General features: G+C 39.1%; 2 protein-coding genes and 1 long non-coding RNA gene across 5 annotated transcripts; 2 read left to right on the top strand and 1 right to left on the bottom strand.

The window, feature by feature from the left end:
• Positions 1-27,063: 27,063 nt before the first annotated feature.
• On the top strand, positions 27,064-86,495 carry ST8SIA6 (ST8 alpha-N-acetyl-neuraminide alpha-2,8-sialyltransferase 6). Of its 3 annotated transcripts, XM_087918215.1 has the most exons (8): positions 27,068-27,533; positions 27,776-27,883; positions 33,997-34,095; positions 58,925-59,011; positions 77,258-77,402; positions 81,187-81,296; positions 82,474-82,566; positions 83,175-86,495. In XM_087918215.1, the coding sequence occupies exons 1-8, from the start codon at positions 27,439-27,441 to the stop codon at positions 83,641-83,643; spliced, it is 1,206 nt and encodes a 401-aa protein (XP_087774341.1). In that variant the 5' UTR covers positions 27,068-27,438; the 3' UTR covers positions 83,644-86,495. The 3 variants fall into 3 exon arrangements, with proteins under 3 accessions (XP_087774342.1, XP_087774343.1, XP_087774341.1); XM_087918216.1 differs by lacking the exon at positions 82,474-82,566 and having other exon boundaries at positions 27,064-27,533; XM_087918217.1 differs by lacking the exon at positions 33,997-34,095 and having other exon boundaries at positions 27,066-27,533.
• A 34-nt stretch (positions 86,496-86,529) lies between these two features.
• Positions 86,530-88,398, top strand: LOC148123942 (uncharacterized). Its single transcript, XR_015740413.1, has 2 exons — positions 86,530-86,674; positions 86,708-88,398. It is a non-coding gene; the product is annotated as an uncharacterized LOC148123942 (long non-coding RNA).
• Positions 88,399-111,924: 23,526 nt separating this feature from the next.
• VIM (vimentin) lies at positions 111,925-125,149 on the bottom strand. The gene is given in 10 exon segments (XM_026716075.2): positions 111,925-112,462; positions 113,244-113,326; positions 113,832-113,875; positions 113,976-114,196; positions 114,754-114,879; positions 116,781-116,942; positions 117,027-117,122; positions 122,384-122,444; positions 124,537-124,840; positions 124,843-125,149. Coding segments are annotated over 10 exon segments (1,362 nt in total). The 5' UTR covers positions 125,069-125,149; the 3' UTR covers positions 111,925-112,423.
• Between the last annotated feature and the right edge of the window lie 19,030 nt (positions 125,150-144,179).

Here is a 144,179-nt window from a genome sequence, read left to right as displayed (position 1 = left end):
TTTCTTATAGGTCAATTTGGTATTTCCAGTATTCAGGCATCTTCTTAACTATATTCTTTAGATATTCCTCAACTGCCTGGTGTACTTGAAATATTCCATTCCACGTACTGTATGTTCCTTGGCAAATAGAGTCTGTCAACATCGCTGGGTGGATGAAAGGCATGATTCATTGTCACTATTTTTCTGGTCTTTCATCCAGGGCTTTTTTAAAAAAAAAAAATAAATAAACTTTATTTACAAGAATTGAAAACATACAAATTTGAAAATACAAAACCAATAATGTAGACATAGCACATTCCTCTTTACATTTGATATTGAATTTGATACGTCCTGATAATCATTACTAATACTTCTCACATTTCCTTTAACTATCAAATCTTAATCACTACATAACTTGCAATACTTTACTAATCTTCTCGTTGGATTATAACTATTTATTAATTCATAATAAAAATATATTCATACTTTTTAAATAATAAACAATAAAATATAGTGAATATAAAATGCTAGTAATAATAATGTAGAAGAAAAGAATATTTAACACCTTTGTTATTCTTGTACATTTCATAAAGACAATTGCATATAATTTGTTTCTAGGGTTCATTTACGTGTTTTCCCTTTACGGTCTACCCAGTTGTCCCATTTGTCCCATACCCTATAATAATATGTGTCCTCCTTCCCATTGATTTTGAATGTGAGCCTCTACAGTTGGGCACACTCATATGTTTTTTTGAAAAGTAATATATATCGGTGGTACATTTGGATTCTTCCAATACTGTGCTAATGAAATCCGTGCTGCTGTCAATAAGTGGATGGTCAGATATCTTACATTAGGAATATAATCCCCTTTAATCATTCCTAAGAACAGTTCAGGTTTCCACTCCAGCCCACACTCTATAATTTCTTTAATCTACTCTTTTATTTTCAATATTTCTTTGTCTCAGGGCAGATCCACCATAGATGGAAATAAGTGCCAAATTTCCCTTTTGCATTTCCAACAGCATGGGTTTGCTGTCAGAAATATTTTGGCCAGTCTAGAGGGTGCCAGATGCCATCTATACATCATTTTGTACAAATTCTCCTTATATGCCACTGATTTAGCTAATACGAGATTTTTTTGCCAGATTTCTTCCCAGTCATCCAGATCTATACTATGACCAAAAAATTTTTTCCCAGGTTAACATAGGTCCTTTCATAATTCTCTCAGCCATTTCATATTCTAACATATAATTATATAGTTTGGAAATCAACACTTTCTCGGGACTTGAGAGTATTTTGTCTAAATGCGTATCTTTTGCCTCAATTCCATATTCCTTTACATCTCAATTTTACTTGGAAGTATGACCAATTATCAATGACTATCCCTAGCGCTTCAAGTTCCTGTATCGTTTTAATTCTTCCCTCTTTATCTAATATTTGGTGCTACTTCAGTTTTTTTACTAATATCCATCGTATTTAAGTGGAACATTGCCTCCATTGTTGAAAACCACCTCGAGATTTTGTATAATGGTTTCTTCTAATGTCGGCCCAAATTTTAATTAGTGACTTTCAGAATACATGTCTAGTGAAGTATAGATTGTTTTGACTATTCAGGTTCCACAAAAATGCATGCCACCCAAATTGTAAGTCGTGGCCCTCCAATTTTAGAATTCTATTATTCCTCAAATTGATCCAATCTTTTATCTATACTAATGCCGCCGCTTTATAATAGATCTCCCAGGCAGGGAGTCCAAATCCATCTCTGCTTTTGTTATCTTGTAAATATATTTCTTTTATTCTCATTTTTTTGTTTGCCCAAATAAATTTCATCACAATTTTATCTAATTCTTTAAAGAATTTTTTATCCAATAATATCGGAATTGTTTGAAATAAATATAATATTTTAGGTAAAACATTCATTTTGATTGTTGCTATTCTGACTAATAGTGAAATTTGCATCTTATTCCAATTTTTCAAATCCTTTTCAATCTTTTTCAGTAATTGGAGGTAGTTGTCCTCCCGCAGATTTAATGTTCTAGCTCTTAACCAGATGCCTAAGTATTTGTTCTTATTTATAATTTGTAATCTTTTCTTCCATTTTTTTTTTGTTTGCTATTTGGTAAATTTTTAACTAGCATTTTAGTTTTTTCCTTATTAATTTTTAATCCTGCTAATTTACTGAAATTATCTATTTCATTTAGTAAAGCTGGTCCTGAGTCTATCTTCTATAACAAAAACCATATCATCTGCAAAGGCCTGTAATTTATACTCTTGACTTTTAATTTTGGTTCCTTTGATTTCTTTATTTGATCTAATTCTATCCAACAAGGATAGAATTGTTATGAAAAGCAGAGGTGCTTTTCATAAACTGTTTCATCGCTTTGTGGCTGGCGCCTCAAATGCGGAACCTGCGCGCGGTGAGCCTTGCCAAGCCTGGGGGGGAGAGGTGGGAGGTGGTGGAAAGAGGGCACCTTAGCTTGCAGGCTGTCCTCTCTGGTGGAAGTGGTCGAGGTGCACCAGAAGGCCTGAAAACAAAACCCTCCCAAGGCATGCAGTGGAAGGGTTGGATGGTCCAGCGTTAGGGCCCCCTTCCCCAGAGAACAAGGGAGCATGTAGCACCCGCCCAGCCTCTGCCTCTCCAGCCAGCCGGGCTTGCGCACAGGATGCGGATGGGTGCAGCTGCGGCTCTCCAAGGCGCTTGGCTTGGTTTGGTTCGGCTTTACGTGGCTGTCCCAGACCTAGAACCTAGCCTCCCTCTGCAGCCTGTTTTTTCCGACTGAGCCCTGTGCTTGCTTGCTTGCTTGCTTAGTTTCCAAGCGATCGTTCCCTCACTGGGCTCCTTCCGCACCTCTTCTACCTCCCGGGTGGAGTATAAAGATGGGCGGAATGCTTCACTTAAGTTGGGAGTCTCTGAGCATGTGCAGAGTGCCTCCCCTTGCTTGGCCTGATGGAAGTGGACCTTGGGTTGAAGCAAAGAGGGTGAGGTCGGCTGCATCGCTGCCCCGGGGAGGTTGGCATTGCAAAATTGGATGCCAAAGGGGGCTGGAGAAGGGTCAGAAGGGCAGCTGCAGGGGGCTGCAGAAGGGTCAGAGGGGGCAGCTGCATTAAGGAGCAGGAAGATCTTAGCCATGGTTTATTCATTGACTAAGCCGGAATCAAACAGCATGCTAAACTCTAAACCAGAATGGCTGGGTTGATATATTCAGCCCGTGTTTCTCAACCTTGGCAACTTGTGTGGACTTAAATTCCCACTCTGGCTTTGCTCTACTTTCTCAAAGTGCCACTGCTGTCGCATTCTCTCTTTCTGTCTCTCCGTCCATCCATACATCCATCCATACATCCATCCATCCATCCATACATACATACATACATACATACATCCAAAAGGTCTGTATGTCTGTCTGTCTGCCTTTCTGTCTACCTACCTACCTACCAATATAGATCTATCTATCTATTTATCCATCCATCCAAAATGTCTGTCTGTCTGCCTGTCTGCCTACCTACCTACCTACCTACCTACCTACTTATCTACCAATCTACTTACCTATCTACCTACCTATCCATACATTCAACCAAAAGGTCTGCCTGCCTATCTACCTATCTACCAATCTATCTACCTGCCTACCTACCTGTCTCTCTCTGTCTGTCTGTCTCTCTATCTCTCCCTCTCCATCCATCCATCTATCCATGTTCGAAGCGCCAGCCCCGCAGGCACATTGGAAAAGTAGAACAAAGCCAGTCTGGGAGGGTGTGAGGAAGGGAGAGAGAGAGAGAGAGAGAGAGAGAGACCTGATCCATCTGATTGAAATGAGGCCGAGTTTAGACAGAGGCCCTTTTCCACACTGAAACATTTTTGGCAGCACATTGAAACATCTTTGGCTTCTATTAAAGGTTTTGTGGACAAAACACGGTCAAGACTATCAGGAAGCTCTCACATTTTGTTGAGGCTTTAAACAGGATCCATTGGACCAGATCTACACCCTAAAAAATTACTTTTCCCCAATGTATTACAGTGCCAATTCTGAAGAAGGCAAAACCAAAATGTACTGGTAAATTACAAGGAGAACACACACACACACACACACACCCTTTTAACCCTGCTGGAGCAGGTGATTGGACTAGAATAGATATCTCATTATTTTTCTCCTCCCTCCCTCCCTCCTTCTTTATTTCTTTTTCTTTCTGTCCCTTCCTTCCATCCCCCCTCTTTCTTTGTCCCTTTTTATTTCTTTACCTTTTCCCTTTCTTTTCTTCCTTCTCTCTCTCTCTCTCTCTCTTCTCTCTCTCTCTTTCCCTCTCTCAGGCTCACCCCATTGACTTGACCTGCTTGGGCAGGCCCCTCCAGTGCAGTGGGCTCAATGGGGTGGACCTGTGGGGCCAGCACCTAGAACGCAGTGGTGTCGGCATGTTTGAAAAGTAGAGCAAAGCCAGAGGTCGGTAATTTTTGCTGCAAAGAATCACAAAAGCTTCTGGGTTGTGCACAAGAAGGGACACACATGTCAATGCAATTCAGCAACATAAAATAATGAGATACAAATAAAACAAATCAACAAGAATTGGCAAAGCAATGCTGATTAGATTTTATTCACTGCTAGAATCTAATCAGAGATGCTTTGCCAACTCTAGTGCAATGACCTGCTCCAGCACGTTTAGAAGGGAGCGTGTGTGTATGTGTGGGCATGGCTGTCAAAACTCCAAAAACAGGTCAAGTATCTCTTGGGAGGCCAGTCATAAATTAGAACACTTGCTAAACAACCGGCTATTACGTGAGGACCACTTGTATTTGTTTGCCAGTCACCTGGCCATGCCCACCAAGTCACATGACCACCAAATCACACCTACCCTGTCATGTGACCAGCAAGCCATGCCCAGCCAGCAAGCCACGCCAGCCAATTACGTGACCAGCAAGCCACGCCCACCCGGTCACATGAGCAGCAAGCCACGCCCTCAGATTATGCCATGCCCACAGAAATTTGAATCCCACTCCTGGGTGGGGGGCACCGAGGATGAGTTTGTAGTACCAAGGGGGCAGTGGAAGTTTGGGAACCACTGTTCTAATATGTCTATCATTATTCTTGTGTTATAGCTAATCTGCCTCATGGGAAGAAAGCCATTTTGATCCAAATGAATTTTGTTGCTAAGTACTTTCTTTAATCTTTCTGCCATTATCGTCATAAAAATTTTATAATCTGAATTTAAAAGAGATATTGGTCTATAATTCTTTATTTGGTTGGCATCTGCACCCTCTTTCAGAATCAATGCTATGTAAGCTTCCTTCCATGATTCTGGAATTTTTGCTTCCAGTAATACCACATTGCAGACCTCTAATAGCATATTCTCTAGTGTGGCACCTATCTCTTTATATAATTCATTTGGTACCCCATCTGGCCCTGTTTTGTTTCTTTTTTGTTTTTGAATTGCTGCCTTTAAGTCATCTAAAGTTATTACTTTATTAAGCAACTCTTTTTTTATCATCAGATAAAGGGTACAAAATTCCTTCTTTCAAATATTCTTCTATTTTATTTAAGTCAACTTCCTCTTGTTTATAAAGATCCTCAAGTATTATCCTAAAATATTATCTTGCGGTTTCCTTTTTTTTCTCCAGCTCCATCTCTATTATTCCATTTTTATCCTCTAGTTGATATATCGTTCTTTTCTGGTTTTCTTTTCTTAATTTATATACCATCCACCTACCAGATTTATCTGCATGTTCAAAATAATTTTGTTTTGTATATAATAATTTTTTAATTAATTCCTCTTGGTCTAAAATATTCATTTCGTGTTTAACTAGTGCTAATTCATTTCTAATTTGCTCGTTCTCCGGGTTTTCCATTTGCTTATTTTCCATTTTCTCTATTCTTTTTATTAAAGCTTTCCACTTTCCCTCTCTTTCCATATTTCTATTTGCTGTAAAAGCTATCGCTATTCCCCTTAAATATGCCTTCCTAGTATCCCATAGATTCTGCAATGTTTCTAATTAAATTTAAAAAAACTGGTCAGTTCCTCCCTAACTTTTTGAATATATTCTTCCTACTTCAATAGTTGTGAATTGAGTGTCAATCTACCATTTTTATAGAGACTATTTTTCCATATTATCTGTACCAGATTATGATCTGCCCACGTATTAACCAAAATCTTTACATCCTGAATCTCCTTGCATAACTCACTATTTACCCAAACCATATCTATCCTGGACCACAATTTGTGTGGGCTGGAGTAGAAAGTGAACTGTGATGTTCCAGGGTTTCTCTTCCTCCACACATCCACAAGTTCTAATTCTTCAACCATCTCTAGAAATTTCTTAGGCAATGTATTCCGTTTTTTATATTGTCTTTGTTCACAGGCATAATCTTGACTATTCTTTGTTATTGTGTTGTAATCTCCTATGATACAAATTCTTGAGTTACCAAATTCTATTAATTTTTCATATAAAATTTTGTAAAATTCACTTTGATTTTTATTGGGGGCATATATCCCCATTAATAATGTCTTTTTATTTTGTATTACCACCTCTACCATTACTATTCTTCCCAATTCATCTTTATGAATCAATTTTGAGTCTATGTCCTCTTTTATATATAGTACTACCCCTCTTTTTTTCTCTTCCACCAATGCTGAATACATTTTCCCCAGTTTTTTATTCACTAAATATCCTTGATCACGTGTCTTAATATGAACCTCTTGAATACAAATCATATCAGCTCTTTGTTTTTCTAACTTAAAAATACTCTTTTCCTCTTAACTGGATCATTTAACTCATTAATATTTATAGATATTAAATTCACTCCTTTTATCAATTTCCCTTCTTACTTCCATTTCTCCGTATTTTTATTCATTGTTTGACTTCTAGTCCTCACTCCTATTTCTTCTCTTCCAAATATCTCTTCACCTCCTTCCCTCTCCTTCTCCCTATCTCTCCCCCTGCTTCTAAGTTGTAACTCCCCTTGACTCAAGGTCTCATGATCATCTCTGCTGTTTGATCCTTCCCCTGTTCCTCCTATTTGATCAAAAAATTCGTGAGCTTTAGTCAGACTATCTATTCTCACCCCTTTCTCCTTCTATATTACTAAGATGCCCTCTGGAATGATCCATCTAAAAGGTATTTCTTTTATTTAGATAATTCGTGAGAAATCGATAATCTCTCCTCTGCTCACAAACTCTTCTTGGAATCTGTTTTAGAACAATCACTTCTCTGTCTTTATATTTTATTCCTTCATCTCTTGTAATTCTATAAATTATATCTTTCACTCGCTTCCTTGCGAATCTAATATGCACTTCTCGGGGTGGTCTGTGCCATCTCACGTAGCTGATATACACTCTATATACAACATCCAACTCATTCACCATCTTGTTCTCATCTCTATTCAAAAGCTCTGCCAATATCTTCATCATCACCAACGGTAGGTTCTCACCCCTCTCTTCCTCTACGTTCTGGAACCTTAGATAGTAGGAGGACCCATCTCAAGATGAGTCAGGGTCTCATTTGTCTCTTTGTTCTGTTCCATAATTGTTTGTTCTATGCCTTCCAATTTCTTTTCCGTTCGGTCAGCTAATTTTTCAATCTCTTTAATCTTCTCTTCATTTATTTTAATCAATTCCTGTATCTGGCCTATCTTTCAATCCTAATTCTTAACTTCACTTCTCATTTCTCCTAGCTCATTTTTTAATTCTTCTTTCATTGTTTCTCTTTCTGCTTTACTTTCCATATGATTTTTAGACATTGACTCCTGCATTGCCAACATCGTGCTTTGAATAGTTAATAATGTAGTATGAACCAATTGCATATTGGTTTGGGTCATGGATTTTCTGGTGCCTTCAATCGTTTTTTGGGGTCGATGTTACTGTGGGGGTAGATGGTCTTACTGGTGATGCCATTTTTCTTCCTGTTTTCGTAATAGCGGTAGTTGTATTAGTCATATATTAGACAATTCTTTGTTGCTCCTTCAGTATCCTAGATATATTTTCCCAGACTATATTGCCAACTACCATCAATCTTATCCGTATTTTACAATTTTAATTTTCTCAGTTATCTAATATTTTATTTTAGACTATTGTTTCTCTGCTTAATATAATTGCCTAACACCATTAGATTTAGGGAATTATCAATTAATAATTATGTATTCAAACCTCCAAACCCACCTATTACTCTAGATATTCCCTTCACCTTGTATTTATACAATACCTAGTCTTAATATGTTCAATAACTCATCAGTTCATAAATCGTCTAACAGATAAAGGAAGAAAGAGAAAAATGAAGGAAAAAAAACCACTCAGCTGTACTTAAATATATAGCAATAATATAACCCCCGTCACTTCTTTAATTAATTACTATATTTCAGCCAATATTACCCTAGATACATAATAAAAGTTCAAAATTCAAATTAATACTTTTTATGTTCCAGTAAATCACAGTATCCAGTATAATGGGGATATGAGAGGGAGGGAAGAATCAATTAACTCATCATTATATTAATCAGTATATTAAATTCATTAATCCATATTCAATCAATATATATGTAAAATAAAGAAGATAAAAAAACTATAGAATATAATCCAAAGGGATTAAATATCACTTACTCAAGTTAAATCAATCTTATTTTCTTGTTACTTGAATATATACTATAAATAAATATAAAATGAATCTATGCCACTTCAATCAGTTCCAAGAGAAAGTAAGAAAAAAAGAAAAAGAATAAAAGAGAACACTGGACGGGAAAAGGCTTTACAGTCTCCTACTTTCCTGTCATTTCCTTGATATTCCGGTTATATCCAATAATAATTGGATATTGAGATTGATTGGATATTGAGGACTCAGTTCTCAGTTCTAACAATCACTTCCACTGCCTTCTTCCGCTCTCCCGGAATTGCCAGTCTCAATGGCCACCACTGCAAGTTGCACTGTCACTCCTCTATTCAATTTCAAAGGTTTCAGAGTTTTTGTCCGCCCACAAAGTACTCTCCGTGATTTGTTTGTATGGCTAGAAGTAAAAAAGTTTTTCACCAACTATAATCGCTCTTCTCTCCTTTTCACTTTCCTATTTAGAAATAAGTTTTACTTTATCCAGAGCTGGGGGTAGGCAACTCAGTCCTGCCGCCACTTTCAACTTTCCCCCTTTCGCATCGGAATTTCAGACATTCACCACTCACTTTCCCAAATTATCCACAAGTTATAATCCAACAACAATTTTGCCTCCAGTATCTTTCCCGGACTCAAATTCGATATCTTCTCTCCACTTCCTTCTTAAGTTTGTTCCGTCGCGTCTTCAGGCCAGCCTCAACAGGATGGCTTCTTTTGCCCTGAGCTTCAGTTGCAGTTCTTGGTTAGGCTCCGAGAGTTCTCCCTTGCTTGGGTGATCCCGCCAGGATCTGATCCCACCTCGAATGGTCGCCCACAGACAAAAACCCTGATGTAGGAGAGCGCAGCAGAGTTCTCTTACCTTGCCATGTCGCAACATCACCAGAAGTCTCCATCTAGGGCTTTTAATTCTGGTTGAGTCCAGTCCACTATTCCAGCTGTGTATCTAATGACTGAAATTGCTCAGATGTTGATTGCCTTGATGGTATTTCCTGCAAGGAATTTGGACTTTAAGTTCTCCTTCACTCTCATGATGTATTCACATCTAAGCTTCTCCTTGACTTCAGTTGTCTTCATCCAGACACCTGATATTATTTTCTTACGCACCTTAATTCCTTCAGTTTTCACTATTTTTCCCCAATTGACAGCAAGTTACTTTTGTCCAATCCAAATTTCATTGCACTATCTAGGTTATATATATAGACAGTGCTGAGCAGTGATTCTTTTTCAGATCTTTTTTTCCCTTATAGCTTCAATATTATCCATGTAAAGGAATTGGAATATGTTAGGATATGTGAAGAGTATCCCTTGTATAAAAAGGATATGCACACGGAAAATGTTTTTATGAGAACAGTTATGAAGAAATATACAGCCACACAGAGTTAAACAAGTTGTATTAATGTTTACTTGAAGAAATAGCACAGTCCAATAAACAGTCCACGTCATACACATTTTTAACAGTCCAGTTATAAAGTCTTCTTACATCTAGTTATAAAGTCTTCTTACTGGTTCCATGTTTTACAGCAGACAAATATCAAACCATAATACAACAAATAACCTTCGATATCAACAGAATATCAAAATAAACAGGGTTAGTCATATCAGGGTAGTCAGTCAGAATCAGTATCAAGAGAGATCATCAGTGAAAAAGAGAAAGAGAATTAAACCATGATCTATAGCTCCCTCTTATGGCAACTTGTAGCATAATTAACCAACCAGAACACAGCCTAATACATTACAGTATTTTTCCTTAAAGCTGTAAACATATATATTTGTAGTTTATATATTGTCAACCCAACTACGTTATTTATATATACATAACAGAATATCCTGTTTTTGATGTTTGATGTCATGGATTGAATTGTTTTGTATTTTTGACCAAGGAATCACTGCAATAACAAACAGGTGATAATGAGCTTCCTTGAAATACTCTTATTTTGATATTAATCTCTCTCAGTCTATCCCCATTATTGTTCACTGTAATAGAATGGCAATATTTTTTACATTCATGTTTAAATTGCAAAATTTTGGATAAGCAGAATTCACAGAGTTTTCACATTCTAATGCCAGAAAGTGGAAAAGTATTGTTTCCTGCCTATACATGATAGAGAAGAATTGTTTTGCCCCTAGCACCCCCCCAATTTAGATGACCTGCAACCATCAAAACTATAACAGACCAACTACTGTTTTAATATGCTCTCTGTAACATCCAATTTTATAAATGTTATAAAGCAAATGCCATATATTCAATAAACTTAGTTTAACTTGTTTCCCTAACTTTAACTGCAAATAAAATGATCTGATTTATGCATTACATTATTACTTCTTTGAAGCCTGATATTTTTGCAGGCAACTGTGTATATTTTTTTTTCTGAAAATCTAGACTTTTTAAATTAAATGTCAGATAAATTACAAAAATGGAAACATGCTAATATTAACATGTGAAATATCTAATTCTGGAAGTATACATTGAATAAGCTATGGATTTATTTTGTTCCTTATTTTATTCAATATTATTAGAACCACTATTAATTTTATTAAAATAGCATTTTAAACCTTTTCCTTTTACCAGATAGCATATGCTGTTACTGTAATGAAGACTCAAAAAGGTGAACATCTGCAAAAATTCCAATTTAGGTTCAACATGGCTATGGAATATTATTATTAAATGTTGTTATTTTCTTTCTCCTAACCAAGATGCATTGTATTTTCATTGTTTTTGTGCTGTTAGTGGTTTAGTAATCATCTAGCTTGCTTCTTGTTTGGAATAGTTACTGTGCCATCTAGTGTTTTATCTTATTGATGAGTTATGTGTGAGATAGGAAATGCATTGGAGATAATTATGTGTAAGCAGCTGCATGATGGCAAATAAATATGAAAAATTAATCCAAGCCTCTTAGTGTGTTAGCTGAGACTTTACGGGGACTATACAAAACATTTAAAAGCACTTCTCCAATCAAAAAAAGAGTTAATATAGGTAATACAACCTAAAGCTCCTATAAAAACCATCCCAAAATCCAAGAAAAAGATTAAATATTTTCAAATGCAGCAATACATACTGTAGTATCATAAAATCCTCATAAACTAAAAACCATCTGAAAGATGCTGTGAACACAAGTTACTTTTTTTTAATGAGCATCTGAATGGAATTTCATATACCTAGAACAAAGCTGCTTTCTTGCATGTCTCATTTCAGCTTATTATTTACCCTGCAGAAGGAGAAAAGTAATATGAAGATCATTTCATTACTACACATTCTATTTTTCTCTTTGCTGTTTCTCTCTGACATACTGGCATATAAAGAATTCTGGTGCATGCACGCATGCACACACACACACACACACACATATACATATACACATGCAAGAGGGCATTTTCTGTAATAATGGCTTTTCAAAGCACTTGTACATCAGTGTTATTATTTACCTGGCTCACAATTAGTCATTCAGTAGAATTAATTAACATAAAGAATCAAAGGCTGGTTTCAGACATTTTGCTGGGAATGTTATCTCAACCTAAACTTCACAGTGCAAAAATGAAGGTGTGGCAGGGTAGTCAAAAAGTGTTAAGATGGCACCTACAAACTTCATACCATTTTATATGCATCACACATGCAACAAAGATAATGGGGGGTGGGCTTCAATTGTTTTGCTTGTGATTGCCAGCTTCATTGCTTAATACATCCCCCCTCCTTGGGTACCTATCTTCAAAAAAGGTGAGGCCTCTGGATTGGAGGCCAGTGATGTTGCACTTGCACAAAATGCTAGGTATGTTTTCTTTTTATGCTATTCTTCTTTCTTTGGGACTTTGGGACATGTTGGATAAATCTAACAGTTGTGGTGTCTAAAGCATAATTTTGGACAACATGTTGCATGAACCCCACCAACTATAATTTATTCAGTGTTGAGGTCCCCAAAAATCGGTACTGTAGTTTATTCAAATTAAGGCTGAAAACAATGTGCGACCTCAATCATATACTATTCTTCATGGCTAGATTTTAACTTGGTTATTTCAGAATGCTTACAAAGAGCAGAAAGTTTTTTTTTAAGTAGGGCAATTTGGGATGAGCAATCCTTAATGCCTCCAGTTTTATTCAGATTTTGTTTCTCAGTTTCACCCCTGATAATCAATGTATTATACATTAATAATAGCATAAATTCCTAAGTGTCAGCAAGATATTATGCAGAAAATCAGATGCACACAATCAGCTGTGCTACAAATATGATTATTTGATATGTGGACTTTCCATAAGCTGGCTTATGTGTGCATTAAAAGTGGTGATACAAACACTATTCAGCTCTACAAGCAAAGTACAGACAGCAACCTTGAAGATTCAAGAATAGAGTTATAGCATTTTTCAGGTGGTTCTACATCTCTTACTCTTAACTTGCCATCCCATAATAAATGTTAAATAAATTAATGTTGTATTAACAGAGGGATACAATCAAGATCATGTGAGGTACTAATACCACCCTATAAAGCCTTAGTAAGACCACACCTAGAGTACTGCATCCAGTTTTTGTCACCACACTATAAAAAAAATGTTGAGACTCTAGAAAGACTGCAGAGAAGAGCAACCAGGATGATTAGGGGACTGGAACAGAGGTGGTATTCAGCAGGTTCTGACCAGTTCTGGGGAACCGATAGTGGAAATTTTGAGTAGCTTGGAATACCACCTATGACTGGTCCCACCCCCATCTATTTTCTGCCTCCCGAGTTCCAGCAGATCAGCTAGGTCTTCTTTTGTTGCCCTGCACAGGAGAACGGAGCTGGAAAGCAGGTTAGAGGGGTGGGGAAGGAATGGGATTTTACAGTATCCTTCCTCTGGAGTGGGGTGGGAATGGAGATTTTACAGTATCCTTCCCCTGCCATACCCACCAAGCCATGCCCACCAAGCCACACCATGCCCACCAAGCCACACCATGTCCACCAACCACACCCACAGAACCAGAAATAAAAAAATTTGAATCCCACCACTGGACTGGAGACTAAAACATATGAAGAATGGTTACAGGAACTGGGCATGGCTAATCTGGTGAAGAGAAGGACAAGGGAAACAAGATAACAATGTTCCAATATTTGAGGCACTGCCACAGAAAGGAAGGGATCAAGCTATTTTCTAAAGCACCTGAAGGCCAGACAAGGAATAATGGATGAAAACTGAACAAGGAAAGATTTAACCTGGAAATAAGGAGAAACTTTCTGACAGTGAGAACAATCAACCAAAGGAACAGCTTGCCCTCAGAAGTTGTGGGAGCGCCATCACTTGAGACTTTCAAGAAGAGATTGGACTCCCATCTGTCAGAAATGGTGTAGGGTCTCCTGCTTGGTCAGGCTTGGACTAGAAGACCTACAAGGTCCCTTCCAACTCTGATTATCTGTTTCCTGTTACTGGAACTAACAATATAGTACTGGTGAAACTCGTAAAATTAGAATATCATGCAAAAGTTCATTTATTTCAATAATGCAACTGAAAAGGTGAACCTAATATATGAGATAGACTCATTACATGCAAAGCAAGATAGTTCAAGCCGTGGTGTGTCATAATTGAGATGATTATGGCTTACAGCTCATGAAAACCCCAAATCCACAATCTCAGAAAATTAGAATATTGTGAAAAGGTTCAATATTCTAGGCTCAATCTGTCCCACTCTAATCAGATAATTAAGCATAACACCTGCAAAGGGTTCCCGAGCCTTTAAATGGTTTCTCAGTCTGGTTCAGTAGGAATCACAATCATGGGAAAGACTGCTGACCTAACAGTTGTGCAGAAAACCATCATTGACACCCTCTATAAGGAGGGAAAGCCTCAAAAGGTAATTGCAAAAGAAGTTGGATATTCCCAAAGTGCTGTATCAAAGCACAGTAATAGAAAGTTATGTGGAAGGGAAAAGTGTGGGGTAAAAACATGCACAAGCAGCAGGGATGACCACACCCTGGAGAGGATTGTCAGGAAACGGCCATTCAAAAGTGTTGGGGACTTTCAGCAAGGACTGAGGCTGGAGTCAGTGCATCAAGAGCCACCACACACAGACAGATCCTGGACATGGGCTTCAAATGTCGTATTCCTCTTGTCAAGCCGCTCCTGAACAACCAAGAACATCAGAAGCGTCTTACCCGGGCTAAAGAAAAACAGACCTGGTCTGTTGCTCAGTGGTCCTCTTTTCTGATGCAACTTTTGCATCTCATTTGGAAACCAAGGACCTAGAGTCTGGAGGAAGAGTGGAGAGGCACACACTGCAAGATGCTTGAAGTCCAGTGTGAAGTTTCCACAGTCTGTGTTGATTTGGGGAGTCATGTCATCTACTGGTGTTGGTCCACTGTGCTTCATTAAGTCCGGGGTCAATGCAGTTGTCTACCAGGAGATTTTGGAGCACTTCATGCTTCCTTCTGCAGACAAGCTTTATGGGGATGCTGACTTCATTTTCCAGCAGGACTTGGCACCTGCTCACATTGCCAAAAGCACCAAAGCCTGGTTCAATGACCGTGGGATTACTGTGCTTGATTGGCCAGCAAACTTGCCTGACCTGAACCCCATAGAGAATCTATGGGGCATTGCCAAGAGAAAGATGAGAGACATGAGACCGAACAATGCAGAAGAGCTGAAGGCCGCTATTGAAGCATCCTGATCTTCCATAACACCTCAGCAGTGCCGCAGGCTGATAGCTTCCATGCCATGCTGCATTGAGGCAGTAATTGCTACAAAAGGGGCCCAAACCAAATACTGAGTACATATGCATGCTTATACTTTTCAGAGGTCCGATATTTTTCTATGTACAATCTTTGTTTTCTTGATTGCATGTAATATTCTAATTTTCTAAAATTGTGGATTTGGGGTTTTCATGAGCTGTAGGCCATAACCATCACAATTATGACAAATCACGGCTTGAACTATCTTGCTTCGCATGTAATGAGTCTATCTCATATATTACTGAAATAAATGAACTTTTGCATGATATTCTAATTTTTCGAGTTTCACCTGTATTTTAACTAATTCAATATGCCTCCACAGCTTCATATCTGCAGATATGTCAGGATAAGAAATAGGCATATCATTAATTCAGTGTGTTTTGTAGAGCACGGTTCACATGATTTCATTTATTTATATATCTTTCCCATAACCAGTATGCCTCTTCATCTCTCATAATCAAAGAACAAAACTATAGTAATTGGGGTTGAATTCATTGAGCTGTGACTTATTCAACAATTCATGGTAAAAACCAACCTGGAGTGATATGATATATGGTCTTAATATTAGTTATTTTTGGTTATCCATTTAGCTCTCCAAGGTCAAAGATTCAACCACATAACCTTTAACTTCCTAAACCCAGAACTTCAGTAATAAATTTTCATTTCCAGAACAAATGTTGAGTTTTAGAACTTAGAAAATGCACAACGGGTTAATATCTGATTCTAATTAATTTTAGTCAGTAGACATATTCATGTGACCCATCAGATACAAGCAATTAAACTCTAGAAATGATGCAAGCTACTGAATGCTGAATAATGGGGCTTATTAAGACAAATCTTCATAATTATGAATTTATTGGGGTTTTATTGCAAATGGCAAGATAATTATCTATAATCTCTCCTTCAATTACTTCTTCAGTGGTTGGTGAAGTGAAATATTTTAATTCTTTTTATTTTGGGGAACTTCTTAGGAACAGTAGCCTTCCTCAATTGCTAGTTTTCATTTTATTCTTCTGTATTTTCATCCTATTTCTTTTGAAATTTGTTTTTCTTCAGCAGGCTCTGGTGTTCCTTTGGTATTTATTTCTCTATTTTCTTTTAGCTTGCTTTATCATTACAAAATTAATTTTGAGGCCATGACTTCAACACCACTGACCTTTCTAGGTGAAGATCTGAAAAGTCTTAAATAAACTTTTCCCAAGGCACAATGATAATTTGATCAGTGTCCATATATAAAGCAGGCCACATAAGATTTCTGAAACCCTGAGAAGATCAGGAATTTTAAAATCTTTTACAGAATGCCTGGATTCAACTGGTGAAAAAATATTTGCCTTCAATCCTTATACTACTCTATCCTATGCTCCCAATCATGTTTCAAATTGGCATAAGAAAATATTGACCAGACTAAGACACTCAGCTTTCATGATCATTGGTCTGAATTGCAAGCAACCACATCCCTCACAAGATAATGTTTGTGTGTGTTTGTGTGTGTGTGTGCATATGTGCGTTTGCATGCACATACAAGAGCACATATACACTTACATATACACTTACACACATATACAGGCATATACATGAGAATGTACACATATACAAGTATCAAGGACCCTGTTGGACGACTTTGGTTTACTCTGAGCCCTATATTTAAATTAATTTCAATGTTTTATACTGAGATCACTGGTATAAATTTATTACATTCAAAAGAAAAAGAGGCAGAATATTTGGAGGTGTGGGGAGGAATCCAACTTATTCAAAACTGCTGAAGTTTAATCAAATACAGGCAGCAGGAACAGCTTTTTCAGAGAAGCTGAGTTTCACTGAAATAATTGTAGATCTCCCCTAGCATATTAGCCACTTCATAAGCATTTAATGCTTACATTGGATATTTTAAAAGCATAAGGAATTTGTGAGCTCTGCATAAGCTTTTCAGGAACAGGCATATTCCAATATTTTGCAACTTTAATTCAACCTTGCAGCTGTTTGCCTTTAAGAATGTTTTGGTCTTTAATTTTTTTTTTTAGCCAACTTTTTTTCTCATTGAAATCATGTTCCATGTTCATTGCTCAGTATCAATAGACATCGCAACCCTTCCTTTTTTGTTGTGCAGTGTGTTCCAAGTTAGATAATGTATGCTTTCAATAATGGTAATTGCTCAGTAACTGCCAAAAAATTGCAACACCAAAGCCAATGGGTGGGGGCACATTCAGGTCCTCATTTTATGCATTGGCTAAGTTTAATGACATCAAAAACTATATGTATATAAATGTATGTTTGTGTATGTGTGTGTATGTATGCCTGTATCTCCACATGGCTGGGATAGTGTAGTGGTTCAAGAAGCTTTTCCCCAACTTTTCTGGTTCTGTGGACCAGCAAAGGTGGGGGGGTCAGAGGGCATTGTTCCATGGGAGCAGCAGGCAAGCATGCACACATGGCGCTCCATTTGCACAAACAGTGGGCCAGAGGTGGTATTCAGCATGTTCTGACCAGTTCTGGAGAAACAGTAGTGGAAATTTCGAGTAGTTCGGAGGACAGGCAAATAACACCTCTGACTGGAGATTTTATAGCATCCTTCTCCTGCCATGCCCACAGAACCAGTAGTAAAAGAAACTTTAATCCCACCACTGCAGTGGGCCTGCCTCTTGTGCAAGTGTAGCTGTGTGCTCACCCACTGCTTCCACAGCCTGAATGGGCCAAGGCCCAGTAATGGGCTGTAGCCCTGGGGTTGGGGAGCCCTGGTTTAGAGCTCAGCCTTTGTGCAGGAGAGCAGGGTTCAAATTCTGGATCATACCTAATCAACAGTTTGGTGGGCAAAGACACCCACCAGAGACCTCTCTCTGTCAAAATATGAGAGTGACACGAACTTAGAGGATTCATAATGGCTTGGATCAGATCCACACCAGCTGTTAAGGAAGCAAGACAATCTGATGATAGGTGGGCCACTAGAACAAACCATATGTGAATGAGACAAGAGAATCTGAAATTGATGGAATATACTACAACAGTAGACCTAATTAGAGGGGATATATCAAACCTACATAAATATTAGTTACAATTCCAAATGTTAGTGTTACAAGCATTGGAATTATTTGACTTTTTTTACTACATATATTGTATGTTTGATGCCTTCATCCCTTATTCACTATTATTTAAAATAATAATAAAGACGAAATTTTTTAAAAAAACATGCAGTTCGGGAAGACGGTCATTAAGCAGCTGCCAATCCCACTGGCACATATGTACCAAACTGAACACCAGACTGGAAATGCTTAATTTAAAATGATAACAACAATCATCATTATTATCATCATCAAGATCATCTGGTGTTTCTGTTATCAACAGGTCCCTGCAGGCAAAGCCAGGGAATGGAGATTTCAGTATTTTTTTCCAAGCCTTGCACAAAGTGGACTTAAATTTTATCAAAAGAACAATACAAGTTTAGCCATTTAAACTTACTCTTTGCTGGCAGAAATTCACTGGCTTCCATGGGTAAAGAAAAAGCAGGCTAAGATTGAGTGGTAAATCCACACTACTCTACACTGTTTTTACATTCTGGCATTGGTTTGTTTACTTGTTTGTTGGCACCTTGACAAGACCAGTATGCCCAGATTGAAGTGTAACATTTTTAAAAAACCATCTGATTGGATCTTGACGTGGATGGTAATCTAACATCTATGGATTAATTGAAATAATGAGTAGGATTAGTAAAACTATTTTAATTGGATGAGGACAATGTTAGAGCTGATTTTATCATGCTGACTCTGAACAATTGCTTTTAATTCTCCAGCAAGCCGCATGCCTGCAGGTCAATTGGAAAAGTCTGCACAACTTTATTTGCAATCACAATGTGCTTCATAATAGTTCCTGGAGAATTCACATTGTGAGCTTGTATGAACAACAGAGTAAGTTCTATGTTTGTGTGGAAAATGTTTATATGCAGTGATTATGAAGACAATTGCTTTCTGCTAGCCAGGCTAATTTAGGATATCAAGAATCTTCTAGTAATAATCAATTTTATTTCCTGCTTCATTTGTTTGTTTGTATGGAGAATGCATGAGCTAAGAAGCTGATGATGCATTGATATCTCCTGCAGGGACAAAGAATAAAATTGAACTTGATAGCTTTACACTGCTTTTGAATTCTTTATTGCAGATCTTCATGTGCCTCTGTATGTGATCTGTTCTAATGTGGTTCCTTAAGATCTACTTTCCACACTGGTGAGCTTGCACAAATGTGAATCAATGCAAATGCTTCCAGTAACAATTTTAAGTCCTTATATAATCACTAGTTTCACCAAGGATTGTTTATCATATCCTCAGTTCTAGAAGAATTCAGCCCAGTTATATCCTACAAGATATAGTTAGAGTCCCTTTCCCCCAAGCACTGTGTTTGGTAAATCAGTCCAATATTTTGGCCTTCTCTAAAGATTGGAGAAAGTTGCCTATTTCCCCCCAGCATTTTTACTTTGCTTTTCACTCTAAAATTTATCAGAGCAAATTGGTTTTTCACAATGGGGCAGGAAGTGCAAGAAGGCAATTAATTTCTGCCTTTTGGAAAAGGAATGATACACACGTACAGTTATTTAAAGAGGAATTTTGGAAGAACATTAAGTACAGGATCTGTTATTTATCATGGATCATGCTTCTCAGTCCAGCCACATGATCTTCCTATGTCATTTTCTATGATGCTCTTGTGTCCTTCAAACTTTGACCAGAAATTAACTTCTCTTGATGGAAAATCTCATTCCACAAGTAGGAAAATGTTTCAAAATATTTTACTGAATTTACTCAACCGACAATTGAACTTAAGGGATCATGTCTGCAATTTTTGAGATGCCACATGTTCCATATTAGCAGACTTGAAACCCTGCGTTCCTATTGGTCTAGAAAAGCCGGATCGTGATTGGATGGCTTGAACGTTCCTGATTGGTTCATACAGGGTTTGCCGCGATTGGCTGAAACCAAGCGTGGCAAACTCGGAGTTGTCATTGGCTGCCTAGCCGCGGCCAGCTCTATAAGAAGAGCTGCCGCGCGCTAGGGTTTCCCAGTCTCAGAATCTATCTATTAAATAAAGAGCTGTTGTTCACTACTCAAGCCTCGTCTATTCATGGGACCCATAGACCATACTTAACACCACACATTGTTTTACATTGATGGACTCATTTAGGATTGGGGGCAGTGGTGGGATTCAATTTTTTTTTACTACTGGTTCTGTGGGCATGGCTTGCGGGGCATGGCAGGGGAAGGATACTGTAAAATCTCCAGTCAGAGGTGGTATTTGCTGGTTCTCTGAACTACTAAAAAATTTCGCTACTGGTTCTCCAGAACTGGTCAGAACCTGCTGAATACTACCTCTGATTGGGGGATATATTTTGAGAGCATTCCCACAGTGGATCCCATGTGTAAAATTCTCATTTCTTAGAAAGCAAGTAGGTGAGTCCCAGTTTTTCTCAACTTCTCCAATGAATCTTCATCCTTTACTTGAACAAGTGAGCACCATGTGAAATAATTCCCTCTTAGTTGGAAAGAATATAAATGTATGTCTGGCACCCTTAAGCATTCTTTAAATAAAGTTGGTTATAGAGGCTGATGCTTTGCTCTATAGCAGGAGTGTCAAGCTGTATTTCTTCGAGGGCCAGATCAGTATTGTAGTTCTCCTCTACAGGCCGGTGGGGGAGGGATGGGGGGACGGCAGGACGGATGCCTCCTGCAGCACCCTGCCAGCCAAAACGGGGCATGGGAGGTCCACACATGCCCCCCCCCCGCACCCCATTTTCACCATCCATGGCTCCTGAAGCACTCTGCTGGCTGAAAATGGTCTGCATGGCCCATTTTCAGGCCGTTTGTCTATCTGTTTTCAGCCTGTTTTGGGCCCATTTTTTGGACCAGTTTCAGCAGGCAGAATGCTGCAGAAGGCCATGGAAGGTGAAAACGAGGTGCAGGGAGCCGCGCGTTTTAGCTGCCAGAGGCACTGCGGGGAGCTCCTTTGATATTTCCAGGCCGGCTCTGCGGGCTGCATTTAAGCACCCTGTGGGTCAGATCTGGCCCGTGGGCCTTAGGTTTGACACCCCTGCTCTATAGCTTGTTAATTTCCCATTTATTTTTATTTTTACTTTAAAATATATTTAGAAGAATTAAGTAAATTGGAAAATGGGGGTTTGTTGGTGCCAAGGGAGATGTCTGCAAGCATATCAATTCCTATGGGCACCAAGTTCATTTCTCTTGCTAAAATTAAAATTCCTATAGGATCCCTTCAGTTTGGAATTGTCCCCAGGAGCAGCTTACATCATATCAATAAAGGGGAAAGAATCTGATGTTTCATGAACAGAAAACAAACACTCAATGCTGGACTGCATTTGGAATGAAACTTGTTTAAATTGATGGACTGTAACTGTTATTTGGAATGACAGTTCCATAATGATATTATGATGCTGTAGGAAGTTAGCACCCACCCCTCTCCTAGAAAATTGAAATATCCTAGGAAATATTTAAAAGGCAGAATATTTCCCCTAAAAAGAGTAGAAACTCAGAAGCAGAAACTCACCTCAGAAGTAGAAGCTCACCCCCACCTTTGTTAATGGGTGGGCCATTAAGGCCTGGGCCAGAATGCTTTACATTACAAAGATCTCCAGGTAAAGCTATAGCAATTGCCAAAAGCCCTTTTCAATGCATCATCATCCAGCAAGACTCAACCAAGCCTGGAACTCAGGACAGCCTACAGAGTTGCCCCTGCATGGAAGTCTGACAACCAATCGGATTACCAGTTCCAATTCAAATCCCCCAAAAAGTTATAAAACCCAGGCACTCTCAGCATATCAGCCCTTCCTTCTTGATCTCTTCCTTCGCCTTGAAGCATGTGATCATCCTTCCTTCTTTGGAGCTTCAGGCCATGTGGTGCTGTCCACCATTAAACCTTCCAAACAGCCTCCATGTTTCCAGTGTCTTTTTCCCCATTTGGAACTGAACCCAGAAGGATATTTCTTCCAATAATACCATAATTAATATTAGAACACTATTATTATTTCTATATTGTATATCCCTTTGGAGTTTCTTTCTGAATCAAGAGACCAGATAGAAATAAAAATAGCTTGCAAAACTAGCAGCACGATGTGGATGGCAAAACTTTGGGTACACATCACATACCTTTGAATATCCGAGGCAATGTTTTCCTTCTCAGTTTTGCCATAGTAACTAATTTATATAACTAGAGAGTCTTACTAAGGGAATGAGGCAACTAGAATTTGTTTCAAGAACACTAATGAGTGGATATTCATCACAAAAGAACCAGGACAAGGAAACAAGAGAGCATAAAGATCAGGATTGCTCATGTAATTGAAGTCCAACCACCTTTTTTATATGTTTCAGGCACATGCATTGCACTTTTAAAAGAAATGTAACTTTAGTTGCAGGGGCATTTCTGCCATGTTGATATTTGTAACATCAACATGTTAATTTTAAAATTAAATTAAAGTAAATTTAAAAAATTGTTAAGGGATTAGGCTATAGAGACTGAAAGACCATAAGTTCTGCTCCCACCCCAGGCACAAAGCCAGCTGAGCGACCTTGGGCTAGTCACTCTCTCAGCTCTAGTTGTGGGGGGGCAGGGGGGAGGGAAACACTTGTGAAGAACCTTGCCAGGAAAACCACAGGGACTTGTCCAGGCAGACTCTGAGAATCAGACGTGATTGAACACAAGGAAAATACATGTACAGATAGAACCCTCAGGCACCGCCTACCTTTATCATATTGGTCTTGCTTGTCTGGATAACCAATAAATCCCTAAATCCCTAAAATTTTGCAAAAGGGACTTGTTTGCAACTTTCCTTTTTTGTTGGCTGCATAGATAAACATAGAGAAATTTATTCTAGTTCTCCTTGATTATAATCAAGCTGCAGGATGAAAAACCAAGGTTGTTTTGGCCATAAAAAAGAATCTCAAATATATATTAAGGCAATGTGGTTACTTCAATAATATGCAAGCCACTTCAGCTCTCTATGACTGCATCTTAAGAATGATGATAACCAAGCAAAATGTCTTTTTAAAAATATTTTCTTTTAAAAAAAGGATTGTGATTGACATTGTGACTACATCTTATCTTGTGATGAGAACAGTCTTTACACTGTCCATTCTAACAATAAGCCACAAGCCCTGCACATTTCTTGATTGTTTAGGATTTACTGTGCTGTTTTCCAGAGCTTCTTCTCTTATTAACTTGAGAGATAAGACTCAAGTAGATAAATACATGAATACTTTCTTGTACATTTCTTGGCAAAACTACAAAAAAAATAATAAACATGGAGTCTAGTAGCACTTTCAAGACTAATCAAATTTATTAGAGCATAAGATTTTGAGAACAGCTTACATCCTAATAAATTTAATCTTGAATGTACTACCAGATTCCACTTTGTTCATAAACTAACTTGGCTCTTTCCCATCTCCAGTTTAGACTATTTTTCCCACTATCTCCGTCTGGGATATGGTTTTGAAATATTTTACAGCTTTGAAATATCATGGTGACCCTAGTATCCACATTTATCTCTGCATAGCTATTCAAAAATCAGCCAAGGTTGCATAGATGTTTAAACAAACGGGGGGGCACAAACGATACATGGTTTATTTCAGGTTTTTTTTTTTTTTGGTCTGGCAGCATGAAGAAGCCATGGCAGATGATAGAGGAAGGAAGCAGTGAAAAAGGAACTGATCCTAGATAGATAATGTGAAAAGTCTGAAGCAAACTGGCAGTGGCTGTAGGCAAGGCCTGGGGGATGACAGGAAGAAACATAATGAATCACATGCTCTGTCGATCCTTGGCTCCATTTGATGTGTTGTCTGAATGTGATCTGAGTTTCTTTTGCTTTGCATAAAGTGACCTATTATATTCAAATGCTTGTACAATATTCTGTGCCCTTGACTTAAACTACCATTAAGCATTATTACCTTAATCTGCATGTTAGCAGGCATGAAAGAAACATTCAAGTGGGTCTATATTGGAAATCATGTAGTCATGTAGTTACTTAAGTGGAATACTTATGTTTATGAGAAGATAGATCTCTGAAACCCAGATACTGACATTAGGGGACAGCTGTTCACTAAAAATTGCAGGTCCTGTTTATAAATTTACCAGAAACATCTGGCTGACCACAGGTGGAGACAGCATGACACATTAATAAGGGAATGTCTTGATTCTGTGGAATTTTTACTGGATTTGAGTATCATCCTTGCCTTCATTTCTGTTTAGTCAAATGTCCTCTAATTTGTCATGAAAAGAATTTTCACTTTTTAGATATTCAGTATTGCCCACACTTAAAAAAGAATTTATTTTGAAGTACATTTAAGTGTTTTAAAGTTCAATACTATGAACGCATTTCATTATGAAACAGATCATAAAGAACTTCGCCCTTTTGCACACAAAAATGTTGACTCAACACTTTGATACAATTGGTGGTACAATTTTGGGGAGGGATGGCAGGGGAGGGAGAACAGGTACCAAATTTATGGCATGCTAAAAATAAATGTTCTTCAGAGCATCAAAAGCCTCTTTATGTATCAAAATAGCATCTCTGAAGGACAGAAATAAAAAGAGTTAAGTTAACTGGAATATGATTCCCTCTTTTTTGGAGTTCAAGTATAAGAATTTCTCCCTTCCCAATGTTTCTTACTGTAAAAATTACACTGACATAGGCACGCAAGTATTTTGCATATCAAGTGACTATCTTTATATCTTGTTGCGTGCAAAATCCCCAGGAAGACAAAAATTTGACACTAATAACCTTGTATTAGATGTGCCTGCACATATGACATGTTTCTGTCAACATCTATCTGAGGCAAAACAGCTTTTGGAAGCCCTACAGGGATTCAGAAAGCTGATTTTGTTTTCTCTTTTTCTAACCAATTCAATAATCTTCTATGAGTTTGTTTAAATTATCCATAAATGAAAAAGACTTGCCATTTTGTAGCTGTAGAAGTTTTGCTTGCATAATACAATCTTTAATACAATTATTGAGGAAAATTTCTTGCCATGTTGGTGGGTGATAGACAATAAACTATACTAGGTTGGCTGTAACTTCCAAACAGAATTTCCAGAAGGACATTTCTGTAAAAACAAGGCACTGAAATTTAAAGAGAAGCTTTGCACAAGTCTCTTGACTTGTCTGCCTGACTGAGATTTACTGAGATTAACCTTTCTATGCTTGTAAATTTCAGATCAGTTAAAACAATAAGCAAAAGACAAAGAATAGGTATTTGATCTTCCAAAGTCCATGACAAATCCAATGAGGAAACCATGATCACCAAATCCAAGAGTAAACATACGTCCTTTTATTAAGATTAAAGGGGTGAATAATTATTAGAACCCTCTTCGATGTGCCCTTGATTATATTTCATGTGATTATATTTCATCTCCATAGGCAAACAGTTGAGACTTTTGGAGGATAATCTCTGTTAGTCTTCTGGATATGCGAGGCCAAGAAAAAATGAGAAACAGAGAGTCAAAGAGAAGTGGGGGGGGAAAAAGAGCAGTGAATAAGATGGCAGAAAACAAATATATTTATTTGGTTGTGTCCAGCCTACTACTAGTCTGGTATATCAGATTTCTATCCCACATTATTTTCATGACCAATTCAAGCTGACAAACATACATAATACTTTCCTTCTCCTATTGTCCCCACAATAACAACCTTGTGGGGTATTCTGGTCTGAAAGAAAAGTAACTGCCCTAAAGTCATCCAGCCAGCTTTCATGCTTGAGTCAGGACCGGCACATGCCCCACAGATATCCTCATCCACCCACTACATTTGGGTCCCTACAGTTGGTTCGGAAAGGAATGTAACCCTCCCACAATAAAACAATATGGCCTATTCCACATTAAAAAGACAAAGAGTGAAGACAATGTATAGCTGAATTAGAGTATACACTCTTCCAGTCCAGCATTTTCAGTCCTTTCCAGAAATAGCAGGCCTTGGAAAAAGTACCAATAGGACCTGTGGCCTAATACTGGAGATAATACATTAGATCTACTCTTTGACAGCCTGATATTCCACAAGCTATGGACTCAAGAAATATATTCATTCTTAACCAGGTTAATGCAGTGAATGCAGCCAATGAGTTCGCTTGTATTATTCCATGAGTAACTAACTTGTACATTCACATGACCAATAAATAAATAAATAAAAACTCAGCCAAGGTAAAAGTTGCAGCTAAACAGGTGCTAGATATAGAAGTGATCTTCTCAAGCAAATTGTGTCATTGTTGTTAACAAAAGTAACTAGTGACAAGAGATAGAGAGGGGCAAGGCTGGCCCTCTTCTATTTTTCTTTTCTCACTATTACCTGTCAAGGAAAAGTGAGCAAAAAATTGCTCACATGAGAGGTCTTGGCATTCCTCCACTCTACTAGTAGCCTTGGATGGATGCCCACAATTTAAACCTCAGAAATTTCCTACATAGAGGGTTTTTACAAACCTATCAAAGCTTGAGTTGAAATCTTACTCCCTGAAGGCTATCATTAAATTCAGAAAGGGTTCTGGTGTCCTTTTCACATTATGCTTGCTTGATTTTCAGGAAAAGATTAAAATCCAGTTATTGTCCTTAAAGCTCTATCATTCCTCACATGCTCAAAGGCACTCTTTTCCTATCGTTTTACACCAGTTGCTGCTCGAAGATGGGTGCTGGAAAATATTTGGTTTCGCTCCACTTTTCTCTTTCACAGCACCCGATTACTCCCACCATCTCCTCCCCTACGTCACCCTTCCCTCCCCTCCACCCCCATTTCGTTTCTATCCCTCCAGGCGCTGGTGTCAACAGAAGAGCGAGCGAGAGACCGCGGGGGAGAGAAATGGAGGCGGGCTGCCAAGGGATGCACGCAGGGCTGGGACAAGGTGCTCCCCTCCCCTCGGCTTCGTCAGACCCAGAAAGAAGCGAATCTCGTGCCACCGAGCGGGACTGGCGGTGGTCGCTCCTCGTGAGTTGAAGCAGCTGGGGAGGCGGCGCGGCCAAAGAGGAGGAGACGACCCTGGGCGGGCGATCGCCGCCCCTCCTTTACCCACCACCGACACTGCCGCCGACCTGACTGGGTTGCCATCACTGCAGCAGGGGGCTGCCATCGCCATCGCTTCTTCATCCTCCGTTCCTCGCTCTTTCTGGAGCTCTCGGGTCGCGTCGCCGTCCAGCTGCCCCGGCAACTGCAGGCGGGCGAGTGCACGATGCGGGCGGTCCTTGCCCTGCTTGCTCTGATCGGTAGCCTGCTCCTCTTCCTGTGCTTGGCGCGGCTCCCGGCCGGGAGCGCCGGGGGCGCAAGGTAGGCGGAGGAGACCCGGACCTTCCACGGGGGAGGCGTGGCTTAGGCAGAGTTCGTGGGGCACAGATGGCAAATGGGGGAGCCCCTATGCTGGATCGGGTGTACGTAGGACAAGGTCCCGCGGCGGCTACAAGAAGGATTAGCCACTGGGTAAGCGCGTGCTGGGGCTCTTGCTGACGGCTCCTCTCGCTGGATACTGTAGGATAACTTTGGTCTCTTTTGCTTGCTTCCTTGCTTGCCAGTACCTGGGACATGGAGGGCAGAGCTGCGACGGACTACACCCCCAGAGTGATGAGGTACCTCCGGTCCCCCACGAATGTCCACCTGGTCGCTCCGGTGGCTCCCAACAGGTAAAGATGGTGAGGGGGTTGCTATGTTGGGAATACATCTCTGCGTTATTTTGGACCAGAAAGGGTCACTGCATACATCAAACTGCGCTGAGTCTGAGGAGCATCTCAAAAGCTCTCAGCAGTTTGTCACTTTGGGTTGGGCAGTAATGTAAGGAATTAGTCCACAGGAAGCTAAAATGCCTCCCTCACCCTTCTTCTAAATGGCTGATTCAATTATTTCCTAAAGTTCAGTTGTCTATTAGTGCAATAATCTTTCATTTCAGTAATAGTTGGGCAAACATGTCTCATGCTCCACTTACAGTACTTTTAAAACTTTGTGTAAGTGTGCGAGACTATATACAGAACATATATTTCAAATCTCTTGAAATAAATCCCAGAGTTTCAGTAAATGTTATCTTAATACAACAGCAAAAAAACAACACTAATTTGTAAAACTGGAAAAATAGTATGCCTTGCCTTGGACTTGTCTTAGTTCCACATTAAAACTAATAGAATAATAATATTTCAGAAATAGTTTGGAAAATTATTTACTTCACACCCATTTCTGTTTCTTTCTAGGTTTCTTGAATTTTATCTCTTATTTTGTCTCCAGTCCTTTTTTTATGAGCTACTAGATGTTTTTTTAATGTGTGTGTGTGTGTGTGTGTGTGTGTGTGTGTGTGTAGAGTAAGATTTTTCCTGTGATTAATACCATCATTATTTAAAGAGATGAAAAATTTTCAAAAGAAAAGAAATTCATAGTTAAGCTCTTTGGCATCATATTTACTAGTGCACATATATCATTTGTTACACTAGCTTCTTATAAACCTCAGATTCTCACAGAGAATTATTGAAATATATCATTATATTCACACAATAAGCATGCAGCACAAAAAACTAAGTTGGAATTCAAATCAAATGTCGGTTGAATAAAGTTTGCAATTACTGTGCTTTAAAAAAACAATGACTGTTGTGTTCAGCCAAAGCAATGGCCAAAAGAGATGGTTTACAGAGACAGAGAGAATGGGAAGTAGAAAGCAAGCTTCCTGTTTATTTTCTGTTCTCTGTAAACAAAAGGATACCTCTGGAAAAAGCGCTCCTGTTATTTACTTTCAGAAAATCTCTTTGAGTTGACAGATTGGTTGATGCCAGTGAAAAACAGTAAGCACCAATGCCCTTCTTATGTTTACCAGGTTTCTCATTCTATTGCATTTGAAAATAGATTATTTTAGGAAGCAGGTAAGTATGGGGTAGGGACAAGGAATGAGACACCTCAGTTCAAGTCCATCCCCTCAATTATGGATGATCATCTGTTGGCTCTTGGTCTCTTTCAGTTCAACACCTCAGAGGTTTATTGTGGTAAGAGAAAAAGTAGGACAGAACACTATGCACCCTTGAGCTCTTTCATTAAAAGTGGGGCATCGATCAAATCAGCCAATCAATATCATAATGCAAACCACTGGTCTTTTCCATTTATTTATTGGAATGCCTTTAGACTCTTAAAAGATATCTTTTTATCCCCTGGAAAGATAGTGCATCCTAATAAGTTCATTTACCTCTTGAAAATTTAATGTTTTTGTTCGGGATAATAGATCTGGTTGCATATCTGCAGAGAAGTACAAGAAGATGTATAAAATTTAACTCTTTGCTGTTTTCATGTCGAAGTTGTCTGAGTTTCCAGCTTCAATTTGACAGTTCTTTGGCCCTTCCCATTTTAAATAGGCACATTTCCATGGTAACCCTTTGGGAATGGAGCAGCCCACATCTGCTCCCAGTGTATCAAATGTATCCTGTTCCACTGTTGTGTGATGTATCTATATGAAATCAATTGTCACGTAGGAAGCACATATTATTTTAAGATCATTTATTGCTTGTTGTATTGCAATGCTTTACAAATATAAATTTAAACATGTAATATAAACATTTACTATGAGCCAAAAAATTGAGATGCTCCAAGAAGTCCACAAAGGCATACAGAAAATTTATAACATTTTATTATTATCTAACAGTCGTCTGGATTTTTGTAGTCCAGATTTGATAGCCCTACATTTAAAACACACACACACACACACACACACACACACACACACTATTGTTCATACAGGCATTTTCCTGGTAGATTTATAAATGTTAAACCACTGCTATGGATGGTTCAGTAGAAATTATCTTGTCTAAGAGGATGTGCTCCATTCCTTGATTCCAAGAAATTGCAAAATAAGATCTAAAGAGGGAACAATAGGTTAACTATATTTAATTTGCAAAAATCCTGACAGCCTCTAGATGCCAGCAAAGATGTACAGATATAAATATATACATTGCAGTGCAGATGTGGTAGCCCTAAGTAGAACAGTGCTATACAATAAGCTGCAGAGGATTGCAAGCTGCATCTCCAACATCATAAAGAAAGGAGAAAATTTTGAGTTTGGTGGAAGGTTGAGATAAATAATAAATTTAGAAGTTAACAGCAAAAACCAAGCAAAAGAAACAAATATACCAACACAGCATAGCATCCTGTCATTGATAATTGATTTAGCTTAGTTTGGATTTCTCAAACATTGGTAGTGAGAGTTCTGAAGTTAGGCTCGGGCTGCAAAATGGGGAGCTATGAAAATCTCTCTCTCTCTCTCTCTCTCTCTCTCTGTGTGTGTGTGTGTGTGTGTGTGTGTGTGTGTGTGTGTCCCATTGACTGCACATCCCGACTGACCCAGCAACCAACTGCATCCAACTCTGCAGATGTCTGAGAAAAAATTACAGAGCTATAACTAGAATAACTAGAATTTTTGTAAGGAGTTATGATATGGACCCAAATTTAGTAATGCTTAGAGGAAGTTTGCTGAAAATACTGAAATGAGACAAGTTAGTTATTACTAACTTAAATCAATTTAAGATGTTGATTTTAATATGCTTACTCTAAGCACAGCAATGGTTAGAGTAGATCTTTCCATTATGATTTTGAGAAATTACAAAGACAAATGGAAGCTTCGGATATTACTTACATCAAATAATATTTGTATTATTTCAAGTTTTCATTCATGAAGGCTTGCAGAGATAAAAAAAGAAAAAAGCCTTTAAGAAAGTAAGAAGGAAATACTGAATTCTCATGTTGTGATAAATCACAATGTCTTTAATTTATCTTCAGTTGCTTATTGAACGAAATGATTAACTCAAAACATGGAATTAAGCCCACACAAAATAATTTACATTTATAATATCTGATGCAAATATTTTGTAAATAGCTTTTCAAATTATTTTTAAGATTTTTGTTTTAAATGTTAAAGGATAGGAATTTAAATTGCTTGATTTGTACTGTCTAGAAATTTTTAAATATTGATGATACTGTACTTATGTGTTTCAAAATTAAAACCATACTTAAGCAGTAAAAAAAATAACAATAATTTACATTCTGGCTTAGGACAATTAGGTAAAAACACAAAAGTATATTTCACTTTGCTAAAACTACTTATATGATAAAACAGTTTTTTGTCTGTGCCTCTGTGCTTGCCTGATACTGTTTTGTTCTGCCAAAGTATTTTTATGATCCAGAGCACTGATATTTTTATAATCTGTCTGACTGTCTCTCTGTTTCATTGTGGAATGCAGTGATTAGGTTTCACACCATGGCTGAACAGTGCTAATTACTTTATAGATTTGACTACCATCTCTTAACTGTTGTTTTCTTGTCCTTTTGCTTGGCTTTTAACTCTGGTCACAATATTAGGAAGCAGAAAAATAGAATAACAGAATTGGAAGCAGAATAATAGAATAACAGAATTGAAGCTCCTGTATTATTCAGGACAAATGGCTATCCAATCTCTTCTTAAAAACTTCCAGTGATGGAACAACCACAATACCAGGAGGCAAACTGTTTTACTGATTAATTGTTCTCATTGTCAGGAAATTTCTCCTTAATTCTAGGTTGGATGTCTCTTTAATAACCTTCTATCTGTTACTTCTTGTCCTACCCTCAGGAAAACACTTTTCTCAAGCCACAACAGCTGCCTTCGTTATCAACTTTTACCAAGTCAAGGGCCGACTTTTAGACCACATCAACAGCCAAACATTCCTTACTGTGATTATTGAAACATTATTTTTCAATGCCAGTTTCTTTAATGTTGTAGGAGCCTGCTCTCAGCCAAGTGGTAGTGAGATACAGTATTAGCTGAAGGGAGGTGGAAAGGAAGCTGTTTTCAGGGATGAAACAGATTACATCAATATATTGGGCTATATTCAACTAAAATTCATGGCTGATTATTGTAAAAGGTTGTGTGCAATTCAGCCCTTATTTCTCAAAGGGTTTAGAGATATCCCTTCTTCCAAGTGCTTTGTGAGTTTCTTTGTTTATTCTTGGTAGCTCCCCTACAGGATTCAGTATTGACGTGCAAATCCTGGGAGGAAGTGGGAAGATGTCATTTTGACAAATTTTTAGCAAAACACTCCAAGCTGCTTCATAGGATAATGTGCGTCCTTTCCATGCTTTGGAGAAGTGCAAAATGAAATGGCCACATGGGTTTGCTTCTCCTGGTTTGCTTCCTTTCTTTATGCCCTCCTGTGGCCAGAAGCAGACTCCACAGAGGTTAGAAAAGCTATAGAGATTTCTGTGGAGTGCAGCATCTACAGAAAAGACACCTATAATTATCCCAGCAGTTGGATGGAAGCTTCTGTGTTACACATAGAGCGCTTATGGAAGAGTTGAAGAAGATGGACTATGTGAGCTGCATTTCACCTTTACCTCAAAGAACATAACATCCCTGGGGTATGAAGCTTTTTGCCAGGCTGTATTTAAGTTGCCTACCAGAGACCCAGTGCTTACAGCCATTGTAATGGTTTCTCTCTACTGCATTGCAACCCTCTTGCTGAGGCAACAAATATCACAAGGAGTTGTTTTTCAGCTTGGCAATTTTAATTTTCAAGAGCTTCAACTCTCAGAGTTCCCAAGCCAGCATATATGAACTCATTTGTTGCTGTGTAGAATAACTAAATTGCTATTTATTTGGCTTTTTTATAGGAGCAGAATGAATGAAGAATAAATGGAGAGATTGGGAGAAGGAGGGGGAGAGAAAAGGAGAGAGAGGGAGAGAGAGAGAGAATGAAAACGAGAATATTTGGAGAAAGAAAAAATATTTAGAATAAAAACTTAAACCCAGGGTCACAGTGCCACATACAATTAGCTGGATACCCAAATTACAGGGAAAAAGAATCAGCTGATACAAAGATTAGAGCAAAGCAGGGTGTCTAAGTATTTGCTTTAACTATAAATAACCACTGATTTTGGGTAAATTAATTTGTTCTAATAACTGCTCCAATTATTAGGACAAATTAATAGTTAGGATGGTGGTACCTGAAGTTGCTTTGTTTTACTAAAGTTTTCTGCTTTTTACTATTCCTCCAAATACAACTTGAATTATCTGTTTTTAATGGCAGCATCAAGCTTTTGCAATTCTAGTGCAACTTCACTTCAGGTAGCTGTAAGAAGGAACCATTGATTTATAAGCAATTGCATTTTGACACATTAATTCTGAATGTTTTATGCTGGGCAGTTTGTACTATTTAATACAGGTAACCTAGATTAGGGTGCTATTTTACTTTAGAACTGTTCTAGGGACAACTGCCTAGCATAAGTTGTCCAGCATAAAACATTCAGAATTAATGTATCAGCATGTAATTGCTTATAAATCAATGCTTCCTTCTTAAAGCTACCCTGGAGTGAAGTTGTACTAGAATTGCAAAAACTTAATGCTGCCATTAAAAACAGATAAGATGCTGTGATTTTGTTTTTAAAAAATAGGATTTTGAGAACACTTTAAAAAACATTTTATATTTATTGTAAAATATGTCAATACAATTTTGAAATGTATTTCTATTAGAGTTAAAGTGGGTGTTCTATTTCTTTTAATGTGTTTCTGATATACATTAGCATCTTTACAATGCACTTCAATAAAAAATAAAGTTTAAAAAATAAATTCTGCATTGCGTGGAAATTCAAAGTCATTCTTCTTCAGATTGAAATAGATCTCATTGGTATTTCTTGCTACTTTTATAATTTGAGCAGTTACTTATCTTTTCAGCAATTCATTGTGCTTTTGCAAAGAGTGTTTGTTCTTCTTTCAAATGGATTTTCCTTTTTATATAAACAGAGCAATTCTTAATACAGCCAGAGTGCAGAAATCTGAGCAAGCCTCCAAATGCAAGGATATATGGAGTAATAATTGGTCATCATCGATCAAGAAAAAAAGGTAAAGTGTCTGAATTCAGTTATAAATGTACTTGACTGGCAAGCAGCAATTTTACAATCCTGAACAGCTAAGTGTATAGTGTAGCAATTTTAGGTGTGAAAAATCCATTGGCATCTCTTATAGGAATTTGGCCAAGATCTTTTAGTCATTGAATTGACCAACATCTGGTTTAACATAAATATGGTTACATTAAGAAATTATTATAGCATCATACCCTACTATCATGGCACCTGCTGTCTAGACTGGCATCTCTCCAAAGTTTCACATGGCTCCAATTCCATTGCCCAGCAAATTAATTTTAATTATTGGTTCTTTCCCCAGGCCCTGGGGTAAGAAATTGTTTTTGGTGCCTTTTGGTTATCAGACTGGCTTTTTGTTTGTTGTTTGCTTTTATCATTTTTATCCAGCCTTACTTATAATTTAGTGTTTTGTATTAGCTGGGTTTTTTTTGTATCTGCTTTGAGTTGGTTGACTTGGGTAGCTCTATAAATTTGATGCCATCAAGTATATAAAATGACCAGAATTCTGATATGGAATATGTATTTTCCTATTCAGAGATATGTCCACTGGTGAATTATACTGTATATGTAGATACAAAGATGGAGGTTGGAATCGAGATAATATGCTTTGTACAAAAATACTGCTTATTGGCCAAGCAAGGATAGAGTCCAGATTGGTATGGAAATTGCCCCAATGACATTCCATGGAAAGTTTGGGCGCCTAAGTTATGTTGGACTATCAAATCATATTCCTTAGATTGCCCACAATGGCACCAACTGAGATCATTCTGGTGCATTGTAGACACTAAAACCAATGCCTTGATGCCATTATAAGAATAGAATAGAATAGAATAGAATGGAATGGAATGGAATGGAATGGAATGGAATGGAATGGAATGGAATGGAATGGAATGGAATTCTTTATTGGCCAAATGTGATTAGACACACAAGGAATTTGTCTTGGTGTAAATATTCTCAGTATACATAAAAGAAAAGATACATTTGTCAAGAGTCAAGAATCATAACATACAACACTTAAGATAGTCATAGGGTACAGTCAGCAATCAAATCATACTAGGAAACAGTCAATATAAATAAATCGTAAGGATACAAGCGACAAAGTTACAGTCCTACAATGACAAGTGAGAGGGGATAGATGATAAGGAGTGATGAGAAGGTTAATAGTAATAGTAATGTAGACTTTGTAATAGTTGAACAGTGTTGATGGAATTATTTGTTTAGCATAGTGATGGCTTTTGGGAAAAAACTGTTCTGCTGTGTCTAGTTGTTCTGGTGTGCAGTGCTCTATAGCATCGTTTTGAGGGAAGAAGTTGAAACAGTTTATGTCCAGGATGTGAGGGGTCTGTAGATATTTTCACAGCCCTCTTTTTGACTCATGCAGTATACAGGTCCTCGATTGAAGGCATGTGGGTAGTAATTATTTTTTCTGTAGTCCTAATTATCCTCTGAAGTCTGTCTCTGTCCTGTTGGGTTGCAGAACCAAACCAGACAGTTATAGAAGTGCAAATGACATTCAATAATTCCTCTATAGAACTGTATCAGCAGCTCCTTGGGCAATTTGAGCTTTCTGAGTTGGTGCAGAAAGAACATTCTTTGTTGTGCTTTTTTGATGTTAGGTGTCCATTTTAGGTCATGTGATATAGTAGAAATTTGAAGGTCTCTACTGTTGATATTGTGTTGCCTAGTGTTGTAAGAAGTGGTAGTATGAGAGGGTTTCTTCCAAAGTCTATCACCATTTCTACAGTTTTGAGTGTGTTCAGTTCCTGATTGTTCCGGTTACACCACAAGGCAAATTGTATAACCTCCTGTCTGTATGCAGATTCGTCATTGTCTCAGATAAGACCAATCATTGTTGTGTCATCAGCAAACTTCAGTATTTTAACAGATGGATCATTTGAGTTGCAGTCATTGGTATATAGGGAGAAGAGAAGTGGAGAAAGCACACAGCCTTGGGGCACCCTGTGCTGATTGTACAGGTATCAGATGTGATTCTGCCTAGCTTCACTTGCTGCTTCCTGTCTGTTAGGAAGCTTATGATCCACTTACAAGTGTGTTCAGGTACCGATAGTTGGTTTAATATACTTAGAAGAGTGTCTGGATTGATGGTATTGAATGCTGAACTGAAGTCTACAAAGAGAACCCTTGCGTAAGTATTTGGAGATTCAAGGTGTTGTAATGCAGAGCAATGTTAACAGCATCATCTGTCAATCTATTTGCTTGGTATGCAAACTGCATGGGATCTAACAGCAGATCCATGATGGTTTTCAGGTGGGACAGCACAAGCCTTTCAAAGATTTTCATAACTACCGATGTTAGAGCAACTGGTCTGTAGTCATTCAGTTCCTTGATGGAGGGCTTCTTTGGCACTGGGATGATGGTAGAACGTTTGAAGGAGGAAGGAACATAGTACAGCTCTAGTAATCTATTGAAGATTCGATGAAAATGGCGGCCAATTGGTCAGCACAGACTTTTAAGCAAGAAGGGGTTATTTTGTCTGGCCCTAGTGCTTTTCTGGCTTCTGTCTGTGTAATAGATCTTGCACTTCTTTTTCTGTGATCACCAGAGGTTGTGAACCCAATGGATTGGGGCCAGTTGTAGGAGGCCCCACACATTGTTGGTGTGTTTGAGGTGTGAGTTGTGGAGAGAGATGGCTGTAGTTTTTTTTCAAACCTGCAGTAAAACACATTCAGGTCATCTGCTAGTTGTTGATTTCCTTCTGCCTGGGAAGGAGGTTTGCTGAAGCCAGTGATATTTTTAAGAGTTTTCCACATGTTTGCTGGTTCATTTGTTGAGAACTGATTCTTTAACTTTTCAGAGTAGCTTCTTTTTGCTGCTCTGATCTCTCTTGTTAATATGTTTCTGGCCTGGTTGTTTAGCATTCTGTCACCTTTTCCGTAGGCTCCCTCTTTGGAATGACGTAGCTGCTTAAGTTTAGCTGTGAACCAAGGTTTATTGTTACTATATATTTGCAGGTTCCTTGTTGGTACACATAAGTCTTCGCAGAAGCTGACATATGATGTTACAGTATCTGTGAGCTCATCTAGGTCTGCAGAAGCATCTTCAAAAACATTCCAATCAGGGCAATCAAGGCAGGCCTGGAGTTTCAGCTTTTCCTCACCCAACCAAGTCTTGGGTTTAATTGTTGGTTGCATGGTTTTAAGTCTTTGTAAGAAAACTTTATCTATATTACATACAGTACATGCATGTACTAAAAGCTGGGTTTAGGACTAACCAATCCAGGAGCTTGAATCTACCAGCAAGTTGAAAAGGTCTAGTTGCTACAGATTATCTTTTCATGTGCCTGAGGCTGTGATGTTTTGAGACAACCTTGTTCCGTGTGATGCCCTCCAAATATGTTGTTTTTCTGAATCCAGAAGATGAAGATTTGGACATGCTGCTTGAAATTCTGGGAACTGTGGGGTACAATGAAGGCATATTTAAGGGGAATATCGATAGCTTATATAGCAAATAGAAACAAGGAAAGAGAGAGAAAGCAGAAAGCCCTAACAAAAAGGATAGAGAAATTGGAAAATAAGCAAATGGAAACCCTGGGAGATGAGTATATCAGAAACGAACTAGCATTAGTTAAACATGAGATGAACATTTTAGATCAAGAGGAACTAATTAAAAAATTATTATTTACAAAACAAAATTATTTTGAACATGCAAACAAACCCAGAAGGTGGCAGGCATATAAATTAAGAAAAGAAAAACAGAAAAGAATGATATACCAATTACAGGATAAAAATGGAATAACAGAGACAGATCAGGAGAAAAAAAAGGAAATTGTAAGAGAATACTTCAAAGATCTTTACAAGCAGTTGACTTAAATAAAATAGAAGAATATTTGAAAGAAGGAACTCTCTATCCAATATCAGAGGACATAAAGGAGATGTTGAATAAAGAAATAACTTTAGATGAGCTAAAGGTGGCGATTCAAAAACAAAAAAGAAATAAAATGCTAGGCCCAGATGGGTTACCAAATGAGCTATACAAAGAAATAAGTGATATATTAGAGATAATGTTATTAGAGGTTTGCAATGGGGTATTACTGGATGCTAAAATACCAGAATCTTAGAAGGAAGCATACATAACATTGATTCCAAAAGAGGGCACAGATGCCAATCAAACAAAGAATCATAGACCAATATATGGTCTATGATTCAGATTACAAAATTTTTATAGCAGCAATGGTGGAAAGATTAAAGAAAATACTGAGTAATAAAATTCACCCAGATCAAAATGGATTTCTTCCCACAAGGCAGATCAAATATAACATAAGAACAATAATAGATATATTGGAATATTATGAAAAACCTCCAGGAAGCCAAATGGCTTTGGTCTTCCTGGATGCACAAAAGGCCTTTGATAACTTAAATTGGGACTTTATAAAAAAAGCAGATTAATTTGGTGGATTTTGGAGATAATTTCGTAAAAATGTTGAATGCAATCTATGCCACACAAAAGGCCAATGTATTATTAAACGGTGAAATCATTGGAGATAAGGAAGGGGGTCAAACAGGGATGTCCGCTTTCACCTCTGCTCTTTATAACTATTTTGGAAACTTTGCTAGATAGAATTAGATTAAATAAGGAAATTAAAGGAATTAAAATTAAAAATCAAGAATATAAATTACAAGCCTTCGCAGATGATATGGTCTTTGTCATAGAAGATCCAATAGGCTCAGGACCAGCTCTACTAAATGAAATAGATAAATTCAGGAAATTAGCAGGATTAAAAATCAATAAGGAAAAAACCAAAATGCTAGTTAAAACATAGTAAACAAAAAAAAAATTGGAAGACAAGGTGGGATTACAAATTGTAAATAAAATTAAATATTTAGGAATCTGGTTAAGAGCTAGAACATTAAATCTATGAGAGGATAATTATACTAAATTGCTGAAACAGATTGAAAAGGACTTGGAAAATTGGAATAAGATACAAATTTCATTATTACGTAGAATAGCAACAATCAAAATGAATGTTCTACCTAAAATATTATATTTATTTCAGATAATTCCAATATTACTGGGCAATTTTTTTAAAAAAAGATTTAGATAAAATTGTGATGAAATTTATCTGGGCAAAGAAGAAAACAAGGATAAAAAAAACTTGTTTACAAGATAATAAAAGCAGAGGTGGATTTGGACTACCTGCCTGGGAGACATACTATAGAGCAGCGGCATTAGTGTGGATAAAAGATTGGATTGATTTAAGGAATAACAGGATTTTACAATTGGAGGGACATGATTTACAGCTAGGCTGGCATGCATTTCTATGGAACCGAATAGTAAAAACAATTTATATTTTATTAGACATGTATTCCGAAAATCTTTAATTAAAGTTTGGACTGATATAAAAAAGAATCATTATACTAAAATCCCGAGGTGATTCTCAACGATGGAGGCAATGTTTCATTTAAACACGATGGACATCAGTAAAAAACTTAAATATTACCAAATATTAGATAGCGAGGGAAGAATTAAAATGAAACAGGAACTAGAATCACAAGAGATAGCTATTGATAATTGGACATAGTTTCAAATAAAATTGAGATACAATAAAGACATAAAGGAATAGGGAATTGAGGTAAAAATACATATTTGGATAAAATACTTTTAAACCCTGAGAAAAGTTCAATTTCCAAATTATATAATTATTTATTAGAATATGAAATGGCTGAGAAAATTGTGAAAGGTCCCATGTTGGCTTGGGAAAAAAACTTTGGTTATAGTATTGATCTGGATGACTGGGAAGAAATCTGGCAGAAAAACCTGACACTAACCAAATTAGTAGCACACAAGGAGAATTTATACAAAATGATGTATAGATGGCAGCTGGCACCCTCTAGATTGGCCAAAATATTTCCGACAGCCAATCCTTGCTGTTGGAAATGTAAAGGGAAATTTGGTACATACTTCCATTCATGGTGGAGTTGTCCTGAGATAAAGAAATATTGGCTAAAAATAAAAATGTGGATAGAAGAAATTATAGAGAGTGGGCTGGAGTGGAAACCGGAATTATTTTTGTTGGGAATGATCAAAGGGGACTACTCTGCTAAAGTAAAATATCTGACCATCCATTTATTAACTGCAGCACATATCTCACTAGCACAATATTGGAAAAACCCAAATGTACCACCGATACAGGTTGTTATTCAGAAAACATATTTGTGTGTCCAACTGGAGAGGCTTACGCTTAAAATTAATGGGAAGGAGAATACAGATTATTACTGGATATGGGATAAATGGCATAAGAGGGTAGACAATAAAAGGGGAAACATGTAAATGAACCTAAGATACAAATTATATCCAGAGGTTTATAATATATTAAGTACATAAAAACAATTAAAGGTTTTAAACCTTTTCTCTGTTACTACTATTATTGGTATTAGCCATTTATAATATTTTTTGTGTTTATTAGTTAAAAAACATGAATGTATTCATGATAGAAGAGTAGTTATAAGCCAATGTGAAAATAAATGGAGTATATTGTGAATTATTTAGCACTTAGGATATAATAATGTGTGAATATGTGACTAGTACTAGCCAATAATGATTTTAGGACTTACCAAATTCGACAACACGTGTAAAAAATTATGTGTTATTATTGTTTCTGTATTTTTGAAATTGTACATTTTTAAATTTGTAAATAAAATTGTTTTTAAAACTTTTTTTTTAAAAAAAAGAAATTCTGGGAACTGAAGTTCATTATATTCCCAAATTACAGATGGCTACTCTGAAGTCTGAATACATAGCTGATAGTTCACCAGCTCTCTGCCTTAACGGTCTATATATTTCTGATACTGTGGGACTTTTACTTATAGTTGAGGAAAAAGCATAATTGAACTTCATCTGTTTATTTAGTTTTAGAAGCTATATTTATGCTGTAATTTCATATAAAATACTCACTTGTGTTAATGCAGTGATGCATAACATCAAACAAGCTATCAGCTAATAGCCTTTTTTTTTTTTTTGCTATGGTTGAGTTTTCCTCCTTACATACTGATTTTTATATTACTGGTTTAAACAAGCTCAAATTTCCATAGCTTTATTTTTTTATATTTTAGAAAATATTTTATTTTATGTCTGTCTGTCTGTCTGTCTGTCTATCTATCTATCTATCTATCTATCTATCTATCTATCTATCTATCTATCATCATTTTTTCCATAAACAACTCAAGGCACACATACCAATACCCCTTCCCCCTCCTGTTTTCCCCACAGCAATTCCTTCTCCTTATGAAGTGAGTTGGGCTGAAAGAAGGATAACTGGCTCAGTGCCATTCAGTTGGTTTTCATGCCAAAGTTGGGACTCAGTCTCCTGTTTTCTAGGTCAGCACCTTAACTACACAAAAGTGATGTTTGTGTGATGCCTTTTATTGACGTTATTGCTTTTGTTAAAAAACCCCAAGAAAAACATACTTCCATTCAAGCTTTTTTGGTATTTTGATTTACAAATACTATTTCAATATCAGCAGTGTTTTGTTGAAGAATCTCCATGTCAAGGCATTCATACATAATATTTCAATGAATTTTTGTAACAAATAACCCAACACAGTTGATTATCACAGCCACCCAGCTATACAGTAATAGAGACTGGACCTCCAGGCCAGAAGAAGTCAGAACAACTGACTCAGCAGGGTCAGGCTTTGAGGCACACAAGTCAGGTTGAGTCAATAGCAGCCTGTCAAGCTGTTGGTTGCCATAATTCTTGGCAGCCATTACAGGAGATTTTAAATAGCTGTAAAATGGAATGCTTTTGGAGCCTATTTACATAGAAAAGCAGACAAACTTTAGCTATTTCTTATTCAAAGATTACGCACTTGCATTAATTTACATCTTTTGGTTTCATGCACCCTAGTGTGCTGATAATTCTAATGCAGTTTCAGAAAACTCTATTCTTAGAGTTATAGGTTTTTTATGAATTGACAGTAAACTTTCAAAGCAATAAGTAATTAACAATATCTCTTCACTGAACATTAGAATCTGATATCTTCTTTCTCATGTGCTGCTATCTGAAGTCAAGCAGTGATGTCCAACTAAGAGTTTCCTACAGATAATACTACTAGTTTGAAGGCAAAATGTATAGATGGGAAAACTGCATTTTAATATAATTTTGAGACCTCACATCAAAGAGGACAGAGAAAATGTGACAGAAAATGTCAAAGAATTAAAATAGGACAAGGATTATTAGTTATAATTTTTTAATTGGCAACTTCACTATGAAAGACTTGTTGCTCATTCTTCAGAAACCATAGTATCCTTCAGAATTATTTTCAGGGATTGCTTTAATACCATATATATACTGTGGAAACCAGTCTATATAGAGCATAGGATTTATTGTCTGTCACTTATACAATTGATTTAATATTTTGCTGGAGATTGTTTACATGACAGTCAGATTGGTATTTGCATGATCCTTAGGCAAATTGGTGCTTTTCAGAATTTTTGAGATATTTTTAGGTCCCTTGTAACTGACTATTCTCAGATGGGACTGGCATACAAAGGACATACTCAAGTATTAAGAATATAGAGAAGAGGCTTATTATAAGTAACTGCAGTACTTCCTCCCCCTCCAATAATATACTATAGTCTGTTCTGATTCCAGAAATCTTTCTTGATCACCTATAACCGTGATGGTGAACCCATGGTGAACCTATGGCACGCAGAGCCATTTGTGCGGGCATGCAAGCCTCAGCACTGTACATACGTGTGCCTCCCAGCTGATTTTTGGCCTGTTTGAGGCCATTTTCACCCTCCCGGAGACTTGAGGGAAGTCTCTGCAGCCGCAGGAAGCCGAAAAACAGGCCTTCCAGAAATACTGGAGGTGACGAAACAGGCCCGTTTTCAGCCTCCCAAGGCTCTAGAGGCTTCCTTCGAGTCTCTGGGAGGGCAAAAACTGCCTTCCCCAGGCTCCAGAGACCCCCTGGAGGCTGAAGAGGCTTCCCTCGAGCCTCCTGAGGCAGCTGAGGGGTCCCTCGAGCCTCTGGGAGGGCGAAAATGACTCAAACAGGCCAAAGATCAGCTGGGAGGTACGCACATGCATAGCACAAGTAAGGGGGCAGGGTGGGGTGTTGCATGTGCATGCATGGGGGGCGCATTGCATTGTGGGTGCCGGCATGTGTGCTATCACATGCACGCGCGCTTTCTGCACACCACAACAAAAACGTTCGCCATCACTGACCTATAATCTCACCAGAAGTGGTAGAATTCTATTTTATCACTTAGTTATCCATTTTAATACCCCAGAATTAAACCACTTATATTCCATGTGCTTTTGTAGTATCTATAGATCATTAAGGGAATTCCATTCCATCTCTACATAAGCATAAAGAATTAAGAATTTCTGAACATTACCATAATACTTTTCTGGATAAAGCTACATCTACTTTATGGATGAGACTAATTTTTATCTTTGCTTTATCAACGCAATGGTGGAATAGAATCATTAAAGAAAGGATGTGAAAAGAGTGGTAGAATGAAATGTGAATTTCAAAAATTAAAATAATTTTTATTTATTTTAAATAATTAAATAGAATTGTTAAATTGTCCTGCACTGAGTTGTCCTGCTGCAAGTTGGCCATGGTGAGTTGTTCTGTGACAAGTTGGCTATGGTGAGTTGGCTGAAATGAGTTGTGCCTGTGGCAAGTTGTTCCATTCTCCATCTCCGCATGGCAGTGTCTTTATATACAGTATTTCAATTTTGAATCAACATGTATATGCAATACCTTCCTCTACCCCCAAAAGTAGAAATCTACCAATTTCTTTTCCTATTTTTTCCTCTCTCTTAATGGATCCTTTATCTTGTCTTTCTCACGCTACGGACTACGTGATAGTTGGCTTTTGGCTAATTAGGCTTCCTGCTTTGGAAATAAATCTACTACACTTCGATATACTATATAACTTTGAAGCAAAGAACGTTTAGTGTCTTATCCACCATTCTTTCAAGTAATTTCTATCAATAATTATTTATTAACAAGTTATTGATTAGACAATGGTTCAATTAGATTGAATTAGTTTTCAGTTCAAGAAGCTGGAGGAATCAGAAGGCAACTGAGACTGTATTCTGACTCTGAAGCCTACGTGCTACTTCCAGAAACACCTAAGGAATTTTTTTTCCAATGCTAGGACCAGAGAAACGATTGCCAGTCCAGGAAATGGATTGGGAGCAGTATCATCTTGTTATATCTTAGGCCAGTCTATAAGGTAACTGCTTCTGGAAACTGTACTTGCTATGAATGAAAGCACCGTCCAGAGCATATACTTATTTCATAGGTCCAAGCTGTTTAGATTCTGAATTTCAAGCTTCAGAGCATTTTCCTTTCCATTATATTCTGAGCTAAAGTGTTTATTTAAGACTACACAAATCTTTTCAGGGCCTCATATCCCTAAGGCTGTTCATAAACCTTTTGCATCTACCATGATTTGTAGAGAATATGTAGAAATATCAGGTTCCTACTTAATGATTTTAAAAGAGTTCAGATTGTGGAATTCTCTGGAATTGAATGTTGCAGCTGCCATTTTCTATTATGTTGCCAGTTAATGACTTTTCTTTCGGAGCCGGAAAATTCTCATTTTCTTATCCCTAGTGAGTGAATGTCTTTAGGCAACAACTTCCCATTGTAAACTCACAGGAATTTCTCTAAATGAAATCATTGCCCCAAGTCACTTTTTCCTCTTCTGTTATATCAGCTTTATAGACTACTCCTTAATTTATAGAAATTTCTCCCCTTAAGCTTCAAGCTTCTAAGTAACATTATTTTTCTGTCATATGATGATAACCAGCATAACTAAAGGAATGGTTGAAAAGTTACTCTTATTCATTCTTTTTTCTCTGCTCTGCTGAATGATAGTCTGACTCTAAGATTCCCATAAAACAGAAAGCTTAAATAGTAAAATTAACAATATCAAAGAATTGGTTTCTACAGAAACATTTATTGAATGTTCAGTGTTTATTACACTGAAATGCTTATGTTAAGAGCATTTAAAATAAAATATTAATACTTTCTGTATTTCTGAAGTATACAAGCAAGAATAATGAATTATAAATTGGAAAAATTGGGGGGGGGGAATCTTTTTGCAAATTTTCTTTATCAGCTTATCACTATAATCAGATTGATCATAATAAAATATTATGATCATAATGAAAAACATGTTATGTTATTTGTGCCAAATATCTTGAAATATGTTAGGACTTCTTCCTTCCAAAATTGCCTTGTACCCTCATTTCTCATAGTTAGAACACTTGGGACTTCCAGTGGCGTTTCCGTCGAAGACGCACCAGAGACCACGTTTTTGCACGGCTTTGATCTGTGTTTACCTTGTTGGAAGGGTCCCTTCTGGAGGTGGAGGAAGAGGGGGACATTGCCAGCTGGGTCGAGGGGAGCTGCATCTCCCCTCCCTGGCTTGGTATTAACTCCCCTGGAAGACAGGGAGAAGCAGCAGTTTAATGGCTGCCCTGAAGATGGAAAGCTACCGGGACCTAAGTATGTGTTGGAGCGGTGAAGTGGTGAGCGATGTGTAACCAGATAAAAGAACTTGAATTTTTTAAAAAATCACCCTCAGAGGTAGAAAGAAAGAGCCCTCAGTTAAGAGTATGACAGCAGCGAAAAGAAAATATAAGGTAAACAAAATTGGATTATAAAAAGCTACAATGAAATTAGAGACTAAATTTGGAATAATATATATAATTTGGCATCAATTAAGCATTGGACAAAATGCTGGACTTGCCTGGAATTGACTATATTTAAGAAAGCTAATAGTGGAAATGGTTGAAAATTGACGTTAATATAATTGAAAAGAGAAAAGAAAAGAACTTTGAAAAGTGGAAAGTGATATAGAGCACCATCTAATGGTTAAAGACTTTTTCCTTCGTAATTTTATGGAAAATCACTGGTCTTATAACAATTTTTTTAAAATAAAGTTTTATTTGGGTTTTCACACATGCAAAATACAAGTAAAACATCTTTTTTGAAAATAGCATGGTCCCGGGTTAAACTTTTTTGTACAGACACAAAACTCAATTTCATGCTTCTTTTTGTGTTCTATTCCATATCTTATCCTATTCTACATTTTCTATATAGTTTTTACCCTCTTTTAATTTTCTCAATTTTATTTTGATTATCTCATCTCAATTCAAATCATTATATTTATACTTTTGTCTGTTCTGTTCCAATTTCATATTATCTTTTCTCATTAAACAAATTTTCTCCTGTAGTTACTAATTGGAGTATGAGTCCTTTATATCTTTTAATTACATATATTCAACTCTTATTTAAACTTCAATATATACCTAAGGTTATGACCTTCAATATAATACATAATACATAACTTCCAATCGAATTCTGCTTGGTACATTCTTATAACACACACTATATTCTTTTAAAAAAAAGATTATAAATATATGTAATTATAAACCGTCATTCCATTCCAATTCAGTTCTATCATTAATAATCATTAAAATTTTAACATCTTTAACACTTCTTTTCAATTGAATATCATACTTCCTTAAAGACACATATAATCTCCATAATTAATTTTTCCCTTATTTCTCTTCACATATATTTTGTAAATCATTAAATATTCATTTTGTTACATTTATTTATTGACAGGCATTCCACTGAATTATGATAGCTATTTTATCAAACATTTTAATCATACATTGTTTCATATTTTCTAAAATTATTTCTGTTTCTAATATAAAATACTATCTTATGTACCTTTGCAGAATCCCTTTTTCCATTAAATTTTCACCATTATCTCTAAATAAGCCCTGTTTCTCTATATTTTGTTTCTGTCCTTTATAACTTCTTTTCCTTTCTTTCTTCCCTCTCATCTTCTCCCTCCCCTTTTTACTCCCTCGTCTCTCTAGTTCTAATTCTCTCTTCCGCATTTCCCTCTTCTGTTGCTTTCTGATTTTATACTTATTTTTCACTCTATTTTTTTTTTTGGAGTTGTTTTTCCCAATCTTAAACTTTCCATTCTCTTTCCCCCCTTTCCTTTTTTCCCCCACCTAAGATTAAAGATGGCTTCTTCTTTGTCGCAATCTTCTTGTTCTGCAGGCATTTCTTGTTGTTTCTCATAATTACAAATCTCCATTTCTAAAAACTGAAATACGAAGCCAAAAGAACCTCTCCCTTCTTGTGCATCTTCTTTGTACTTTTTAAGTTCCATTTTCAGTTCTTCTAAAAGTGGAGCCATTTTAAACAGTTTTAAACAACCACCCGATTGATTTTAGTCATTCAAATACAATAACCAAAAATCCAGAAATCATCAAGTAATCCAAATAGTCCCGAGTTATTTCTTCTTATTTCTTTTTCCACTTTCCCTTCCTGGGGTTTTTGTTGCGATATTTCAGTTAGAATGTATCTTTTGGAAGTCTTGTTGAGATTTTGCTGTAAGTTCTTTTTAATTCCAGGCAGTCTCCTCCCTTCCAGATCCTGCCCTTTTATTCTTTTTCTCTCCTTTCCTGTTTTCAAAAGTTTTTGATTATCCAGAAATCTTTATTATCCCTTTGACTTTTTTATTTTCAGCATTAAATGCCTATTAATGTCAAAGTGGATTTTTTTTCCAATTACTTGCTTAAGTCTCTTAGCTGTCAGTATAGGAAAAGGAGAAAAAAAAATCAAATCTTTTCCCTTTTTTCTCTCTGTCACAGCTTAAAAATCTTCTTAGGGAACAATGTTATTGTTTTTTTTAACAGTTTCAATTCCAGGGTACTTTATTTGTTGCTTTTGCTGTTTGACCCGGTCAACCAAAACTTTCTCCTCTTATCTTCCTCCTGCACATTCTTTTCCAGTTGAGTTCTTCTTTGTGGTGGCCATTTCTGACCACCGCTACAACCACCTTCAGGAAAGGGAGTAATGGCCAGCTGGGGAGGAGAGATGCGGCTCTCCTCAACCCTGCAGGCAGTCTCCCCCTTCATCACCACCTCTGCAGGGTGGCTTAGCCCCGAAACCAGCCAGCTCAGGGTGCTCCAGTGGCAAGCATGGATCGAAGCCTCACAGAGATGAGGTTTTGGTCTGTTGCTAAAGAAGCTCAAACTGGAAGTCCATCTTATAACAGTTATGAGATAAATGACTAATAAAATAACAAGAATCCTGGAAACTTTAAAAAGGGGGTGGGGGGAATTGTAGGAAAAGGATAAATGAATGCAATTTCCTGAGACTGTTGGGTGTTGATTGTGATAAAGAGACAGAAGGATTAATAAGGGAAATAGTGATAAAAGGAGACAATAAGAGAAATAGAGGCAAAAGGATCGCAACAAAAGCCTTTGAATTTTAATAACTCAACTGTGAGAGGAATGGTGAAAGAAAGAAAAGAATTATTGGACATACTGGCAAAAAAAATAATGGTGATGCAATCCCTAGAAGAACAAAAAAATCTCACAGAGGAGGAGTTAAAGGAAGAGGAAAGTGACTCAGATGAACATGGAGATCAAGAGATATTGCCAAAAGACATTAAAGAAACTAAAACTATGACACTGATGATAGAGTTAATAAAGAAAAGAGAAAATACTCCCAGGATTAAACAACAGAAGAACTTCTACGAGAAGAAACTTCAAAAAAGACAACAGGAAAGAATGGGGGAGAAGATGGGTGACTGGCAGATGGAAATAAAAAGGAAAGATCAGGAAAATTTAGAAGAGGGAAAGCTAGCTAAAACCAAGAGAAATGACAAGGCCAAGAGATTTAGAGATAAGGGTTAGATATGATATAAAAGGGGGATGCCACATGGGAATGTATTTGGGTATTTTTTATTAGAAATTTAAAATGGGGAGACTTGAAATTCAGAATGTATTGGGAATTACCCTAAGAGTATTATATAATTATATATGAGAAAAGTAAAGATGAACTAAGAGATGTTCAGAGGGTTTTATTATTATTAATCTGTGATATATATATGTGTGTGGGCTTGGTTGGGGGAAGATGCAGCACAACCATGATCGCGAAGCCAAACAGCAGGATCACAGCTCACCAGCTCAAATACCCCAGCAACTAAGACTAACCTGAGCACAACCAAGCCCCCACCTGAACAGAACACACTCCCAGCCAATCAGAACACAGCCAACCCTCCAGCCAATCAGAACACAGCCAACCCTCCAGCCAATCAGAACACAGCCAAGCCCCCACCCAATCAAGTCACACTCCCACTAGCAGTTAAAAGGAAGAAGCAGCTGCAAGCTCACATTACTCTGAGAAGCACAAAGCTGAAGACACAAGCCTGAAGATGATGAATGAGACTTCATCGAAACGTCGCCTAGATACTTCCAATTTTACATGGGAGAAAACCCGAATAACCAAAGATACACATACAAATACCCGCGAGAACCTCAGAAATATATATATATATATATATATATATATATATATATATGGGTATTCGGGTTTTCTCCTGCATAAAATTGGAAGTATCTTGGCAACTTTTCGACAAAATCTCATCTGTCATCTTCAGGCTTGTGTCTTCGGCTTTGCACTTCTCAGAGTAATGTGAGCTTGCAGCTGCTTCTTCCTTTTAACTGCTAGTGGGGGTGTGACTTGATTGGGTTGGGGCTTGGCTTTGTTCTGATTGGGTGGGGGTGTGTTCTGTTCAGGTAGGGGCTTGGTTGTTCTCAGGTTAGTCTTAGTTTCCAGGAGACAACCAAGCCCCCATCCAATCAAGTCACACACCCCACTAGCAGTTAAAAGGAAGAAGCAGCTGCAAGCTCACATTACTCCGAGAAGCATAAAGCCAAAGACACAAGCCTGAAGATGACAGATGAGATTTTGTCTAAACGTTGCCAAGATACTTCCAATTTTACGTGGGAGAAAACCCGAATAACCAAAGATCCACATACAAATACCCGCGAAAACCTCAGAAAACAAATCTATATATATATATGTGAATCTTTGGTTATTCAGGTTTTCTCCCACGTAAAATTGGAAGTATCTAGGCGACATTTCGATGAAGTCTGTGTCACAGATGAACACAATACAGAAGCCTGATAATGGCAGATGAGATATATATATATATGGTATTCAGCTTTGTTCGGGTATTTTCCCACGTCATTATAGTTGTGCTTTTAAAGTTGTAGCAACGTTTCCACGGAATCTCATCTGCCATCATCAGGCTTCTGTATTGTGTTCGTCTGTGAGTCAGACTTTTACAGTTGTTTCAGTTTTAAATTTGGGGCTAGCCTACTGCTGTGCCAGAATGGTTTTTTCTTCATCCTGATTGGTTGGGAGTCTTGGTCTGTTTTTGGAGTTTGCTTGATTGGTGTTTCTAATATCTTCTGTCTGTTTTGTGGCTTTTTTGTGTCTTGATTGGCTGGCAACATTGTGTTCCTGTATTGGAGGCTTTTAGTGCAGCTTGGCTCTGAGTAAATGGAGTAAATGGACGGCTATCATTTGTTAGGAAGCTGGGTTTCATCTGGGTGCCTGGTTGGGGTGTGTTTAAGCTGGAGGTATCAGGGGGATCTGTTAGTGCCCAGGTGTTTGCCTGGCTAGTGGTGTGGAGATTTTTTTTTTGTTTGTGAGTGCAGGCTTCCAAATAATTGACAGTCTGGTGGAATCATCTCTTCTATTCATGCTTTCAGGTCTTTTTTCAATCTCTGTGGCTTCTCTGATAATTCTGTGGCTGGGGTTTTCTATAGTGGCTAGGGTTTTGGTGCCATTGAAATTGATGCTATGACCTGTGGCTTTCATGTGTTGGACTAGTGAGGAAGTGAGTTCCAGCTTTTTTAGTGCATTTTTGTGTTCATCCAGGAGGGTACTTATTCTTCTATTGGTCTGTCCAATGTATGTGGCCGGGCATGATGCACAGGGGACTTCATCTATGCCTTGGTTTTCCAGGTCAATTTTATCTTTGGGGTTTCTAAGGATGGCTGCTATTTTTCTGTCTGTTTTGAAGGAAGTCTTGATGTGATGCCTGTGTAGTATCTTACTGATTTTGTCTGTAGTACCTCTTATGTAGGGCAGGACAGATGCCCTATGAAATGGAAATTTATTTGAAGATTAATGGAGTGGATAATAATTTGATGTGATATTAAATAAGAAAGTTGAAAATGTAAGTATGACTATGTATAAATGTTGTAATCTGGAATCATGTTGCTCATGTGAAGAGATATGTAAAAAATTAAAATAAAAAACTTTTATTAAAAAAAAGAACTGGTATGCTATTCTAGCTGTGTAACCAGTCTCCCACTTATATTCATACTTGCAATGACTTTTACTGTTACTACCGGGAAAAATGGCACTCAAAATGTGAAGGAAAAAAGGCCTCTCCTATACTAGAATCAGAAAACCAGTTTGGTATAGTGGTTAAGGCACCAGCAGATCAAGAGTCTTAATCCCAGTTTAGACACAAAACCCACTTGAAACAAAGTTGGACATACTACATCGCACTAAAGGTGGTGAAGAATCATCATGCCTGGGACAAATTTTTAACCTGGATAAATACACTGGGGGTGGGGGAGGCAGAATAGAGAATACTAATAGAATTCAGAGTGCTGTGATGATGCTTTCTATCTCTTTGACAACCAGAGTAACCATATGTATTAGAAGTCCAGCTTTGGAAAACATGGAGAAAATGCTAACACTCTGTATAGAACAAAAGACAGGGAGAAAATTTTTTGAATAGCATCTGTCAGATGCAAAGAATCAGGACTACGTGTAAGTTTGCAGCATAAAAAATTTATTGAAGTAAAACCGGAGGTAACATCGTGGCGATAGCAGTTGCAAGGGAAAGGAGCTCTCTATCACTGTACTGGGTTTTTCCTGTTCGTGGGCTCCAGAAGCAGTCAAAGTCGCCTTGGAGGGGGTGATGAAGCAAAGGAGGGGTGCCTTGTGAGGTTCCAGGGGAGAACGCAACTCCCCTGTAGAGCCCCAGGGCTTTTTCTGTCCTCTATGCCACATCATGGAGAAGAGGCAGCCAAGATCCAAGAAGAGTGCTGGAGCAGACTTATTGACAGTGTCTGGAACTGGGTGAGAACAATCCTTTTTATTTAAAGTACAATCCCGACAAGAATATTCAGAAAAGATAGATTCATAATTATCCTTAAAGTGGCAGCAACCTAACACTGGGAGTAAAATTCTAAAATTTTAAAAATGGAAGGGAAAGGGATTAAAGAAAGAAAATAGAAATTTTGTTAAAAATACAGAATATTGGATTTTCAAGTTGGACAGACCTTAGCTTTGAATAGGCATTTTAAAATGCTGAAATGATCTACACAAAAAACTAATATATTTACTTTTAGAATATATTAGTAAAGTCTGATAAGAAAGACAAGACAAAGTGAAAACTGATTTAAGAGCACCACCTGCTGTCAAAGGAAGACATAACATATTCCCAAAGTCCTGGAAAGACCTGGCTTATGGAGAAGTAAAAGTGAGAAGTAAATATTATCAAAAGACCCCTGAAAGCTTAAAGATAAGACTCAACCGGTAGCAGGACTTATGAAGGCTTTACCCTTGGATCAGTTTAAAGAACAGATCAATTAATTTTAGGATATAAAGACTCCTGGACATTGGACATTGAATTTCCTGTTTGAAAAGTGGCTTTGATTTGAATAAAAGATTGTTGGATTATTGGACAAAAAGAAATAAAGTAAACAAAAACAAAGATGAATGGAATCTGGAAAGAAATTGCATTGGAAATTCTGGATATAAAAGACACCTTGACAAGAAGATGCGAGGCAATTTTGAATAAAATACAGACCATGGATGTAGATCTGGAAATTGAGACATAAATGACAAAAAGAAAACAGGAGGTCTAGGAAGAGGAGTCAACTGAAAGACTAGCCAGAAAAATAAAATAGACAAAACAACAAACAAAAAGAAATGATAAAAATGAGATAAAACTAAAAATGACTATGATTGATGAAATAAATCAAGGGGAGAGTACTTTAAGGGAAGTTAAACAGGAATTGGAATTGCAGGAAGATTTTTGTGGGGAGAAAGATAGGGTTAAGAGTAGACAACTTGAAAATGAGACAGTGGAACATAGTAGAAAAGGGGGAAATGTTCAAGAAGATTGGGCAAGTGGCAGAGACAAAGATTTAAGAGAGGAATATGGGAGACAAGCTAAGAAATGATTAATAATCAATTAATTAATTAAAGAGTGAGAGGTGATGGTTAAAAAAGATTATGATTTAACATAAATGTGTGTATTATTAGTTAAGATATATAATAATTAAGTGTAATAAATATGAATATTAACATTTCATTGGAGGAAAAGGAAGGATATGTGGAATTTGAATGACATAAAATAATATATTGAAATATTGCATAAGATAATGAAAGATTACAACTTAATAAAAATAACTACTATTATTAGAATTACATAACTTGTTAAATGTAAATATGATGAATACTGTTTTATTTGTATTAAAATGTGATTAAAGAGAATGTTTTTAAAAAGTAATAATGGCATAAATAATAAAGGAGATAAATAATGGAAAATTACAACTCAATATAAATTTGTGAATTGTTATTAGAATTATATAATCTGTTAAACACTGCAAATATAATTATCAATATATTATTTGTAGAAAAAGATGTTAAGAATATAGAGATTAACACAAAAACATACTGAAATATCGAATAATCAAGAATGATAATTTAACAAAATAAGAGTGTTAATATTAAATTTTAAAAGATTGTCAATTGTATTAAATATGAAGAATATTGTCTTATTTGTTTTAAAATGTAAGACACTCTGGTGCCATATCATTCACACAATGATAAGTTTGTTGAAACAAGAAAAAATAAAGAAAATGTTGATAAAGGAGATTTATTAAAGCTTATACACAAGAATCTGGTCAAGTAAACCTCAGCACTAAATTGGCACCAGATTAAAGGTCATCAGACCTCAGGAGAGATTGGACTTGGAGCACTTGTAGGAAATCAATGACTCTAAACTGATGATACACTGCCCCCAACTCTGTCAGCTTTTCTCCTATAGTATTGTGATTAAGAATGAGGCTTTAAAAATGTAGGAACAAATTTGTCAATGCATTTGATAAACAGACACTTACCCCATAAATTCCCCTCTATTTCCATGAGTTGAGTATCTCACATTATGTACATTTTCTTTAAATAAGATTTGCCCAGCCTGTATTTTCCTTCTTAAACTCACCAGATTGCTTGTCATATCCATTTATTCATTATATGCTGTTAGGGGTGGTTTTCTTAATGTTTGTCCTGCATGGTTATAGAGTTTGCTTATTTTTTCAGTACACACTGATCTAGTTCTTACAGCACAGTTGTAGATGAGAGGATGACATGAAGATCTAGTTGGACTGATAATCATTTTAAGAATTGGCACTCAATTCTCATGCCATCGAAAGCATGCTTCTAAAAATTTGAAACGTATCTCACAGACTTAAGAGGGAGCCACAAGCCCGTTGTGTGCCAAATATTTTAAGCCCTTTTTTAATGTTGAATGCTGTTAAGTTCTGGGTGAAGAATGGAGGTGAGGCCAGAGTAATTTCTAACAGCTCTTTATTCAATACTGCCTGTGAGGCAACTGAACTCCCTGGCTGACACAGCTCCTTTTATAGGAAACCGATCATCCAAGTGACCAATCAGGAGAGAGTATTTTCCCGTTCCACAGACAACCAGAATGAGATCTTCAACTGACAACTATACACTATATACAATACATAACAAATGCCTCTTTAATTATAGTCCCATTTATGTATGCTCTGTTGATCCTTGAATCAAGTGTAAAGAAATGAAGTTACATACTTTGCCATGATATTTATAAGGAGTCTTATAGGACCTGTGTGCCATTTTAGCAGGGGTGGGATTCTACCTGGTTGGATCAGTTCTATAGAACCAGTTGTTATGATTCTGCCCAGTTCAGAGAACCGGCAAATCGTGCCAATAGCTGGACCTCCCCTCCACGCCTACTGACTCCAACTTGCCTGTCTTTTGGTAAGTTGCTATTTTTCCTCCCCCTCCCCGCCTCCCATCAGCTATTCTGCTGTGCTAGGAGATTTAGATTAGCTAGAAAGCAGGAAATCATTGGGTTTCTTGTTTTCTGGTTAATGTAAAAGCAGAGCTGAACCTTCCTTAGGACTGAAGCTTCTATTTTTCAGTGCAGACTCAGGCAATAGATTACAGAATGGTAGATCTCTAAGTGAATATGTGATTCTGTGAGTAATTTAGTCTGCCTGCCTGCTTTGCCTGATTTCGGGTAAAAGTTCTTTTTTTAAAATAAAAATTTCAATATTTACATACATGGTGTGTTAGCCAATGGCTGAAAGATAGATCTCTGAATCTGTGATTCTGTGAGCAACTCAATCTGCCTTCCTGCTTTGCCTGATCTTGGGTAAAAGTTGCTTTTTTAATAAAAATAATTCAATTATTTACATAAATATTTATAATATTTACATACAAGCCACACCCACCCAGTCACATGACTACTAAGCCACACCCACAAATTAGGCCATGCCCACAAAACTGGTTGTTAAGAAATTTGAATCCCACCCTTGCATTTTAGATGAACCATTACTGGCTGCATAATAACTGGATTGTCATGCTCCAACTTGGCTGTGACGACAGAAAGAAAAAAGCTGATCAGAAACATTACTGCTATTTGTTGTTTTGGCTTTTTACTGACTTAAAAGATGTGGCAGTATTTTAATCCATGCTACAAATTTTGTTTGGGAATAGGAGTTGTGATTGGAGCTTGAGAAGTTATAGCCCTTCTCTGGTAGAATTGCCCATTTTCAGTTCTTCCAACATTTAAATTGCTCTGCAAGTGATTTGAGCCTTGCCCTGCTTAGAGTTCTCATTTATAGAATATAGAGATTTTTGCATGAATGGTTATATAAAGAAAGCCAAATCATATAATGATTTATTCCAGGTAGGATTAGGTTTTTCTCATCCCCCAAATTTATAGGAACCCTATTGAATTACAGTATAATTACAAATCTATGGGGTTAGCTAATTGGGCCTGCTGCAAGCCATTGCTGGTAGTAAATTGCACTAGGCCCTGTTTTTAAATCTATAGTAGAAATTGAGTAGGTAAATAGAAGAGAGACAGAGAATCTGTGGCTATCCAGGCTTTGCAGTAAAACAAATATTAATTATGCCACAGAATATGGTATTAAAATGCTAACAAATAAAATTTAAAAATATTTGAAAGATTGTACTGTAAATCCCTCTTAGTTGAACTATGTTATATGGGACTTTCAAGTTATTAATACTAATAGCATACATAGGCTCCATGGATTTCAGCATAGTTACTCTAAAGAAAACTAATTCTCAACCCAAACCCACTAAATTTGTGTTTTTTACATTTGAACAAACTCTCTGTGCAAGATGCATTATTATAGGAAAAACAAATTATTCTGTCGCCATCTTTCTAACCTTTAGATGGCTCATTGCATATGAATGTGATGTTCTGTGAAAATGTGTCTCAGCAGATAAATGTTCATTTATTCAGAACACTAGCTTTGGACACAAAAGCTTGTGGAAAGACGCCAAGAAATAAATCAATGAAAATTCAAGGCAATGTGCCATTCTATGTTGCCTTCACAGAGATTGTCTTTCTCATTAATGTTTTAAGGACCTGGTTCAACAACAAGAAGATATCTTTGCCACAAAAATAGGAAAAGATCCCTGTCTAAGAATCTGTTTCAGGCAGGATTTCCAGATCTTTCTTTAGAAGAAATTTAGACTGTTCTCTGGTGCAGTGAAATGTATATCCCATTCAGAATTCATTGGAAAAGCTTTCACATAACCATGAAGTTCATGGGTGCCTGATGGAAGACAGAAATCATTCAGTTCAACGGGAATAATCACATTAAGATATGCAGTCAACTCAGTGTTAATTCTATTTATATTAAATCCTAGCTCAAAAATATTTCTTGCTTCTGAAAGAAGAGGTTGATCATTCTTAAATTAAGAATTGTGATGTATATGTAAAGTAGAATACATGGCCTCTTATTCTGGATATGAAACAGGAAGCATAATTTTAAATTCCCATGATAAATAAATTATTATTTCCTCGGCTGCACTTTGAACAAATATAGCAAGTGGATGAGAAAGACATGGGCAATCTATAAATAGCAATTGAGAATGGTGAAAGAGCTGCCTTCAATTGGTTGTGTGGGTTGTTTTTTTTGAAATTCAGTATTTTTATTTGGATAGTATTTTTGTAAAGGCCTTCTACTTCAGTTAAGTGGCATCTAAAACTTTGTATGTGCCTATATATAAATAAAGGGTCAAACTCTCATCACAAGGTACATCACAATGTGCCGTGTATAATTACTTGAAATCTACTGGCTGAATTATTTTAAAAGTTCTTATTATGTCCTACTAGATATGATAAATTCATTAATTCCCTAATTCCTGTGCCTATGTTATGCTGTAATATTTCAATTTGTAGAATTTCATCAATTTAAAATATTAGCATACATTCCTTCATTCAAAAAAAATTCAGTATCCTTTATAGCAGGTATATCCAACACAGTGGTGGGATTCAAATTTTTTTACTACTGGTTCTGTGGGTGTGGTTTGGTGGACCTGGTATGGCTTGGTAGGTGTGGCTTGTTGGGTGTGGCAGGGAAAGGATACTGTAAAGTCTTCATTCCCTCCCCTCTCCTAGGGGAAGGATACTGTAAAATCTCTATTCCCTCCCCATCCCACTAACCTGCTTTCCAGCTCCACTCTCCTGTGCAGGGCAACAAAAGAAGACCCAGCCGATCAGCTGGGACTTGAGAGACAGAAAATATATAGGGGTGGGGCCAGTCAGAGATGGTATTCTGAACTACTCAAAATTTCTACTACCAGTTCTCCAGAGCTGATCAGAACCTGCTGAATACACCTCTGATCCAACCCTTGGCCCAAGGGCCACATTTGATTGTTTGTTTATTGGCCATCCATCTTACCATAGGGTAACTCTGGGAAGCTTACTGTTACATCTTAGTTAAAACATAGAATGTTAAAAAATCTTAAAACCAAAGACACACATGGGAAGGATGGGGTGGAGTGGAGCAGAGGTGGGATCTATTATTACTAATCAACCACGTCCATTGCACTGTTCCCACTGTGTCCCCAAGCCAACTGGCAAAGCTACGTCTTTAGACCAGTGGTGGTATTCAGCAGGTTCTGACCAGTTCTGGAGAACTGGTAGCGGAAATTTTGAGTAGTTCAGAGAACCGGCAAATGCCACCTCTGAGATTTTACAATATCCTTCCCCTGCCACTCCCACCAAGCCACACCCACAGAACCCATAGTAAAAAAAAAAAGAATCCTATCTCAGCTTTAGACCCTTACGAAAACATCGGATGGTTACTGGCAACCTCACATTGAGAGACAAGATGTTCTAAAGGGCAGGAGCACAGCAAAGAAGTGCATCCTCCTGGACCCCACCAGCTGGAATAATCAGGCTGATGGGAGCCACAGCACACCTTCTCTGCCGACATGAGTGATATGGGCCAATCCCAGTGGGGCGAGGCAGTTTTATACATTAACTATATTATATACAAAATTCATTTAATGCAGCCGAGGCACGCCAAAAGGTTGGATACACCTGTTTTATAGGTGTATCCTATAGTGGATACAATTAGTTATATTTTAATTTTGTTCTATGCTGTCAAGAGTCAGCTGATTATGAGATGGGCAGCTATATAAATGTAAATAAATAAAATACAAGTCACACAGAAAGTAAAACTTTGTAGTAAGTTACTTTTTCTCTTATAATGGAAACCAGGTTGTTTTCTTAGCAAGCTTGTCTTTTCAATTCTACATATCTGTTTCATCAGATGTTGAAAAAGAAATGTTAATATAACCATCTGTGTTTAATTCTTTTTCTTTTAGATATTCTGAAGATTATTATTTACAAATAGTTGGTAAACTGCAGAACTGTACCTGGAATAGAAGGCCACAAGAATATGCCAAATTCAGGTAAGGGTATTTGTAAATGAGCCCCACACATAAGCTTAGTATGTTATTTTTTAATTCTACAAAATCATCTGCAGAAGAACTTTAAATGAAAATATGATATACTATATACTAAAGTGATATACTAAAATAATAAAATTGTATTTTTAACTCTCTAACTTGAAACATACTACTGTTTGAATTCTTCTACTACTTTGAGAGTACAGTGCTATATCAGGGCAATTTTCAGTGGAATGAAAACTAGAGAAATGATCTGTAATTCTACTTTTTCTTTCCATTTTTGTGGATGAATTGCAGAATTAACCAGATTTAGCTTAGTGGTTGCAGCATTTTAGCAATATACATAATGCTTCCTTCTATGAAATATATTACATAGGATGGTTTTACATGGGCAACAAAAGTACTTATATTAATTGATAATAGATAACAGATAATCAGAGTTGGATTACTTTGTGGATCATCTAGTCCAACCCTTTGCCCAAGCAGGAGACCCTACAACATTTCTGACAGATGGGAGTCCAATCTCTTCTTGAAAATCTCTGGGTTGCTATTAAATCACAAAATTCCAATTATAATATGTCTTTTGAAGTCTTATTAATGTTCAAATAGCTCTTTAAAATTCTAGGCAGTCTGCTCCTTATTCTCAAATTCAATTTTTTTTTCCTCTCCCTTCCCACTCACAGCAGAAGAAAAAATTTTCTTTAAAAATTTAGAAATCCATATCCCTTTGGCATTAGCACAGTCTTTAGCATTTAGCATACCTTCAATGCGGGTTTCCGATTTCTCTCAAAGCTGTTCCGTTTGGAAGGAGAGTGAAAAGAAAAAAAAGTTTTCCCTTTGATATCCATTCGCTGCTTACTCAGTCTGGGAACAATGTGTCTTTAATAGGTGTTAAATACCAGGATACTTTCACTGTTCCTTTGTCCCGGTCAGCAAAATCAGTTTCATTTCTTCACAAACCCCTCCAGCACATTTCTTTCCCCGGCTGGGCTCTTCTAAATGGCGGCCATAAAAGATCACCATTCAGTTGCCGTCGGAGAGGGAGATTTAGCCAGCTAGGGAAGAGAGATGCGATGTCTCTCGTCCCTGCCAGAACCCCCCAGTCTTCACCACCTTCTACAAAGGTGGCTTAGCCCCGAAGCCAAATGGCTCGAGGCACTCAGGCAGTGAACACAGGCAGAACCCGTGCAGAGTCACGGAATCCTGCCTGCACCGAAGCACCACAAGCCGGACGTGTCCTCTTCTTGAAAATCTCAAGTGATGGCGCTCCCACAACCTCTGAGGGCAAGCTGTTCCATTGGTTGATTGTCCTTCCTGTCAGAAAATTTCTCCTTACTTCCAGGTTAAATCTCTCCTTGTCCAGTTTCCATCCATTATTCCTTGTCTGGCCTTCAGGTGCTTTATAAAGTAGCTTGACCCCTTCTTCTCTATGGCAGCCCCTCAAATATCTCCCCTGGTCCTTCTCTTCACTAGACTAGCCATGCCCAGTCCCTGTAACTGTTCATCTATTTTAGCCTCCAGTCCCCTTGTGATGACCCAGAGTGTAATGCAAACGTAACAAAATTCGAAACATAAATAAATGTCCTTTAATGCCTCCAACTTGGCCCCACTGTTCAATAATTCTCAGTTGGAGATAAAATTTATTCAAAAATAGTCTTTAAAAGAAAGCAATACAGTCTGAATTTAATGAGCAGATAGAGGTGAAATAAAAAACCCAAAACAAACTATACAATGAAGGGAATTCCCCAATGGAACAGGATAAATAATTACCAACTTCAAGGAAATAACAAGGCACAGTCTGTTGGAAGGATGCCAACCAAGATAACTCTAGCCCAAAATAAAACACACTTTGCTTCTGGCAATGCTGTGTTGAAACCGTCTCTCTTATATACTATTCTCCCCAGCTGCAACCAATGAGGGGGATCATAGCCGCTTTTTCTCTTGTAAGCCAAGTTGTTTCCTTCTCCATTCTTCCTTGTGTGTCCTAGGATGAAGAGGGGATGGGCCTGGTTCTTCCTCTGACTGCCCAGCCAGCCTCTGCCTTTCCCCAGACTCCTCCACAACCTCTGGAGCCACACCTTCACTCCCTGTCGGCTGTTCCTCCTCTCCCTCAGAGTCTGACTCTAACAAGGGCATGACACCCCTAATCATCCTGGTTGCTCTTCTCTGTATTTTTTCTAGAGTCTCAACATCTCTTTTATAGTGTGGTGACCAAAACTAGATGCAGTACTCTAGGTGTGGTCTTACTAAGGCTTTATAGAGTGGTATTAGTACCTCACTTGATCTTGATTGTATCCCTCTGTTAATGCAACTTAAGATTGCATTGGCTTTTTTGGCTGATGCTGCACACTGCTGGCTCATATTTAGCTGGTTGTCCACTAAGACTCCAAGATCCTTCTCACAGTTACTGCTATTAAACCTAGTTTCACCCAGTCTATATGTGTACTATTGGTTTTCCTAATATAAATGTAATATTACATTTATATGAACATGTTGTCAGGATTCTGGCAGTTACTTCAATTAAATCATGAGTCTTGAGCTACACTCCTAAGGTAACATTCTATGTCCAGCATTTACTTGGGTGTAGCCAACTCTGAGATACATAATTCACTGTCACCCTTGATTCTGCTTTCCCCACCACCACTCTGGGTGTCTCATCCAAAGAAAAACATCCATAATCATCGATCATGCTCTCCAATTAGATTTCTGTGCAGCAGAAGCTTCAGTCATCTAATCAGTGTTTGAAGAAAATATGAATTGGAATGTACTTTTGATTCCACGCTGCTGCTTGCTCTTTGAAACTCCCCCTTCTTTCTGTTGTCAACTATAAAACATGTGTACAAAATGTTTTATGAGTTGACATTCGCTCCCTCACTTCTTGACTCCCCCTTCTGACACATGTATTTATATTAGATAGTAAATTTATTTTGTCCAAATACTTTTCTTTGCGGAGCAGAGGCAGGCAGATTTTTTTAGCTGCAAACCACACTCTGTTGTTAGAGAAATGAAATTATAGCACCATAGCAATGTGGTTGAAATATTCAGCAACAGGATTTCTTGCTTTTTTGTCTTTGTTTTGTTTTTAAAATAAACTAGTAAGGGATTGTTACACTTACTTTACTTTTCTTTCACCAAAAGATACCATTTAAGTGCCTTTAAAAATGAGCATAAAGATCAGTGGCTCAGTTTATATGATATGTTTACCCATATGTTACAGAAATATTGCTTAGTCAATAATCCCTAGTTCTGGGTTTGCACAACACATTGAATCATGGACTAATTAGATGGGGTAATTTGAACAAATACAATTTGTATTCACTGCATCATGCAAAGACCAGCCAACAATGAGTAATCATATTTGTCTGACATGTTCCTTCTAGTTTTAAATAAAAGCTCTTATCAATTGCTAGGGAATTAAGAAAAGGGATTGGCTATTTGCTGTATTCTTACTCATTCTTATTATCTTGTAAGCGATTGACAGATCAAATCAAATCAATCAATAAAATAAAATAAAATGTCCTGTTTCTGAATTAATACTGTGGAAGGTGAGATGTTGAACCAGAAAGACTTTTGTTCTAGGATAACTGTCATAGATGGGATCCTGATATATTTTGTTCAACATACCAAACTTAAGAATTTGAAAGTCAAACTAATTTCATTGTGCATATGCTTTGGCTGCTTCTTGCTACTCAAAATATTGCAAAAGTATCTTAGAATGGACGAGCATTTGTTCACCTTTTCAGTCTTTTGAAAAGTGTTCCGGAGTAGCAAGCTTGAAAGCCTGCAATTCGGATTGGTCCGCTAGCAGCGGGTCATGATTGGTCGCCTCAGACTGATCCGATTGGCTAGTTAGCGGGCTGCCGCGATTGGGCTAACCAAGCGCAGCAAACTCAAATCGCCGTCATTGGCTGCCTAGCCGCAGCCAGCCCTATATAAGGGGCTGCTGCGGCTGGGATAGTTTGCTCAGATCTGAAGTCACTAATAAAGAGCTGTTGTTGCTATCTGAGTCTTGTCTCCGTTCTTGGACCCATCCTCCCAGACTTAACAAAAAGGATTCTTGTTAATAGCTTTCTTCAGTGTTACATTATCCAGTTGAATTTGGAAAACAGATTAGGTAATTTTTAGATAATATGGTTTTTGTCCAGGTAGGTTAGGAATTTTGAGAGATGGAGATCTCTAAATTTTCAGGTTGGCCTGCTGATGCCTGAAGCTGTAGGGAATATTACATTGCATTTTATGTTGTGGACAATGAACAGTAGAAGCTAATATTTTAAAGGGGCAATGTATAAAATGTGAAAAAGGGCATGCATACAATGAGATCAATTTGGTGTAGTGGTTAAGGCAGCAGACTAGAACAGTGGGAGATCTTGAGTTCTAGTCCTATCTTAGACACAAAGCAATTCCAAATCATCTTGCCAAGACTTAAAGTCATTCCTACCTCTATATATACCCTTTGATCTCTTTATAACTCATATATAACACAAAGAATTTTTTCTTCATAAGAGGTTAGCAAGTAACTAATTTTGAAAACAATGTCCAGATCAAAATTGAAAATAATTTAAAAAGCAGATTTAAAAATATATTCTGTGCAGTACTTCCTGTAATTCAAACATGATACAAAGAGTCCAAACCCGAGCCTTTTATTTTTTGTCATTGACAGGGGAATTGAAATATAAAATAGACATGTATTTTCATTTCTGCATATGTAATCAACTGAATTGTCGATGATGCTTTGAGAAAAAATCTTACAAGTATCTGCTTCCATGAAGTTGTCTTTTCTCAGTGCTTTTCCTTTTTATAATTTTCAGAAACTACACATTAATTTTTTACTGGGATCTTGCTTTGAACAAACGAAGAATAGCAATATCCTAATCTTTTTATAAACATGAGAAAACAGTCTTTTCCTGTTAAAAAATTTACTACAGTCCTGGAAATTTTTAGTGCAAATACATACTGTGTGCTCATATGTGTTTTTCTTGCAAAGGGCCAAATATATTATGAAAACTAACCAAACAATCCTATGAGAAGTTTGGATTCAGAGTCCAGAAAATCTCAGAGTGTTGAAGAAACAGACTGTATGCTTTTAAAAAAGGTGTACTGAATATTTAATGGGAGACAAGATAGGTCGATCCCTGCAGGTAAATTGGGATTGATTGAGAAGTTTCTGATTTCCACTGACCTCCCAAAGGAATTAGTTGCATGTTTTTGTCTATGTCCTTCTTATGCAGTGGTAATCCATCTTCATAGGACAACAGTTATAAAAAATAATTGACATGCACAGGGGCTCCCTTGAGATAGATAGACCATAGTTCCCCCCCCCTCAAAAAAATCAAATAAAGCATGGCATATGATGACAGAGATGTACAGAATCAGTGTTGGGTACCATCAGGACTAAAATATTTTTTTGAGCAACCTGTTTATACATGCACGTGCACTCACATGCACGCACACCGATATAGTGGTCTATGATTGTGGTCAATGATTTGGCATCATGTATAACTTTCAAGAAAAAACAGTATTTAATTAATGAACACCGTGGAATAGTTAGTGTGCAGAGAGCTTAACATCAATCACCAACTAAGTCAGATCATTTTAAATAGAAAGTTTGAAGCAGAAAGAACGTCTGTCACCATCTGCAGTCACAAATTAATTCCCAGTTGAAACACACAGCCTGATAATTAACCTACATTTTTGTTTATGGTGTTGGCCTAAATATAAATGCTGTAATTCTAGGCTAAAGCTGCAATGGAAATAAAAGTGGAAAACTATTATGGCAGAATGATATGTTAATAGGTGTATGGAACAACAATTGCTAAGAAAAACTTGATTTAGGAACAGGTGATTTGAAATGTGCTGCACAATTCCAGAAACGTTTAAATGTACCTGGTTTAAGGGATTCTGTATTGTCCCTCAAAAGAAAATATTTTTCTAGAACACTTTATGAGCCCATATCTGTTGAAATTATGGCCTCAAATCAGAAAATACATATTCCTAATAACTACCAGACCATATTTAGTATCAGATTTAAATATTTGTTAAATAGGAGAAAATTGAAACAATGGAAATAAGATTTATTAAAAAGCTCCAATGAAAAATAAATAGATATTGATATTAGAAAGACTGAAAGAATGAAAACATACCAAAGTCTACTTTTAACCTGCCTTAGGCATGAAAGCCAGCTAAATGACTTTGAGCTAGTCATTCTCTATCAGCATAACCTACTTTACAGGGTGGTTGATTTGGGGAAAACAGGACGAAAAAGGAGTATTATTTGTGTTTGCTGCCTTGAGTAATGTATAAAGTAATAAAGGCTAAAAAGGATAAAAATCTAATAATAATATGCAAAATAGGAAGATCTATTTCTTAATATATAGTAGGCTCAAATCAAGAAAAGTGGAACTGGAAATAAAAGGGTTGATAAATACTTATGTAATACAAGCATTATGTCCTATTTGGTCAGCAGTCTTGCTAATTCCTGCATACACAGGACAGTGGTGAAATGCTACCGGTTCAACCCGGTTCACCTGAACTGATAGCAAAAATTGCTACCTGTTAGGAAAAAGCTCCGATGATCAGCTGAGAGGAGAAAGAAAAGTGCAGGATCGGCCCTCCCAACCATTCCTGCGCTTTTCTGTTCTTTATCCTCTCAGCTGATTGGTGCGGCAGAGCCTCAGCTGGTGTTTGGAAAGCTGTGCGCGCACACATGGGTTTAGATGCACATGCATGCCCACACAAAGTGTGCTATCACCCAACCGGTAGGGAAACTGGTAGAATCCCACCATTGATTCAGGATCCAATATGAATCAGTCACCGGGACCAAAATTTTATTCTTCCAAGCTTTCAGACTCATGTTGGAATTACTCATCAGGAAACTTCCAGCATCAGCCCAAAACCTTGGAAGATTAAACCTTGGGCACAATGACTAACTCAGATTGAATCCTGCAATATTATCCTGGAACACATACATTTGCCTTCATTCGCAAGAAATATGGGCAACCAGAGCTTCATACTACATATACTTTTGAATGCACATATTTTTAAACATTCAGGGTAGTTAAAATGTTTTTATTAATTAAATATAAAACAAAAAATAAATACCAGAAAAAGTAGATTCCCAACAGCCTTGTAATAATCTGCTTACACCTCAAGGAACAAACTGCAGCGAAAAAAACCTACCTCTTCTCAATTGCCTTTAATTACTTGGCTGTTAATATCAAAGATATGCGCAATATATCATAGTATCTTTATATCTAGATTCATAATTACAATGGTAGTTTCTGGAGTTTGATTTATACAACAGGAACCAGATGATCCATGTATTTAAAAGTATGTTAATTCAATCATGATCCTTTGGGGAATGCTACTGTTAATTTTTACAGTTCAGAAAGTCTGTATTATGTGGCCGGTCTCTTTTTGTGATCTGCATTTAGACACTAATCCTCAATACCTCCATAAAGTATTTTTAAAATAAAGCTTTGTAGGAAAACAATCTAATCAGAAGCACCATTAGATTGGTCTGCAAAAGCTAAGCAAGCCTGATAGCATTTGAACGGGAAAAATTCAATTCTGGGATTGAGAAAAAATAAAAATAAAAAACACCTTGGAAAAGGGCAGCTGCAAAGCAGTTTCATATTGCTGTTAAGAAAACTACTTAAATATACCCAAGAAGCTTCTGATTCTGACTTGAAATATATATATATAAATAATTTTTATTAATTTTCTTTTTTTTTTTACATCGTAAAACATCATGGTATCAACAACATTCTTGGCATCTATACAAGATTTTGATTTAAATATCATATTGCATTATATTGCATTTATCTACTATTAAATAATATCTTTAGCTATAATTACTATTGTTATATCTTTATATTGTTTACAACATTTTATTTTACTTTCTTAGGGGTTTTTTAACAAATGTATTAACATTTTTGTCTCACTTCTTGGTTCTGTTTGTTAGCCATTTATACCAATTGTTCCAAATTGTAAAGAATTCAGAGTCATCTTTTTCTTTCAGTTTCATTGTTAGCTTATTCATCTCAGCACTTTCTGTTACTTTGTGTATTATTAGTTCTTCATTAGGGGTATTTGGTGTTTTCCATACCTGCACAAAGGCTATTCTGGCAGCTGTTATAATATGTAACACTAGGTATTTTACTTCTTTCGGTAGTCTTTCTTTAATGATTCCTAATAGGAAGGATTCTGGTCTCAGCTCAATCTGATAGCCAGTGATCACTTTTAACCAATTTTTATTTTGAATCCAGTATGTCCTGGCCTTGGGGCACATCCACCACATGTGATAAAATGTACCATCAACTTTTTTGCACTTCCAACATTTAGGACTCATATTGGAGTAGATTTTTGCCAATCTTGTTGGGGCTAAATACCATCTATAAAACATTTTATATATGTTTTCTTTGTATGCAGCAGATACCGTTAATTTATAATTTATATTCCATATTTTTTCCCATTCCTCTAATTCTATAGTGTATCCAAAATTCTGTGCCCATGCAATCATTGTACTTTTAAATATTTCCTCTTCCATTTTAAAATCTAATAAATATTTATATATTTTAGTTATAAGTTTTTGTTCTGGTCCCATTAATATTTTATCTAGTTGGTTCTGCCCTTTGTCAAATCCAAAATCTTTTGAGTCTTTTTAATATTTATTTTGAATTTGCAAATATGGCCACCAATCAATTATAATTCCATTTTCTTTCAGTTCTTGGTTTGATTTTAATTTCCCTTGACTATCTAATAGTTCTTCGTAGCTTACCATTTTCCATAGGTCTAATCTATTTGAATGTATTATGGCTTCCATGGTTGACAGCCATTGTGGGATTTCTGTATCGTGTTTACCTTTGATTTTTTTCCAAATTGTAATCAATGAATCTCTTATTAGATGTTGATTGAAATAGGTATGTATATTACTTTTATTTTCCCACAAAAATGCATGCCAACCTATCAAGAGGTCATGTCCTTCTAATGTTAAGATTCTCTTGTCTTTTAATTTCATCCAATCCTTAATCCAACTCAATACCGCTGCCTGATAATAAAACTCCCATTCTGGTAGTCCAAGACCGCCTCTGCTCCTATTATCTTGTAATAGTTTCATTTTAATACATGGCCGCTTGCCCAACCAGACAAACTTGGATGTCATTTTATTTAGTTCTATAAAAAAACATTTCCCTAATTTAATTGGAATCATTTGGAATAGATATATTAGTTTTGGTAAGGTATTCATTTTCAACATTGCTATTCTACCTAATATAGACAGTTTCAATTTGGCCCATAATTCCAATTCTTTTCTGATTTGCTTAATCAGTTTGACATAATTGTCCTCTTTTAATGATGAACATCTGGGTGATATCCAAATTCATAGGTATTTCACCTTTTTTTACTAGTTGGAGTCCTATTGTATTTTCTAATTCTACTTTCTGTTTTGTTGTACAGTTTTTGACTATCATCTTAGTTTTATTTTTACTTATTTTAAATCCTGCTACTTCCCCAAATTTTTCTATTTGTTGCAACAATATTGATCCCGAATTCATTGGATCTTCCACTATAAATACCAAATCATCAGCAAATGCCTGAACTTTATATTCCTCATTTCTAATCTTAATTCCATAAATCTCTGGATTTTGTCTGGTTGCAGCTAGCAACACTTCTAAAGACAAGATAAATAACAGAGGCGGTAATGGACACCCTTGTCTCACTCCTTTTGCAATTTCAAAATCTTCAGTATGATCTTCATTTAATAATACACTTGCTTTTTGATTTAAGTATATTTCTTGTAGTGTTTTTTCTATATTAGTGCCAATATTCAGCTTTTTAATTTGATATAGCATGAATTTCCAATTAAGATTGTCGAATGCTTTTTGTGCATCTAAAAAAATTAAAGCTGCCTGTTTTTCTGGGTGAGCTTCATAGTATTTAATCAAATTTAGTACTGTCCTAATATTGTTTTTAATTTGACTATTTGGTAGGAAACCATTCTGGTCTGTGTGTATAAGTTCACTCAAAATTGGTTTCATTCTTTCTGCTAATATTGTCATAAATATTTTATAATCTGTATTTAGCAACGAGATTAGCCTATAGTTTGCAATTAGTTGTTGATCAGTGCCATCTTTTGCAATTAAGGAGATGTATGCCTCGGACCAGGACCTCAGAAGTCTAGCTTGTGTTAATGCCTCATTATATAGTTCCAGTAATATTGGTTCAAATATTTCAGATAAATTTTTATATAATTCGCCTGGTAGACCATCTGGGCCTGGTGTTTTATTATTTTTTTGTTTTTGTATCACCTTTTGTAACTCTGTTAATGTTACTTCTTTATTAAGTAGTTCTCTGTTTTCTTCTGAAATTGGGCTCAGACCATTTCCCCCAAGTAGTATCTAATGTTTTCTTCCCTAATATCTTCTTGCTTATAAAGCTCACCAAAATATCTTTGCGCAATTCTCTTTTTCTCCTCCATCTGATAATACACTGTCCCTTCCTCATCCTTGAGTTGCTGAATTAGTCTTTTCTCTTTATTTTTAATTTATGGGACAACTACCTTCCTGAGATGGGTGATCGAATCTTCTAAGTCTCTGTTCATCTCTATTACTTTCCTATCCATCCCTTCCAATCTCTTATCTGTTTGTTCAGCTTTAGTTTCTATATTCTTTATTCTCTGTTCATTCTTCTCCAGTGTCTGTTGGATCGTTCCCATCTTCTCCTCTAAATTTTGAATCTTACCCTTCATTTCTCCCATTTCCGTCTTCATATCTGTATGTCTATTAACCATTGTCTCCTGCATTTTAAGCATCGTTTCCTGAATAGCTGTTAATGTTGCTTGCATCGTCTGCATGTTGGCCGCGTTGCTCATCTTTTCCGTATTCAACATTCCTTCTATTGTTTTTTGGCCCGCTGGAGATGCAATAGACATTGATGAACCAGACATCGGTTTTTTCCCTTTCAGGTTCGCTGCTGTAGTACTGGTCATATTCCTTACTTTATTGTAGATATCTTCCCACTTTACCATTCACTGTTTAATTTTTCTTTTGTTATTAGTTCTATTCAGTAGTTTCCCTTAGAATATAAATATCTTTTCCCACTTATGATATTCTAAATTATTCAGATTTGATTCAATCTTTTATAGAATCTGAAACTAACTGAATAACCAAAATTAAAGAAGATAAAGAGGGGAGAGAGCTAAAGGGATGACAGGAAGGATAATATCAAAATGAGAGAAAAAAGGGAGAAAGAGTGTAATATAATATCCTAAAATATACTTGTAAATTTTTCTTATACAACTATTTTATATTACTATATTATGGTATATCAACTGTATTCTTTATCTTTAACTGTACAGTTTGGTTTCCTTTAAACAATTCTATATTTTACTTCTTATATATATGACCTTACTTATTTCATTAGTTGTTAGTAATCAATCAGCAATAATAATCAAAATAGTATTTCACCAGTTTTCACAGTTTCGTATCATTTAAACTTTTAAATTCTTAATAAATTCAATCAAACCTTAATCAAACTGTTATTTCATTAATTATATTCTATAAAAAGAAGTCCGGTAATATTCAATCACTTTCCTTTCCTTGTCCGTTCATGTTTTGTTTAGTCACAGTCTGTTACATCAGTTTCTCGTCTCTCTGTATAATCTCAAAATGTCACTTCTGTTCTTGGGTTTAGTCCTGTCTCTTACTTTTTTTCCCACTGTTCTTCTTCTTTTACAAGTCACAAATCCATCAGATTAAACTCCAAATTCCTAGATAATCAGTCCAAATCAACTCCAAATTTTTCGGAACAGGTCAAAGACACCAGTCAATCTTTACTCAACTAAATCGGCTTTGATCTCTATCTTAAGAGTTCCTTGCTTTCATCGCCGGATTGCCATTTCCCTTCGGACTTCCATCCTCTTATTTAAGACACACAGTTCTGCTGTCTCTCTCTGCCGTTTCTCTCCTCGACTTTCACTTTCCGCCTCCTTCACTCCAAGTTCAATCCATCAATTGATGCCAAAAACGCTGTTCATGCTCTGGTATCTTCCTCATTGGGTTAAAGCGCTGCGACTTCGGTCTGCCATCGAGATGGCCAATCACTCACACGTTGGAGCAAATGAGGTCTCCCTCGAAGCTGTCAACAGCCACCACTGTCAAACTTCTCCTTGGGCCTCCTCACACCTTTGTCTTCCCCTCCAGGGTCTACGTGCCCCTCACTGGGGCCTCCAAACGTGCATATTGGGGATGAGAGAGCAGAGCTTGCTCTTCTCTCCCCACTCCGCCGCAGCGCTGCAATCGGAAGCGTTGTACATTCCAAAAAAAATTTTTATATGGCTATAAGTGGATGTAGAGATTCATTCTCCAAGCTTGTAGGTAGTTTCCAAACATTTCATTACCAGGTGAGGTAACATATACAGTGGAATTTCTGGAATGCCAGTGCTGATGTTCTTCTGCTTATAAGTGGTTCAAGTTGTCAGTAGGTCCTGTAATGGAAGGGTCACACTAGGTGAAGGTCAGGTGTGGGTCATGTCAGGTGAAGTCCTTGCAATGCATCTTGTGATGGGGAGATCATGTCAGGTGAGGGTCATTGGGAGGTGAATTGCTGGTCGAAGGGGCTGAAATTGATACTGTCGCTGGTTGGTGGTGCAGTTGATTTGAATTCTCAGGGGCTTGTAGGCTGGTTATAGGTCAATGTGTCTGTTGATGGAATTGTTTGTGGAGTAACAGGCTTTGATGAACTCATGAGCATGGTGGGTGGTAGAGTGGCCGATGACTCTTGTATTGCTCCAATCAAATTGATGCTGTTCAGTGTCAGTGTGAGTAGGGATTAAGGATTTGGGATCATGGTGATTGACTGCTAGCTTGTGTTCATGGATTCTGGTTTTCAGTTGATGTGATATTTGTTCCCCACCCCACCCCATAGAATTGGTTGAAATTGTTACAGTTGATTTTGTAAATTAAATTATTTATTTCAACCTCTAGGAATAACAATAGGCCACATACCCACAAATTCACAGCCATACTCCACCAGAAATTATCCAGAATCAAAGACATGATAAGGATGAAAGAAACAATGAAATTTACAAAAACAACTGTAAAAATTGCAACCAATTCTATGTGGGACAAACATCACATCAACTGAAAAACAGGATCCATGAACACCAACTGGTAGTCAATCACCATGATCCCAAATCTCTTAGGTACACTGACACTAAACAGTCCCAATTGTGATTGGAGCAATACAAGATTCATCAGCCACACTACCACTCGCCGCACTTGCTAGTTCATTGAAGCCTAACATTCCACAAGCAATTCAATCTACAATCAGCCTAAGAACCTCTGAGAATTCAAATCAACTGCACAATCAGCCAGCATCCAAGCAGCAGTTTACCTCCCGATGACCCTCCCCTGACATGATCTACCCACCACAAGACCATCACAAGACCTTCACCTCACGTGACCCACACCTGACATGACCCATTACTAGACCTTCACCTGAATGTGACCCTCCCATCACAAGATCTACTTCTTCTGTATAAGCAGAAGAACACCAACACTGACATTCCCTAAATTTTGCTGACAATGTTACCTAGCCTGGTAACAAAACATTTGGAAAGTAACCCACAGGCTCAGAGAATGAACCTCCATTATCATCCTATACCCGAGCTACAAATATTTTCCACTATTGCATGGCTATAAGTCATGTATAAGCTGTAATGCAAGTCTAAGGCACAGTAACTTGAGAATAATATTTATGACTCAAAAAGTGAGTTGAAAACAATTTTAGGTGCTCAAATAGTGCAAAAGTACAGAATTTCAGTTCTAGTAGGTGAAGGATGTCATTATGATTTTCAGTTGCCTCTCTTATGGAAGGCTTTATATTTCTGACAATATTTTGATATGGAAACTTGTGTGTGTGTTCTGTGATTCTCCTATATATTTTTTATTTGATCTAATCTGATTTGATTTGACTCAAACTGATTTGATTTTGGCACCATCTTTTTCCAGAGCTATTCTAAGCATCTTGAGACAGAAAACAGAACACAAATAAAATAACATAAATACAAAAACACAATCATTATCCATACCTGTTTTTTCAAGAGTTAATGAACATCTTCCTGGGCTGTTTTATGATGATTTTCCTACCAACTTAAACAGATTGGTTGATGTTTAGTTTATAAGTATGATTAGTTGGAATTTATTTTAATGAAATGTTTTGGATTTAACTTTGGATTTATATGTTCCATTGTATGAAAGAGGGATTTTTGTTTTGTGCTACTAATTTATTTTACATCAAAGGAAACTATTTGCATAAAATATGTACATTTTATAAACACTAGATAGTAAGATTTCACAGACCAAGGTGTGATTAAACCAAGGTGATGTATAGACCAAATATTTTTAGTGATTCTCAAAGAGGAAAGTGTGTGTAATTACTGGTGCTAAAATCAAAACATTGCCAGTATTTATTTTGGCATAATTGTATTCATCTTAAGAAATGAGGAAGGAATAATTTAAGAAATATTCTTGTGTTGTCTCTTGTCCCACTGATTTATGGTATTAACATGATACTGCTTGATTGCATTTACCTCATTAGACGGAGCATAAAATTAACTGAAAACTTTTTGAATTAGTTTTTCATTTAAAAAAAACATTGGGCCATTTCTGGTTATATTACAATAATGCTCTCTTGCATTGGGAATAGCTTTGCTTCTGAATATTATCCATCACAGAGACATTTTAACTGATATTCACATCTTGGCTAAAGCAGCTACTTGCATACACAACTCTCCATTTAAATGTACTTTGTAAAATGCATATTTAAAATGAAAATAATGCAATGCACACCCAAGCAGTAGCTCAGCAGTTAAGGTGCTAAACTTGTCGACCGGGCCCTAGATTTGCCCATGTGACATCTTTGTTGCATGAGCTGCACTGGCTTCCATTTTTTTCTGAGTGCAGTTTAAGATGTTGGTCATCACCTGGAAAAGCCCTATATGGCACATGGCCAGGTTACACGTGGGACTACCTTTCCTTAAATCATTAACTTTTATGTCTCTAAGTCTACCCATCCTACTAGGCCAGATGGGCTGCATATACTTCTATTCCTTTTCCCTAAATATTTCCATCTGAGGGGAGCTAGGAAATGTGTCTTTTCTGTGGAACCCTCTTCCTCTATCCCACTGGCCTTTCATAAAGCCTTTGAAGACTTGACTTTTTCCCCCAGGCACTGGCATAAGATTAAATGACAGAACAGTTTATCTTGATGCCAAGTTTTTATTTTTAATATTTTAGTGTATTTAGTGTCATAGGCTTAATATGGTTTCATGTGATATTTTAGCTTTTGATTAGGAGCCACTCAGAGTTGGTAAGAATATAGGTGACTGTATAAATGTTTTAATAAACAAACAAATAAAATAGTATTAATAATGAATTTTTAAAAATCATTATTTTTCCATATCTGTATTGGCTCCTCCGAACTATGCTATTCATGGTAATAATAGGGTAAGAAAAGCCTTACAGAATTAAAATATTTCATAAAAAATCTCTCCCCTAATTTGTAACACATTGTACACCCATTTTATTTTTATTTTTATTTTATTTATTTTGTCAAGCAATTATAAGATAACAGGTATTAGTATAAACATAGTTATGGATACATGAAATGGATACATATAAGAAAAATAAAAAGAAACAATAGGACAGGGACGGTAGGCACATTGGTGCGTTGACCACTCTGTTGCTGAAGTCGTATTTCCTGCAGTCAAGTTTGGTGCGGTTTTTTTATGTCTCATCCCTTGGATAATTTTTTTTTAAAGTAGCAACTGCTGCTGTACAATGATTACAGTGATGGAGTCAGATAGGGAAGATCCTCTTGAGGTGCCTGGAGGATGCATGGACGGGGGACAGAGGTTTTGGCTGAACCCTGGCAAGACTGAATGGTTTTAGGTCTATGGAACTCTTAGATCCAGGCCTTTGACATCTTTAATTCTGGATAGGGTGACACTTCCGCAGATCCAATCTGCAACTTGGAGATTCTCCTGGATATTCCTGTTCAAAGAGCAGGTAGCAGTCGCAGCTAGGAGAACTTCAAGTAGTGTGCCAATTGTGGCCTTTCTGGATCAGGAGTCCCATGCTCAATCATTCAAGCCCTGGTCATCTAATGCCTGGACTACTGCAATGGGGCTAACCTTGAAAACCGTTAGGAAATTTCAACTTGTGCATAGTTAGCAGTGCAAGGAATCTTTGGTGCCCCTAGAATGTTACACTGCTGTTCCATGAGCTGCATTGGCTGCCACTATTTTGGCTGCCAGTCAAGGTGTTGGTTATTATCTATAAAGCCATGCATAACATGAGTCCTGGTTACTAGAAAAATCATCTCACCCATATGGGACAGGCCTGCCCCACCCATTTTTCAGAGGAAGCATGCTGCAGATACCGTCAATCAAGGAACCCCAGCTACTGGGCTCTTTTCCATCACCCGAGTCCTTTGGAACAATGTGCTCCCTTGGGCTTTCAGTGAAGTTTCAGTGAAGTTAAAATGCAACAACCAATAATTCCTATATATAAATTTACCCAGGAATAATTACCATGGGATAATTCTGAAATACTAAAGTATGTTCTTCAGAATGGATTTTGTATGAGTAGTCCTTCCACCTCTACATCCTATAACAGCAAAGTGGATTGCTTCATCAAAAGCTTAGGATCCATTCAGATTAGATCAACTAAGTTTAATATTATTCAATCCAGTGCCTTTATACTTTAAAAGCCTTTCACTAGAGCAGGAATGTCAAACTCAAGTCCCGGGGGCCAGATCTGGCCCATGAGGTACTTAGATCTGACCCATGAGGACATGCTGGAAATGGTGAAGGACTGGCCTGCGGTGCCTCTGCCAGTAAAAACAGCTCAGGAGGGCTGTCCCGAGCTCCATTTTTGCTGGCAGAGGGTTGCAGGATGCTGTTGCAGCTGAAAACAGAGCTTGGGAGCCACAGATGGCCCCGACATGAGTGACATTGAGCTGGCCACACCCACCCCGGCCCCCTGAGGTCAAACACAACTCTGATGAGGCCCTCAATGAAATTGAGTTTGACACCCCTGCACTAGAGTAATGGAGAAATGCATAATTTCCTGGAAACAATTCATTGAAATCCTGAGCTTAATTTAAGCAGGATAGCACTATAACATTATAATTATAAAGCTTAGTTTAGATCCATTCCATCACAGAAGGGACATTACTAAAGAATATTATCAAGTATTATCCTCATAGGCAAAATGTAGGTTTTTTATGTATCTAAAAGCTATAGATAATATTAAATTAGGTGGTTTTTTATTTTGGAACCTGTCTGCTATCATGGCTGAATGTATTTGAATATTGAAAATAACAAGAAGCCTTCTAAGTACCAAAAAATAAAGAATACCACTGAGCAAAACTCAGATCCTACCAATATAGATACATAACAATATTTTGCCCGGGAGTCTTAAGAGTACTTTGTATTTTAAATCAGAAGTTATTAAATAAGCTGAATCCACTATAGTCTTTATGTTAATAGACATTAATAAAAATTGGGGCGTGAAATTAATGTTGTCCGTTAAGTCCAATTTATATCTGATCAACTTTATTTTGCCATGTGTTTTCCTTAACTGGACAGGCAGATGCTTTGAAGAATTCTAAAACAAAGTCTGCAGCGATAGCATTTTTTCATTATTATCTGGTAGTCCTGGTATTTGATCAGGACTAGATTCATTCCTAAAAAAAGAACAACATAGACCTACATAATAACAAATGACAAAATAACTGTGGTATTTCATTGCTTGAAATTAAGGTCATTAATCCAGAAAAAATCTTATTGAGCCCTTTTACAACATGATGTTATCAAATATATGTTGCATTCCAACTCTTAAAATCCTTAGCTAGCCTTTGTTGGCCAAACTGGTTAATAAATTACATGAATTGAAATCCAACTTATCTCAAGAACGTCTTGTTGGGGGTCATTTAATGCAGGGATGTCAAAATTCACGGCCTGCGGGCTGGATGCTTCACACGTTTGTCACACTCACCCCCATTTTAATAAAAAAAAGTTGCAATACGTCACATAATGATAATGTGATGTGAGTTTGACACCCCCAATTTAATGCATGTTTATAATAATAAACAATATGAATCAGAATTTTATTGTATTTGGTGCTGATTATCATCATATTAATATCTCTACTCATTATACTGGTCTTTCATTTTTATTATGAACTTCAGGGCAGAGCTTGCTTCATGCTGCGATGCTATGCATAATTTTATTGCTTCTCAAAATAATACCCCACTGGGAAGCAACATGACTTATGAAGTGGACAATAAAAAAACCATCCACATTACAGAGGACATATTCCAGATGTTGCCAGAGGTAAGAATAGCTATGATGTTTATAATATATCATAAACAAAGCAGTATAGGACCAATAAGAGGTGGAAAAAAATTTTTTTGAGTTTAGTTTTGACAATAATAATTAAAAAAATAAATTCTATTCAACTCAGCTCTAGTCAGATGTGATGTACAATTTCACCTCACCAGAATTGAAGAATGCCTTTTGCATGAGAAAGTTTTGTCAGTTTGAAATAAATGATTAGGCCAAATACAAAGACTCAAATGTAAAATTGATCCATGTTTTGGTCCATAATTGTATGCAAGGTCATTGCTATGTACCTCTAGCATTTTAGAAAGCAAATATGGTAAGAAGTTATGGAGATACACTATAGAAAGGTATGCATTCATTGACTGGATTCACATTTCATCTTATATACTATGGGCTTGATTTGTATATAAATGTTGCTATTGTAGGTTGTAGACCAGTGGTTCCCAAAGTGGGCAGTACCACCCCATGGGGGGCAGTGAGATGCTTTAAGGGGGTGGTAAGAGGTAAGGGGGCCAGCGGGGGGGCGTTTGAGGTGCTGGCCCCGCAGGCTCACTGACTGCCGGCTACGCAGCCCATTGACTTTCCAGCCAGCCAGGCTTGCGCACAGGATGCAGCTGGGTGCAGCTGCGTCTCTCCAAGGCACGTGGCTCGGTTCGGTTGGCCTCTTTGTGGACATCCTGGACCTAGAACCTAGCCTCCCTCTGCAGCCCGGTTCTTCCGACCGAGCCATGCGCTTGCTTGCTTGCTTACTTAATTTCCAAGCAATCGTTCACTCCGCCTCCACCGGTCTGGGCTGCTTCCGCATGCCTTCCTCTTCCTGGGCCGAGCATAAAGATGGGTGGAATGCTTCATTGAAGTTGTGAGTCTCTGAGCATTTGCAGAGTACTTCCCCTTGCTTGGCCCGATGGAAGTGGACCTTGGGTTGAAGCAAAAAGGGTGAGGCTGGCTGCATCGCTTCCCTGGGGAAGTTGGCATTGCAAAATTGGATGCCAAAGGGGGCAGCTGCAGGGTGCTGGAGAAGGGGCAGAGGGGGCAGCTGCAGGAGGCTGGAGAAGAGGCAGAGGGGGCAGCTGCAGGGTGCTGGAGAAGGGGCAGAGGGGCAGCTGCAGGAGGCTGGAGAAGAGGCAGAGGGGGCAGCTGCAGGGGCTGGAGAAGGGGCAGAGGGGCAGCTGCAGGAGGCTGGAGAAGAGGCAGAGGGGCAGCTGCAGGGGGCTGGAGAAGGGGCAGAGGGGCAGCTGCAGGAGACTGGAGAAGAGGCAGAGGGGCAGCTGCAGGGGGCTGGAGAAGAGGCAGAGGGGCAGCTGCAGGGTGCTGGAGAAGGGGCAGAGGGGCAGCTGCAGGAGGCTGGAGAAGAGGCAGAGGGGCAGCTGCAGGGGGCTGGAGAAGGGGCAGAGGGGGCAGCTGCAGGAGGCTGGAGAAGAGGCAGAGGGGCAGCTGCAGGGGGCTGGAGAAGGGGGCAAAGGGGGCAGCTGCAGGAGACTGGAGAAGAGGCAGAGGGGCAGCTGCATTAAGGAGCAGGAAGATCTTAGCCACAATTTATTCATTGGCTAAGCCAGAATCAAACAGCATGCTAAACTCTAAACCAGAATGGCTGGGTTGATATATTCAGCCCGTGTTTCTCAACCTTGGCAACTTGTGTGGACTTCAATTCCCACTCTGGCTTTGCTCTACTAACTTTCTCAAAGTGCCACTGCTGTCTCATTCTTTCTTTCTGTTTGTCCATCCATCTATCCATCCATCCATCCATCCATCCAAAGGTCTGCCTGCCTTCCTTTCTACCTACCTACCTACCTACCAATATAGATCTATCTATCTATCTATCTATCTATCTATCTATCTATCTATCTATCTATCTATCTATCATCTATCCATACATACATCCAAAAGGTCTGTCTGCCTGCCTCCCTCCCTCCCTCCCTACCTACCTACCTGCCTACTTGTCTTTCTCTCTACCTACCTATCTACCAATATAGATCTACCTACCTACCTACCAATCTACTTACCTACCGACCTATCCATACATTCATCCAAAAGGTCTGCCTGCCTGCCTTCCTATTTACCTATCTATCTACCAATCTATCTACCTACTTACCTACCTGTCTCTGTCTGTCTGTCTGTCTCTCTCTCTCTCTATCCATCCATCCATCCATCCATGTTTGAGGCCCTGCAGTCACATTGGGAAAGTAGAGCAAAGCCAGTCTGGGAGGAAGGGAGGGGAGAGAGAGAGAGAGAGGGAGGGAGGGAGGGAGGGAGGGAGAGAGAGAGAGAGAGAAAGAGAGAGAACTGATGCATCAGATTGAATGAGGCCTAGTCTAGACTGAGGCCTTTTTCCACATTGAAACATTTTTGCCAGCACATTGAAACATCTTTGGCTTCTATTAAAGGTTTTGTGGACAAAACATGGTCAAGGCTATCAGGAAGCTCTCACATTTTGTTGAGGCTTTAAACAGGATCCATTGGACCAGATCTCCATTCTAAAAATTACTTTTCCCCAATGTATTAATTACAGTGCCAATTCTGAAGAAGGCAAAACCAAAATGTACTGGTAAATTATAAGGAGAACACACACACACACACACACACACACACACACACACACACACACACTCCCTTCTAATCCTGTTGGAGCAGGTGATTGGACTAGAAAAGATATCTCATTATCTTTCTCCTCCCTCCTTTATTTCTTTTTCTTTCTGTCCCTTCCTTCCATCCCCTCCTCTTTCTTTGTCCCTTTTTCTTTCTTTCCCTTTTCTCTTTCTTTTCTTCCTTCTTTCTCTGTCTCTCTCTCTTTTCTTTCTCTCTCTTTCCCTCTTTCAGGCTCACCCCATTGACTTGACTTGCTTGGGCAGGTCCCTCCAATCCAGTGGGCTCAATGGGGTGGACCTGTGGGGCCGGCACCTAGAACGCGGCAGTGTCGGCATGTTTGAAAAGTAGAGCAAAGCCAGAGGTCGGTAATTTTTGCTGCAAAGAATCACAAAAGCTTCTGGGTTGTGCACAAGAAAGGATATGCGTCAATGCAGTTCAGCAACATAAAATAAAGAAATACAAATAAAACAACAAGAATTGGCAAAGCATCTCTGATTAGATTTTATTCTCTGCTAGAATCTAATCAGAGATGCTTTGCTGATTCTAGTGCAATGACCTGCTCCAGCAGGGTTAGAAGGGAATGTGTGTGTGTGTGTGTGCATGGCTGTCAAAACTCCAAAAACAGATCAAGTATCTCTGGGGAGGCCAGTCATAAATTAGAACATTTGCTAAGCAACCAGCCATTAAGTGAGGACCACGTATATTTGGTTTGCCAGTCACCTGGCCACACCCACCCAGTCACATCACCACCAGATCACACCTATCCTGTCGTGTGACCAGCAAGCCATGCCCAGCCAGCAAGCCATGCCCACCCAGTCACGTGACCAGCAAGCCACACCCTCAAATTAGGCCACACCTACAGAAATTTGAATCCCACCCTTGGGTGGGGGTCACCGAGGATGAGTTTGTAGCACCAAGGGTGGGTGGACTGAAAAAGTTGGGGAACCACTGTTGTAGACCATGTTTATGGTTTTGCACAGCAGCATTTCAACAAACCATGATTAAATGAAAATTGGCTTAATGAAATGTGTGTATCCCGAATTATTGTTTGGTCCCTGGAAAACACTGGGAGTTTAAGGATAGGAGACTTATACTTACTAGCAATCATTCAGTAAGTACTTTATTAAAAGAAATGGATGCTCATCCTGTTTTAAACTCTGACAACTCTGTCACTGTCTCTTGTTTTCAGTTTCAGCCTCTGGATTTTCCTTTCAAGCATTGTGCAGTTGTTGGAAATGGAGGAAATCTTAAGAGTTCCAATTGTGGAGCTGAAATAGATAAATCTGACTTTGTGTTCAGGTGAGATTTTAAGTATGATAATCCACTCATTGCATTAATACAAAAGAGAATCATTGCATTAATAAGAAAGAGAGTCAACCAGCCTTTCCCAATGTGGTGATATTGGCTATGGATGACCGGAGTTATAGCCTAACAGAAGCCTAGAAGACGAAGGCACATGTTGTAGAACAGGGATGTCAAACTCATGGCCCTCCAGATGTATGACGCTGGCCACGGTCCACCCCCAGTTTATGAAGGAGAAAAGGTTGTGATATGTCATGTGATGGCAGCATGATGATGCGAGTTTGACACCCCTGATGTAGAAGAATGTAAAGATCATTAACTGCAAATATAACATTGTTTATACCCACCTTTCAATACCAGCTGATTGTGCCGGAATTTAGATATTCAAGTACAGTATGGTCAGTTCTAAGTAGGGATAGCAAGCAAAGGGTTAAGTTATATTTGCTATGTTTGCCTGTATGGTTTTTTATTGCTCTGTAATGAAATCAGCTGTATCAGATCCATACATATGTTGAGGTGAGCTTAGTTCTGAGGTTTTCTATTGAAATGAAGACAACCTGAATCAAATAAATGCACGGTACTTCCACCTCACCAGTTTTCTTTCCCCAAATGATCTATTGAAGTACTTCTATTGTAGCTTGTTGCAAATGTAACTGGACTTAAGACCAACCTCACATCTGAAGAGTTACCTCTGATCCATCTATTCTCCTTTTGAAAGGCTGACAAGATGGAAAGGCTGTTACATATTTTTTGTAGTTACATAAATTTGTGTCTACTAAACTAAAAGATACATAAATTTGTATCACAAATCCATCCACATAATTAGATAAATATCCTCCCATTGTAAAGAAGGAACGCTGTAAGTTAGTTATGATTCCTAATTTTGAGCTTCAGATATTATGTATATGATACATTTCAGCATATATTTATGCCAAAACATAGGTTCCATTATTTCTTAAAGACATATTTGGAAAAAGCCTTAGAAATCCAATCTTTCAGATACAGTGACAAGGCTATAAAAGTAATAAAACTACAATTCTCAGAATTCAGCTGGCTAGAGGTTAGATAGAGCCTGATTTGGTAAAATTAATGTATCTTTTAATACTTGAGAGAAATCTGACTATTACAATAGGGGAATAGGAGTGGAATCTAAACACCTTTTGTAAAATTACAGGTGTAATCTTCCCCCAACCAGCGGAAATGTCAGTCAAGATGTTGGCAATAAGACAAACCTTGTAACTGTTAACCCAAGCATTATAGCTCAGAAGTGAGTATACCTGTAGTATGATTTGCAATCTATGTTTAATTATTAGGCTAAACATCCAGAAACTCATTGGTGTGTTATCCACACCATCATGGCTTCTCAGTTCTATTGGCTTCATTAATGTCTCAAATTCCTTCTTAAAAGGCAGGCTAATGCAAAGAGAGATCCTTATCCTTTCCATCCTTTGAAAAAATAATGCAGCCGTGGAGCCCTATAGTTTCTGCTTCCACAAATTTCTCCATTGCTTTGAGATCAAGAAAGCATTGGAATAATGAAAACCATTATCTAAAAAGTGCCAATAGGCTTTCTTGTCTCTCAGTGCCCCTTAAGGTTTTGCTTCAGTGCTGTAGCTACTTTTATATTATGCATTGACTGAACATATGGCAAAGAATCAAAAGGAAAGGGAGGAATAGATTTTCCATGAAACAAAATCTGCATAGTTATTTTTTTAAAAAACAGCTCACTTTGTGTACAAACTAAATACTTGTAAATTTTAATAAACTGTAAGCTCATTCTGTCTGCCTGTCTAAAGTTAAACTACTGCTACTTAAGGAATATGCCCTACATTTTTAGCACATATCCACATCCAGTATCTTTGCTCTTATGACCAGATATAACAAACTGAATGATCGGAAGGCCACCTTCCTGGAAAACATTGCAAGTTATGGAGAAGCTTTCCTCTTGCTACCCGCTTTTTCCTTTAGAAGCAACACAGCAGCATCTTTCAAAGTACATCACACCCTGAGAGAGTTCAGCGCAAAACAGAAGGCCATATTTTTCTATCCAAGGTATCTCAAAAGTCTTGCCCAGTTCTGGAGAACTAAGGGTGTCAAAGCCTACCGACTGTCTTCTGGCTTCATGATCACCAGTGTAGCAGTGGAACTCTGTGAGAATGTGAAGCTGTATGGTTTTTGGCCTTTCTCCAAAAGCATAGCAGGTATCCCCATAAGTCATCACTACTATGACAACCAACTTCCAAAGCCAGGTTTCCATGCCATGCCTAAAGAGTATAACCAGATTCTCCAGCTCCATGGAAGAGGTATCCTCAAGTTGCAATTTGGCAAATGTTTGACAGAGTAGTCCATGTTTTTGTTTCAGAATGGAGGACACTTCTGTGAAGGCCATACATTCCTATTCTGGTAGAGGGGAGAAGAGTAGATGATAGGTGATGCCAGAAGTGTTGGATGCTGGAGCTCAAACTGGGTTGTAAAACCTCTTTTCTCTCTGTCTTTCTGAAACTCTTTTTTTTTTCTTTGTGACAATCCATTTGTTTATAGAAGTCCCTTCTCTGATTCTATTTTATCCACTTGACATTTTCTAAAATTATTGTCTATAAAGGGCTTTTGAATGAGGACACCTGCACAGAATTATGGTGAGAACCAGAGGGAGCATTAGGATCAAAGATTTGCCATTTTTACTTTCAATAAAAGAGAATATGTATAGCTCAGGGTTGAACTGGAAAGTCCTTGGTGCCCTCTGAATCTGGTTGTTTTCTTGTAGATATTTCATTAGCCAACTAAATAAAATAATCGGTGACTTACATTGATGATATTATCTAGGCAGGTAATGAAATGTTTGCATGCAAATAACCAGGCTTGCAGAGCACTAAGAATTCTTTATTTTATTTGAGTATATAGTAATTAATTAAGCAGCAATGGCTTCATGTCTTATAACTGGGAAGGAAAATCTGTAACCCATAATCACATACTATCTTCAAAACCAGACCTCTACAATTGAGATTACTACATAGTTTGTTGTTAGTTGGAGATAGAGATGCATAAAAGTTGTAAAAGAAGCCTAAATATTTTAATACGGCTTTACGATTTTTAATGCCATCTGAAAACCAGGGAAAAATAGATCTTACTCCTGCCTAGGGTTAAATAGGGCCACCACGTGATCATTGTACATCCATAAACCTGAAGCTTTTAACTGCTCCAGAAATGTTAATTGACTTGCCACTTTAGAGTGCCTCTGACTGTTATTACCTGTGAATTTTTCTGGGCATATCCTTAACTAAAATTATAATTTTAATTTTGCCATGTGCCATGTGAACATGATACCTCCTTGTAGAAGGAACGTGGGAGAGAAATAAATGGAGTCTTGCTAGATAAAAATCATTCTATTCAATGCAAACTTTGTTCCCTACAAAGATCAGCAAGAACGTAAATTAAAAATATCCAAAATAATATATCTAAAAACATTCATGATGTATGCAAAGATATTTTAAAAAACAATAATGTATGGGCTTATGTATGAACTTCTAAACACAGATTTGATACTAGGGGAAATGCTGGCTTAGAATGAATGATGTTCTGCATTTTTTAAATCATTAACCTTTAGCCTAAAAGAGAAGCTGTATAATTTTTTATTGAGTTTTCCAGAGAAAATAATGTTTGATGATATTCTCAAGGAGGAGATCTGAACTTTTTATATTTATTTTATATGTAAGGAGATTTTAAGATACCCTATCTTTCACTGGACAATTATTTCTCCATCGATATTCAGCCTCCTTCTCTTTATTGAATCCCAAGGTAAAATGTCATGACACAGAGATGTACTGCAATCTGTTGTTGGACTTGATCAATGATTAATTTTTCCAAGTATAACCTACAAAACATTTTGTACTTAAGTATGGCGATACAAATAAAAGTAAATGTGTGCCATTATAAATGGTTGTAATCTACCTTTTTACATAGATTACATTTTCAAAGCTCAGAATATTCACTAGAAGACACAATCTCAGGATGAAAGTGGTGTTTATGTAGCTTTGCATGCTTAGTTGTTATTCTTATAAATGTATTTATTGTTTTCTTAATACAACCTAAAATGATAGAGCACTGTCTGTCTAAGATCTTGAAATATTACTGAACCTTTTCCAATGTGCAAAGAGTTATACATGGACTATGTTTGAATGTAAGCCTTCCTCTGCCTTGTGCCATTGCTTTTTTGTTTTTGTTACTTGTGGAAACTCAATGTATTATCCAACTTATTTCTATGAAATATTAAATTGCCAAAAAGTGAAACCCTCTGCAATCTCTTCACACCAGTGTGCAGGTAACATGTACTGAATCTTCTGCATATTTGTCTTGTTCATCTCCTCTACAGAATCTTCTGTTATACTTAATAGTAATTGAGAGCAGGCAAGAGATTTTAAAAAAATATTCCAGCATGCCTTATACAATCAAATACTCCAAGAATTAAACTCCATTTCATTCTCCAGTCATAATATCAAAAATTACATATTCCTGTATATTGATAAAATAAAAAAAGATGAAAGTATACTTTATAAGTGTAACACTAAAGAATGGAATTCATGAGGTCAGAATAATGTGAAAAAGAAAAAAAAATGTTTTGCAGGGAACTAGTGCCAATGTGCTTTCCACACCCATAATACTTTTCTTGTATGGGCAGATAATCTATTTCTAATTCATGCATGTTTTACAGATAATCATCTGGACTCTGATATTTAATTCTTAATATGCGTTTCATTAAAATACTATTAGAATTAAATTATTAACAAGTCTTGATTAAATTTTCTTTTTTTAACAACATGAAACAAAGGAGAACAAATTATATCATGCATTCCAATAAAAAATAGGATTTGCCTCTTGGGCAACATTTTCAGACCATTGATGGCATTCCATTAACCAAATGAGGCACTTGTCTATAAAAATTGGAGAAATAAATAACTTTCTGAATTACTTTCTCCAGAGATGAAAGTCAGAACAAATATTCCACTGAGCATAGGCACTTTCAGAAACTGAAATTCTGGTTACAAAGCTCAAGGAATTCTGTCAGGGTCAATCTATATGTGAAAATCATATCTAGTTTTGATAATTAAATCTCTCTCAGATTTTCCATAGTCAGCAGAAATGTAGAAACTACATAGATCCAGCTGCCTTTTACATATGTTCTCAATTGGTACCACTATCACAGGGTGGGCAACTATGGCCCTTTTATGAATTATGGACTTCAACTCCCAGAATTCCTGAGCAAGCCATGCTAGCTCAGGAATTTTGGGAGTTGAAGTCCACAAGTCATAAAGGGGCCATAGTTGCCCACCTCTGCACTATCAGAATACAGAATAACAGAATTGGAAGGGACCTTGGAAGTCCTCTAGTCCAAGCCCATGCTGAAGCAGGAGAGCCCATATCATTCCAGACAAATGGCTGTCTAATTTCTTAAAAACCTCCAATAGTGGAGCCCACACAATTTCTAAGGGAAAATTGTTTTCAATTTTCAGCAAAATTTTCCTTAGTTTTAGGTGGATCTCTCCTTGACAAGTTTCCATCCATTATTTCTTGTCTTGCCCTTAGATGCTTTGGAGAACAGGTTGACTCCTTCTTTCTGAAAATGGGACTAATCCTCCCTCCATTAGATAATCTAATGGAGAGAGGATTAGTCCCATTAGACATACTCAGTTGCTGCAGCTATTCACTTTACGTTTTAGACTTCAGACCTCTACTCGTAACTTCGTTCTGCACTTTTTCTAGAGGCTGAACAACTTTTTTAATGTCATGGTGACCAGAACTGAATGCAGTATTCCACATGTAGTCTCACCAAGACAGGATATAGCAGCACTAATATTGTATGTGTTTTGAATAGACTGTTTCTCTTTTGATGCAGGATTCCTAGACCCCACTCACAGTTACTACCATTAAGCCAGATATTATCTTTTCTATAACTGCATTTGATTTTTCTTTCCTAAGCATAAAATGTTACTTTTCTCACCACTGTGTTGCATTTTGTTAGATAGGGTCCAGTGTTCAAGTCTATCAAACTCTTTCTGGAACTTCTAAAGTGTTGGCTATTACCCCTAGCTTGGTGCTGTCTGTGAATTTGTAATAGTTCCCTTTTATTCCCTCATCTAAATCATTTATGAAGATGTTGAAGAGTACCGGACCTAAGACAGAACCTTGGGTATCCTACCGAATACTTCCTTCCATGTAGATGTAGTTCTATTGAGGACTACACATTGAGTGTGGTTGGTCAGCCAGATGCGATTCCATCTGGTGGTGATGCTGTCTCAGATTGCTCTATTTTACTAAGAAGTAGGTTGTGGTCTACTTAATCAAATGCCTTACTGAAGTCCTGAAGCACATGCCACTGTTGTTATACTCCATTCCTGATTCTTGATTTCAGAGAAATGTAATCTAAGTGGAGACACATAACTCAGTAGCTGACAAGATCCGTGTGAGAAATTCCTACATATGTGTTGTCACAATGTTAGAATTTTGCACTGGACTTAAAAGCACGCTATATTTGAAAATTCATTAAACAAATCAATATGGCTTCAGCTTATAAAACCAGGGAATGTCCTTTTGGTTTTTATGTCTATTGAAAGATAGCTTATGGTTTTCTCCAGAACTTTTAAATAAATACTTTTTCATTGTAGTATTTATTGGTTTATTGAATTTCTACAATGATTGAGCTATTGGAAATAGAATCCCAAACTATTTATGCTTGCGTAATATTTTCCTCTTCTTTTAGTCTCTTTTCAGTAAATTTGTCACAACACTTGATACTGTACAGTCCAACTATAATATTGTTGTCTATTTGAAATTATTACTAAGTGTCTGATTATATTTCTGTATCAATACCTTCATTTTTTGTGCAATGTATTGGGAATTGTACTCTGCTGCCTTTCTGTATCGGTTTATTGTTTTTAGGTAATATTTTGTCATCAGCCAAAAGACATTGTTGATGCTTTGTTTTAATGAAGTATCTCAGTGCCAAAGATGTTTGCTTTTATAGATATAAAGTATATATTGGTTGGTGAACTAAAATATTTTTGTGGTTTTATTTGAAAATTTGCTAATAAAAAGTTTTGTGGTATTTATTGCATCTACCAATTCATTTTATGCCTACATTCAGATCATTATGAATGCATACTCATATTAAGATGAGGGATCCCCAAGTATTTTAGGATTGTTGGAGAACATGGAATTTTGAAGATTGTATAGGTACCATCAGAAAAAAAAGCACCATGGTGTGTATAAGTGTTCAAGTAACCAAACACCCATGTGCCAGAAGGCAAGCTGGTGAAATAATTTTGTTCTTCCATACATTCTCTGTGGCTTTTCAGAAATTTCTGCCTTCCCCAGCTTCATGTGTATGTATGCATCTCTAAGCATTCATCCAAAGAGCTAGACTGCAACCATTCAACATGTTTTCTTAAGATTGTTTCTTTGAATGTGTATGTGATTCAGATATTTTTGTTTGAAATAAAGATTAAGTTGAGATTGTATGTTTTGTTTTTCTACACATACGATCATGAAAATTTTATGTCCCAGGTGAAACATACAATTAGAAAGATCACCATTAAAATGAAACAGGGACAGTTAGTATATTTTCTCATTTGCTTATAAACAAGTCAAATAACCATAATCCTACATTTAACAAATTAATTGAAGAATAGACAAGGTAAGATATGTTTTATATTGCCTCCATTTAGGGAGAAAGTTTCATTTATTATAATTGTTTTTTTATGTTGAAAAGTTACCAAAACCAACTGTTTTTGAGAAAATTCTCTTTAGGTATGACGTGAATCAAGACATGCAAATGAATTGTTTACCATGGCAAGAGACTGGTACTGTATTTTTATAACCAATGTCTCTGATTAAGCTCTGCTGGAAGATTCTCATTTGCATGGCTTAATTAAGTGATGGCCCCAAAGCTCATTCTACTGAAACAAAAAGGTTTCTGTATGCAGTGGTTGTTAGGTCTTTTGTTAACATGCTTTGCACACATAACCAAATCTTGGAAAATGAGAAGTTGTCCTCTTTCCATCTCTTAAAGCCATCTAACCTTCTGACTATTGTTATCAAATCTTAAGGTATTGATTTATATAAATTAATTGTGAACTATGACAATAACTATTATATTGCACGTACAGGAAAGAGGCTGTAGTCAAGTTTATTTCAATAAATCACAAAATTAGAATGGGGTTGTTTATTTGTTTTTGCTCTACTCCTCTGCCTCTTTGTAAATAAGAATTTATATCTGGCTTGCCTTCCCTAAAAATGAGTCACATAAAAAGTGAATTGTAAAATAGGAAAATGGACAAACACATACACACAAACACAAGACTTTAAAGCATAACATTGACCCTAGACTGGTTGGATTTGTGAAGTGAACTTAACTGGTTATTTGGTTTTTACTCATTGTGCTATATGAATTGAGTCTTTATGGTTTCTAAATGATGACTTTATACCAGATTATGAACCAAATACAATCAGACATGTTTTATGCAATACAACAGAGTGACACTTTGGCTTAAGACCCTAACTATTTTTCTAGGTCTAGGAATTATTTAGGTGTACTTTTTTCTGAACATACAAATTATCCTTTCTATTGTAAGCCTTGTGATCTTGTAAGTACAATAAATGAAGACTTTGTCTGACTGCTCTGATTACGTAAGTTCCGTAACAATGGAGAACTAGATAATATCTCTTTATATTATGTAACCCTGTCTCCTTAGTAGGGTATCATGAATTTGGAGGCTGGACAGAAAGATCTCCACACCAATGGCCAGAACAATTTTCCTATATATCAACTTCAGCTTCAATTTCTGCAACAACGTTAATTGCTCATACATGGAAGACACTCACTTCCACAAAACCTGACAGCTCATTGAAGGAAGATCATGGCTAAGTGTCCAGTGATAGCTCAGCTGATCCCAGAGCAGGGCAACCAATTTGCTACATTGGAGGATGTTAACCTGTGTCGGGCATGTCCTGCCTGTTGTAGAGCGATGGTAAGGAGGAGGCATGAGACCAGAGCGTACAACTAACAGGCTTTATGTCAATGAATAAAGGGTTGTCGCGTCTGCTAGCTAACTCGCAGACCAGCGGGCGACAACGGGCTGGCTCTGCCCGACAGCCGGCTTATATAGCCGGCTGTCAAACGGAGCCAACCAATGGGAGCTGCTGGTGCTCCCGCTCAAACAGCGGACCTGGTTGGGAACTCCAACCAGTTCCACAGACATAACACTCCTTTCCCCCAGCTGGGAACATGCATAGTCTTGTAGGTATGTGGGTTGTCTTCGCTGGCGACCAGAGCGTCGCAAGTCGGGTGAACTGCCGGCCGGTGTCAAGTCCTGGCTCTCGGGACGTGCCCCAGCGGTCGTTGGTGCGTGGGCTTGCCCTGGTGTGGTGTCCGGCGGTGCTGGCGAAACCTCCTGCTCTGGTTGATCCGACCGAGTCTCGAGGTCCTGCTGGTCAGCTGGGTCGCTCGGTGGCTGGATCAGTGACTCCGGTTGTAGACTCGGGTTCTCCATCCAGCCCTCTCGCTCGTCAGGGAAAACCAGGTTCCGCAGGAGATCTGCATCAGGCGTGGGTGAGGCGCCGTTGGCACTGGCAGGTTGGCACGGGTTGGTATCTGTCGCGCCCGTCCGTCGCCTTCTGAGTTGATCCACGTGTCTCCGCCACAAACGTCCATCCTCCAGGAGAACCCGGTAGGATCTGGGGCCGGTGACTGACACGATTTGTCCCGGCACCCACAACGGGTCCCCCGTGTAGTTCCTGGCGTATACCAGGTCTTGTGGGGCGAAGTCTCTGACCAGACTATCGGACCCTAGAGGGGTGTCTGGGCAATAGTGTCTAGGGTGGTTCTAAGCCGTGTCCCCATCAAAAGTTCGGCAGGAGATTTGTTGGTGGTAGTGCAGGGTGTTGTGTGCTGGCTGAGTAGGAAACGAGACAGCTTAGAGTGCCAATCCGCCTGGCCAAACCTGGCGAGTGCCTCCTTGGTTGACCTAACTGCTCTCTCTGCCATCCCGTTGCTAGCGGGATGGAATGGTGCTGTAAGGACGTGCCTGATGCCCAAGTTGGCAGTGTACATGCCGAATTCACATGATGTGAACTGTGGGCCATTGTCTGAAACCAGGGTGTCTGGAAGCCCGTGGGTGACAAATAAGCGAGTTAGGGCTTTCACTATTGCCTGGGTGGTGGTTGTGGGAAGTAAGGCTACATCAATCCACTTGGAGTATGAATCCACGACCACCAAGAAGGTCCTGCCATGCACAGGCCCAGCCAGGTCGACGTGCAGGCGGGACCAGGGGGCATTAGCACTCTCCCATCTGGTGGGCGTGGCAGCTGGAGGGGCGGCCCTGGTTTGTTGGCAAGGTTGGCAAGAGCTTACCCAGTTGGCGATTTGAGCGTCCATACCAGGCCACCAGACGTAGCTGCGGGCCAGGGCCTTCATTCTTACGATGCCCGGATGTCCCTCGTGCAGCACTTTCAGGATGGGTACTCGCAGGGATGCAGGGATGACCACTCTTGTTCCCCGCAGTAGGCAACCTTGTAATTTTGACAGCTCCTGCTGGCGGGTTTTAAAGGGGACAAAATCAGTTGTACATTGAGTTTCCAGCCACCCCCTTCCCACCCAGTCCATAACCTGGGCGATGATTTTGTCCTTTTTCGAGTGCGCCGCGATGTCCTCGGCTGTCACTGGAAGCTTGAGTTCGTTGACCTCGAAAATAGCATGGATGGGCGCTGGGTCTTCGACTGGGACTGGCAGGGGGCAGCGACTAAGGGCATCGGTGTGGCTCAGGGTCTTGCCAGGACGATGCACTAACTTGAATGAGTAGGCGGCCAGAAACAAAGTCCATCTGGTCATTCTGGGTGAAAGTACCTGCGGAGTTTGCTTATCTCCAGACAGAAGTCCTAAAAGAGGTTTGTGATCAGTCACTAACTCAAAGTGGTGGCCAAACAAGAACTCGTGGAATTTCTTAACTGCAGCCACTGCGGCCAGGGCCTCTTTATCGATCTGGCTATAGTTCCTCTCGGTAGGAGAAAGAGTCCAGGAAAAGAAGGCAATTGGTGCCTCGGAACCGTTGGGGAGTCTGTGGCTCAGGACAGCCCCAATGCCAAAAGGGGATGCGTCAGCGGCCAGGACCAGGGGAAGACGTTGATCGAATTGAACTAGGACCGCTTCTGATGTGAGTAAGGATTTGACTGATTTGAAGGCATGGGCTTCCTTGGGTCCCCAGTGCCAGGGTGAGTCTTTATCTAGTAGCCTATGTAATGGTTCAGCGACAGATGCCTTGTGTGGGAGGAATGAGGCGTAAAAATTCAAGAGTCCCAGGAAAGCTTGTAGTTCAGTCTTGTTGGTAGGTGTGGGTGCCTCATGGATGGCCTTCACCTTGGATTCAATGGGGTGGATGCCAGAGGCGTCTATTCTATAACCCAGAAAGTCCACCTGCCTAGTGGCGATGGCACACTTCTCCCTCTTGAGTTTTAGGCCATGCTGCCTGAACCTCTCTAGCACTGTCCTGACTCTCTGAATGAGCTGGGGCCTGTTTGTGGCTGAGACTAAGATGTCATCGAAGTAGGGAACCACTCCTGGGAGACCCTGGAGAATCCTCTCCATGAGTTACTGGAAAATGCCTGGGGCTACGCTGACCCCGAATTGGAGGCGCTTACATTTGAATGCCCCCCTGTGCGTGACTATTGTTTGTAACTCCGCTGTCTGCTCATCGACAGGGAACTGTTGGTATGCCTGGGACATGTCTAACTTAGCGAAAATGGTGCCGGGTTCGAAAGTGTGTAACAGATGCTGAATAACGGGCACAGGGTAAGCGCTGACCTGCAGATAGCAGTTGAGCGTGGTTTTGTAATCCGCGCAGATTCTCAAACTGCCATCTTTCTTGAGTGGGGTGACTATGGGGGTCTCCCATTTAGCGAAATCAGTGGGTTCTAGCACCCCTTGCTTAAGTAGTTTGTCTAGTTCTGCGTCCAATTTCGGACGGATGGCAAAAGGCACCCTCCGGGTTTTAAACGAAGAGGGATTGCCTGGGGTCTACTGAAAATGATATGCGGGTGCCCGAATAGCAACCCAGCTCATTGCTAAATACGTCGGAAAAATCTGAAAATAGTGTATCTACATCAGAAGTTGAGACAGCATGGATCCCGGTTACACTAAGGCCGAGAGAAGGAAACCAATCAAGTCCCAATAGACTAGGGAGGGTACCATTAACAACCACTAGGGGCAGATGGCTTTTAAAGGTTCGGAATTGAACAAGGAACTTGCCTTTCCTGAGGACAGGAATGTTCTTGCCCTGGTAGTCTCGTAGCGTCAGGTGGCATCTTTGTAGCTGTTTCCTTGACAGCCTGGGCTGGATCCTCTTCAGGGTATCCCAGGAGATGATCGAGAGCGCGGATCCCATGTCCACCTCCATCCTGCAGGGTTTACCTTCTAGGAAAACAGAAATTTTAATTTTATCAGGGGTTAGGGAAGTATGGTTAGCGTGGTAGCAGGTATAGCAGTCTACCACTTGCCTTTGGGAGTTAGAAGGTGGTGGAGGTCTTTGAGGTAAGGATCGTCCTGCTTGGCAGACTCTAGCGATGTGACCCTTCTTTTGGCAGTTCAGGCAGATGGCGTTTCTGAACCTGCAGGATGCCCTAGGGTGGGAGCCTCCACAGGTTAGGCACATGGGAGGTTGTTTGGGGGTGAAGTTGCTTCTCTGCCCCACTCCTACCTGTGAAGGCTTCTGATGATTTAGGCGGTTAATGTCAGACGTGTCTGTGGGGTCATCTTCGCTGATTACCTCTTTGGAATGGACAGTGTGCGTGCTGGGTTTAGATTGATTTCCCTGAATTTCAGCTGCTGACTGGGCCGAGAGCTCAGTAGCCAGGGCTTCCTCCATGGCTAAGGCTAGAGTCAAGTCTTTTTTCGCCAGTAAACGCCTTTGGAGTCTCAGATCTCTTACCCCACAGACGATCTGATCCAGCAGCATGTCCTCCAAATATTCTTTGAATCCGCACTGCAAAGCGGCTGTTCTCAGGGCGGCCATGTATTCGTTGATCGACTCCCCCTCTGCTTGCTTCCTGACTCTGAAGGCATACCTCCTGGCTATTTGGGACGGTTTGGGCGAATAGTGATTTGAAAGTATTTCCTGTAGCTCGTCCCATGGGACGCTTCTGATGGCGCGGGGCGCGACTAATGCTGTGGCCGTGTCGAAGACAGTGGCTCCGCAGTAACTCAGGAAATAGGACTTCTTCCTATGCTCCGCAGCGTCGGCTAGACCGATGGCGTCAAGAAAATGGCTGAATCGATTTTTGTAGGAGTCCCATGTTTCCTCGTTTGGTTTGAATGGAGGAATGCTGTATTCGTGCTCATCGTGGAAAGGGAAACTGGTTCGTCTGCTTCAAATCGCTATTTGAATTTGCGCTCTTAAAAGAACGCGCTGCGGTTGTCTCTCTGGGCTGCTAGCTCTTTTTGAAAATCGCGCTCTTGGTGAGCATGGGTGGCCTCGGATGCTGTGCTTGTGGCTCGTTTCAGCGAATCAGCTCAAACAGTATCAGTTTGAATTTCGCGCTCTTTGCGACGCGGGCGCTGCGGCTACAGCGCCCTTGGTTTCTCTCTCTGTGGCTTACAGCTCTCTGAAATAACGCGTCTGGTTAGCCTTGACCATCCCATCCTCGTCGCCAGTGTTGTAGAGCGATGGTAAGGAAGAGGCATGAGACCAGAGCGTACAACTAACAGGCTTTATTGCAATGAATAAAGGGTTGTCACGTCTGCTAGCTAACTCGCAGACCAGCGGGCGACAACGGGCTGGCTCTGCCCGACAGCCAGCTTATATAGCCGGCTGTCAAACGGAGCCAACCAATGGGAGCTGCTGGTGCTCCCGCTCAAACAGCGGACCTGGTTGGGAACTCCAACCAGTTCCACAGACATAACACTGCCCCTCAGAAATGTTTTTCATTCTGAATCCACTGCTTCTTGGGAAAGTTAGTTCACAAGGAGATGCTCTCCCTCCGCTTTGATTGAATTGGTTTTTTTAAAGATATTTATTAGCAGGGTTTTTTATATTTATTCACTGTTTTTATATTCTTTGTTGATTTCTTTATTTATTGTTATGTACCTCCCATACTCACATCAGTGAGATGAGCAGCTATATATATTTGATTAATAAATAAGAAATACCTTCAAGGAAGAGCAAAATCTCCCCTCAGTTCAAACTAAGCAGAACATAATTGGCTTCTCTTACTAAAAAATAATTTGATTATTTCCTATATGTAGAAAAAATAGGTAAGCTGCAAGCTAGAAAATTAATGTGCCGCATTTATCTGTAAAGGTAGGACTCTATAGTCTATGGCTTTGGTAAATTGCATTTAAAAAAAAAATCACAGAAGAACTTCAGTGTAATTTCAATTACTGGAAATGTTTATTTGATGAAGGCAATTTGATGACTGAAGATCTTTTGGGCACTAGGAAGATTCCCTGAAGGAATTTGCCATTCACTTTCAAAAACCAAGCCAAACATTCAGAAGTTGAAAATATTGGTTTCCTTGCTTTTGCAGTAATTGCTGGGAAACAGTGGCATTGGAAAGATGAAAACATACATCGAATAAGTGGCAGCAGAGGTGATATTCAGCAGGTTCTGACCAGTTCTGGAGAACTGGGAGTAGAAATTTTGAGTAGTTCGGAAAACTAGCAAATACCATTTCTGACTGGCCCTGCCCCCATCTATTCTCTTCCTCCCCAGTCCCAGCTGATCGGCTGGATCTTCTTTGGTTGCCCTGGACAGGAGAACGGAACTGGAAAGCAGGTTGGTGGGGTAGGGAGGGAACGCGGATTTTGCAGTGTCCTTCCCCTGCCATGGCCACCATGCCATGGCCACCAAACCACGCCCTTAGAACCAGTAGTAAAAATGTTTGAATCCCGCAACTGAGAGGCAAGCAGAAGAAACATCTTTCTGATAGCTTTGTTGTGACCTGAAATCTAAAAAAGAGGGGAAGCTTCATAGTCTTGGCTCCAGAATCAATGTTTGTTAATGTACAGTTATTTAAGGGAGTGGGAGCAGTGTGTGTGCTCTTTTGTAAATCTACACAATAATTGTATATGATAAAGTAGGATTAGAAAGCAATAATTGGGTCACCTGGTCTGGAAATTCAAATCAATTTTTTTCTCTCTACATGTAGCCAGGGGTAGAATTCAAATTTTTTAACAACCGGTTCTGTGGCCATGGCTTAGTTGGTGGGTGTGGCTTGGTCATGTTATTAGCTGGGCGTGGCCAACTCAATATCACTCACATCGAGGGACGCATCTCCTCGCCTGGCCTCTCATGACTGTGGGGATGCTGCAACAATTGTAAGTGTGAAAAATGGTCATAAGTCACTTTTTTCATTGCCATTGTAACTTTGAATGGCCAGTCCACACAAGCAAAGTACCAGCAAAGGGGGGTGAATTCCAGAGAGGTTCCTGAGGCAAGAAGTCTAGTCCTGCCAAGAATGTAATAAGGGTTAACAGAGAGGCAGTTTCTGTAAGCAACACCAGAATGTTTCCTTCCTGCCTTCCTTGCAGGATTAGGCCAGTAATTTCTTCTAACAACTGGTTCTCCAAACTGCTTAGATGTTAACAACCAGTTCTAGCGAATAGGTGCAAACTGGTAGAATCCCACCCCTACCTGTAGGCCAAGGATCAAACTGCTAAATAAAATGAAAATTAATCAGGCAATGGCCTCACTCACACTTATTGAGCAACGTTTTTTGATTATCTGTGGCTTATGGAATATAATTAGTTGGCTGGGTCAACTAAACCAAAAGCATGCAAGATATATATTGATTTAAAGTGGTGTAAATCAGAAAAGGAGTCAATCTCTGGTTTTTCTTCCAGCTTTTATTGTGAATGAATACAGCCCATTATGGCTTGTTAACAAACCATGAACTGATACAGAATGTGAGCCTAGAAGCATCACAAGCAAAGTACTTTTCCTGTTGCAAATGCCAATAGCTAGCCATCTGATTCAACCCACCTTATGCAATATTCACTTATAAATACTTCTCCTCTGGAGAAAGGTATTCTTGAGCCTGTCATCAAAGGATGTTTGGTAGACAAAACCACAGACCATTGGGGGGAAAAATGTTCCACAAAAAGCTGAAATGAACATTTAAAAAGCTAAATGAGAGGTGAAATGCAGTAGCACTTGATTTAATTTTAAAAATCAGTCCTTTAATTGTATGAGCATGAATAAAAGTTACACTCCTTATCCATAATGATATCATAGTGCAAGTGCGGTGTTAGTGCTATGCTGAGCAAAGGGCTTGTGCTCCTTCAATGTTGTGAAATGCCCTTCTTTAGTACAACTTTCCAAAAAAAAATTTTTTGCTATGGCAACCCTACCTCACACAATTTTACATGATTGGGCCTTGTGACACATTTCAGACTGCAGCTGCAGAATTAATGTCTGTTTCAGTGGGAGGAAAGGTCATGTTTTGCTTATGACAAACCACTATGGTATGAATACAACACAATCTCCAGAAGCCCTTTTCCAAGAGGAAGATGTCAGGATTTTATACATACATTATGCATAAGCGTGTGGGAATTACATTACCATTTATATTACCAAGTGTGTCGGAATTACATTAGGGAATACATTAAATCAGTGTTTTTCAACCCTGGCAACTGATAGACTCAACTCCTCAAATTCCTAACCAACAAAACATTGCACTAAAAGAAAATCCTGCCTCCCCCACATTCATCCCCACCATAAAGAAAATTAGAAAATTAGTCAGTGGTGGGCTTAAATTTTTTTTACTACCGGTTCTGTGGGAGTGGCTTGGTGGGCGTGGCAGGGGAAGGATACTGTAAAATCACCAGTCAAAGGTGATATTTGCCAGTTCTTCGAACTACTCAAAATTTCCGCTACTGGTTCTCCAGAACTGGTCAGAACCTGGTGAATACCACCTCTGGAATTAGTGTTATAACACTAGGGAACTTTTGTCTCACATAGTCCATTGTTGCATCATCCATAAGTAGAATATCTGGTAGATATGGTTAAGGAAGGTTTCAGTTGGAGTAACAAATCAGCTTCTTCATTTCTTCATACTTTTCTTTATTTGGAATATTTCCTTCTTCTTCACACTTTTGGTATCTTGTTCCAGTCATTGCTTGGAATGCCAATTTATTTTATTTTGTCAATGCCAATTCTTTAAAAGCATGTAGAAGTCTCTCTTGTATTAAAAACAACCCAGAAAGCATCGAGCCCAAGTGTAATTTTTATGTCTCTTAGAAAGATACATCCTTTATGAAATTCTTTTCAGGCCAGGCATGGGGAAATATTAGTTATTAGAAATATTTATCTTTTATGGTTTTATTGCTTTTAATGTTGTAAGCTACCCAGAGTCATCTTGTGATGAGTTGGATGGCAAACAAATAACTAAATAAATAAGAAAGGTATCAAAAAAGTGTTGAGAAACAGCCAGTTAAAAAAATGTTATTGGAAGGATACCTTGAGGGTAATTAAAGTAACCATGGTCAATAAGCTTATTGCTCCAAATGTAATATGACATACGAAGTATTTCTGCCTGGTAATTTAAAATAATCCATAAAAAAGGAAAATTGAATATTCATGGGTAATTCACTAGGAGGCAATAAAATGGTAATTGGAAGGACAGAAAAGGAAGCCATCTGTGGTGTAAAGACTTCAAAAAATATATAATGGCATGATTATGTATAAGGTAATTCCTTCAATTTAAAGTACAAACGAATAAAGAGGTGTCGCTTGTCTAAGTATCTTAAATAATTTTTTGAAGAATTTCTTGAAATACTGCAGTTAACATTATCTCAAGACTAAATATTATTTATAGATCATAGGAACAGAAGGGTGGAAGTTCATTAAATTAGTTCCACTTAGTGCACAATTATACTTTGAATATTTCCAAAAAGAAGTTAAAAGAACATTTTTTTTAAAAAAAAGGTTAGCCATAGCAGTAGAAATTATGTTTTATCTCCAGAAAACAAAAATTAGAGACAAGACATTCACCGTTTAGTAGTATAGGGATAACAACCATACTAGTGAAAGTATTTATATTTATTGGTAATTATTTATGTCCAGTAATGTTGACCTTTATTTTGGGTATATCAGCATTAGCTGCCTTGTTCCTTTGAATCAATTCTGGTTGGGGAATTCTGAGAGTTGAAGTCCGTAAGTCTTAAGTCTTGCCACCCCTGCTCTAAGTTTTGGATTAATCAATGATTCTCAAACTTCTTTTTTACAAAACCACCACATCCTCACTGAAGACCTTTAAGGACCTCTATAAAAATATATAGAACCATGGCACAACGGCCCAGGGTTAAGATGCTGGGTTATCACCTGGAAAGCCGATAGTCCAAGTACCACATGATGGAGTGAGCTCTCATTACCCACTCCTGCCAATCTAGCAGTTCAAAAGCATGCAAATACTGGTAGATATAGAGGTACCACTTTGGTAGGAAGGTTACTGCAGTCCATATTTTCATACTGGCTACATGATGATGGAAAAAATCTCAGACAACACAGGCTGTCCTGGCTGAGATTCAGAGATGACCACCGCCCCCTTGTGTCAGTTATAACTGGAGAGTGGAAATCTTTAAACTATAGGTGTCAAACTTGCGGCATCACATTGCCATCACATGATGTTTTGTGACGTTTTTCCCATTTACGAAGCTGAGGTGGGGATGGCCTGCATGTGATGCATTCAGCCCGTGGGCCGCCATTTTGACAGTGAGTTTTAAACAGGGTGGGATTCAAATTTCTTAACAACTGGTTCTGTGGGCATAGCCTAATTTGTGGGTGTGGCTTGGTGGTCAAGTGACTGTCTGGGTGTGCTTGTATGTAAATATTGTAAATATTTATGTAAATATTGAATTTTTTATTAAAAAAAGAGCAAAATCAGACAAAGCAGGCAGGCAGATTGAGTTGCTCACAGAATCACAGAATCACTCAGAGATCTATCTTTCTGCAATCTGCTACCTGAATCCACATTGAAAAATAGAAGCTAGGAAGGTTCAGCTCTGCTTTTAGGTTAGCTAGAAAGCAAGAAATCCAACGATTTCCTGCTTTCAAGCTAATCTAAATCTCATGGCACAGCTGATAGTCAGAACAGCTGATGGTTGAGGGGGGGAGAGGAAAAAATAGCAACTTACCAAAAGTTAGGCGAAGGCACAACACAGGCAAGTTGGATGGCACGCATGCCAGTTAAGGAGTAAGTGGGCGGGACAGGGCAGGGCCAGCCAGTGGCACAATTTGCCAGTTCTCCAAACCATGCAGAATCATAACTTCTATAGAACCGGGATGACCAGGTAGAATCCCACCACTGATTTTAAACCTTTTATAAAAGCAAATAGAACTCCTGTGGTTATCCATCCACCCTCCAGCTGGCTTTGAATCAATCCTTCCTTCTCTCCTTCCTTCTCTCCTTTCTTCTTTCCAGGACTTCCTACATAAACCTTTTCCAAGGTTGCTGGGGCAATTTTGCCTCAGAAAGAGAAAGGGAGGGTTAAGTTCCCTCCCTTTCATTGCTCCCTCTGCAGCAATGTTATCAATTGGATTATCCAAACCTCTTACCTTCTTGGCACAAGCATCTTCTAATTTACCCTATGATAATCCTAGCCATAAGGGATTGATTTTAGAGTTGCATTCTAAGAAAGCTAGTGGTCATTTCTAATTGGGCTGCCATTTACCATTCCCCAGGCATGGATGTGAGCATCCTAAGATACTTATCTGGAACAAATCCATTGAAAGCAATGAAAACTGTGCCATTAACAGCTTCCCCATTTGTTAGGACCATTGATCCAGGCAAGTTATTGTTTGGTGTTATGCTGCACTGATTTATTCAGGGTTTTACTGAAACTTTATTAAGGTGTTATTACAATACTTTGATTGAACTGTCCAGGAGGATTTATTTGAAAAGCTCTTAAACAAATACAATAAATAAAATGCTTTCCCCTGATCCTTGGTTAACATGCCTGTCTTGGTTTATGTTTGTAACAGCAACATCTAGTGGTGGATTACATTATTTACATCCTTAATCCATTACATTGACACAGTATTTGAAGAAACAATAGCAAAGTTCCATCATCAGAATAAATCATTAGGATAATTATCATATTATATTATATGATATTATATAATATGATATTGAGCCTCTGTGGTGGAGTGGTTAGAGTGCAGTACTACAAGCTACTTCTGTAGCCAGCTGCCTACAATTTGACAGATCGAATCCCACCAGGCTCAAGGTTGACTCAGCCTTCCATCCTTCCGAGGTGGGTAAAATGAAGACTCAGATTGTTGGGGGCAATAGGCTGACTCTGTAAACTGCTTAGAGGGGGCTGTAAAGCACTATGAAGTGGTGTATAAGTCTAAATGCTATTGTTATTGTGATTATCATATTAATTATATTTTGTCCACAAAAAATACTTCTAAAGGCATCTGTTTCTCCTAATCAAAAACTTATTGCTTTTCTTCATTTCTCAGGACACCAAAGTGACATGCCAGCACCATTATAGTATTGCAGTAGTATAACTTATAAAAGGAAGCATCTTTTCTCCAGTGGGACAGGTCTATCAGGACAACCTGATCTACCCAATTAAGGGAGGGAGCGTACTGCTTCCATTTTCGCCTTTCAGCTCCAATCCAGGGGCCTTCATTGGCAGTCGTTTTCATGGCAGAATAGTCTCCCTTTATTTCTTTGTCGGTAAAACATAAATTTAACACAAAAATAGTTTGTCGCGAAAGCGACTGCCTGTGAAGGCCCCTGGATTGGGATTGAAAGGTGAAAATGGAAGCAGTACGCTCCCTCCCTTAATTGGGCAGACCAGGTTAGTTGGGCAGCCCTGATAGACCGGTTCCACTGGAGAAAAAAAAACAATATCTCCCCTAGTATAGCCAACAAAGTATGAAGAACCCATGGTTTAGTAGGCTTGTCCAACCCGTGGCCCATGAGCCGCATGCGGCCCAGGTCACCTCGTAATGCGGCCCAGTGCCCACCCCAACCTTCGTGCCAGAGCCAGCGAGGAGGAGGAGGAGAGGCAGGCGTGAGGCGGGGCAAGGCGAGTGCCAGGCCAAGCAGCAAGAGAAAAGGCGGGTGCCGCCAGAGCGCCACCTCCTGATGTTGCCGCCACCGGCACCGCCGCCGCCGCTGCCGCCGCCGCTGCCGCCGCCGCTGCCGCTGCTGTCCCCGCCGCTGCCGCCGCCGCTGCCGCTGCTGTCCCCGCCGCCGCCGCTTCTTCCCCCGCCGCTGCCGCTGCCGCCGCTGCCGCTGCTGTCCCTCGCCGCCGCCGCTTCTTCCCCCGCTGCCGCTGCTTCTTCCCACCACCGCCACCACTTCTTCCCCTGCCACCGCTGCTGCTGCTGCCCCGCCGCTGCTTCTGCCCCCGCCGCTGCTTGCTGCCTGCCCCGCTGCTGCTGTTGCCCCCACTCACCGCTGCCCCTGGCGGCGAAGAAGCGCGGTGGGGGCGGGGAAGAAGCGGTGGCGGGCGGGGTGGTGGTGGGGCAGAAGCGCGGCAGGGGCAGAAGCAGCAGCGGTGGTGGGGAAGAAGCAGCGGCAGCGGGGAAGAAGCGGCGGTGGGGCAGAAGCGGCGGCGAAGGGCAGAAGCAGCAGCGGTGGCGGGGGCAGAAGCGGCGGTGGGGGCAGAAGCAGCAGTGGTGGCGGGGCAGAAGCGGCGGCGGTGACGGGGAAGGCTTCTGCCCCGCCGCCACTGCTGCAGCTTCTGCCTTCCAGTCCTGCCTCATCCAGCCAGGCCATTTGCAGGAGGAGAGGTAGGCGTGAGGCGGGCAGCTTTCTCCCCCACTCCCCCGCAAAATTTGGCCGGAAAATAAACTGTGATAAAAACTGATAAAAAACCGTGATAAAAATAAATAATTTTTAATAAATAATTAATAATAAATAATAAAAACATCTCACTAATTTCATTTCCAAATAAATTTAATATGTTAACTATGTTTTCTATGGTTTTTTTGGATGATCAGGTATCATTACTGTTATTTTATTTTATGTGCGGCCCAAACCAAATTTTCATCTTCTAATGTGGCCCAGGGAAGGTGAACGGTTGGACACCCCTGGTTTAGAGGTTAATACATCTATCTAATAAGTAAGCAGCCTGAGTTCGAATTCCATAAGGGTATGGCTAGCTGATAAGAGCTAAATAGCTTGAAATAGATCTATAGAAGTCTCTATTTCATTGTCAGTAAAATATAAATTTAACATATGAAAGGTTACTTAGCCAACTTGGTGCTAAGCTTTAGATCTTCACTGCTAGGAATCTGTATGGAGACTTTGACATCTGCATCAGAATCTAGTCACACATAGGAGATCTGATCAAAACCTCTAAAAGGACATAAGCAGTCATGGCCTTAAGGTCATGTAAATGTTCCCCTACACAGGTTCCCTGTGCACATACGTGCTAGTCGTTTCCGGCTCTAGGAGGCGGTGCTCATCTCCATTACAAAGCCAAAGAGCCAGCATTGTCCGAAGATGTCTCCGTGGTCATGTGGCCAGCATGACTAAATGCTGAAGGTGCACGGAACACTGTTACCTTCCCACCAAAGGTGGTCCCTATTTTTCTACTTGCATTTTTACATACTTTTGAACTGCTAGGTTGGCAGAAGCTGGGACAAGTAACAGGAGCTCACTCCGTTATGCGGCGCTAGGGATTTGAACCACTGAACTGCTGACCTTTCTGATCAACAAACTCAGCATTTTAGCCACTGAGCCACCGCGTCCCTAGTATGTCATGGCCTGTACCTACGGTATTAAAATTATTTATAACTAGCACAAATCCTGATGGATCGAGGAAAGTCTACATTACAAAAAACAAAGTTACAAAATCAGCACTTTATTAATGTCAGAAACATCAACTTATTTTTTGATTATTCAAATTATAGAATTAACTGAAATATACAAAGCAATGCTGTACTGATTTCTCATCTTCCAATTCACAAAACAAGTTTTTTTAAAAGAAAAAAGCCTATGCTTTAGAAATTCTTTGCTTCTGAGCTTACTTCCTTACTCTGGGATGGTCAAGGTGATTTTTGTTTTGTATTTTTTCCAGCCCAATGGAACATTTATGTAGAGGCTCATGATTCCCTGGGCATCCCCAGGCTATGAAAACATTATAGAACAGGAGCAGTTTTATGGGCAAAGAAGCTGTTTATAGAAGGCCTGAATTTGAAAATGAACTCAACCATCATGGCAGGACTGGAGAAAAATAATAATCCTGGACATGTATTCCCATGGAAGAAAGGGAGTTATGGGCAGAATATTGGCAACCTCTCCATTCTCAGCTTCCTTTTTTCCAGTTATGGGACCCAGAGCAGGGTTTGTGCAACTCACTCCAGACTTCCCAGTTCACACACACACACACACACACAGAGAGAGAGAGAGAGAGAGAGAGATTTTGTTGGCAAAGGGGTTAGAAAGAACTTCAGAAGACATATCCTGCATGTTTACCCTACCTTGTTTCTATAGTCACATCTTTCTGGCTGTCCATGTTTTGTGAAAACAAGCAAGGTCCAAAAGACATTTCCTTATAGTTTCTTCTCCTGCAATTATATTGATGTGTGCAGCTGGGGAGATTGTGGACCACTGAAAAGATTATTGAGGGATTATTAAAAATGCAAGAGCATCTGAGAAACATCATTGATTTTTTTCCCTTACTTGAAAAGAAATTAAAAAGCAAATTAAAAACCTCAAGCTGCATGGAAAAATTAAAATAATACACTTGCGATCTATCATTATCATGGAGGTGGGTAATCAGAGACTACATTCAGCTCCCAGTCTTCTCTTCTACAAGAATCAGAGCCACCATTGCTACCACATCCCAAGTTCATGCTACTGTGATTTGACAGCAAATTTCCAATTTGAAAAAAAGTTTTACCCTTCCAAAATGCAAGCTAAAGAAAGTTTGTTAATAGTCTGATGATCTAGATCAGGGGCGTCAAATTCTATTTCATTGAGGGTCACATCAGGATTGTGTATGACGTTGGAGGGCCAGGAGGGCATGGCTGTGGGTAGGCATGGTGGCTGTGACACAGGACTTGTGTCTGGGGGCACCTGTGGTGGCCAAGTGCTAAAGTAAGACTTCCCTCAGACTCTCTCTTTCATTATTCTCTGTCTCCCCCTCCCTCCCCCTTTTCTTCCCTCTTCATTCTAATTTCTTCTTCCTTCCCCTTTCCTTATTTTTCCTTCCTTGCTCACTTCCCTTTTTTTTCTTCTTTTCCTTTGTCTTTCCTCTTTCCCTTTCTCCTTTCCTGCCCCTTCTTGCATGCTCAAATGCAAAAGGAGAAACATTTCTCCTTTTGTTTTGTTTTTAGTTTCGATAGCCCACTGCCAGCCAAAGCTGGACACGGGGGTGGGGGTCGATGCTAGTCGATTTGAAATAAGAATGAAACCACCAGGAAAAGTCACCTTGCTCAGAGTTTGGCTCTTTCCTCAAGAAAAGAGTTAGAAGTCAACTCCATTGATGCGCAGGGAAACAGAAAGCAAGCGTGGCAATTTGGCTTTAGTTGAATTATGTGTGTAAAAGCTGGGGAGGAAGATAATAAGCTCAGTAATATGACAAAACAGCTTCAAGGATGAGGGTGCAAGTTCAGAATAAGAACCTCAAGGGGGTGGGGAATCAAGGCCTGCTTAGGTTAACATTAGTTGAAAAAGCAGATTGGTATCACCAAATAGAGAGACAGAGAAACGGACAGAGAGCTAAACAAACAGAATTCAAGTCAACATAGGATTCCAGAAACCTCAGCCAAGCCACAAATCCCTTTTCTGTGACAGAAAGGGAGTGAGGTTGGGATATGGTTTTCTGAATGGTCTCAGAAAGAAGAGAAAAACAAATAGTTGAGAAGCAAGTCCAGAAAAAGCTGATTGCAGAACAAAGCAAATTGCAAGGACTTCTTGAGCAGAAAGTCACAGCAGGAGGATTCAGAGGAAACCTCAGAGGAAGAAAGAAAAGGAGACTCAGCCCAGAAAAGGCAGCCAAGGGAAGTACCCAAGCAAGGAAAGAAACCCTTCTGGCTATAGGGAAAAAATGACAATGGGTGCAAACTAGAAAGTGCGATTAAAAGTTTGGTTTAGAAAAAGGCTGAATGGGAGAAAGGAAAGAAATGATGCTAAAGAGAAGACCTTGCCTTGACTAGTTGTAGTCAAGACTTTGATAAACTAAAGCTGCCTAAAGTTGAGTCTGTGTAGCTTGAAGGATCCCTTCTGTTGCCTCTCTGCCCCCAAATCAGAAGTCTTCCAGGTTCTGGAAGAGGGATTTCCTTGCAACTGGAGTTGGTTATCCAGTTCAGTTTGCTTTTAACTGCTATTCTCATTCCTGTTATCCATATTTCTTCTGTGACAGTGTTTCCCTGTGCCTTATATTTGGACTCTGCTCTTGTTGGCCACCTTCTTTTTGAAAAAATGCTTTCCTGACTGTTATACCTTGGGAACCGGTTGGGGCTCCAACCGGGTCCGCTCTTTGAGCAGATTCAACAACCGTTCCTATTGGCTGGCGCCGTTTGACAGCCGGCATATAAAAAGCCGGCTGTCAAGCCAAGCTTCAGCCGCATTGCCTCGCACGCCGAGTCTGCCTGTTCACCGGCAGACGCGACAACCACCATTCATCAAATAAACATTGTTAACCGTATGCCCGGGTCTAGCCTCTCCTTTCCTTCGAACTACAACACTGGCGACGAGGATGGGATGCTATGTCGTCTGCAGTCACCGGCAGCTTGAGTTCGCTTACATCAAAAATGGCATGCACAGGAGCTGGGTCCTCGACTGGGGCTGGCAAGGGGCAGCGGCTGAGGGCATCAGCGTGGTTTAGATTTTTACCGGGACGATAGACCAGTTTGTACGAGTAAGCCGCCAGGAATAAGGTCCATCTGGTCATTCTAGGCGACAATATTCATGGGTTTGCTTTTCCCCTGATAATAATCCTAAAAGCGGCTTGTGATCAGTAATAAGTTCGAATTGGTGTCCGAATAGAAATTCATGGAATTTTTTGACTGCTGCTACTGCAGCCAAGGCCTCCTTATCAACCTGGCTGTAATTACGCTCAGTCGCTGAAAGGGTTCTTGAAAAGAAGGCAATTGGTGCCTCGGAGCCATTGGGGAGCCTGTGACTTAAGACAGCTCCTATCCCAAAAAGGGATGCGTCTGCGGCTAGGACCAAAGGAAGGCGTTGGTCAAATTGTATTAAGACAGCCTCAGAGGTGAGTAGAGATTTGACTGCCACAAATGCTTGGTTTTCTTTGGGTCCCCAGTGCCATGGTGTGTTTCTGTCTAAGAGTCTGTGCAATGGCTCCGCAACTGACGCCTTGTGTGGGAGAAACGAAGCGTAGAAGTTCAATAACCCCAGGAAGGCTTGTAACTCTGTTTTGTTGGTAGGCGTGGGCGCCTCGTGGATGGCCTTGACTTTCGATTCCACCAGGTGGATGCCTGAGGCGTCTAGCCTGTAGCCTCTCCGATGTGCATCGCCTCAAGCCAACGAGACAGCCGCAGGTAGGAGCGAGGCCAAGAAACAACAGTGGCCCAAAACAAACTCTTTTATGCCTGACCTGTGGAGGTTCCCATTCCCGGGCATCTTGCAGGTTCAGAAACGCCGCCTGCCACAACTGCCACAAGAAAGGTCACCTCGCAAGAGTCTGCCAGGCAGCGCGCACCTCTCCACAAAGATCCCCTTCCTCTCCTGTTCCCCAAGGAAGGTAGAAAATGCCATACTTGCTATCAAGCCAACCACACACTTTACACCCCAATAAAATTACACTTTCTGTCTTACTAGAAGGTAATCCCTGCCGCATGGAGGTAGACACGGGGTCAGCGCTCTCAATCATATCTTGGGACACGCTTAAGAAGATCCAGCCCAGACTGACAAAGAACCAGCTGCAAAGTGCCATCTCACCTTGAGAGACTACCAAGGAAAGAACATCCCCGTCCTCGGAAAGGCAAGTTTCTCGTGAAATTCCAAACCTTTAAAGGCCATTTGCCTTTAGTGGTTGTTAATGGTACCCTCCCTAGTCTTTTGGGGTTGGATTGGTTCCCTCTCTCGGCCTTAGTATAAAAGGAGTCCATGCTGTCTCAACTTCTGATGTTGACTCCTTATTTACAGACTTCTCTGACGTTTTTAGTAGTGAGTTAGGCTGCTATAAGGGCACTCCCATCTCCTTCTCAGTAGACCCACAGGCAGTCCCCTTCGCTTAAAACCACGTAGAGTACCTTTTCGCCATCCGCCCCAAATTGGACGCGGAACTAGACAAACTACTAAAACAAAGGGTGATAGAACCCACAGATTTCGCTAAGTGGGAGACCCCAATAGTCACCCCGCTAAAAAAGACGGTAATCTAAGAATTTGTGCTGACTACAAGACGTCAATCAACCGTTATCTACAGGTTAGCGATATCCAGTCCCGGTCATTCAGCACCTGTTACACACATTTGAACCTGGCACCATTTTCGCCAAACTGGACATGTCACAGGCATACCAACAGTTCCCGTGGATAACCAAACAGCTGACTTACAGACCATAGTTACACACAGAGGGCATTCAGATGTAAGCGCCCCAGTTTGGCGTAAGTGTAGCCCCAGGTATTTTCCAATCACTGATGGAGCGAATCCTCCAAGGTCTCCCCGGCGTAGTGCCATATTTCGATGACATCTTAGTCACAGCCAGGGACAGACCCCAACTCATCCAGAGAGTCAGGGCAGTATTAGAGAAGTTCAGGCAGCATGGCCTCAAACTAAAACGGGAGAAGTGTACCATCGCCACTAGACAGGTGGACTATCTAGGCATCAGACACGTCTTCACGGCACCCTTCCACCCCGCCAGCAACGGGTTGGCTGAACGGGCAGTCAGATCAGCCAAGGAGGCGTTAGCCAGGTTCGGCCAAGTGGATTGGCATTCTAAACTGTCTCAATTCCTCCTAAGCCAGCATACCACACCGTGCACAGTTACGAACAAATCCCCGGCTGAGCTGGGGACTACCTTAGACAGGCTGCACCCCCACTACTGTCCAGACTCCCCTTTGGGGTCTGACAGTCTGGCCAGGAATTTCGCAGTTCAGGACCTAGTGTTTGCTAGGAACTACGCTGGGACCCACTGTGGGTGGCTGGGAAAGTCGTGGCTGTCACAGGTCCAGATCTTATCGGGTCCAACTTGAAGACGGTCGTGTGTGTGGCGAAGACACCTGGACCAGCTGCGGAGACGACGGAGCAGCCTGACCGCCCAGACCCGTCTCCACCAGATGAGTCGCGGGCGCCACTCCAAGGTCCAGCTAGTGATCCCCAGAGTGATCACCCTTCACCAACGGAGCAGAGGGAGCAGGCAGTAGACCGGGACTGCCAGCCGGGAGCACCACCGTTTATCCCCAGCGAAGGCAGAGACTTTTCCCTGGCTCCAGTTCCTGCGCCGAGCCCTGTTCGCCCCTGCGTACCCTGACCAGGGGTCCGCGAACTTGTCTCGCCCAATGACTCTCCTGAGTTACGTCGCCGGGTCGCCAACACAGACCACCGCGTATCTCAAAGACTATATGTGTTCCCATCTAGGGGGAAGGGGTGTTATGTCTTGGGAACCAGTTGGGGCTCCAACCGGGTCCGCTCTTTGAGCAGATTCAACAACCGTTCCTATTGGCTGGCGCCGCTTGACAGCCGGCATATAAAAAGCCGGCTGTCAAGCCAAGCCAGCCGTTGTTCGCACGCGAGTCTGCCCGTTCACCGCAGACGCGACAACCACCGTTCATCAAATAAACATTGTTAACCGTATGCCCGGGTCTAGCCTCTCCTTTCCTTCGAACTACAACACTGACCATTTTTTTCTTCCAATTGCTGCCTGTGTTCCCAACTATTTTCCTGTAGAACTGGCAACCAAAACAGGTGCCCCATGCCCGTTTTGGGTCTGGACAGCCTCCTGTACTACCTTGGCAGCCAAAACAGGGCTCGCAGGGGCTGCTTGTGTCTCCCCACACCCCATTTTGGGCCTGGATGACCTCCTGCACCACCCTGGCAGCCCAAATGGAGTACAGGGCCCCGTTACCTGTTTTGACTAGCAGAGGCACTGTGAGCCAGTCCTTTGCTATTTTGAGGCTGCCCTGCAGGCCAGATCAAAGCCCCTGTGTGCCAGATGCTGCCTACAGGCCTAGAGTTTGACCCTGATCTAGATGCATCAATTGCAAAGGCATCCAAGGGAAGTCAAAGGGCAGCTGTGTTTATGAATAAGCTACCTTTTTCGTGTCATGTGCAACACTCATGAAAAGATGGTGGGATCTCATGTAGTCATGGTCATCATTTTGCTTTTTGAAACTCCTCTATGGACACTCCTGGAATGGATATGCCTAGAAATCAGCAATATTCAAGTTAAATTTTTGGACCAGCTTTGTACCCAAACTTGGCAACAGGGTTGTGTGAACTTCAGCTGCAGAACTGTAGATTGGCAAGCTGGCTGGAAAAGTTCTGGGAGCTGAAAAGTCAGCAATATTCAAATTAAATGTTACACGTTTTAAAGTTGTCATGTTGGAGAAACAAGGAGCTAGAACAACACAGGAAGCATGCAGTGATGTAAGATCACAGGAAGGGGGAGTCAAGGAATTTGAGTTTTAAGGATAGAGATGGGGAGACAAGGCTATGATCTTCCACCTTGATAATTACCCAATTAGTTAAAAGATTGAAATAAAAATAGGGTGCTTGCTGCTTCCTGCATTAATCGAGAAACAAATCTATCAAAAATTCAACACAAGCATTACTGCAGGCTTAACTTTCTGACAGTTATTGGCAATATGGTCCCCATGGTATAAAAGGCTGGAGAGGAAAAAAAAGGGACTGTAAACATTGAGTCTTCAGTCTGGGAGGCACCACAATTACCAGGGGAACTAATCTGTGCTTGGCAGACAAAGCAGCTGGAAGGAAAACAAAAGCCTAACCAAAGATCAAATCCATCCTCTAATGTGCATGCATTTACACACACTTATCCCACGATTGTCCTTTGCTTGCTCCCATTAGTAGTGACATCTTTGCAAAAAGTAATGTTTCTTTTAATGCAGTTAAGAATAGATTGCAAAAACAAAATTGAGTTCGCCTCAAGATTTTAATATAAAATTGGTGGCTCATTTTGTGAACAAGGACATGAAGTAGTCTTCCATTGTTGCTTTTTGTTGGTTTACTTGTGCAATTTTGAAGCATAACTCCCAAATAATAACATAGCCTACCATTTGAGAGGATTACAGGATATCATAGTCCATTTTTGGGCTATAGTTTATTTCTGGCCTGCCCCTAGTAATCAGTGCATGCAGAAGTTATGGATGCTCTACCTTTGGATATTTTTAGGAAGAGATTTGTCTGAAATGGTGCAGGATTCCCTGCTTGAGTAGGAGGTTTGGTTAGAAAATCTCCAAGGTCCCTTCCAACCCAGTTAATTATATTCTGTTAAATCTTATATGCTACTAAAATGAATAAATCTAATCTGGATAATTCACTGGATCAGAGTTTTACTTTTCGAGCTAATAGCCTAGAACTAATATTCCAGTAGGGAGAAGTTCCCTGAGGATGTTTTCCCCGTTTCCCACTTACATTGAATCCCATGTTAGATACTTCTGCTGTTTCAGCCAAAATGAAAATGAATTAACAAATCAATCATTTGCAAAGTGACTTTATTAAAGCAATAAGAGTTGTGCATACAGTGCTGAAAAAAGTAATTTAAATGAGTACAGAAACTTAAACAGTAGTGCACCTTGATAGTTATCTCAACTAAATCCTGTTTTCTCTTTTCATCAAGAGAGAATCAATTCTTAAGATCTAAGACCTATTACTTCTATCATAACCATCCTGTGCTCATGGGAAAATTTGTAGAAAGGCACTTGAAAGGATTAAGTGTGCAAAACATTTCAAATTTGAAAAGCCCTGTCTCAAGTTAAGATCTGTCTCATCCTCAAACAAGATCCTTCTGACCTTACACTTACTTTCAGTGTTTGGATGCTGTTTTGGGCATCCTCAAAAATCAAAATTAAAGTGGCCTTGTTTTAAAAGGGATATTTCAACCTTGAAACATTTTGCACACTATTTGAAAGCTGTTTTAGTGTTGCTGGTAAAGGATCCTTTTGTTTCTGCACCAGATGTGTTACTCTCTCTCTCTTCATTCCAGTTCATCATGATGAGAGGTTTCATTGATTACCTGTCAAGACAAATGACACCAAGTATTAGAATGGGTATTAGTGGACTTGGCTCCCAAAACATTCGCTCATGACTTTAATGGTTTTGTTTTGTTTTTAACATTTCCTACATGTGAACTGACACCAAGAAAATTCATATGAACTTCTTCAACTGTTTATAGGGCAGTGCAGCTCCCAAACTCAAATCCAAAAAAAGTTCTTCAAAGCACTGGGGAGAAAACTAAAAGCCACTGAGTTTGTAATAGCACTTCTGGGTTTGTGGGCCATAATCTTAGAACTGTGGGCAATAGGTGAGTGTATTTGCATGCCTCTCTGACTTCTGGAAGCAGAGTAGTGCACGGTTCCATAAGCCTATTACGAAAGGGCTACATTTAGCATTATCTGAGAGCCTTGCCTGGACTAGTCTTCAACTGTCATTGTAGATAAGCAGTGAAAATTACAGGGAATTTGCACTGGCCAATGGCAGTAGTCAAGTTATGAAAGTGAAAAGGTGTTTTAATTCTGCTTCCAAAGTCATATGTCCAACCCAATCATTAAGACAGAAAAATACCAAGATATTCTATACTGCCAAAATGGACCTGCCACTTTATTGTGTTATAACGTATTTCTATAAACTGAGCTAAAACTCAGCAGCTTTTGCATCTTGGGTAAGAATAGGTATCATCTTAACCATTGTCTCAGCATGATCAAATGACTAAGGTCCATCCTGCAAAGCTGCATAAAACGTGCCTAAACAAACAGCTCGTGCAAACATGTATTTATAATAAAGTTAAGAATACTCACTTGGCCATCTCTAGTTTCAACAGTCTTGATTAGCAGTGTTCTCTTGGAGTGGGTATCAATTGGGATAGATTCAAGATTGGTTTCTGCAGACGCAAAGGCAATTGGTTACAACTTCCAGCATGCAATTGCCAAAATATTTGAGTTCAAAATGTAGCAATGCTAATTTTTAGAGATCAGGCCCAGATAAGGCAGGATGTAAGCAATCTGGTAAATTAGGGATTTTGAACTTCAGGTTCTATCAGCTTCAGCCATTAAGTTCATCTGTTCAGGTCACTGAATAAACAGTGATCCAAAATAACTGAAATTCACTAGCTGATAATCTCTCTATAACTGCCAGACCATTAGTGTTTCAACTATTACTAAGAAAAAACTAAACTGGGCTTTCTGACCATTTTTACTATATGCCATCAACATAAAGCACTGGGTTGTTGTTGTTGTTGTTTTCAGAAATCCAGGTAAGCATGATATGAGGCATACTAACCTGTAAAAATCCAAGCTACTTCTCTTGATCATATGCCAAAATGATACCTCCAACTGTTAAATGAAAGCCAAAAGTTCCATTTCCTGAGATAGTCAATAGCTACTTACCTCTCAGATTCAGGGAAGCAAAAGTTGGGATTGGCACATTAATTCTATATACATATAAAAAAAAGGAAAAATTCAGAATCAGATGAGCTACGAATGACCCTACTGTCACCAATCTTCCCCAAATTCAAACAATGCATTTTGTACCTGCTCTCCTCTCCCTCCAGCAGTTTCCTGTAAGTAGCAATTTCAATATCAAGAGCCATCTTTATATTGAGCAGCTCTTGGTAGTCTCGGAGGTGACGAGCCATTTCTTCCTTCATGTTCTGGATTTCTTCCTGAAGTCTGGCAATATTGTCTTGGTAGTTGGCAGCTTCAAGTCCAAAGGCATCTTCCATCTCACGCATCTGGCGTTCCAAAGACTCATTCTGAAATTTTTTTTAAAAGTAAAAATATATTCAGCTACTGGCAAGCTCACCTTCGCTCAGATTTTAAATTTAAAAAGCCCCTTCACCCATTTCCAGTGTTATTAACCATTAAGCAGACTAAGTACATGCTTAGGGCACCAGGCCCAAAGGGGGCACCACAAAGTTGAGAATATGGCTTCATTTTTATGTACAAAGTATGTACAAAGGAGGGGGGGAGCACCAAGATTTGTCAGTGCTTAGGGCACGAGTGAGCCTCCACCACTGCCCATTTCCCTTTCTTTACTGTAGCACAAGTCAACTTTTTATAAACCTATTCATAAACGCTTCACATAAACGTTTCACAAAATGCTTCACCTTTATTATTTTTACAAATAACTCAAGGTTGCAAACATATCCAACACACCTTTCTCCTCCTATTTTGCCCACAACAACCCTTTGAAGTAGGCTGAGAAAGTCTGGTTGGCCAAATAATATAGCTATATTTTAACAATAAATAATAAGAGACAAATCCTGAAGATAACAAAAGTCATCACTTTCTTGCCGCATCTTTCACTTACAGTTCCTTTGAGAGCATCCACTTCACAGGTGAGAGACTGAATCTGTCTGCGGTACTCACTGGCTTCTTGTTTAGCCTGGCGCAGGGCATCATTGTTCCTGTTGGCTGCTTCAGACAGATCTGCAAACTAATATGCCAGATTATGAAACTGTAAATGTGCATGAATTTTTTAAAAAACCCACCTTTTTATCCATTCAGCATTTTGTGAAAAGACAATAATTAGTCTGGGTTGCATCAAGACTTCTAGATGTCTCTTCATTTACTTTCAAAAATCGAAGGTGCTGTTTCTATCAATATTGCTATGATGAATTTAAGTAACTATCTGCCTCTGAATGAATTCATATTAATAAGCTTTATCCACTTAATTGGTTGAGTTAAACAACTGTACTGTGCTATTTTATGGCACAGTATGGATTGGTATGTGGATCTAGTTAATTCAACAAACATTGTTAAAATAAGTCATGATTTAGCATAATGTGTGAGCCCAGTCTTTTATGCATGATAGAGCTGGTAAAATGATATATATAAAATTATCTTAAGCAACACTTGGGAATTATTTATCTTCTGAAGTGCCTTGCCGGAATGACAAATGGTTTTGAATATTAATCAACTGGAATAGTTTATTTCCAGTTTTAAAGAAAAAAATACACTATGAATACAGAGATAAGCCAATAATGTTAGGTCCAAAAATACATTCCCAAAATGTATGTATTGGTAATTTTTAAAGTATCCTTGTTCTTTATATAGGTAAACTTACCCTCAGATTATTTAACCAAAATACAATTCAGAAATGTGTCACCTGCAGATAGGCCAAGTAAACAAAAATATCAATGGTTGACTTATCCATGGGTATGTATAATATACCAAACCAGAGTGGCCATGATATTTATAGGAAGGTATTGTCTTCCTGCTAAGGCATGCATGGGTCACCTTTTGAATTGGTAGTATATATTACTTACCCATTATTCAATTTATCAAACAATTTGTTGGATTGGCCCTGCCTTCATTTCAATTTGGATCCACTACTTTTTCTGATTGCTTCTACTTTTTCAGCATAAAGGGGAACATAAAAGGATGAACACAACTTTTCACATTTAGCAATAGTTAGTGTAAATATTTAATATTAGAGCTAAATCAGCTAAATTAGAGCATCATCAGTGATAGATCAATACCTTGCTTAACAAGTCACTTCTGGTGGACCAGCTGCACTTTATTAACATTCTTTTAAACTTGTATATTTTTTTTAAAAAAACCATGTTTTAATTAGCGTGCTTTGGAAGATTACAGCCTTTACTCCTCTTTATTTTCAGAGCTTTTGTTTACAAGGCAAAAGTAATCCCTGCAGGATTTCACTAGCTTTTTAACAAAGCCAAACCTGCTCATTGACTTCTCTGACATTTCTTAGCAACAGTGCAGAAGGAAAACTATTTCTATCTTGCAGCTTCAGAAGAGAAGATACAGAAAATCATTTAGATTAGTGATAGCCAATAAATTGAACTGAATTATATGAAATATTCTGGACTAGCATTGATTAGTCATAAATATATCTGAGATTCATGTAGTAAAATCTGACTGGCAGGCATATCAGGGCAAATTTAGGCATCAGGTTTTTCTTTTTATCCCACTAAAATCAGTAAGATCTACTTTTGAGTAGGCAAATACTGAACTAATTCTTTTAACTGAAAAATACAAGAGTTGCCCAGATTCTCTCCTAGAAATAGAAAATGCAAGGTCCTGCTTTCTAAATGGCAAGCATGAAAATGTTAGCATTGTACACTAAAAAAAATAAGGCAGATTTTAAATATACCCAGGTCACTTTTAATGGTCATAATTCTTTCTAAGTTTAATGTTAGCTCTAACCTAAGTGTAGATTTAGATTATTCCCATATTAAATGACTTGTGTGAGAGTGCACACACATTGTTGTTTGACCTTCAGCCAACAAGATAGAACTTAAAAACTGTAAGTTGATCAACTACAGAATTTTTTTCCCCTTCTTCTTAAAGTGTTATTGAAAACCTTTTACTTACTTTGGATTTGTACCACTCCTCAGTTTCTTGAAGGTTCTTTGAAGCCACAGATTCATACTGCTGACGTACATCACGCAGGGCAGCAGTGAGATCAGGCTTGGCAACATCCATATCAATCTGGACATGCTGATCCTGGATTTGGGCTTGCAGCTCACGGATTTCCTTCAGGGAGAAATAAATACTGGTTAAGCAGCGAGCACATTTACCAAGATTATTCTTTGTCCAGATAACCTTAAAACCATGTACCTCCTCATGAAGTTTCTTCAAGAAAATAATTTCTTCTTGCAGAGTTTCAACTTTGCGTTCCAGATCCAGACGGGCCAAGGAGGCATTGTCAACATCCTGAAGAAAGAAAGAATAAAATTAATTCAACAGCCAGGTGGGAAAACATCCTTGAAATGTGAATAATGCCCACAATAAACTCTGTGGTCAACTCTTTTCATGCCTGCAGCAATTATGTCTAAAAATGAGTAAATTCCATTTCTTTCCAGCATACTAAACAAGTAGGAAGGAACTGACCTTTTCCAAGGAAAAAAAATATTGACAATTTGCAAAGAAGAGAAAAAGTAAGTCTTTCAGCGTTATATTTTTCCTATAGTACCATGTGCTTAACATAAATTGTTCTGTAACATTGAAACAAGGCTAAAATTAAACTACAATTATTATGTTTCAGGTTTCGGAATTGATAATATCATTCAGCATCTCACTTTCTTTCATTATGTGACAGGGTGAATGAAGCTGTCAGGCCTTAAAAAAAATCCATATCAGTGAATCCCAAATTATGCTTTCATTTTATACACTTTATGCATACAACCACAATTGGAACCAGCAACTTAAGCTGGTCATCAAGCAAAGCGGTCACTAAATGGGATCTCAACTGTGCTTATGATCTTAGTTCAGCTCTCCTTTGCTTTAAGACCTGCAAAAGGTTATAAATGTGAGGATTGTTTGAAAATTTATTTTTCACCACTGCCAAATGACGCAGTTGCTAAATCTGTATGCAGATGTAACACTATACTTAAACTACTATTCAGCCAGGATATCCATTTGAGGGATACTGGGAGTTATAGCTGAACCTCATCAGGAGGACAAATGACAATGGAGTCTGGAATTTCGATGTAAATTGAGGCACCACATGCCCAGGTTTGGATTTTTGCCACCGTTTTTACAATGGTCATAAAGCAAGTCTCCACGGCCATTAAGAAAACTATCAGGGTTATTAAGCAAATCCAACACAGCCAATAGGCATTTTTTCTTCTTTTGTAGTGGGGGGAAAATGGGATGATGCAACTGATTGCATGCAATCAGTGATGATGCAAATGTGAACAGGTTGCCAAGCACCCAAAATATATAAGTCAAGGACTACCTGTAGTTAAATCAAAAGAAAACACAAAAAGAAATATCATGCAACATTTTGGACCTTTCTCAACGAAATCAGCTTAAAAGCCAAATATAATAAAATACTGTTGCTCACCAGTGAAGCAAGTATAACCTTGCCCTGGCCTCCCTTGGCAGAGAGTTCCAAAGACTGAAAAAGAAGTCACTGAGAAGTCACCTTTCCTGCCAACTATATCTCAACAGACAAAGTGTTGTTGCAGGATGAGAGGAGAGAAAACTCCTCTAAGGCTTAAAAAAACTTAAGATTTCTATAGAGAAGGAACTCTTTTCTGATTAATTACTATGAACTTTCCTTCACATTCCATTCACAGTAGCAAATAGACTGCCCTCGACAATGTGTTTTCATTAAGTATGTCGGTTTTTCAGGCAAACAGGCAAACATCCAAAATGGGGAGGGGAAGAAAATGCTACAACCAAAATTGAAGCAACGTGTACCTGGTGGTGTATGGTGAAATTATAATTTGTATCAATAACTTTGGTCTCATATAGTCTTTGCAGAACTACTAGACCCTTCCACAAAACAGTTAAACTTAAGCATATAAGAAACCCAAGCTTGGGCTGGGAAAACTTTAAGCCAGGAGTATGACTTCACATCTTTTTCGAAGTCCATTTTCCAGCCCAATGCTCACTGAACATTTAACTATACCCATATGACTTTCTAGCAGACTGAAAGTAATCTGGATACGGTTAAATGTATTCAATCCTTCTTGAGGGGCCCCACTGTTTTTCAGTAATTAGTGATTCAAAGAAAGAAAACAGCAGGCAGCCCCAAGGCTGTGCAGCTAATATTTAGCTACAAAATGCTAAATTATGATGGAACAGATTTCCTTTAAAAAAACAACTATCCACCAGTAATACGTTAAGACCAGAATGTGTTTAATGCAGTGTCTCACTAGCCCTCCCAAGGACTTCATTGTCTCACTTTGCTCCTGAAAACAGGTGAGAAGAGAACTATGGGTCCCATGAGACATTGCTTCCCATATAGAGTTAAGGAAACATCTGGAAATGCTGCCATACTGAAAAGTATTTTGCAAGCTGATTTGATTACTACAAGTAGGTCAATGTTCCCCAACCTTGATAACTTTAAGATGTTAAGGTCCAAAATTCCCCAGCCAGCAATTTAAAGCCACTAAGGCTAAAACAACCCCACTGCATCAGGTTTATGATAGAGAAGAATATCTCTACTACAAAGCAGACCATGTAATAACATGAAGTATTTTTTTTTTCAGTGTGACATTATGGGGAAAAGCCTTAATCTCGTGCAATTGGAAACAGATATAAAACAATAGATTACAATCCAAATGGGGGAAAATATATTAATCAAGTTTACAGATATTAATTCAGAGGTTAGCAATCTTTACTGGCACCAGGAATAGTAATAAAATTGTGGAGTCTAAATTCAGGAAATTAATAGGATAGACTTCTTCCGATTTCAGTTGAGATAGCCCAAGTTTTTAGGAGAGATATCAAAATCCCACTGTTTTGTAATCTTGCAATGTTTTGGAGATTTGTTTTTAAGTTATTTTCTCAGCCATCTTATTTTTATTTAATTTTATTTAATTTGTGGTTTTACAGTCTTGGTGCCCATAGAAATCACCTAATGGTATTTGAAGCAAGCCAAGGTTTGTTCACATTATATTGCCTGGTTCAAACCACACATGATGGTGGCTGAGAATTTGTGGAGCTGCATTTCAAACACGTTACGTGTTACACTAGAAAAATGCAAGACTTTTCTTCAGGTTTTAAAGCTGTACAGATGCAACATTCAAAGGGACACTTACAATGTTTAAAATGGCATTCAAAGGCATTTACATAATCTGAAATGTGTAAATTTAAAACTTTTCCTCAAGCTTCAGAGGTTTATCATAAAATTGAGCATTTCTTTTCCAATGTTTCAACTGAAATGAGCAACATTATTTCTCCTTGTTTGGTGGGCAATATCTGATAAACCAGGGTTTTCCAGTCTGTGGCTCGGCATACTCACCAACACATCCAAAGGGAAATAAACATTTCTGAATAGCCTAAAACAGAGTCCTGGAAGAAAACACCACAACGTGCATGGCTGGTGAGAAAACTAGTTTATGTTGCCACTTTCAAGACGACACAGTACTACTATTGAACTTATGGAATGGAAAAGGAAGAAATGATTTTTTTTTTCAGGATGAAAAAAATGACCCTTGACACTGGGGACACCCAACACATGGAAACAAAAGCAAATCACTTCGAGAGTTTGCAGTTACCTGAATCCGATCAAGGGAGGAAAACTGGTGCCTCCAACGAGAAAGGCTGAGAGGCAAATGAACACAGTGACTACTTAATTCAAAATCTTAGCAGGGAGAGAAGGAAGTCTTTCTATATGTGGTATACGCTAATAGGGAGGAAAAGGCCTGGGCTGGGTTATCTTCTTAGAATCAGGAAGAAAATACAGGGCAAAGTTTCCTCATTTTGGTAAAATGGCACCTTTGAGGGGCTGTTCCTGGTGCCGTGCATATCGCCAGTGTGTGGGACTGGAGTAGATTTTGTTTTTTTGCTTTGCAAATATAAGTGTATTATTTTATGGGGAATCACAGAATTTGTGAATCTTTGTATTAACCCATTATGTCCCATGCAGTATGAATTCAGTCACTGTGGTTTCAGTCACTATGTAAAAGTGTTGTTGACACTTATGACTTTGGTGCCATCAACTCCTAACATATACAACTGAAGTCTTTTCCATTAACTGATTATCTGGCTTAAACATGAGGGGAAAACATTAGAACAACCTAACACTTACCCATCATTGTAGTGAAATAAACCAAAACACACAACCTACTAAATAAAAAAAACCCTTTATATTCCAGTTGCTTTTAATTCTTTAGGGGAAAAAAATGTCTGGTAGTTGGTCGTTGAATGTCAAGGAACTCAATGATTGCTTATTTAAGCTAAACTGCAGCCTGTACAAAGAACTAAGCTAATCAATGGATGATATGCAAATTAGCACTCAGACTTCAGACTTTTTCTTTCAGTGTTTGAAGAAAGTTTATTCTGAATGAAAAACAGCTCTGGTACCACCACCACTCGGGACATTATCTGTGAAGTTTGAACCCTAAATAAACTTTAAAAAAGACAACACATTTCAGCTAGTGTCAGGTCAGCAGTTAAAAATGTTCAATGCCTGCTTATAAATTGTAATAGATAAAGTGACTAATACTTTAATTTGTGGGTTCTTAAAATGTGCTTGCATCATGACAAATTCAGTAAGAATGCAGCCTTTGGTTAAAAGTACCCCAGAATACAAAAGCTTCTGTTATTTCAGTCTCTGGCCACAAGGCAGGCTCCGCATTCCAGACTGAATCCCATAGAAACTATTAATACCTTTCAGTGGAAAGAACAGATGTTCCGTCTTTCACCCCTACTGAACTGGGTGAGGGGGATAGATTCCACTTGAACCCCTTGGATGGCAAGCAAAAATTTTGCCAGAATTTTTAAAAATCTTGGCTCTAAAAATATTTAAGCAAACAAATATGAAGCATTAATATGTTCACAAACTAATCTAAACACAGGTCAAAACTTTAAGAAGTAATGCTTAAAGAAATGATCTTGAAACCTTTGTACATATAATAATGAAAATCTCAGTCATCTTCCTACAAGCTGGTTATTAGCAAGTGGCAATCTCTGAGTTTTGAAATTACTAAAATAATCTGATTTTAGTAGGTCTTCTCTGGATCCAGCCTATTAGAGGAAAAAAATCTTTCTTCCAGATAGCATCTTAAAAGCTGCCTTTTCTGCGAACACAAGTGTATATTTATGGCACATAAATCAATATGTGGTATGCAGATAATTTTCTACCTTGTAAGCTATGTCTATAATTTGAGATAGTAGGATTGAATCTCAACCTTGGAGAGTTGAAATCTTAAGGAGCATTGTCCCCTCCCTTTCAGTCTTCACAGAAACATGTGTTTGGCTAACAGAGAATTTCTGGATTAGAAGAGAGGCCTTTCAATGGACTAACTAAAATTCTAATAAAATTATTAGTGTATCAATACTTGCTGCACTCAAAAATATGAGTTTATTAGAAGCAACAAACAGGTATTTATGCCAAACAATAGGGAAGGCTTCCCTTCAGGCATTTCTAAGTTTCAGTCTAAGAAATTACTCGCCTACAAACTTCTTAACCGCTAGGTGGCTTCAGCGTTACTTTTCCAAGAAAAGCCACAGATACTAACCTGCCTGAAAGATTGTAAAGAGTTCTCAGCATCTTCTCTCTGAAGCATCTCATCCTGAAGTCTGAAAAAATAATTCAAATATGTTCAAAATGTCAATCACAAAAAGATTAGATGTCACAGGCAGCCATACCTAAGAAAGAAAATAAGAGGGGAGCAAGGAAAAAGCTTCCAATTAACAAAAAAAAATTTTTTTTTGTTACGGACAATTCTTTTTCATCATGGTATGTGACTACCTCTAGAGTGAAACTGCTTGAAGGGCATTATTTAATCCAACAATATCCCAGACACAAAATTGGTGATCCCAATTTTGGATCAGCAATGAAGTTTGCTAAACTGCTGATTTTCCCCCATTACAATCACTACCAAAGCTGAATCTTTTTACCAACGTAGCATTCTAGTTTATATCTTTTAATTCTAGTACCAATGAAGCCAGAACCTAGTTGTCCAGTACAAACACAAAGTGAAATTTCAACAGGCAGAAAAAAATATGATTTAATGCAAGTTTACCTGAATCCTGCAGGGCTTACGCTTAAACAGCCATCAATTGCAAATCATATACATTTATTAGAACAAATCCCATTGAGCTGAATAGGATTTATACTAAACCCCATTAGTGCAAGACTTAGTAAATCAAACTCTAGTTTAACTCAAAAAGTAATTTAATACTCATTTCTGTATAAAATCAGGAATGGGCAACTTACAAAATTTTGTTTACAAAAGTTTTTTCATCTACTATGGTCCGATTATATCATAGCTTTCCTCAGTTTGCTACCTTCCTAAGTTGGGCTGGTGAAAAAAATTGAGGAAGGAAATTTAAAACCAAAGGGTAAATTCTAAAACAGACTTAACATGGTTTTAGCAAAGTAAAAATAAATAATTTCCGTTCAAAAAAATTGAAGGGGAAAAAAATTCCATATTCAGCCACATATACGTTTGTAACCTCACTCACTGAGGGTTTTATGTCTTCAGTATAAATGAGCTGAGACCAAAATGGTGCCTATCCATGCTACAAAGCATCAAAGTGAGGGGGGGGGGAACCCAAATCATTTGTTTCTGTGCTACAGACCGTGGGAAGATGACCGCCTAATGCATTCTTCTGGACAAAGAATTTTATTGTGCTTCCATTTAAAAAAAAACAAAACTCCATAAGCTTTATTTTGGAAATGTCTTTCAACTTTCTATGCAGTTTATCATATTTATGATGATTTGCATCAATTACTGAGAATATAAAGAAGTAATTCTTAAGTATCCACAAGCCTTTGAAAACAAAAAAGTTTTCACAAACTTTTGAAACTAAATCTTTGGAATTAACTATTTAACCAGAGCTAACATCACCAGTTTTATTTCCAAGGGAGAACTGAAAACATTTGCTGCTTAACTACAGCTGCAACTTCCTAAAAACTAAGATTCTCGTTTGCTGTTTCCTTTGCACAGATCTAAGCAGCAGCTGTATGTTTGCACTTTTACATATATAAAAGAGCCTACATAAAGGATACATACTTACTTTACAATCCAGGATAGAAATATCTGTTAAACTGGTGTTTGCCTCTGCAATCAAGTTTATACATTAAAAAGGAACATACAATGCCCAGTAAATTGGGAGATAGTGAGAAAAGCCCCACTGGCTCCTTTTTCCCTTGTCCTCCATTACTTGCACACCTGTTACTACCCCCAGAGGACACACCCATTATCTAATCGGGAGAGCATGCTCTTCTCTGGCAAATGTACTATTAACCAATAGTTTTATTATCCAGATAGTTTGTTTTTAGGAACAGAAGATACAGCCTCCTCCTAAAACTTTACTCCACTCGAGAGTGAATTCACACAAAAGGGCTTTATAATATCCTATGTCATGGCTCACAAAGAGGGATTCTTTGTAGGGTTATTATTCGATTTTTAATCCCAGTTTTATTATTTTGTAAGTAATTCAAGGCGGGAAACATACAATTTCCCCTCCCCACTTTCTCCCCATCACAACCGTGTGGGTTTAGGCTGGCTCAAAGTCACCTAGTCGGCTTTTACGCCTGTGTCGGGACTAGAATTCCAGTCTCCTGGTTTTCTAAGGCCAGCACTTTAACCCCTACACCATTCAGACGAACGGGACCTGCCCAGCAAGCTGCTCCAGGACCCGACTCCCTTCCCCGGCCACTTACTTTTCGCGCAGACGCTGGATGTCCTCACCCAGGTTGTCGCGCTCCACTTCCACGCGCGCCTTCTCGTTGGTGAGCTGGTCCACTTGCCGGCGCAGCTCGCGCATCTCCTCCTCGTAGATGTCGCCCAGGCGGGAGGTGCCTTTGCCCTTGAGCTGCTCGAGCTCAGCCACCAGAATCTTGTTCTGTTGCTCGAGGAAGCGCACCTTGTCGATGTAGTTGGCGAAGCGGTCGTTGAGCTCCTGCAGCTCGGCCTTCTCGTTGGTGCGGTTCGTCTTGAACTCGGTGTTAATGGCGTCGGCGAGGAGAAGTCGACCAGGGGATCGCCGCCGATGCGCATCGGCGGAAGGCTGCTTCGAACCCTCACGGCTTTGGAGGCATAGATGCCGCCGGGAGAGGAGACCAGGCGGACGGAGCTCGGTCGGATGGCGCTACCCAGCGAGTAGCGGGTGCTAGAAGTTATAGAGCGGGTGCTGCTGGGCCGGCTGCCGCCGAATATGCGGCGGTAGGAGGAAGAAGTGCTCCGGGAGCTCATCTTTAGAATCCGATGCGCTTCTCGATCACAAAGTAGCGTCGTCGACGAAGAGGCGAGGGTGGAAAGAAATTGCTCCTCCCGCGCGTGCCTCTTATACCAAACCTGGTCCCACCCTCCGGAGCGTTACCGTCGTCTAATCTAATAGGCAAATCCACCAATCGGGAATAGCGTGCACAAGAAATAGACACTTTTGATACCTAAGAGTAAAGGGCTAATTTTGTTCTCCAAAAGATACTGTCCTGTTGCTCTGTTCAATCTAGAATTAACTACACTCACCAAATATTTTAACCCCCCCCCCCTCCAAGGCAACTCAAGTGTTTTATTGAGCGAACAAATTGCGTTTAGGGTCATTAAATACTTCCGCGCTTTCCTGTTCATTAGCTCTTTCTTCCTTTGTGCGTTTATAACTTTTTGTACTTTAGATTGATTTTCTACCTCCCTGCTGACATGGGTGGAGAACCTCTGAAGCCGATCTGATAAGCTTTCACCCCACCCTCAAAAAAAAAAAAAAAAACCTTCATCTGTGTGGTTGCACAAACTTAGGGTGGTTTCCAGGCCGAGAATTCTCGGCAGCAGAGCGGCGAAGTGGTGTCCAGAAGAGCGATGGCGGAAGAAAGCGGCGCTCCCTTGGAACGGTCCAAATGGTTGATGCGAAAACGGAAAGAGGCCATCGCGGAAGAAAGGAGGAGGGAGAGAAAACTAAGGCGGGGGACTCGCAGAGAGAAAGAGATGGAAAAAATGGGAGGAAGTGAGTTGGAAGCTCTGAGCAGGAGTGGAAAGACGAAAGATCCAAAAGACTGTTAGGCTTCCCGATGGCTGGACAAAAAAATGAAACTCGTATCCGGGATCTCCCTTTGAGAAATTGAAAAAGAATGAAGAAGCGATTGGGGCTCCCTCGCTTCGTATGCACGAATTCGTCCTTTGTTGCCTGCTTCTAGGCCGAGGACGGCCTTATGTGTGCCCATTATCAGTCACTTCCATGCGGCAACTCTTGCAGTCTTATCTTTTTTTACGAGGTGCTTTTCTAATAGTGCTGCTGGTATTACTTTTTCCGCACATGTTGCCTAAAGGGAAGGATCTGGTACTTGGATCTGGACCTGCTTAAGTCAGGCTTTGTTCCAATCATGTTGAGTTATTAAATAAACTGCAATGCCTGCCAAAATCAAATAAACTGGTATGCCAGACTGGTGGGTGAAGCCACTTAGAGTTTGTAGTACCTAACGAAATATAGTAGTCAGATCACCCTTAAAATTAGTAACAAGTTTGCAAACTTATCTGGAAGCAACCGTTGTATATCGACTACAGGATTTTATCCCATGGAACAAATTAACTTTTTTTTCTAAATATTTAAGGAAAGGAAAAATAAACTTAAATTGCACCAAGATGTGGTAACATATGTTATTAATCATTTTCTGTAAGTCCTTTGTACAGCCATAAAGATAAGGATATGCAGGCATTTCTGGTGGGAGTAGGAATACTTTTACGCAGGAGTGTCTTATCCTGTTATCTGCAGGCTTAGAAGGAACAGGGAAATTAGTGATAATTATAGGTATACAGCAAGGACTTTCGTCAGCGGGATCTTCTATGCCTGTATGCTATTATCTTGTCGAGGTCATTTGTTTTCTGAATCTTCAATAAATACTGCTGCCTGAGTTCGCTCAGGGCTGGCATTTGCTTAGACGGTTCCCTGCGTCTCATTTCAAGTGCCAGACCACCACACCAAGAAAACTAAAACGTCAGTCAAATCACTTTCACACAGTTTCCTTGGGGAACTTTAGAACTGCATTTGAAACTTTACCCAGAGCCAATAGTTCTCTAATTTTTAAGTCTTATCTTTTTACAATATTGTACTCCAGTTCTGCAGAGCCTGTGAGGAATTCATTTCCTATAGGGGCAATGATTGTCTCATTCCACCAAGGTCTGGCAATATACTAGTTTTATATGGCTACAACAATAGTTTTTAGGTTACTATAACTTGTGGGGGATGTTAGAATAAGCTATAAATCAATGTTTCTTACTCTCAGTAAGTTTAAGATGGGTGGACTCCAACTCCCAGAATTCCCCAAACAGATTGTGAAAGACTGCTATAAATTACCACTGAGGAACTGGCCTTTGTTTGTTTTAGCTATTCCAACAGGGAAGTATTATTTAGGGGAAACTGCAATTTCATTCCTCTGAACTCAGGCAATGATCATGGTTTCTGTTTTGCAAAGAATCCTTTCCTACCCCTACACACACACACACACACACACACACACACACACACACACACACTGCTTTTTCAGTTTGAAGTAAAAAAATGCATCAATTATAATTAACCGCATTAAAAGAATTCTGTTTTTATAACTAATTTACTTTGAAGTTATAATTTGCTTTGTTTGTGCTATATAATCACAAGAGAAGTGACCAGTTAGACCACGGGTGTCAAACTCAAGGCCCGGGGCCAGAGCCGGCAGCCCACGTGGTGCTTAGATCTGGCCTGTAGTGCCCCCCTGGAAACAGCAAAGGACTGGCTGCAATGCCTCTGCCAGTGAAAATGGAGCTTGGGAAGGCCGTGTGCAACCCTCCCAAGCTCTGTTTTCACTGGCAGAGGGTTGCTGTCGGAAACAGAATTCAAGAGCCTGTTTTTGCTGGCAGAGCGTTCAGGCCACCAAAGGTGCCCTTGACATGAATGACATTGAGCTGGTCATGCCCCCCTTCCCCCCCGCCAAGGTCAAAGACAACCCTGATGCAGCCCTCAATAAAATTGAGTTTGACACTCCTGAGTTAGATGGTTGACTATTGATAACTTTATACTGTAATCATAAGCATATGACAGAAGGCACATTGACATCATGGAATCATCATAGACATGTGAAAAATTTAATTTTTCATGATATATATGTCTTCATTTATGCTCCACTGAAATTCTAGCTATAGTCTAATTTTCCTTATTAATGGAATTCAAGCCATTAAGTTTGCACTATAATTCTTTGGGATATTTCCTTAAAACCTGACAAAAACACTTTGTTCAAGCTCCTAAAATAAAAAGGAAGGGAAAGTTGCTGGAAAACTTGATTAACATGTCTCTGAAATTAACCCATACACCATATGGACTGCTTATAATTTACCCAAGAATGCAGCTCTTCCATTTTGCTATCCCTACATTTCCTGAGTCCAGTCAGTTTTTAGAATTCCTAATCAAAGTGGCTACTGGCCACCCTGATTGTCAATGATTATTAATTAACCCTTATCCATAAGACAGAAGGGAAGCCAAAGAATCAAATCAGGAACCAACCCAAATAAATTATGTTTGCTACCTAATAAATCAAGTCTTTGCTTTGGCTAATCAACTTCTTATGTTTCTATGAATCTTAGAGTTGAACTACTCTAAGCAGTATTAATGATCAAGATGTTAATCAGCAACCAAACACTTGCAAACAATAACAAAGTAACTTATACATTTTGTGTGGGTAGAAACAGGAAGTGAGAGAGTCTGAAGAAAACTGTGTTAGTCTACATTGGTAAAAAAAAATCAGGTGCATGATACTATGTTTTCCAGCTAACGTATTTTATTAAAAGGCAAACTTTTGTGAGCTGCAGTTTCATCAGATGCAGAGATTAGCTACACTGTGATAAGATTTATACTGTGGGAGGGTGTGGGTGGAAGGGAAGTGTGTGCTATAGTTATTAATTTATTTCTGCTTTCTTTCGCTCTCTTTCTTTTCTCATCGAAACTCCATAGAAAAACATGGCTCCCAGCTGCCTGCACAACTACCTCTGTCTTGCTTCTCTCTCCTTTGAGCTGGGCTACTGGGAGAGACATGCTTGCAACTAGCATTGGGCACCCTTCTTCCTTACCAGCCCTTTGCCTCCTTTTTTGCTTCTCTGTGCTATGCAGTGTTTTTAGCATAGAGTCAAACATTTTCTGATGCTTATACAGTGAGAAGTTATCTATCCCAGGGGTCGCCAACCTTTTTGGACCTCAGGGATCACCAAATTTATAATTTTAAATCCCGCAGACCACTAATATGATTTTTGACTGACGGTGTTTTGCTGACGTTGGTGGAAGAGAAAGAGAGAGAGAGCTGATCTGATCTAACCTTGGAGGGCTGGCAGTGATATTCGTGTTCTCTCTCTCTCTCTCTCTCTCTCTCTCACACACACACACACACACACACACACACACACACATACACACAGCCTCCAAGGCAGCTACATTCCTTCACTAACCTGCTTTTCAGCTCCATTCTCTGTGGGAGAGAGGGGGGTGGTATCCTGCGATCCCAAATAAAGAATGATCGATCGGTAGGAAAATGGGTGGGAATTTTCCTGCAGACTTTTGGGGATTTTCCCAGGGTCCATGGGAAAATCCCACAAAAAAATCTGCAGGAAAATTCCCCACCCCATTTTCCTACCGATCGATCATTCTTTATTTGGGATCGCAGGATACCATCTCCAGCTCCATTCTTGGGGTGGGGGGATGGGGAGGGAGAGAGAGAGAGAGGCTTTTGGCTTCATGCAAGGAAAGCAGCAGAAGTAGTAGAAGTCTTTCTTTCTCTCTCCCAAACTCCACCAGAATTGAGTCTTTGCCGGTGCAGCCTGTTGGAGCAGGATGCCTTGCAGGGTCCCAAAAACTCACTTCTGGTGGAGTTTGGGGGAGAGAAAGAAAGACTTTTGCTGCTTTCCTTGTGTGTAGCCAAAAGCAGAAGAAGAAAGAAGTGGAAAGAAGCAGCCTGGTGGCCAGGCGAGGTGCATGGGGCGAGTTCCCCCCTCCACTCTTTCCCCCCTCCCTTTACTACCTCGTGTTGTTCGCAATGCAAGAGATGTAAGCCTTGTGTTCCCGTGGGCCATGTGGGTGGCACAGCCTTGTGTTCCTGCGCAGCCTGGATTATTTGCTTTGTGGGGGTGCTTTGGAGGTGACATTTCTCTGCAGACCACCAGAAATTTCTCACAGACCACCAGTGGTCTACGGCTCACCGGTCACGGCTATCCTGACCAGAGACCCCTCCTCAGTTAAAGAACTTGTTATGTGTTCCCGGAGCCTGCAAAACTCGAGACCAACCTTGTCCTTGCCTATCTTTACTCTGTGGCCTCTGTCCTGGCTTTTTGAAGGATAATTTTTGAAGGAAAACTATCTTTGCACACCTCTGGCTTTCTCACTGTCTCTAGCCGGTGTGAACATAGCAACATCACTACGTTTGATGGATGGGAGGCAGCCAGATCCATGGCAATAATTAACCAATTAACTATCAAAATCAGTAAGATGATAATTGATTTACAGTGGAAGAATAGAGGCTCTCTTCCCTCCCACTCTGTAAGTCTGGGCTTGCTGGAGATTAAAAAAAGTATTTTTATAAAGGTCTTAAACAATTTTCCCAGGTACAAGCCTATAGTCGAATTCTGTGTACCACGTAGATAGAGGAACACACATAACCATGCAAATAGATTTTTTTCTTTCAGGGTCCCACAGTGGCTCAAATTGCTGCCTGGTAACTTGCATAATTCCCATTCTCACCAGTGAAGAACATTCCTGAGGTTCAGGGTCAAAGCCAATGTGGTAAATTCTGTGCTGCTAATCTTAAACCTCTGATGGTTTTAATTTGTTTCATTCTTAGTTTCAAGAAACCTCTTGCTTATCTGAAAACTGTACTTTATTCTCATTTCATTCACTTCTTGATCGTTAGGGCTAGTAACCAAGGAATGTATACAGTCAATAATACTGAATTTGCATACTGTTTTTTTGGGCTGTTACCATGTAAATGTGCCAAACACTTGCAGACAGAAATGAGAAATGCACTGGAGATTTCAAAGGAAATGACTCTAGAGATGACAAACCCAAACTTTTTTTTCTTTTTAGCTTAGCTTTTAGTTGTAAGCATTCGAAGGGAAGATGTTATTCATACCATTCAAATCATTCTATGCTCATCCTATGAGTAAATCTGTTTCCACATTTAAGAATTCTCCAGATCTTGTGATTTTACCATTTGTACGATCATTAAAATGTACAGAAATTACATGATCTGTTTTGGATCTATTTTGACTTTTCTGACCACAATTTAATAGACACCCTTAATTTAGAAAACCTAGGCCAAAAAAGCAAAATTATGGCCACAATGGTACAATAAAAACATTGAGACTTTTGATAGGGCAGCTACAACTGCCATTTTGACCACAATTGCAGACATCCTTAATCTACAAAGGCCAACCTCAGCTCTGCTGATACTTTTCTGCTTTCCCATTCTAAGTGCCATATTTTTTCAGCAATGACAGCCATGATTTTGGCTGTTGCCATAAAATGTTGTACCTGGATTTATATGGAATACCATCTCATGAAATCTCACAGATCAATTTCAGGGAACCTTTATTCTGCTTACACTGGGAACTTAATTGTTCTGTTTACTGGTGAGATCTGTATATGGACATCAATTATGTTCAGACTAATTTCCCCAGGCATTAACAAGATTCCCCAATCCCTGTCTGATCTGCCTTGAAGAGCATGGTGCACAAAATGTGCAGACATAATGCTTGCTTGGATATGGCCTGAAACGTTCTGTATATATTCAATTATTATGGCTTATGAACCCAATGCTGTATAAACATTGCCAGTAGTCATGCACTGTGTTGAATAAATCATATTTAAATAAATCGTAGTTCAGCACAATGTGGCAACAAGATCAGAAGCTGTTTTAATTTTAAAATAATAATGTGGCATACTGAAAAGCATTGAACTACCCTCCCACATAATTTTTATTTCCAAAAATTCTTTAGGCTCCCTATAGAATCCAAAACCTTATTAGAGTGTGAAAAAAAAATGGTGGAAGACTTCAGTCTATTAGTAATTATGTAAATGAGCTCACCAAATTTTAAAAATGCAAATATAAGCAAAAATATACTGTGTGATCAAGCAAACTGTAATTTATTCAATAAACTGGCTAACAATATCACAGTATGGGCTTATGTAATCATAGTCCTTGCTATTATCCTCAGTTTAATTGGGCTTTAAAGAGCAAATGGGTTCAGAAGATCCTGTTCTAATTTTTTTTAAGATCATAATAATTCAACTCTAATAGAAATAAGAATTTTAGGGTGGGGGTGGGGTTGGATCCTACATCTAATACTTGGGAAAGGAGTAAGATCTAGGTGCTTCTCTTTATTAGACTAGCCATGCCGAATTCCTTCAACCTTTCTTCATGTTTTAGCCTCCAGTCCCCTAATTGTTTTTGTTGCTCTTCTCTGCACTCAGTGGTTGCCAACAAGTAGGCTGGGTTCGTGAAAAATTTTGGGTGGTCCACAAAGAAGTGTCACTCCCCCACACACAAAGCAATTAATCCAGGCTGCACAGGAACACAAGGCTGTATTGCCCACATGGCCCATGGGAACATAAGGCTTGTGTCTCTTGCATTGCAAACAACACGAGGTAGTGAGGGGAGGAGGAAAAGGATGGAGGGGGGAACTCGCCCCACGCACCTCGCCTGGCCACTGGGCTGCTTATTTCCGCTTCCTTCTTCTTCTGCTTTTAGCTGCATGCAAGGAAAGCAGCAAAAGCATTTCTTTCTCTCCCCCAAATTCTACCAGAAATGAGTCTTTGGGATCCTGCAAGACACCCTGTTCCAAGAGGTTGCGCCAGCACAACAAGTCTCACAAAGACTCATTTCTGGTGGAGTTTGGGGGAGAGAAAGAAAGACTTCTGCTGCTTCTGCTGCTTTCCTTGCATGAAGCTAAAAGTCTCTCTCTCTCTTTCTCTCTCCCTGTTATGGCCAGCAAGTCCTCACTCCGGTCCGCTGTTTAAGCGGGAGCCAGGGAAGTCCCTGATTGGCTGGACCATTAGACGGCTCCATATAAAAGGAGCTGTCAAATGGAATCAGCTGTCTCTCTCTCTCTCAGCTGCTGCTGCTGCGAGCCGCGGCTTGCTGCAGCTGAGTTACAAGTTAACAATAAAGCCTGTTAGAGCTTTATAGTGCCTCCGCCTCTTCTTCTAAGTGTGCCAGATATAAAACTGGTGACAAAGGTGGGATACTGACGAACTGAGGCAATTCCTGAGGCAAAAGAGAGACCACCACACAGCTGAAGTCACTTCAAAAAGAGCTGTCAGTAAGAGCTGTCACCAAAAAAAGCTGTCACTAAGAGCAGTCACTATCAAACGAAGATATGGCGGTGCTGCCAAATTTTCCACCTTTTCAGCCAACCTCCGAGATGTAGACATCATACATCAATAGGTTCAAATGCGTCATGGACGCTGCGAACCTTACTGACATCCCTCCTAACAGGAAGAAAGCATATTTCCTAAGTTTCTGTGTGGCCACCATTTTTGACACCGCCACCGCGCTGCTGGCTCCTCAGACGATCAAGGCTGCCCCCTGGGAAGAACTACAAGAGGTACTTGGTAACCACTATGCCCCAAAGCCATTGCGTATTGCTGCCGCCATTCATTCATTCAGAAGAAGGCAGGTGGCTCTTCGTTCAGCCGCCCTGCAATGCGGTTTCCGAGATCACCTAGATGATATGCTGCTGGACCAACTTGTTTGCAGGGTGAGAGACCTTTGACTTCAATGACAGCTACTGGCTAAATGTGACCTCACCTTGAAGCAAGCCATCGAAGAAGCCCAAGCCACTGAACTATCCAACTTACCCTCGGCCAAAATACAAAAACCAAGCAGTCTCCCCAGGGTAAAACCCAGCACTGTAGTCCACTATGAAGACACCTACAGTGAAGATAATGATTTCGAAGAGGAAGAAGCAATCAATCGCCTCCAAGCACCCCAGCTGACGCAGAGAAAAAGTTTTCTTGCCGACAAGAAACAACTTACACCACAGCTGATTTGCCTCAGCTGTGGAGGAAGCTATCTGAGAGCCACTTGCCATTTCCGAAATGCTGTCTGACTAAAGTGCCAGAGGAAAGACCACATAGCTAGAATCTGCCAGGCACCTAAAAACACAGTCCTGCCATCTCAACTTCTCAGACAACCAGGAAACCTCAAATCCAAAGAGGAATGCTATGCCATCAACAAAGCATTCCCAAGAGCTGAGTCACTAACTTATTCTTTTAATGTTAACAAAATTAATGTTGATCTTCTCTTAGAAGGCAACCCTTATCAGATGGATCATTTCTATCCCTCATCTCATGGAAGACACTACAGAACCTGCTACCAGACTTTCACAAGAATCAGCTGAGCCCCTGCAATCTGGCACTGAGAGACTACCAAGGACAATCCATTCTTGTCCTCAGAACAGGCAAGTTCCATATTCAATACAACAATTTTCAGGGTCACCTTCCACTACTTATCACAACTGGGGACTTACCTAGCTTACTGGGATTGGACTGGTTCCATTCCCTGGGCTTCCAAGTAACTGGAGTAAATTACCCTCCACAACCTGCAGCAACTTCTTGCTGACTATTCAGAAGCTTTCAATGACAAACTGGGCTGCTACAATGGCACTCCTATTTCCCTTAATTTGGATCCTAACGTTGCTCCTATACGCCTCAAACCTCACAGAGTGCCATTGGCATTACGTGCTAAGGCCCAGCTTGACAAATTAATTTGGAATTGAATTGATCTTGGAGCCAATTGACTTTTCTAAATGGAAAACTCCCATTGTAATACCTTTAAAAAAAGATGGCTCCATAAGAATTTGTTCTGACTACAAGTCCAGAATAAACAAGGGTCTCCAACCTAATGCTTATCCTGTCCCTATTATTCAGCACCTGCTCCATTCCCTGGGAAAAAGCTCCATTTTTACCAAGCTGGATATGACCCAAGCATACCAGCAATTCCCAGTGGACAATGAGACTGCAGAGGCCCAAACGATCATTACGCATAGGAGCGCTTTCAAATGTAAGCGTTTACAATTCGGTGTCAGCGTCGCCCCTGACATATTCCAATCCATTATGGAATGTTTGTTATACAATATCAAGGGTGTCATTCCGTATTTTTTTTTTTCATATAAATTTTATTGAATTTACAATTAAAAAAATAACATAACAACATTACATAAGAAACAGAGAGAAAAAGAAGAAAGAAAGAAGAGAGAGAGGAGGAAAAAAAAAAAAAAAAGCACTGGGTCTTGACCGAAAAAGGAGAAGAAGAAGTATAAAGAGAGAAAAACAAAAAACAAAAAAACAAAGAGACGGAAGAAAAAGAAAATACGTTAAAACCAGACAAATATTCTTTTGACAGTCTACAAGATCCAATTCTCCTACCTTACTTTAAATATACACATCTTATCGCTATTTATGGATATTTATGCTTATTTATGCTCATTAAACAGTTTATCTCTGATATAACCAATTATACCATGCATTCCAATTATTATCAAATGCTGAAGACTCTTTATTTTTAAGAGCTATGGTTAAATTGTCCATTTCTGCGCAGTCACATATTTTCTGAATGACCAATTGATCTGTAGGTAAACGGGATGATTTCCAGCACTGGGCAAATGCTAATCTGGCCGCAGTTAGAATATGAATTATTATGTATTTCGTCTTTTTAGGAAAATGTTTATCAGAGATCCCTAGTAGGAAGAACTCTGGTTTGTATTCAATTTGATCTTTGGTTATCTCCTCCAGCCATTTTCTAATTTTTGCCAGTATTTCTGGGCTTCTTTACAGGTCCACCACATATGAAAGTAGGTTCCCTCTATGTTTTTACATTTCCAACATTTTGGACTAGAGTTTGGGTTCATTTTCGCTAACCTCGAAGGGGGTAAGTGCCATCTATATAACATTTTATACATATTTTCTTTGTACGCGCAGATTTCGTAATCTTAATGATTCTATTCCAGATCTTTTCCCATTCTGTTAATGTAATGCTTCTTCCAATATTCCTACTCCACATTATCATGTTCCCTTTCACTATCTCTTGCTCTAATTCTACCTCCAATAAATATTTATAAAATTTAGAAATATTCTTTTTATTTGATCCTAATAAGATTTTATCTAAGTGTTGTAATTTGCTATAAATTCCAAACTCTTTGATATCTTGTTTGTATCTACTATGGATTTGTATATATAACCACTGATCAATTTTAAATCCCTGTTCCTGTAAGTCCTGTCGAGTTCTTAGTTTCCCTAAAGGATCTAATAAATCTTTATATTTAGTCATTTTTGTTATATCCAAATTGTTGGGATGAACCATTGCCTCCATTGTTGAAAGCCAAATCGAATTTTTAAATAATGTTTTTTACATATTTTTTTCCAATTAGTTAATAATGAATCTCTAATAAGATGTCTATGAAAGTACGCCTGTTTAGTTTTCCCCACATCCCATAGAAATGCGTGCCATCCTCTCTGAAGGTCGTGCCCTTCCAAGGCTAGAGTTCTTTTATTCCGTAAATTGACCCAGTCTTTTAACCATAGTAAGTTGGCTGCCCAATAATATAATTCCCAGTTTGGAAGCTAGCCCACCTCTACTTTTTGCATCTTGTAAGGCCTTAATACTGATTCTAGCTTTTTCCCTTGCCAAATAAATTTAAGAGTTACCTTATTTATATCATCAAAAAAAATTTTTGGTAATTTTATTGGGATTGTCTGGAATAAGTAAAGGAGTTTTGGTAAAATGTTCATTTTGATTGTGGCAATCCTGCCCAGTAAAAAAGCTGCAACTTATTCCAGGATTCTAGATCTTTCTTAATTTGCTGTAACAGTTTATCATAATTATTCTCTTTGAGTGATTTACTATGTGGTGTTAACCATATGCCTAAATATTTGACCTTTTTTGTTGCCTGTATCCCCATGGTTTTTCTAATTCTTTCCTCTGGTTCTCTGTTAGATTTTTAGTCAGTAATTTCGTCTTATTTCTGTTGATCTTTAGTCCTGCTACTGAACCATATTGTTCTAGTTCTTTTATTAGATTATGTCCTTTCTCCATGGGATCCTCTAGGAAGAAAACCATATCGTCTGCAAACGCCTGTAATTTATATTCCTCTGCCTTGACCCTAACCCTTGAATTTCAGGATTTTGTCTTATCCGCGTTAACAATGATTCTAAAGCAAATATAAATAAGAGGGGTGAGAGAGGGCAACCCTGTCTAACGCCCTTTTCAATGCTTAGTGGGCCTGTTTGTTCACCATTAATTAGTATATTGGCTTGTTGGGTATTGTAAATTGTTGTGATAATATTCTCGAATTTAGTGCCCAGATTCATGTTATAGATTTTTGTATTAAGAAGTGCCAATGTAAGTTATCGAATGCTTTCTCCGCATCTAGAAACAAGAGTGTAAATTGTTTCTCTGGATGAGCTTCATAATATTCTAAGACGTCAATAACGGTTCTTAAATTGTTTTTAATTTGGCGGAATGGAAGGAAACCATTTTGGTCTTCATGAATGTATAAATTTAAAACTTGTTTTACTCTATTCGCGATAATTGAGGTAAATAATTTATAATCGGCATTTAAAAGTGAGATTGGTCTATAATTGTTGATATATCTGGCATCCACATCCTCCTTCGGAATTAACGCAATCAACGCCTCCCTCCATGAGTCTGGCATTTTGGCAGCGAAAGTACTTCATTAAACACTTCCAGCATCAGAGGCCCTACTAAATCTAATGTGGCTTTATATAATTCTACTGGAATCCCATCTGGACCAGGGTTTATTATTACATTGATTTTCCATTGCAGATTTTAACTCAGACCATGTAATATCCTTATTTAGTAATTCTTTGTCTCCTTCCCCTATTGTTTTATCATTCGTATTCTCCAGATAAGTTCTTATTTTATCCTCATTGATTTCTTCTTTTTTATATAATCTTTGGAAATAGTTTAATATAATATCCTTTTTCTTCTCAATCTCATGTTGTGGGATGCCTTTCTCATCTATTAATTGGTGTATCAATCTCTTTTCTTTTTCTTTTTAAGTTTATAAGATAGCCATCTTCCTGGTTTATTGGCGTGTTCAAAATAATTTTGTTTGGACCTTCTCAAGCTAACTTCTAATTTATCTTGTTCAATTAAATTCAGCTTGTGTTTGGCTAGTATTAACTGATTTTGTAGTCCTTGGGTCTTAGGGGTTTTTGTAATTGTGTTTCTAAGTCTTGGATTTGTTGTTGTAACGCGTTTTGTTGGGCATAAATTCTCTTGTTTCTCATAGCATTATAGGAAATTGTTGTGCCTCTTATAATTGCTTTCATAGTATCCCAAATGTTCTGTTTTGAAATTGTTTCATTATTATTATCTTTTAGAAAATAATTTAGCTCCTCTTTCAGTTTATTAATATACTCTTCTTCGTTTACAATTTGGTTATTTAGTGTCCATCTTTTTTTTATTCGTCTCCTATCCCTCCAAATTAGCTGTATTGGGTTATGATCAGCCCATTCATTCGGTAGAATTTTGATTTCTTTTATTTCATTAGCCAAGTCCAAATCCATCCAAGCCATATCTATTCTGGTCCAAGTCTTATGTGGGTTAGAATAATATGTAAATTGTTTTCCTTCAAGATTCCGTTCCCTCCATAGATCTTTTAAATTTAACTCTCTCAACATTTCCTTACATGCTGCAGAGAGTTCCCTTTTCCCCTTCTTGTTTTTCCCCATATTACTATGGTCTTTCTGGTAGTCTGCAATGGAGTTAAAATCGCCAATCAAGCAAATGTTTCTTTTTCAAAGCCTACTATTTTTGGTGAAGGTGTTTAAAAATTTCCCCTGGTCATCATTTGGGGCATAGACTGCTACAAGTAAAAATGTGATGTGGTTTATCCAAACTTGTATAACCAGAGTTCTTCCTTCGGGATCCGACCAGATTAGTTCTGCCTTTACATCTTGTTTTACATAAATTGCAATTCCTTTTTTCTTGTGTTGGTCGGCCGGTGCTGTAAAAGTTTACCTAATTTTGGACAAATTAGATATCTTTCATCATTCTTCGAAATATGTGTCTCTTGAAGACATATTATATCTGCGTTATGTTGAATAAGTTTTGAGAATATCCTTTTTCTTTTTAATAATGAATTTAATCCGTTTATATTGATGGAGAGCAACTTCTTCCCCTCCACCATTTATCTACTTCTGCTTAGATTTTTGCCTAGTAATGATTCGGTTCTCTTGTTGTTGTTGTTGTGGGATTTGCTCTTCTCTCCCATGTTGTGGATTATCACTTCTTGAAATTGGAGAAAGTCGTTCCTTTTGGGTTCTGTGATAATATCGGACCTCCTGTGGTCTTGTTTTAGGTTCTTCTTTGGTGGGTTGACTATTCTTATCTGTGAGCTGTTGATGAAAAACTTGGGCCTGTTCTATCGATTCTATTTTGATTTTCCTCTCTTTCCATGTAATTAACATCCCTTCCGGGATTAACCATTTAAAATGGATTCCTTCTTTATTTAAATCATTAGCTAAAAATTTATAATCTTGTCTTATCATCCTCACTCTCTTTGGAATTTGTTTTAAAATCCTAATTTCTCTGCCCTTATATGATATTGTTTCCTCCCTAGACATTTTCAAAATTAAATCCCTCAGACATCTCCTAGAGAAGCGGATATGAATTTCTCTTGGACAGTTGTTACGCCTGGCGTAGCTTGTGCTAACCCTATATACCTCATCAAACTCTTTAATTAGATCATCTTTTTCCTTTCCTAGCCATTCAGCCAATATTTCTGCCATCAAATGTTCCAATTCTTCATTTTTGGCTTCCGCCACATTCTGGAATCTTAAATACGCCATTGCTTTGTCCATCTCGAGGTGGATCAGAGAGTCTTCCGTTTCTCTAAGTACATTTTTAAATTCCTCATCCATCCTTTCAAAGTTAGACTCCATGCGTGTTGTTCTACTCTCTATATCTTTTATTTTCACTTCGTTTCTCTCCATGGCCTGCTGTAGAGACCCTATCTTACCCTCCACCTTCGCTATATCCGCTTTCATTTCAGCCTTCATTTTCCCCATCTCATCTTTCAATTCACTTATATCTGCTCTAGTTTCCTTGTGATTATTAATCATCATTTCTTGCATTTTAGATATAGCAGGAGCAAGGCTAATATGGAAGTTTGTATATTAATATTGGGGACATTGGGCTGCTTTTCCCCTATTAAAGACTCCTCGATAGTTTTTTGAGATGTTGGTGGGGTGGCTGTCAACGTAGTTGATAGGGTCGGGATAGCCTTCTTTCCTGTTTTTAAGGCCATAGTTGTTGTGGATGTCATCTCTCTAAGTATTTGTTTTTGTTGATGCACAATATTAAATATATTATCCCAAATCACCATTCAGTATTTGGGTTCTGTACTTGAAAGACTATTCACGTATTTCAATTTTATATCTCACTCCACAGTCTTTTCCCCTATATCATAAATAGAGATCTGCAACAATATTCTAGTCAATGTAATAAGAAAATTGGTCAACAATAGTACATCAATTAACACTTTAAGGAATTAATCTTAAATGTCGTAAATAGTCTAAATAATTTATAAATAGATTATATCAACAAAGTTTATCCCTTTTTACTATTAATACTTACAACAGTAAACTCTTAACTCTTTGATAATAGTGTATCCTCCTCTTCCCCCCCCCCCAGTAAGTAAAATTATGTAAAGTGTTTAGGAGATACAATAGGGAGGCAAGGGGCAAGATAATAAGAGAAGAGGTAGAAGAGAGATTACCACAGCTTCAGAAAATCAACAAACAAACAACCACAAGGAAGTCATCTTAAAGAGAAAATAGTGCCAACTTAGTAAACTTAAGTAGTACCACGTAATAAAGAGAGCAAATTGGGTGAGCTAAAGTTCCATCTTCCAGCTAGAGGTTTCTTTTCAGCCTTCCAATCAGCAAATGGTGAAAAGTGCTGACTAATCTGCAGTCTCAAAACCGTCTTTCCCAGCGTTCTGTTCGCCTCTGGCTTCTTCCTCTTGCTGCTGCTTCTTTCTTTGCTTTCCAACTTTTAAATCCACATACAAATCTTCCAAAGTCCAATATAATGCTCAATTTATCTTCTCCCCAATATTAAGTAGCTGTAATAGTCATGTTGTGCTCAGACCAGTTCCGGATCTCCAATCTCCAGGTTTTAGCAATCTCTCTCTTTCCCCAAAGCTTCCCCAATTGCTTTTCTGGCCGCTCTCCGCCCGACTTCCAAGAGGTGCTTATCACAACCAGGAGAGAAGAATTTATGCTATCATTCTTCTGTCATTCTACTCCCTTCAGACTTCAAAGAATCCAAGATATAAACCGTTTCTCTGTTCCTGTTACTGGATCTCGCAGGCTGTCACTGCTTTGCTTATTCACTCAAGTGGCAGACCGGATTGGAAGCCGCCATAAAATGACAGCTTACTCTTTAGCGCCGAGCTCGGGAGCTTCCCTCTTCACTGTTGGGGAGTTGCCTTCCCCCCTCTGCAGCTCGAGGAACTCCACGTTGACACGAACCTCTCCGGGGTTCATGTATCCCTGGGGGATCGCTCCTGACGCCAGAAAAGGTGTTCGAAGCCTGCACCAGACTTCTTCACCTCCGATCTCCTGTCCTCTCACTTGAGACTCGTCATTCCGTATTTTAATGACATCCTCATTGCTGCTGACAACCCACAGGACCATTTGCACAGATTACAAAAAGTTCTCCAGTGTTTTAAATAGGCTGAGCTAAAATTGAACAGGAAAAAGTGCATCTTCGCTGGTTCTCCTCCAATCAACCACTTCAGATGCTATAAGCAAAGCTTTAGATAAGATTTTCGCTTCCCATGAGTACCCTGACACCCTGGTTTCTGATAACGGACCCCAATTCCCCTCATCCTCTTTTGAATTGTTCCTGGCCCAAAGAGGAACCAGACATGCCCTAGTTTCCCCATTTATCCAGCCTCCAATGGCCTTGCAGAACAAGCTGTAAGATCTGCAAAAGACTCCCTGGGAAGGATGATGGAAGGGGACTTGTCTACCAGGGTTGCCCGGTACCTACTTACCCAACACACCACCCCAAGTGCAGCCACCAACCTCTCCCCTGCTGAACTATTAATGGGAAGGAGACTTCGTACAACCCTAAACAGGCTGCATCCTAATTATGCCCCCAGGGCGCCCCTCGACTCATCTAGCAAGACAAGGGAATTTAGGCCTGGGGACCTGGTCTACTCCTGAAATTACGGATGGAATCCCTTATGGTTGCCTGGATGAGTTGAGCAGAAAACAGGCCCCAAATCCTACAGGGTGAGACTGTTGGATGGACGGTTATGACACCAACATGTGGACCAACTAAGAAGTCGTTGGAGTGCCCCAACAGGTCCAGCTCAGAGGGAAGCCGAGGCCACGGACTACGAATGGAGCAAAACCGAGGCCCCTAGCCGACTGCCTCCCGACCAGCGATCTCTCGTGGAAGATTTACCTGGGGAAGCCGTGACACCAACCAGAGACCTCTTGCCGGCATTCAGAGAGGTTCCAGCAACACCAGAAGACCTTCCACAGCCAGCCGAGAATGCCCAAAGAAGAGAGCCGACACCACCCCAAGGGGAGAATGCCAGCCCGGCAGCAGGTCCTTCCACATCGCAGCCTCCAGCAGAACTAAGGCACTCAGAGCGAGTGAGGCGTCGCCCCGCCCATCTGAGCAATTACGCTTGCGCAGAGCCAGGGGGAATGACTGTTATGGCCAGCAAGTCCTCACTCTGGTCCGCTGTTTAAGCGGGAGCCGAGGAAGTCCCTGATTGGCTGGACTGTTTGACAGCTCCATATAAAAGGAGCTGTCAAACAGAATCAGCTGTCTCTCTCTCTCTCAGCTACTGTTGCGAGCCGCGGCTAGCCGCAACTGAGTTACAAGTTAACAATAAAGCCTGTTAGAGCTTTATACTGCCTCCACCTCTTCTTCTAAGTGCGCCAAATATAAAACTCCCCTCCCCATGAGAACGGAGCTGGAGACACTATCCTGCAATCCCAAATAAAGAATGATCAATTGGTAGGAAAACAGGGTGGGGAATTTTCCTGCAGACTTTTTGGGGGGATTTTCCCAGGGTCTCTGCTCCACAGGATTTAAAATTATGAGTTTGGTGGTCCCTGAGGTCCAAAAGGTTGGTGACCTCTGCTTTAGTCTCAACCTCTTTTTTATAGTGTGGTGACCAAACCTGGATGCAGTATTCTAGGTGTGGTCTTACTAAGGCTTTATAGACTCGCTTCACTTGATCTTGACTGAATCCCTCTCTTAATGCAATTTAGGATTACATTGGCTTTTTTAGCTGTCGCCACACATCGTTGGTCATATTAGGTTGCTTTCATTGTATCCAGCCTACTTTAGGGCTTGTATTACAACTTTCATGTGTTTCTTGCTTTCATCAATGTGTCACCATTTTTTCATAATAATGGGGAGAAGGGGTGGGGAGTCCAGATTTTCCAAAAAATAATTAGGCTCATGTCTGATCTTGGAGCATCTGCTTTATGAAAAATCTGAACTAACATGTATAAATTTATTTGTCAATGTGCTAATTTCCCAATGACCGCAGTGCAACATTTGCTGATACACTCCATGCCCCTGCTCATCAGGTTCATCAAGGACTTGTGTGAATGGGGACATTTGTTCAGAGTCATTGAGTCAATATTATGAAATGCTGGATTATGGGCTAACCTAGTATGTTTTATCAGAACAGCAGCATATTTTCAGTTTGATCTAATTCAAAGAACTATTAATAATAGTTTAACAGGTTAATTATAAAAATGTTGTACAAAGTGACAAATACAATCCCTAAGATGTGGTTGAACTCAAACTCCTGGCAGCTGAATTCAGACATATCTGGAGGATGACAGGTTACCCACTCCTGCTTTTGAAGGCTAAACCCAAAGGGACAGTGGCTACTCAGGAATCGCTTTGAACTTAATGAAGTGAGAGGATGAGTCAAGAGAATAATTGAGAGAAGACAATGAGCAGATTTACACTTCAGGTTAACCTGTAAGGTGGTTAGTTTGTTTTAAGCTTAATATATTACATGAATCCAGCTTCTGCTATTTATATAACTTGTTTTATGGCTTAGCCAGCTCACTATGGTTTGCTCAACAAGCTGTGGTTAAAATAAGCAATTGAGTTGTGTAAACTCAGCAAGATTGTACATTACCACTACTGTGCCTCTCAGTAAAGATAAGCTGTTTTAAAGGTCAGATCTGTGGTACTTGGGTTTCTATGGTGACACCGCCCAGATTACTTGCATCATCCTATAGAGATTCATAATAAATTATTTCAGGATTGTAGGCGGTTTCTTT

The sequence above is a fragment of the Pseudonaja textilis genome, chromosome Z, assembly GCF_049901715.1.
Source record: "Pseudonaja textilis isolate UNSWEBS1 chromosome Z, rPseTex1.2, whole genome shotgun sequence".
In the NCBI taxonomy this organism is placed as follows: domain Eukaryota; kingdom Metazoa; phylum Chordata; class Lepidosauria; order Squamata; family Elapidae; genus Pseudonaja; species Pseudonaja textilis.
This window is presented reverse-complemented; position numbering and strand designations above follow the sequence as displayed.

Excerpts from the sequence above, each read along its gene's own strand:
- ST8SIA6 (XM_087918215.1), top strand. The coding sequence starts at position 27,439 with ATGCGGGCGGTCCTTGCCCTGCTTGCTCTGATCGGTAGCCTGCTCCTC. Across the intron at positions 27,534-27,775 it reads GGGAGCGCCGGGGGCGCAAG|TACCTGGGACATGGAGGGCA; the intron begins GTAGGCGGAGGA and ends CTTGCTTGCCAG. Across the intron at positions 59,012-77,257 it reads CAAGAATATGCCAAATTCAG|GGCAGAGCTTGCTTCATGCT; the intron begins GTAAGGGTATTT and ends TATGAACTTCAG.